The 110,155-nt window shown below is 45.6% G+C and overlaps 1 protein-coding gene across 4 annotated transcripts; it reads right to left on the bottom strand.

Moving 5' to 3' along the window:
* Positions 1 to 17,958: 17,958 nt before the first annotated feature.
* LOC118150651 (uncharacterized) lies at positions 17,959 to 75,003 on the bottom strand. Of its 4 annotated transcripts, none has more exons than XR_013531409.1 (5): positions 74,428 to 74,568; positions 68,320 to 73,493; positions 67,013 to 67,278; positions 66,398 to 66,430; positions 17,959 to 24,500 (listed from the first exon to the last, which is right to left on the bottom strand). XR_013531409.1 is itself a non-coding variant. In XM_054251573.2 (5 exons), the coding sequence occupies exons 1-3, from the start codon at positions 74,986 to 74,988 to the stop codon at positions 67,117 to 67,119; spliced, it is 840 nt and encodes a 279-aa protein (XP_054107548.2). In that variant the 5' UTR covers positions 74,989 to 75,003; the 3' UTR covers positions 17,959 to 24,500; positions 66,398 to 66,430; positions 67,013 to 67,116. The 4 variants fall into 4 exon arrangements, 2 of the variants coding, with proteins under 2 accessions (XP_054107548.2, XP_078218577.1); XR_013531410.1 differs by adding an exon at positions 63,824 to 63,979 and having other exon boundaries at positions 67,013 to 73,493; XM_054251573.2 differs by having other exon boundaries at positions 73,377 to 73,493; positions 74,428 to 75,003.
* Positions 75,004 to 110,155: the final 35,152 nt, after the last annotated feature.

A 110,155-nucleotide genomic window follows, 5' to 3' on the forward strand; every position in this document is an offset into this window, starting at 1 on the left:
GAGACCAGCCTGGCCAACATCAGGAAACCCCATCTCTGCTAAAAATACAAAAATTAGCCAGGCGTGGTGACACATGCCCATAATCCCAGCTACTTGGGAGGCTGAGACAGAATCACTTGAACTTGGGAGGTGGATGTTGTAGTGAGCCGAGATAGTGCCACTGTACTCCAGCCTCGGTGACAGAGCAAGACTCCATGTCTCAAACAAACAAAACACGAAAAACAAAACAAAACAAACCAACCAGGACGTCCTCTGTGGGCTTGTCCATTTGGGCGAGTTTTCCTGAATTTCTGTCTTAGGTCCTGTTGCCTTCCTATGGTGACGAACATCGATGACCATTTGTTGCCTCTGAAGAAGTCGGTGGCTCATGGTCTTCCTGTGTAGATAGTTACTGTGTCATTCATGTTGGCAGCTGAGTGCACTGATGCAATCCTAGCTCACTGCACCCTTGAACTCCTGGACTCCACAGCAGTCCTCCTAGTTCAGCCTCCTGAATAGATGGCACTGCAGACACATACCACCACACCCAGCTCTTTTTATTCTTTTGTGGAGAATGGGTCTTGCTATGTTGCCCAGGCTGATCTCAAACTCCTGTCCCCAAGCGATCCTCCTGTCTCAGCCTCCCAAAGTGCTGGAATTACAGGCATCAGCCACTGCACCAAGCTTAATTTCCATTTTCTAAACATGCCTTTCCATGCCAGAAAACTAGCACCTACAGACACTTGTGCCATCTGTTCCATTGCTTCGCCCTGTGTGATGAGGAGGCAACCGACCCACCAAACGGGTTTATGTTTGTCAACAATAGATAGAAACAATCAAGATGGTGCAGCAATTCAGCAAAACGTGTGTGAACCCAGAAAATCTAAGACAGGTCTCAGCTAATTTAGAGTTTATTTTGCCAATGTTGAGGACATGTCCATGACACAGCCTCAGGAGGTCCTAAAGAGAAGTGCCCAAAGTGGCCAGGGCCCACTTGGTTTTATACATTTGGAAAGACATTAGACATCAATCAGTATATGTAAGAAGTACATTGGTTTGGTCTGGAAAGGCAGGACAACTCGAAGCAAAGGCAGGAAGCCTCCAAGTGGGAGGGCACTTTCAGGTCACAGGTAGGTGACACACAAGGGTTGCATTTCTTGAGTTTCTGATTAGCCTCTCCAAAAAAGGCAATCAGACATGCATCTGTCTCAGTGAGCAGAGGGGTGATTTTGAATAGAATGGGAGGCAGGTTTGCCCTAAGCAATTTCCAGATTGAGTTTTCCTTAGTGGTTTGGGGGGCCCAAGATGTGTTCCTTTCACACATGCTAGCACTGAGTAACACAGCAAGTGGTCTCCTGGCATCTGGAAATTTCAGCAACAGCTAAGACATCACGTCTCATGAGCAGCCAAGTTCTAGAAAGCAAAGTAGGTGTTAAGAACCTAGGAGGAGCACTGCTTTGACCTGCACCCCCACCCCCCGCCTCGAGAATGTGCCAGAGCTTTGATGAAGTCTCTTATTTCCTTCTTAGCTCAGCCTCATGATTTAGGTATAAACGCTTGTGTGAGATTGCCCAGAGAGACTAGAACTTCAAAAATAAAGGTGCTTCCTGGGAGGCCCTGGGCAGCATCCGTCCTTGGCAATCCTTGAAATTTCTTGGCTTGTGGACACATCATTCCAATCTCTGCTTTGGTCATTAAGTGAATGTCTACCCTCTGTGTCCCTAAATCACTCTTTCCTTATAGAGAGAGATTGTAGTCATCCAGAATTGAGAAGCCACCTATTAACAAATCAATAAAGTCTCATGCACAGATACCAGGGTTTAGGACCTTAAGGTAACCTTTGAGGAGGTCATAATTTAACCCATTGCAGCCCTATACACCAAGTAGAGTATCTGGAACTCAGAAATGTTCTGTAACATGCTCAGGAGACACAGCTTAGGTGTTACTGGGCTGGGACTGGGGCCCTAGCCATACCAACACCAAATCTCCATGCACATCAACCCTATGGTGTTGAAGTAGGTGGAAATTGACTCCAGAGGTGGAGATTGGAAACCAGGCCCGATTGAGGACTAGCTAAAACAGGGCAGGGACAGGAGCTGCTTTCAGTCAGACATGCCCACCAGTATGCCATGTGAATTTACCGTTGCCATGGCAACACTCAGTAGTTACCACCCCTTCCAATGACCCAATAACTCAATGATAACTACCCCTTCCCTAGAAATTTCTGCATGATCTGCCCCTTAGCCTTCATGCAACTAAAAATGGGTATACACTTTGGGAGGCTGAGGCAGGCGGATCATTTGAGGTCAGGAGTTTGAGACCAGCCTGACCAACATAGTGAAACCCTGTCTCTATTAAAAATACAAAAATATTAGACAGGTATGGTGGCGGGCACCTGTAGTCTCAGCTAGTCCGTGGGCTAAGGCAGGATAATTGCTTGAACCCGGGAGGCGGAGGTTGCAGTGAGCTGAGATGGTGCCATTGCACTCCAGCCTGGGTGACAGTGAGACACTGCCTGAAACAAGAAAAAAAATAAAAATGAAAATAAAAATAAATGGGTATAAATATGACTCCAAAGCTGCCCTAACCTGCTACTCTCCACCTACTGAGTACCCTGTTCTGTGGGAGCAGTCACGGAGCTACAACACTGTTGTTTCAATAAACCCGTTTTCTTCACCTCTGCTTTGCCCTTGAATTCTTTCCTAGGTCAAGACAAGAACCCCTGTGGGCTAAGCCCCTCCTTGAGACTCATCTGCCCTCCATCAGCGTCTCTCAAAGGTGCAACCCCAGGAGTAACATAATCATGTGGGTTCGTCAATTTGCAATTGCAAAAATGTGGAAGCAGCCCAAATGCCCATCATTCAACGAGAGGGTAAAGAAACCGTGGTATATGTATGTAAAATGGAATACTGCTCAGCCACGAAAGGAATGAATTAATAGCATTCATAGCAACCTGAATGGGTTTAGAGACTAAGTAAAGTCACTCAGGAATGGAAAACCAAACGTCGTATGTTCTCACTCATAAGCGGGAGCTAAGCTGTGAGGATGCAAAGGCAGAAGAATGGCACAATGGACTCTGGGGACTCGGGGGGAAGAAAGGGTGGGAAGGGGCTGAGGGATAAAAGGCCACAAACTCAGTGCAGTCGACACTGCTCTGGTGACGGCTGCACCAGAGTCTCACAGATCACCGCTGAAGAACTTCCTCATGTGACCAAACACCACCTGTTCCTTCAAAGCCTATGGGACTAAAAAAAATAAAAATAAAAAATAAAAAATTATGTATGTTTGACTTATTTCAATGGACCTATACTGTCGCATTGTCTTTACTAAGGAGTAATATGAAAGTGCTAAGTGAAATACAAATAGCTGTCTTTAATGTTAGCTATGAAACAAGGGTATCTTTTTCCTGAGTGATCTGGGGCAACCAGATTAGACTTACTTGTCCGCAAAAGAATTCCTTACAAAGGCTGAGCAGTTCCTCCGCTAATCCTTGTTTTAAGATCTCTAAGACATTCTTATGTTCTCATGACTCTCAGGAGGAGGCTCATCTTGAATTTAGAATGCCCTAGAACAGAATCTTAGGATCTTCACCTGAGAAATAACTTCTGAAATCATCTTCTCAAATGCTCTTAGTTTTGCAGATGAAGAACACGGAGTGTGGAGACATGAAGAGGCTTTGGTGAGTCTACACCGTAAAGGGAGCAGGACCATGAGGTCCGGACCCCAGGTTGTCAACCCCAAATGCAAGGTCCTTCTCCCTCCCCAGCTCCTGTCCTTCCATTTTCTGTAAGCACATGCCAGGGAGAAGGTAGTAGGTAAAAGCAAGTGATTTACAACCAAGGAGATACGTTCTTTTCCACACAGTGGTGTTCACAGAGGTGGAAAGAATGTTGTCTAGGGTTTGACACAGTGGGCAAATGGGAATTGTTCTTCTTGCCAGCTATGTATCTTTGGACACATTCCCTAACCTATCTCTACTTCAGCTGTTCCATCTGTGAAATGCAACTAAAAAGTATATTATGAGACTTAACAAAGATTAACAAAGATAATATCTGAAAAAGACTTAGCACACAGCCCACAGGCCCAAACAAATATTATATTTCCTTTTCTAGTGGTTATTTTGAAAATACCGTAAAATTAAAATAGAAAAGATGCCATCTTTCAAAATGAGACAGTCCTTTCCCATTGGTCTAAGCACTCCAGACTCAATGCTTCATTAACCTATCATGACCCACTGCATTGAGAAAATTGCCTTCACCAACCTTGTCTATCTGAGATCGATGTTTTCCACATGTCCCCTAAGCCCTTAATTAACCATTTTCCCTAAATAGAAAGATAAATTATAAAATTAACCCTACAAATATAGTTACTGAAGTAATTTCTATTCTTTCCTTATTCTGAATTATTCTTTAAATAATTGATGTTCTTTCCTTTCCATGGAGCAACACGAGCCTGAGCAATGCGTGTTTTTAATCACTAGATGAATTTAAACACTAGGTGGCGTGCTGATACCGCTGTCTGCACCGCCAGCTCAAAATTCCTAATAGGATAAATGTGTACATTTATTTCATTTTTGTGAAGATAGCATACATTTAAACTTCATTCTTAGAAGATGAATTTGCAAAGGAAAAACACCCTTTTCAACCCATACTGTTTGATTGCTTCCAGAAATTCACCTCCACCTACTTTATCCATCTGAGGTGGTCAGTGCTTTACATAAGCTCCTGAAATCCTTCATAGCGTTGAAGGAATGGAATGCATTTCCTAAAGTTTCAGATAGGAATAGCAGAAAGCAAAAATTAGGGAAAGAAGGACAGACAGCAGGGTAGCGGGGGAGAGATACAGACAGATGTATCGAAGTGCATCATTTATCATCTGGATTTTTTTAAGTACATATATTTTAATTACAACGAGTATTGGTGATCCATGCTATTCATTCAACCCTCAGAGGGTGAACATAAATGGAGAACCTACAACAATCCAGGCACCGGTCTAAAGTTGTTGAAAAGATACGTGATTTCTTCTGTCTCAAGACCATGTTCGGAGGATGAGAAAAGCAATGTGAATTACAGTTGAGATGGGCCAACGCTAAATCATCTCAAAAGGCTTGGCTGAAGCCAGCACTCACACCTCAGATCTTAAATATAATGTAGGTTAGGAGGTAGTGTATTTAGGAGCCTTCTTGGAATGATTTGTGAAAATCTGAATCTTTTACGAAATTTGACTTGGGTAGTACGGGGATTAGAGAGCAAATCCCGAATTAGATGGACCCACAAGTGGTAAAGACTCCTAGGGTTAGGGTTAGACAGTTTTCCTTACTCAGGTCTGCACGTGGCCTCAGCAGCCCTGCCTCTGGCTAGAGCAGGTCTCCTTGCACTGTTGTAAAAAACAGCGGGAGATACAGGAAGTACACATTGCGTGGAAGCACAGTCTGTGTGGGTGGATACCTTGGGGTGACGTTATGAGGTGATGGTTAGTTGCCCGGCCACCTCTTGGTGATGGTAATTGAGCAATGCACATGTTCCAGCAGCAGATGGCAGGATGACAGTCGGATTCTGCAGAATCGAAAGCTTGGCTTCTGATTCAGAAAAACCCTGCCTCTTCCAGTATGGCTTATTGGATCTTTCATTCATTTAGATGACATTCAAGTGAAACTCCTGCTTGGAAATGCCAAATATCCACCCACATCTCCTCCCTGTATCCATTGTTTAAACAGTAAAGACTCCCCCCTTCCTTCTTCCGTTCCTTCCTCCCTCCCTTCCTTCCTTCTTTCTTTCTTTTCTGAGACAAGGTCTTGCTCTGTCACCCGGGCTGCAGTGCAGTGCTGCAATCATAGTTCACTGCAGCCTCGACCTCCCAAGCTCAAGTGTCCTCCTGCCTCAGCATCCCAAGTACTTGGGACCACAGGTACGAGCCACCACTCCCGCCTAACTTTTGTATACTTTGTAGAGATGAGGTCTCACTATGTTGCCCAGGCTGGTCTCAAATTCCTGGGCTCAAGCCATCCACCCACCTTGGCCTCCCAAAGTGCCGGAATTACAGCCATGAGGCACCATGCCTAGCCTATCTATTCTTATTTCTTCTAAGCAGAATTTTGACCAGCAATCCAGATTTCCTCATTTTAACCCCAAGAGCCAAATTTAGGTCCCTGCCAAAGAAATGCTATCAATAGTGTAGACTCAGGAAATATGCACATTTAAGAGCAAACGTTTGCAGAAACTCACTCTTGCTATCAATATGAGTAATAATGACTTAAGCAACCTCAGTTCTCGGCACCTTTCCTTTGTGGATAGAAGCAGGTATATGGTTTGCAAGGCCAAGTGCAAAATGAAAATGCTCAGCTCTTGGGGAAACAGGTAAAAATAAAAATAAAATGTTTAGTTCTGCTAAAGCAAACTAAATACGGCCTGAGAAGGACTCCATACTTCTATATTTGAGTCCTTGCGGACAACGGGTATCCTAGCTTAATAGGCAGACCAAATTGAAAACCTAACCTAATGGTATGCATCTGTAACGATAGCTGAGTGTTGGCCAATCCCAGCAGCCGTACTTCAACCACTGATAGACCGCTGAGTGCTCAAACCGTGTTCAAATCAGGCAAGTGCCAACGCCAAGCTGGAAGCAAACTCACTGTTTCTGTACCGCACTTCTGGTTCTTGTCCGTCACTTTACTTTTTTTGTTTATGGATTTGTTCTGACCACGAGGCACCCCTGGAGTCTCTCTGAATCTGCTGTGATTCTGGAGGCTGCCCAATTCAATCATTTCTCTTCCTTGCTCAATGAAACTCCATCAATTTTCATTTGTCTCAAGTTTTCTTTTAACAGCTCCCTGTTCCAAAATGTTTAAGAATTTCCACAGGGTGCCAGCAGAGCAGAAGGAAAAACAACAACAATAGCAACTGTTTCCTCTGCCTTCTCAATTCTCCAGCTACCGCCCTGGAAATTAAACTGACAAAAGAACAAAAGAAAAACAGTTTATTCAGACATGCCGTGCATATCCACATGGGGTGAAACTCAGTGACGAGTAACTCAAAAACGTGGTTAGAGCTTGGAGGGCATAGAACAAATCACCCAAGAATACCTTTGTCAAGAAGGAAAAAGGCCTTTTAAGCTCCTAGCAGCTGCAAATTTGGGGAAGATAAATACAGGAGGGAAATGAATGGAAAATAAAGGGAAATTGAGTAAGCTTTCTTATATGTAGATTTCTCTAGGCCTATGTCTCTGGTAATTAACAGTCTAAGCTTACTTTTAGGCAAATAGAAGAGTGCAGAGAATTTTGGGATTTTTTTTCCACTCCCTTAGCTGACTTGCTTATATTGTTTTGAGTAAAAAAAGCATGAGATCATGTCCTTTGCAAGAACACAGATAGAGCTGGAGGCCATTATCCTCAGCAAACTAGCGCAAGAACAGAAAACCAAATACTGCATGTTCTCACTTATATGTGGGAGCTGAATGATAAGAACGCATGGACTCGAAGAGGGGAACAACACACACGGGGGCCATTGGGAAGGTGGAGGGTGGGAGGAGGGAGAGCATCAGGGAAAACAGCTAATGGGTATGTGAATCCAGAACGTCTGAGACGGGTCTCAGTGAACTTAGAAAGTTTTGCAAAGGTTGAGGACGTGCCCGTGACACAGCCTCAGGAAGTCCTGACCACATGTTCCTAAGGTGGTCTCAGCACAGCTTCATCTTATGCATTTAGGGAGACATGAGATATCAATCAATATATGTAAGAAGTACATTGGTTTGGTCTAGAAAGGCTGGGAGACCCAAGCAAAAGCAGGAAGATTCGAAGCTGGGAGAGGGTTTCCCGGTCCCAGAGGAACAGTTGCATTCTAATGAGTTTCTGATGAGCCTTTCCAAAGGAGGCAATCACATATGCGTCTATCTCAGTGAGCAGAGGGGTGACTTTGAATAGAATGGGAGGCAGGTTGGCCCTAAGCAGTTCCCAGGGCCCCCAGTATATATTACCGTTTCACAGGTTCTAAGCATAACGCCTGGGTGATGATAATCTGTATAAGAAACCCCCACGAGATTTTATTTTGTTTTCTTTTAGCAGATCTTGTTTCTCAATTGTCTTCAGCTCAAAATAACCCTTGTGTCAAAGTGATATCTTTTGGGGTGACCTATTCTGCTCTCCTACAGCAGCTTTAAGCAAAGTTTAGAGCTGTCTTGCAGAAGACCACCAGGATGACCGAAGAGTGTAATAGAAAGGAGAGTTGAATTGGTGAGGTCAGGTTGCAAACTGCGAAGTTAGAGTCCCTGGCATAGACAGAAGGTGCTCTCTCTCGCTGAAGAGGGAAGTGGCTGGGGCCTCATGCCTCATAGGGATCATATTACACAATGGAGTCATGTATATTCAGCAGGTTTGGGGGGAACTATACATATTTATGAGGGGAGCTGACTGCATGCCTGATGGGTAAACATATACATAACATATGTCCCATGTCCACTTTAGGGCTATGTTTTTGCGTTAGAATGAAGTAGGGTATGGTGGCTCATGCCTGTGTAATCCTAGCACTTTGGGAGGCCAAGGCAGGTGGATCACTTGAGCTCAGGAGTTTGAGACCAGCCTGGGCAACAGGGTGAAACCTCATCTGTACAACAAATAAAAATAAAAGAATAAGCTGGGCATGGTGGCACGCGCCCGTGGTAACAACTATTTGGGAGGCTGAGGTAGGTGAATCGGTTGAGCCCGGGAGGTCGAGGCTGCGATAAGCTATGACTCCACCATTGCACTCCAGCCTGGGTGACAAAGTGGGACTGCGTATCCAAAAAGAAAAAAAAAATTGGCTCCGTGTGTGAAGACAGTTTGTGTGAAGCCTCTATGCGCTGCTGAACCTGAAGTAAGGGCTGCAGTTGCTTATCAGGAAAGAACGTGTGTAAGGCTGGTCCCCTGTGGGAATAGTGGTCTGGGTTGTCAAGCGTTAGAAGGTGCCGGGCACAGTAGATTATGCTTGTAATCCCAGCACTTTGGGAGTCTGAGGCGGGCAAATCGCTTGAATACAGGAGTTTGAGAACAGCCTGGGCAACATGGTGAAACTCCATCTCTACAAAAAATACACACGAAAAAATTAGTTGAGCATGTGACATGAACCTGTGGTCCCAGGTACTCAGGAGGCTGACCCGGGAGGATCACTTGAGCCCAGGAGGTCGAGGCTGCAGTGAGCCATGATCACACCACTGCACTCCAGCTTGGGCTATAGAGCGAGACCCTGTTTAAAACAAAAGAGTTAGAAGGGTCTGATAATTTGCCTGGTAGCTCCACTTCTTAGGGAGTTTAGAGAAAGTGAGATTTTTCTTACAGCCATAGGAATTGAGGAAGTTGGCACGCAAGTCTCTCTGTGAACTCTCAGCCGTAGATAACTTTTCTTTCCGTAACCTCGGGCCTGTTTTAGTTGCTAAAGGGGCATATATTTTGGTCTCTCTGATGACAGGGCCTTGTGCAACAGTGGAGCTCCTGCATCATGAAGGTCACCCTGAACATGGATAATATCACCCCAGACCACAGCTGCAGGCTTCACGGTAACTCGGGGCAAATGTCACTGGTTTTCCAAAACACGGCTGAAGTTTCAGGTCTGACTACACAGGCACAGCCCTGTTCTTCGACTGGTCATGTTTAAGGTACGAGCTCTATTTAAGCTGAGCGCCAAAAGATGTGTTGAATTAAGCTTAGCCTAAAGCTGCCTCCTGACATATTTTAAGGTTTGCCTAAAGGTTTCTAACCTAACTGGATGTGTAAGCAGGAACCTCCTCTTGTACCAATCACAAAGCTTTGTCCGAAGGAAGTCAGCTGTCCAAACCATGCTCAGACAAGGCCAGTGGTGCGCTGCGACGAACGTGGCTGTTTCTGTCACTTTCCTTTTCTTGTCCAGAAACCTCCTCTCACCGTAAGACAGTGCCGGCGTCTCTCTGAACCTGCTCTGGTTCAGTGGGTTATCCAATTTGTGAATCATTCTTTACTCAATTAAACTGTTAAATTTATTTTACTTATTTATCTTTATTATTTATTTCTTTTAGAGACAGGTTCCCACTCTATCACCCAAACTGGAGGGCAGTGGCACCATCATAGCTCACTGCAGCCTTAACCTCCTGGGCTCAAGCGATTCACCCACCTCAGCCTCCCAAATAGCTAAGACTATAGGTGTACCTCACCTGCCTCAGCCTGCAGAGTAGCTGGGGCCATAGGTCATAAGTATGAGCCTCTCTTTTTTTTTTTTTTTTTTTTTTTTGCTTTAGCTGCTAGAAGAATGCTGGTGCCACTGGCAGAAAGCTGATGGAGGAAGCTATGTGTTGTAAGCTGTGCGTTGGAGATGCCACTGAGCTATCTCAGGGGAAATGCCGGCGAGGCAGTGGAAGGTGAAGGCTGGATGACAGGAGACTGTCGGTCTGGAGGTGAGACAGCGGCACTAGGGGATCCTGGCTTCAGCTAGACTGGGTGGTTTTCTTTAGCATGTAAATTTACTAGTTCAAGGCACGTCTGGCCCCACACATTTCTTTTGTCGTCATTGCTTTTTGTTTTACTCCTCTGATGCTAAGAAAGCTCCAGTATATACTTCTTTGAAGAACAAAGTCAGGCACCCTGGCTCATGCCTGTGGGCCCAGCTACTCAGAAGGCCAAGGCAGGAAGATGGCTTGAGCCTGGGAGGTTGAGACTACAGTGAGCTATGGATACACCACCGTACTCTAGCCTGGGGGACAGAGTGGGACCCTATCTCAAAAGAAAGGAAAAAAAAATAAGCAAGATAGTGCATTTCAACGAAAGAGCGTTCCCTTAAAATGGAATAGGAAACACTTTCATTGATTGGGCATGTGGCGCATGGCTGTAATCTCAGCACTTTGGGAGTCCGAGGTGAGAGGATCGTTTGAGCCTGAGTTGGAGACCAGCCTGGGCAACGTGGAACCAAAAACACCTGGGCGTGACCGTAACCAGGTTGCAGAAACCTATTCAGAAGCTTGTGCTGAAATCCACTATTCCACACCTTGCTATAAATAGCCGACTTTAAAGCCCTTTAATTCAAACTGACCCCACCAGCACTTCCACATACTTCTTTCTGTTTTGTTTCTTGCTCTTTCATCCAGGCTGGATTACAGTGGCGCGATCATGGCGCACTGCAGTCTCGACCTCCCGGGCTGAATTGATCCTCCCACATCAGCCCCCTGAGTAGCTGGGACGGCAGGCATACATCCTCATATCGGCTAGCTTTTGCATTTTTTGTAGAATGTGGTTTTGCCATGTTGCCCAGGCTGGTCTTGAACTCCCGGCCTTGAGCAGTCCTCATGCCTCGGCCTCCCAAAGTGCTATCATTACAGACATGAGCCACTGTGCCCAGTCACATACTTCTTAACCCATAAACATTTAAGCTAACTCCCAGATCAGGGAGACAGATTTCAGCCCTGCCTCCTGTCCCCTTGCCAGTTGACCTCACAATAAAGTGTTAAAAAAAAAAAAAAACATACTGTACGGCATGGCATGGTGGCTCCCAGCTGTAATCCAAGTGCTTTGGAGGCTAAGGCAGGCAGATTGCTTGCACTCAGGAGTTGGAGACCAACATGCAAACAGCAAAACCCTGTCTTTACCAAAAAATCTAAAAATTAACCAGGCATGGTGTGTGTGCCTGTGGTCGCAGCTACTCCGGAGGCTAAGATGGGAGGATAACTTGAGTCTGTGGCAGAAGCTGTGGTGAGCCAAGATGACGCCACTGCACTCCAGCCCGGGCGACAGAGTGAGACCCTGTCTCGACAACAACAAAAACCAAAACCCCCAAAGCAGTGTCCTAGCATTGGCTTATATGCATGTCAAGGGGCAAGCTGATTACTCAGCAGCAGAATGGGCAAAGCAACCCTGAAGAGTGGTAAGAAACCCTGCGTGGCTGGGAGACACAGAATGAGGTAAATGGTGGCAGACGCTGAAGGTGGAGAGGTAGCGGACGGTTCAGACCTCATAGTCCAAGATCAGAAGCTTGTGCTTTATTTCAGGAACAGTGGAAAACCGTGACATGGGTCTACTCGGAGCACAGCAGGGTCAGGTCTACAATCTCATCATTTTCCCTATGGTCAGGTCTACAATCTCCTCTTCCCTACGGTCAGGTCTACAATCTCATCTTCCCTATGATCAGGTCTACAATTTCCTCTTCCCTAAGGTCAGGTCTACAATCTCCTCTTCCCTAAGGTCAGGTCTATAATCTCCTCTTCCCTAAGGTCAGGTCTACCATGTCCTCTTCCCTACGGTAAGGTTTACAATCTCCTCTTCCCTACGGCCGGGTCTACAATCTCCTCTTCCCTACTGTCATGTCTACAATCTCATCATTTTCCCTATGGTCAGGTCTACAATCTCCTCTTCCCTATGGTCAGGTCTACATTCTCATCTTCCCTATGGTCAGGTCTACAATCTCCTCTTCCCTACGGTCAGGTGTACATTCTCATCTTCTCATCTTCCCTACTGTCAGGTCTACATTCTCATCTTCCCTTTGGTCAGGTCTACAATCTCCTCTTCCATACAGTCAGGTCTACAATCTCCTCTTCCCTACGGTCAGGTCTACAATCTCCTCTTCCCTACGGTCAGGTCTACAATCTCCTCTTCCCTATGGTCAGGTCTACAATCTCCTCTTCCCTAAGGTCATGTCTACCATGTCCTCTTCCCTACAGTCAGGTCTACAATCTCCTCTTCCCTACCGTCAGGTCTACAATCTCCTCTTCCCTACCGTCAGGTCTACAATCTCATCTTCCCTATGGTCAGGTCTACAATCTCCTCTTCCCTACGGTCAGGTCTACATTCTCATCTTCTCATCTTCCCTACTGTCAGGTCTACATTCTCATCTTCCCTTTGGTCAGGTCTACAATCTCCTCTTCCATACAGTCAGGTCTACAATCTTCTCTTCCCTATGGTCAGGTCTACATTCTCATCTTCCCTAAGGTCAGGTCTACATTCTCCTCTTCCCTACGGTCAGGTCTATAGTCTCCTCTTCCCTACGGTCAGGTCTACATTCTCATCTTCCACAGTGTCAAGAGGATTTTGCACTAGAGGAGAATAAGGCTGGGAACCGAGGCAGTACCAGTTAGCAGGATGCTGCAATGAAGAAAGTAAGAGATGGTGAAAGCTTCCACTTGGCTCCTGGCATTATGCGAGCTGGAACGAGGCAGGCTGGTCCAGAAGCTATTTAGAATCTAGGCACAAGACAGGAAGATTAAATCATGTGTGATTAAATCATATCACAGCCTCCAATAAATCAACTTTACTATGATTCATCCTTGTTTCCTTGTTTCAGACCAACATCTCTGAGAAAGAAGTTGGATTACTGTGAAGGTCTTCTTTTGCTTTATTCTTTTGTTTTCTTTTTTTCAATACAGAGTCTCACCCTGTCACGCAGGCTGGAGTGCAGTGACGTGATGTTGGCTCACTGCAACCTTCACCTCCTGGGTTCAAGCAATTCTCCTGTTTCAGCCTCCCAAGTAGCTGGGATTACAGGTGTGCACCACCACGTCCAGGTGATTTTTCGATCTTTTGTGGGGATGGGGTTTTGCCATGTTGGCCAGTCTGGTCTCAAACTTCTGGCTTCAATTGATGCACCCACCTCAGCCTCCCAAAGTGTTGGTATTACAGGCGTGAGCCGCTGCCTGGCGGCTCTATCCTTGAAGGGCTATAATGGAACCAACCAAGGAAGGACCCGAGCAGCAAATGGTCACTCCTCACCCTGGTATCTCTGGGAATTTTATGAGGCTACTGTAGAAAAATGGTTTGATGAAATGAAGACTGTGGTCACCTAGTAAATTGTAGAGAAATGGCTTCCACATGTAGGTTTTCCTTTCCCAAACACATGACCTTAAAGTGAAATGGATAAAACTCCTGACTTGGAAAGGTAATTAGTATAATTAGGACCATATTTATTTTTCAAAGACAGAGTTGAGGACCACTGTCGTTTTCTGTAATGCACGTCTAAGTGGGCTCAGAGGGATTGGGAACCCTGGTCCTGAAGCTGATTTCATAACCTGGGGCACGTCTGTGGAAATACACGGTTGGAAGGGAGCTTGCACAGAGCTCTAGAGATCCCACTGCTGATTGGTTTTCATAGAAGAAATCGCTCAAGTGCCTCTGTAGCTGCCTCCATTCTAATAAGACAATGCAGCTTCCTCTTTCCCCAGGTTTCAACATCTGTGGAGACAGGGAATAAGGATTCTGATGCCATCTCTTAATGATGCTCTCATAAAACCCTTGACTAGATCGCAGGCCTTGCCTCCACTCTCCCCAAGCAACATTAAACATTCTTCCCATCTGCATTCGCCAACCCCTTTACCTTCTCTGTGTCCTCTCCAACCAAATATTTTCTGAAAATAGGCATCCACGCTTGACCAAAAGTTGAATACATGTCTACCAAAACCTGAGGATGCTAAAAGAGAGTTTGTCTTGATTTTCATACCTGTGACCTATCTGTCATTTTATCTTGTTAATAATTTTAACTTCCAGGTCGGGCACAGTGGCTTATGCCTGTAATCCCAGCACTTTGAGAAGTCAAGGAGGAGGATCACTTGAGTTAAGGAGTTCAAGACCAGCCTGGCCAACATGGAGAAACCCTGTCTCTACTAAAGGTTGAAAAATTAGACGGGTATAGTGATGCACACCTGTCATTCTAGCTACTCAGGAGGCTGAGGCACAAGAATGGCTTGACCTGGGAGGCAGAGGTTGCAGTGAGCTGAGATTGCACCATTGCACTCCAGCCTGGGTGATGGAGTGAGAAATTCCATTTCAAAAACAAAACAAAACAAACTACAATGTAGAGATTTTCAGTGAATGGGGTTATACTATTAGTCAGTGTTTGAATCAGCATCTGTAGTCCTTTTAGGAAGTAATAACAAGGTACAAGAAGAGAGGAAAGAGATGGCACATTGCAATCTATGTGCGGCTTTGGGTGTGAGTGAGGTTTCCAGGGTCTTCTCACAGAGAAACAGCAAGAGAGAGGGGGGAGCATGTTTATATTCTATGCAGCCGAGAGCGCCAAAGATCTGAGAGGGATATGGTGGCAGCAAGTGAAAGAGGAGAATTTTCCCAGTGGAGCTCTTTTTAAAAAACAGAGATGTGGTCTTGCTGTGCTGTCCAGTCTGGGCTTGAACTTCTGGCCTCAAGTAATCCTCCCACACTGGCCTTTCAAAGTGGTGGGATTACAGTTACTAGTCACCATGCTTGACCGCCATCGGGACACTTTGATGCTTGGCTGTAAAAGTTATACTCCCAAGAAGAAGCCCAAAGATGGAGAAAAAGAAAACAAGTGTGCTGTGTTCACCAAGAACAAGATGTCTGCTTTTCATGTGACCCCAAGAAGATACCTCTTAGCAGGACAGTGGTCATTGGAGTTAGGGCCCACCCAGATAATCCAAGATGATCCCATCTGTTTACATCTGCAAATACCCAGATAAGGGCCTATTCCCAGGTTCTGTGGTTAAGATGTGAAGTTATATTTTAAATGTTGCCATTCAACCTACTACAGCTTCCATGGGACATATTTGTCCAGCATCCAGTGATGTAAACAGAATTTCTGTGTGTTTTTAAGAGCTGAAAAGGGAGGAATAATTATCATTCCTGAAATACCCTGAGTATTTTAGCAAAATAAAAGTTCCCCTGATTTGCTCAATGAATCTTTAGAATAAGTAGTAGGGAATTAACTATCATGGGTGTGATTCGAGACTTGGATGAATTCAGGGAAAAAGTAAAAAGCTGTTAAAATCTTACTACCTCCTGCCAGCTCACCAGACACCTGTAATGCTTCAGGAGCAGCACATGAAATATAATTTTTGAAGGAGAATTCCATGTGCACATCTACGTCAACGGAAAAAACAGCTGGGTGGGAAAACCTAGGAAAATGAACAGAGAGTAATTTTCGAGATTTCCTTTCATTGAAAAACAGAACTTGCTGGTTCAGATAAAAGAAAATGAAGCACTTTTTTTTGTAAAGGAAAGAATTCTCAGATTTGGAGTGAAACACTGATATGAGAAGTAAACGAATAGGTGAAAATATAAGGTAACCTTAGTGGAAAGGGATTTAAAAATTTTTCTTTGAAACTCCCTGTTTCATATGCTATGTGAATCTGATTTATTTACATTCATTTCATGTTAGCAGACAGACTCATGCTTTTACTCATGCTGTGCAGGATTTGGTGTACAAAGAAATACATCTACCTGTACTTATTTTAGTTATTGGTAAAATTAAATAAAGTCTTGGTTATCATGGCTTCCTGGGTTTGAAAATACTTGGTGGACACCCAGCTTCAATTTTGGGGAATATGTTATGGGGAAACTCATGTATCACAGCTTATTTTTTCAAAGCATGTGGAGATTCCACTCACATGAAAAAATAAACTTCCACTTAAAATAGCATAATTACAATAGGTGATTTTGAAACAATGGAATCAACTCAGAATCAAAATTCTCTAGCTCTCTGATCATCAGTTATAGAGTTAAAATATTAAGGAAAATTGTGTAAATATTGAAAACCTTTTAACCGATGGCTATCACATAATCATACGGAATGAGTAACCATCCCCAAATGCATGATAGAGTCATTTTAAAAATTAATGATGCAACTATAGTTGGAATCCACACGCACAAACACACAATGACCCATGGCAAGTTTTATTTATACCATGCAAATGTTAAGTTAATCATTGCTTCTAGCTAATGCATATCCCAGAGTTTCTGACACTGTGGATGAAATCTAGAGCTACTTGCTGTTTTTGCAGAGTTACATGGAAATGTTGATTAAGTCCAAATGGAATCGCAGTTTAGCTGACTTAAACGTCAAATGGCTTCAATTACTTCCCAGAGTGAGACAAAGGAAAACTCATTGCAAATACATCCTACACAATACATCCTACACAGGGCCTTCTGTTGACAATGTAATGGTTACTATGTTTCACGTGGTCACTTCCACGCAGAAGCTTAGAAAAATGATGAAACTTTACAGACAGATACGGAGTGTGAGGGGGTTGAGAGAGAGAGAGAGACAGAGAGAGAAGATAGATGATAGATAGATAGATATGGATAGAGATAGATAGATAATAGATAGATAGATAGATAGATGATAGATAGATAGATAGATAGATAGATGAGATAGAGATGACAAATAGGTGAAATACCTAGTTAGATAGAGAGGTAGAGATAGATATAGATAGATAGAGGAATGAAAGACAGATGATAGATGAGATGGATAATGGATAATTAACAGATAGATGAGATAAGTACAATAGATGAGATAGATACATGGATAGATAAATAACATAGGTAGGTACGAGAAAGAAAGAAGAGAAAGATTACATGGATGGATAGATGGTAGCTAGGTACAGAGATGAACAGATGGAATACATGAATGAATGTTTAGATAGATGGAATACATAGATGAAATCGATGGATGGATGGGTGGATAGGTAGGTAGCTAAGTGGGTAGATAGCTAGCTGGATAGTGATATGGTTTGGCTCTGTGCTCAGCCAAATCTCATCTTGAATTGTAAGTTCCACAATTCCCATGTGTTGTGGGAGGAACTTAGGGGGAGGTGATTGAATTATGGGGGCAGGTCTTTCCTGCACTGTTCTCATGATAGTCAATAATTCTCATGAGATCTGATGGCTTTAAAAAGGGGAGTTTTCCTGCACAAGCTCTCTCTCTGCCTGCTGCCATTCATGTAAGACATGAGATGTGGACTTGCTACTCCTTCCCTTCTGCCATGATTGTGAGGCTTTCTCAGCCACCTGGAATTGTAAGTCCAATAAGCCCCTTTTCCCATATAAATTACCCAGTCTCGGGTATGTCTTTATCAGCAGCCTGAAAACAGACATACGGAGAGATGCATAGAGAGATGCATAGATAGATAGATACATACATACACATGTAGATGACAGATAGATACATACATACACACATAGATGATAGATACACACATACATACATAAAAACATAGAAATAGAAAGAATAAATGGTCTGGACAACAGGATAAATAACAGAATTTATTGACCCTAAATTATCCACATGCTTCTGAAACAGTGCTAGCCAAAGCCCTTCTCAGATACAGGAGAGGGTCTCTCGATTTTCATTTTCTTATTCCTCACACTGAGAGCTCCTCGTTCTCAGCAGTGAGGTGCTCTGTTTAGCACTAGGAGTCACAGCCCGAGCTCCCAATCCAAGAGAAATCTGCAGGTTAGCACTCGATCTTAAAGAAAGAACGTGAAAGCTGTCAACACTGTGGATTGGGACGAGGCTGGAGAGCAGGTGACAGCCACCGTTGCAAGTCTGCTGGCTGCATCGATGCTCTGTGTGACTTCAGTCCTACCCAAGGCAGCCCTTGCCTGTGGGTTCTGCACAGTTCTTTCTGGCTCACAAGAGCATGCAGGGATGGAGACAGAGGATTAAAACTCCTGCTTGTCCAACCTTGACCCAACCTTTAAAACTCCTGCTTGCTTCTCTCCAACCTTGACCCAACCTTGAGAAAAGAACAGTTTGGTGACATCTGAGGCATCACAAACAACAGGACTTGCAAGCCAGTCAGACCTGCACTTTAATCTCACCTTTAAAGCTCAGTGAACATGTGATCCTCCACGCAACCTCCCACCTCCCTGCACCTCTGAGATACCCTGTTACATGATGGGTACTGTTCTTCACAATGTTATCTGCATGTCAATCAGACTGCAGTGTACACATTCAAACACAGGAAGGCTTTGTTTCACAATATCATCTGCATGTCAATCAGACTGCAGTGTACACATTCACATACAAGAAGGCTTTGTTTCACAATATCATCTGCATGTCAATCAGACTGCAGTGTACACATTCAAACACAGGAAGGCTTTGTTTCACAATATCATCTGCATGTCAATCAGACTGCAGTGTACACATTCACAAACAGGAAGGTTTTGTTTCACAATGTCATCTGCATGTCAATCAGACTGCAGTGTACACATTCAAACACAGGAAGGCTTGGTTTCACAATATCATCTGCATGTCAATCAGACTGCAGTGTGCACATTCACATACAGGAAGGCTTTGTTTCACAATATCATCTGCATGTCAATCAGACTGCAGTGTACACATTCACATACAGGAAGGCTTTGTTTCACAATATCATCTGCATGTCAATCAGACTGCAGTGTGCACATTCAAATACAGGAAGGCTTTGTTTCACAATATCATCTGCATGTCAATTAGACTGCAGTGTACACATTCAAACACAGGAAGGCTTTGTTTCACAATGTCATCTGCATATCAATCAGACTGCAGTGTACACATTCAAACACAGGAAGGCTTTGTTTCACAATGTCATCTGCATATCAATCAGACTGCAGTGTACACATTCAAACACAGGAAGGCTTTGTTTCACAATATCATCTGCATGTCAATCAGACTGCAGTGTACACATTCAAACACAGGAAGGCTTTGTTTCACAATATCATCTGCATGTCAATCAGACTGCAGTGTACACATTCAAACACAGGAAGGCTTTGTTTCACAATGTCATCTGCATGCAATCAGAAGCAGTGTGCACATTCAAATACAGGAAGGCTTTGTTTCACAATATCATCTGCATGTCAATCAGACTGCAGTGTGCACATTCACATACAGGAAGGCTTTGTTTCACAATATCATCTGCATGTCAATCAGACTGCAGTGTACACATTCACAAACAGGAAGGCTTTGTTTCACAATGTCATCTGCATGTCAATCAGAAGCAGTGTGCACATTCAAACACAGGAAGGCTTTGTTTCACAATATCATCTGCATGTCAATCAGACTGCAGTGTACACATTCACAAACAGGAAGGCTTTGTTTCACAATGTCATCTGCATGTCAATCAGACTGCAGTGTACACATTCAAACACAGGAAGGCTTTGTTTCACAATGTCATCTGCATGTCAATCAGACTGCAGTGTACACATTCAAACATAGGAAGGCTTTGTTTCACAATGTCATCTGCATGCAATCAGAAGCAGTGTGCACATTCAAATACAGGAAGGCTTTGTTTCACAATGTCATCTGCATGTCAATTAGACTGCAGTGTACACATTCACATACAGGAAGGCTTTGCTTTACACACACATCACTTTGAGTGACCCAGGACTGAGCTGCCAGCACAGCTCAATTTGCATAAATAGCAATTTACTCAAAAATTTAAGTAATTTTTTTAAAACAGGTGTTGACTTACTTTATAGCTTTCTTTTTCATATGAAAATATTGAGAAGTTCTTTTTTAATCTTGTATTCATTACACTTAGAGTTGGTATATCATACAACAGACATCAAGAGTGTGTGGAGAGAATCAACAAAGAATTTGAAATTAATGATGTTAATCCCTGGTGTTGATTGCCATATGATTTAAGACACTGATATTTTTTATCTATCTTAAGACAGGGTCTGGCTCTGTCACCCAGGTTGGAGGGCAGTGGTGTGATCTTGGATCACTGCAAGTTCCACCTCCCAGGCTCAGCTGATCCTCCCACCTCAGCCTTCAAAGTACCTGGGACTCCAGGCACATGCAACCACCACAACCCACCAATATTTTTTGTAGGCTTTTTTTTTTTTTTTTTTTTGGTAGAGATGAGGTTTTGCCATGTAGCCCAGGCTGGTCTTGAACTTATGGGCTCAAGCAATCTGTCTGCCTAAGCCTCCTAAAGTGCCAGGATTACAGGCGTGAGCCACCATACCTGGTCAAGAATTTTTAATATACATCAAAGTTTCCATCAACCATGTAGTTGTTCATTATTATTATTAGTAGTAGTAGTAATTTATCTTTCATGATGAGATTTTGCTTTGTTTCCCAGGATGAAGTGTAGTGTTGTAATCATGACTCACTGAAATCTCGACCTCCTAAGCTTCAGGAATCCTTCCACCTCAGCTTCCTGAGTAGCTGAGAGTACAGGTGCACTTCACCATGCCCAGGTAATTTTTTTATTTTCTATAGAGATGGGGTCTCGTCATCTTGCCAAGGCTGGCCTTGAACTATGAGCATCAAGCAATGTTTCCGCCATATTTTTATTATTACCATTTTGAGATGTAGGGTGATTCTGCCACCCAGACTGGAGTACAGTGGCGTGACCTTCGCTCACTTCCACCTATGTCTCCTGGGTTCAAGTGATTCTCGTGTTTCAGCTGCTTAGGTAGCTGGGACTACAGGTGCACACCACCCGCCTGGGTAATTTTTTCGATTTTTAGTAGAGATGGGGTTTTGCCGTGTTGGCCAGGTTCATCTTGAACTCCTGACCTCAGGTGATCCGCTCACCTCAGCCCCTTAAAGTGCTGGGATTACGGGCGTGAGACACCGTGCCCAACCACCATATTATTATTTTTAATATACCTTTATTTTTAAAGCAGTTTTAGGTTCACAGCAAAATCGAGTGGAAAGTACAGAGTATCCACATACTCCGTGCCCTCAGACAGGCACAGCCTCCACCACAGTCAACATCTCCCACTAGACTGGTGCATTTGCTACAATCCATGGGCCTGACACATTATCATGACCCAAAGTCGACAGTTGAAGTTCACGGTTGGTGTTGTGCATTCTGAGAGTGTTGGCAAATCCATGACATGCATCCCACACTACACTATCACACAGTACAGTTTCACTTTCCCTAAAATCCTCTGTGCTCCACCTATTTATATCCCTCCTCCACCAACCCATATCAACAACTGATCTTATTGTCTCCAAAGTTTTGTCCTTTCCAGAACATCATATAATTGAAAGCATGCAGCAGATAGTTAACTTTAAAAAATAAAATTCTGAATTATTTCTTTTGGAAAGAAAACATTATTATTTTAGCCATGATGATGTTTAAATAATTACTGTGTGTCAGATATTGTCTATATCTGGCTTAATTAAGTTATTAACATTTTTGTGAATAAAGTGTGCACCTCCTTATGTTACAGTACAGCTCAGAGGATCCAAATTGGGCCAGGTTATGCATGTGAGCTTCCTTACTTTTGAGCTCCTTGCTGTTGACTCTATATTTGTTTTGAAAACTCTGAGTCTGCTACTGACCATCAGAATACTTCGATCTTGACTTCGACCTTAGGTTTCATTTATTTCTATCCAGGTGCCATTTGACAGGTTGAAGCCACCATCAAGTTGAGATTTCCTATACAAGAAATGTTCTTATGAGCAGGCTGGGCATGGCGGCTCACACCTGTAATCCCACCACTTTGAGAGGCTAAAATAGGCAGACCACTTGAGGTCAGGAGTTCAAGATAAGCCTGGCCAACATAGCAAAACATCGTCTCTACTAAAAATGCAAAAATTAGCCAGACGTGGTGATGTGCGCCTGTAATCTCAGCTACTTTAGAAGCTGAGGCAAGAGAATACAGAGTGAGCCCCTGTCTCGATAGATGATAGATAGATAAATAGATAGATAGATAGATAGATAGATAGATAGATAGATAGATAGACAAACAAATGTTCTTATGAGTGATTATCTCTCTGAGGAATAAGGGAAAGGCCATTCCTATAAACAATTCATGTTTTATTATCACTGATCTTCTGTTTTATTGCATGTTTGATGTGCAAGTGAAGAAGACAAAAAAATTTTGGAGAAATGCCTCATATAGACAGAGTTAGTAGTAAGGGAAATCAAACACGAGAGGACCTAATTTAGTAAGTGAAACAGTCTACCTGATTACCTGGATGCACAAGAGTATTGAGATACCACCGAGAAGCTCCGAGAAACTCCCTGGGTCTCTGTTCCCCTGGATTGTGTTGGATGCATGAATTTACACTGGAATTCCAGATACAGCGTCCTCTTGATTGAAATGCTTTTCAGGCAGCATCTGTAGGGGCCTTTCTCAGAGTCAATGACTGGTGACACCTCTTCCTAGCCTACACTTATATTCCAAATCTGTATAACTTCCTTGCTGCAAATACACAAAGATGGAAATGCAACATCTAACTGTAATTAAGGAGAGTGAAAGGTGCATACTTGCTGCTGTAATCAGTTGTGTTTCTATGAAAATGCTTAGGCATAATTTTACCAAATTAATATTACAGTAACCATGCACTTGAGTCAACTTCTACAAGTTCATTTGGGTTTAAAAGAAATACGGAGATGAGCTAGTTTTTACCCAGAAAAGCAGTGGGGAGCTACAGTAATATTTTCAGGTCTTATGGCTGGTCGTGAAGTAAAGAGATTCTGAATTCTATGCTCCACTTTGAAAAATAAAGAGATTCTAGTTTCTATGGAGTGAATATAACTTCTATGGCAAAATTTTAGTTTTTTGGGTAAGAGTGAGGTACCAGAGACAGGAAAGGAGAATAAGGTCAGAGAGAAGACATTTATGCAGGAAGTACAACACACACACACACACACACACACACATTCACACAAACACAACACGAGTGGGGTGGACACTTCAATAAAAGGAAGGGCTTGAATGAAAATATGCAGGCCTGGAATGGTAGCTCGTGCCTGTAATCCCAGAACTTTGGGAGGCTGATGCAAGAAGATCGCTTGAGCCCAGGAGTTTGAGACCAGCCTGGGCAACATGGTGAAACACCATCTCTACAAGAAAATGAAAAAAACTTAGCTGGGCATGGTGGCACACACCTGTGGTCTCAGATAATCAGGAGGCGGAAGTGGGAGGATAACCTGAGATTGTTAAGACAATGCGACAGTGAGCCTGGGTGACAGGAAGACTCCCAACAAAACAAAAAATAAATGGAAAAAATGTGGAAGAAAAATACTGGTATGGGATAGCAAAAAGGAGCATCCACTTAATCGAAATAGCCATAGTATGCCAAAAAATTATAGATGGTGAAGGCAGATTCAAAATAAAGCAAAGAACGTTGTTAGCTTGGAGGTGGTCCTTATATTATGCAGACAATCAAGGTAAATTGCTGTGTGATCATAATGCAAATGTGGATGCGAAGACCAACAGAAAACAGCTACATCACGTGCTTTTTAATTTCCTACTTCTGGCATCTAATGTTGTACAAGACGTTGGCCACCATTGCTCTCATAGGCAACAGGAGATTAAGGGTGGGTGGGAAAAATAAAAATGGGAATAAGAAACTACCCAAAGACATGAGGGTAACCTCTGGGCATCGCTGAGGGTGAGGGTAGAAAACAACAGTGCTAAAATGCGTACGTGATTACCATTTTGTATTCTCAACACAGACTGGGGTTTCAGTAGTAAAGACTGTTAACTAATGTGCTCTTAGATTCTGTCACTTTTGCTATCCAACATTTTACCCAGGAAATCCATGCAAGTCATTCTGTTAATCTCCAAAGACTAGAAATAAAAGTTGTTTAAAAACTTTTCTAATTAGATTGATTGAATTGTACTCTGGCCTCAAAGTCATTTCTTTTCCAGCTCATTAAGCTCATCCTAAAAAAATGACGTTGTTTATATTCATTGCGAGAGGATTAGTTATCCAGTATGAATTGTAGGTTCCAAATGCTTTGAATCATATCATCGTGGTGGGTGTGGTTTTTCTTTAATCACTTCCAAAAGAGAGACGTTTATTTTTGTTGGTTTCTTTAAGTCTCTTCTCATCTAAATGCTGTAAAGACAAAAAAATCTCAGCACAGTATGTTGATAAATCCCACGATAATTCTCTCCACTTTTATTAGTTAAGAATCCAACATTATTATGCAAACAAATCAGTATTGAGACACGCACATCAAATAGGCGACAAAATGTCTTAAAAGTTTTTTTCTGTAGAGCTTTCTTTTACCAAAGTGTGTATAAGTCAATCATTCTTGGACATTTTCTTAACTTTATTAATAACTTTGAACACCACCTTTATGGACTTTTAGAGTTGTTAACCAGGATTTCCTGACAAACAGGTTATGCTGATTTAAATCAAGCCATCAATTGAAAACAAAAATGTCTAAAGTTTTAATATTTAAGTGTGTTGAAATAAACTGCTGTCACCCTAAATAACAGAGAAGGACTCGGTAAAAGAAAAGATATTTATTTGGGAATGTAGCATTGCAATGGAAATTCACATGCCATAGGAAACTGAGACAATGATACCACCTGTGGAGCTCTGTTCTGCAGACCCTGACTCAGTGGTGGATGAGTAAATACACTCAAACACACAGCACAGTGATCAAATGGGCTAGGGAAGTCGTCAGCTGTTCTCAGAGGGCGATTGCAGCTACCCAACCCCTTGCTAGCTGTTTCTCCTCGCATTTGTTTAGTATAGATTTAGTAACAGAGGTTCTAAGTCAACATGCTTATGGATAATTAACATGGTTAAAATAGTGGTTTTACAAATGATAAAAGCTTTTGGTTCCAGGGCCCAAAGTAAAGGCCATTAATGGATAATCCCCCTTCCACCTCCCCAACAGGGAGATGAGTAAACAGTTAGACACAAAGGAATTTGGGGTAAACAGACTTAACTGGGGAAGTTTCTGTTATCCCTAATCTTCACCCTATGACCTAATGCTCTAAGATAAGGACCGGCTGCTTTCAGCCTGTCCCATTATTTAACAAAAATCTTTCTGCCTTCCAAAACATTTGAAACTATTATCCTATAACTTCCCTAATTATTCCCTTAATATTTTGCCAACCAATCTGAGTGGATCTTAACAGGAAACTATGTGCATATTTGGGGAGGTGGAGAAGAAAGACACAGATTTTTTTGAGGGAAATTTTACTTAATTGTTTTGAAATAATTAACTGTGGCTACAAATATTGATAAAAAGGAAGAGCCAGGCACATTGGCTCACACCTATAATGCCAGCACTTTGGGAGGCCAAGTCAGGAGGATCATTTGAGCCCAGCAGTTCAAGATCAGCCTGGGCAACATAGTGAGACCCCAACTCTATAAAAGAAGAAGAACAAGACGAAGAAGAAGAATGAGGAGCAGGAGAAAAGAAAAGAAATAAACAAAGAAAGGAAAGAAAGAAACAAAGAAAGGAAAGAGGAAAAAAGAAAGAAAGAAAGAATGGTAGGAAGGAAGGAGACAAAAAAAGCAGAAAAAAATGGAAAGAAAAGACAGAGAGAGAAAAAAACAAAGAAAAAGGAAGACAAGGGTGAAAAAGGAAGTATGTCTGTCTCAGAAGAGTAATAAAAAGTGTGTCCTGCACAGGACAGCAATGCAAAGTGTGTGCTGCACAGGGTAGGAACCAGGAGTGTGTCCTGCAAAGAAGAGACACAGGAAGTAAGTCCTGCACAGAGGAGGAACTGCAAGTGTGTCAACATTAGGAGATTAACAAGAAATGTGGCCTGCACAAGGGAAGAAAAATAAGTGTGTCCTGCTAGAAGGAAACACAGGAAGTATGTCTCACACAGGGTACAAAAAAAAAATTGTGTCCTGCATAGAGGATAAACGGGAGATGTGTCCTGTACAGGGGAGACAAGAAGTGTGTTCTGCACAGAAAAGAAACAGGAAGTGTGTCCTGCACAGAGGAAGTACAGGAAGTAGGTCTGTCTTAGAAAAGAAAGACAAAGTGTGCCCTGCACTGGAGTAACACAGAAAGTGTGTCCTGCAGAGAGGAAAGACAGGAAGTAGTTCTGTGTGAGGAGAGCAACAGGTAGTGTGACCTGCACAGGAGAAACAGAGTAAGTGTGTCCTGCACAGGAGAAATAGAGGAAGTGTGTCCTGCACAGAGGAGGAACAGAAAGTAGGTCTGTCTCAGGTGATCAACAGAAAGTGTGTCCTAAACCTGAGCAACAGAGGAAGTGTGTCCTGCACAGAGGAAGTACAGGAAGTAGGTCTCTCTTAGAAGAGCAAGAGGAAGTGTGTCCTGCTCAGGAGAAACTCAGGAAGTGTGTCCTTCACAGAGGAAGAACAGGAAGTATCTCTGTGGGAGGAGAGTAATAGGCAGTGTGTCCTGCTCAGGAGAAACACAGGAAATGAGGCCAGCACAGAGGAAGAACCGGAAGTACGTCTGTCTCAGCAGAGCAACAGGAAGTGTGTCCTGCACAAAAGAAACACTGGAAGTGTGTCCTGCACAGAAGAAGAACAGGAAGTACGTCTTTCTCATGAGATCAACAGGAAGCGTCTCCTGCACAGGGGAAACACAGAAAGTGTATCCTGCACAGAAGAAGAACAGAAAGTAGGTCTGTCTCAGGAGAGCAAAGGAAGTGTGTCCTGCACAGCAGAATCTCAGGAAAAGTGTCTTCCAGAGAGGAAAAACAGAAAGTAGGTCTGTGTGAGGAGAGCAACAGGAAGCGTGTCCTGCAAAGGAGAAACACAGGAAGTGTGTCCTGCACAGACGAGGAAGAGGAAGTAGGTCTGTCTCAGAAGAGCCACAGGAAGCATGTCCTGCACAGCAGAATCTCAGAAAAAGTGTCTTCCAGAGAGAAAAAACCGGAAGTAGGTCTGTGTGAGGAGAGCAACAGAAAGCGTGTCCTGCACAGGAGAAACAGAGGAAGTGTGTCCTGCAAAGAGGAAGAAAAGGAAGTATCTCTGTGTGAGGAGAGTGATAGGAAATGTGTCCTGCCCAGGAGAATCACAGGAAGTGTGTCCTGCAGAGAGAAAGGACAGGAAGTAGTTCTGTGTGAGGGGAGCAACAGGAAGTGTGTCTTGCACAGAAGAAACACAGGACGTGTGTCCTGCAAAGAGGAGGAACAGGAAGTAGGTCTGTCTCAGAAGAACAACAGGAAGTGTGTCCTGAGCATAAGAAACACAGAAAGTGTGTCCTGCACAGAGAAAGTACAGGAGGTAGGTCTGTCTCAGAAGATCAACAGGAAGTGTGTCCTCAACATGAGCAACAGAGGAAGTGTGTCCTACACAGAGGAAGTACAGGAAGTAGGTCTGTCTTAGGAGAGCAAGGGGAAGTGTGTCCTGCACTGGAGAAACACAGAAAGTGTGTCCTGCAGAGAGGAAAGAGAGGAAGTTGTTCTGTGTGAGAAGAGCAACAGGAAGTGTGCCTGCCCAGGAGAAACACAGGAAGTGTGTCCTGCACAGAGGAGGAACCGGAAGTAGGTCTGTCTCAGAAGATCAACAGGAAGTGTGTCCTCAACATGAGAAACAGAAGAAGTGTGTCCCACACAGAGGAAGTACAGGAAGTAGGTCTGTCTTTGAAGAGCAAGAAAAAGTGTGCCCTGCACTGGAGTAACACAGAAAGTGTGTCCTGCAGATCAAAAAGACAGGAAGTAGTTCTGTGTGAGATGAGCAACAGGAAGTGTGTCCTGCACAGGACAAACAAAGGAAGCATGTCCTGCACAGAGGAAGAACAGGAAGTAGGTCTGTCTCAGGTGATCAAAAGAAAATGTGTTCTCAATATGAGCAACAGACGAAGTGTGTCCTGCACAGAGGAAGTACAGGAAGTAGGTCCCTCTTAGAAGAACAAGAGGAAGTGTGTCCTTCCCAGGAAATACACAGGAAGTGTGTCCTTCACAGAGGAAGAACAGGAAGTATCTCCGTGGGAGGAGAGTAATAGGAGTGTGTCCTGCACAGGAGAAACAGAGGAAATGAGGCCAGCACAGAGGAAGAACTGGAAGTACGCCTGTTTCAGCAAAGCAACAGGAAGTGTGTCCTGCACAAAAGAAACACTGGAAGTATGTCCTGCACAGAAGACGAACAGGAAGTACGTCTTTCTCATGAGATCAACAGGAAGCGTGTCCTGCACAGGGGAAACACAGAGAGTGTATCCTGCACAGAAGAAGAACAGAAAGTAGGTCTGTCTCAGGAGAGCACAGGAAGTGTGTCCTGCACAGCAGAATCTCAGGAAAAGTGTCTTCCAGAGAGAAAAAACCGGAAGTAGGTCTGTGTGAGGAGAGCAACAGGAAGCGTGTCCTGCACAGGAGAAACAGAAGATGTGTGTCCTGCAAAGTGAAAGAACATGAAGTATCTCTGTGTGAGGAGAGTAATAGGAAATGTGTTCTGCCCAGGAGAATCACAGGAAGTGTGTCCTGCACAAAAGAAACACAGGAAGTGTGTCCTGCACAGAGAAAAAACAGGAAGGTCTGTCTCAGGTGATCAACAGAAACTGTGTCTTCAACATGAGCAACAGAGGAAGTGTGTCCTGCAAAGAGGAAGAACAGAAAGTATCTCTGTGTGAGGAGAGTAATAGGAAATGTGCTCTGCCCAGGAGGAAGGTACAGGAAGTAGGTCTCTCTTAGAAGAGCAAGAGGAAGTGTGTCCTTCACAGAGAAAGAACAGGAAGTATCTCTGTGGGAGGAGAGTAATAGGCAGTGTGTCCTGCACAGGAGAAACACAGGAAATGAGGCCAGCACAGAGGAAGAACCGGAAGTACGTCTGTCTCAGCAGAGCAACAGAAAGTGTGTCCTGCACAAAAGAAACACTGGAAGTGTGTCCTGCACAGAAGAAGAACAGGAAGTACATCGTTCTCATGAGATCAACAGGAAGCGTGTCCTGCACAGGGGAAACACAGAAAGTGTATCCTGCACAGAAGAACAGAAAGTAGGTCTGTCTCAGGAGAGCACAGGAAGTGTGTCCTGCACAGCAGAATCTCAGGAAAAGTGTCTTCCAGAGAGGAAAAACAGAAAGTAGGTCTGTGTGAGGAGAGCAACAGGAAGCGTGTCCTGCAAAGGAGAAAGAGAGGAAGTGTGTCCTGCACGGAGGAGAAACAGGAAGTAGGTCTGTCTCAGAAGAGCCACAGGAAGCATGTCCAGCACAGGGGAAACACATAAAGTGTATCCTGCACAGAAGAAGAACAGAAAGTAGGTCTGTCTCAGGAGAGCACAGAAAGTGTGTCCTGGACAGCAGAATGTCAGGAAAAGTGTCTTCCAGAGAGAAAAAAACAGAAGTAGGTCTGTGTGAGGAGAGCAACAGGAAGCGTGTCCTGCACAGGAGAAACAGAGGAAGTGTGTCCTGCAAAGAGGAAGAACAGGAAGTATCTCTGTGTGAGGAGAGTAATAGGAAATGTGTTCTGCCCAGGAGAATCACAGGAAGTGTGTCCTGCAGAGAGAAAGGACAGGAAGTAGTTCTGTGTGAGGAGAGCAACAGGAAGTGTGTCTTGCACAGAAGAAACACAGGAAGTGTGTCCTGCGCAGAAGAGAAACAGGAAGTAGGTCTGTCTCAGGAGAACAACAGGAAGTGTGTCTTGAGCATAAGAAACACAGAACGTGTGTCCTGCAAAGAGACAGTACAGGAAGTAGGTCTCTCTCAAAAGATCAACAGGAAGTGTGTCCTCAACATGAGCAACAGAGGAAGTGTGTCCTGCACAGAGGAGGTACAGGAAGTAGGTCTGTCTTAGGAGAGCAAGGGGAAGTGTGTCCTGCACTGGAGAAACACAGAAAGTGTGTCCTGCACAGAGGAGGAACAGGAAGTCGGTCTGTCTCAGAAGATCAACAGGAAGTGTGTCCTCAACATGAGAAACAGAGGAAGTGTGTCCTGCACAGAGGAAGTACAGGAAGTAGGTCTGTCTCACAATAGCAAGAAGAAGTGTGCCCTGCACTGGAGTAACACAGAAAGTGTGTCCTGCAGATAGAAAAGACAGGAAGTAGTTCTGTGTGAGATGAGCAACAGGAAGTGTGTCCTGCACAGGAGAAACACAGGAAGTGTGTCCAGCAAAGAGGAAGAACAGGAAGTATCTCTGTGTGAGGAGAGTAATAGGAAATGTGACCTGCCCAGGAGAATCTCAGGAAGTGCGTTTTGCAGAGAGAAAGGACAGAAAGTAGTTCTGTGTGAGGAGAGCAACAGGAAGTGTGTCCTGCACAGAGGAAGTACAGGAAGTAGGTCTGTCTTACAAGAGCAAGAAGAAGTGTGCCCTCACTGGAGTAACACAGAAAGTGTGTCCTGCAGATAGAAAAGATAGGAAGTAGTTCTGTATGAGATGAGCAACAGGAAGTATGTCCTACACAGGAGAAACACAGGAAGTGTGTCCTGCACAGAGGAAGAACAGGAAGTAGGTCTGTCTCAGAAGAGCAAGAGGAAGCATGTCCTGCACTGGAGAAACACAGAAAGTGTGTCCTGCACAGAGGAAGTACAGGAAATTGGTATCTGTTAGAAGAACAAGAAGAAGTGTGTCCTGCCCAGGAAATACACAGGAAGGGTGTCCTTCACAGAGGAAGAACAGGAAGTATCTCTGTGGGAGGAGAGAAATAAAAAGTGTGCCCTGCACAAGAGAAACACAGGAAATGAGGCCAGCACAGAGGAAGAACCGGAAGTCCGTCTGTCTCAGCAGAGCAACAGGAAGTGTGTCCTGCACAAAAGAAACACTGGAAGTGTGTCCTGCACAGAAGAAAAACGGGAAGTACGTCTTTCTCATGAGATCAACAGGAAGCGTGTCGTGCACAGGGGAAACACAGAAAGTGTATTCTGCACAGAAGAAGAACAGAAAGTAGGTCTGTCTCAGGAGAGCACAGGAAGTGTGTCCTGCACAGCAGAATCTCAGGAAAAGTGTCTTCCAGAGAAAAAAAACCGGAAGTAGGTCTGTGTGAGGAGAGCAACAGGAAGCGTGTCCTGCACAGGAGAAACAGAGAAAGTGTGTCCTGCAAAGAGAAAAAACAGGAAGTATCTCTGTGTGAGGAGAGTAATAGGAAATGTGTCCTGCCCAGGAGAATCACAGGAAGTGTGTCATGCAGAGAGAAACAACAGGAAGTAGTTCTGTGTGAGAACACCACGAAGTGTGTCCTTCACAGAAGAAACACAGAAAGTGTGTCCTGCACAGAGGAGGAACAGGAAGTAGGTGTGTCTCAGGAGAACAACAGGAAGTGTGTCCTGAGCATAAGAAACACAGAAAGTGTGTCCTGCACAGAGAAAGAACAGGGAGTAGGTCTGTCTCAGGTGATCAACAGAAAATGTGTCCTCAACATGAGCAACAGAGGAAGTGTGTCCTGCACAGAGGAAGTACAGGAAGTAGGTCTCTCTTAGAAGAGCAAGAGGAAGTGTGTCCTGCCCAGCAGAAATTCAGGAAGTGTGTCCTTCACAGAGGAAGAACAGGAAGTATCTCTGTGAAAGGAGAGTAATAGGAAGTGTGTCCTGCACAGGAGAAACACAGGAAATGAGGCCAGCACAGAGGAAGAACCGGAAGTACGTCTGTCTCAGCAGAACAACAGGAAGTGTGTCCTGCACAAAAGAAACACTGGAAGTGTGTCCTGCACAGAAGAAGAACAGGAAGTATGTCTTTCTCATGAGATCAACAGAAAGTGTGTCCTGCACAGGAAAAACACAGAAAGTGTATCCTGCACAGAAGAAGAACAGAAAGTAGGTCTGTCTCAGGAGAGCACAGGAAGTGTGTCCTGCACAGCAGAATCTCAGGATAAGTGTCTTCCAGAGAAAAAAACAGAAAGTAGGTCTGTGTGAGGAGAGCAACAGCAAGCGTGTCCTGCAAAGGAGAAAGAGAGGAAGTGTGTCCTGCAAAGAGGAAGAGCAGGAAGTATCTCTGTGTGAGGAGAGCAACAGGAAGTGTGTCCTGCAGAGAAGAAACACAGGAAGTGTGTCCTGCACAGAGAAGGAACAGGAAGTAGGTCTGTCTCAGGAGAACAACAGGAAGTGTGTCCTGAGCATAAGAAACACAGAAAGTGTGTCCTGCTCAGAGACAGTTCAGGAAGTAGGTCTGTCTCAGAAGATCAACAGGAAGTTTGTCTTCAACATGAGCAACAGAGGAAGTGTGTCCTGCACAGAGGAAGTACAGGAAGTAGGTCTGTCTTAGGAGAGCAAGGGGAAGTGTGTCCTGCACTGGAGAAACACAGGAAGTGTGTCCTACAGAGAGGAAAGACAGGAAGTAGTTCTGTGTGAGAAGAGCAACAGGAAGTGTGTCCTGCACAGGAGAAACACAGGAAGTGTGTCCTGCAAAGAGGAAGAACAGGAAGTAGGTCTGTCTCAGAAGATCAACAGGAAGTGTGTCCTCAATATGAGCAACAGAGCAAGTGTGTCCTGCACAGAGGAAGTACAGGAAGTAGGTCTGTCTTAGAAGAGCAAGAAAAAGTGTGCCCTGCACAAGAGTAACACAGAAAGTGTGTCCTGCAGATAGGAAAGACAGGAAGTAGTTCTGTGTGAGAAGAGCAACAGGAAGTGTGTCCTGCACAGGAGAAACACAGGAAGTGTGTCCTGCAAAGAGGAAGAACCGGAAGTACGTCTGTCTCAGGAGAGCACAGGAAGTGTGTCCTGCACAGCAGAATCTCAGGAAAAGTGTCTTCCAGAGAGAAAAAACCGGAAGTAGGTCTGTGTGAGGAGAGCAACAGGAAGCGTGTCCTGCACAGGAGAAAGAGGAAGTGTGTCCTGCAAAAAGGAAGAACAGGAAGTATCTCTGTGTGAGGAGAGTAATAGGAAATGTGTCCTGCCCAGGAGAGTCACAGGAAGTGTGTCCTGCAGAGAGAAAGGACAGGAAGTAGTTCTGTGTGAGGAGAGCAACAGGAAGTGTGTGCTGCACAGAAGAAACACAGAAAGTGTGTCCTGCACAGAGGAGGAACAGGAAGTAGGTCTGTTTTAGGAGAACAGGAATTGTGTCCTGAGCATAAGAAACACAGGAAGTGTGTCCTGCACAGAAAAAGTACACAAAGTAGGTCTGTCTCAGGAGATCAACAGGAAGTGTGTCCTCAACATGAGAAACACAGGAAGTGTGTCCTGCACGCAGAAAGTACAGGATGTAGGTCTGTCTCAGAAGAGCAAGAGGAAGTGTGTCCTGCACTGGAGAAACACAGGAAGTGTGTCCTGCAGAGAGGAAGGACAGGAAGTAGTTCTGTGTGAGGACAGCAACAGGAAGTGTGTCCAGCACAGGAGAAACAGAGGAAGTGTGTCCTGCACAGAGGAGAAAGAGAAAGTAGGTCTGTCTCAGGAGAACAACAGAAAGTGTGTCCTGAGCATAAGAAACACAGGAAGTGTGTCCTGCACAAAGAAGGTAAAGGAAGAAGGTCTGTCTCAGGTGATCAACAGGAAGTGTGTCCTCAACATGAGAAACACAGGAAGTGTGTCCTGCACGGAGGAAGTACAGGAATGAGGTCTGTCTCAGAAGAGCAAGAGGAAGTGTGTCCTGCACTGGAGATTCACAGAAAGTGTGTCCTGCAGAGAGAAAAAACAGGAAGTAGTTCTGTGTGAGCAGAGCAACAGGAAATGTGTCCTGCGCAGAGACAGTACAGGATGTAGGTCTGTCTCAGGAGATCAATAGGAAGTGTGTCCTCAACATGAGAAACAGAGGAAGTGTGTGCTGCATCGAGGAAGAACAGAAAGTAGGTCTGTCTCAGGAGAGCAATAGAAAGTGTGTCCTGCACAGGAGAAACAGAGAAAGTGTGCCCTGCACCGAGAAAGAACAGAAAGTAGGTCTGTCTCAGGAGAGAACCGGAAGTGTGTCCTCAACATGATAAACACAGGAAGTGTGTCCTGCACGGAGGAGGTACAGGAAGTAGGTCTCTCTTAGAAGAGCAAGAGGAAGTGTGTCCTGCACTGGAGAAACACAGGAAGTGTGTCCTGCAGAGAGGAAGGACAGGAAGTAGTTCTGTGTGAGGAGAGCAACAGGAAGTGTGTCCTGCACAGAGGAGGAACAGGAAGTAGGTCTGTCTCAGGAGAATAACAGGAAGTGTGTCCTGAGCATAAAAAACACAGGAAGTGTGTCCTGCACAGAAAAAGTACAAAACGTAGGTCTGTCTCAGGAAATCAACAGGAAGTGTGTCCTCAACATGAGAAACACAGAAAGTGTGTCCTGCACGGAGGAAGTACAGGAATTAGGTCTCTCTTAGAAGAGCAAGAGGAAGTGTGTCCTGCACTGGAGAAACACAGAAAGTGTGTCCTGCACGGAGGAAGTACAGGAATTAGGTCTCTCTTAGAAGAGCAAGAGGAAGTGTGTCCTGCACTGGAGAAACACAGAAAGTGTGTCCTGCACGGAGGAAGTACAGGAAGTAGGTCTGTCTCAGGAGATCAACAGGAAGTGTGTCCTGCACAGGAGAAACAGAGCAAGTGTGTCCTGCACGGAGGAAGTACAGGAAGTAGGTCTGTCTCAGGAGATCAACAGGAAGTGTGTCCTGAGCATAAAAAACACAGGAAGTGTGTCCTGCACAGAAAAAGTACAAAAAGTAGGTCTGTCTCAGGAAATCAACAGGAAGTGTGTCCTCAACATGAGAAACACAGAAAGTGTGTCCTGCACGGAGGAAGTACAGGAAGTAGGTCTCTCTCAGGAGATCAACAGGAAGTGTGTCCTGCACAGGAGAAACAGAGCAAGTGTGTCCTGCACGGAGAAAGTACAGGAAGTAGGTCTCTCTTAGAAGAGCAAGAGGAAGTGTGTCCTGCACTGGAGAAACACAGGAAGTGTGTCCTACAGAGAGGGAGGACAGGAAGTAGTTCTGTGTGAGGAGAGCAACAGGAAGCGTGTCCTGCCCAGGAGAAACACAGGAAGTGTGTCCTGCACAGAGGAGAAACAGGAAGTAGGTCTGTCTCAGGAGAGCAACAGAAAGCGTGTCCTGCACAGGAGAAACACTGGAAGTGTGTCCTGCACAGAGGAGGAACAGGAAGTAGGTCTGTCTCAGGAGAACAACAGGAAGTGTGTCCTGAGCATAAGAAACACAGGAAGTGTGTCCTGCACAGAGAAAGTACAGGAAGAAGGTCTGTCTCAGTTGATCAACAGGAAGTGTGTCCTCAACATGATAAACACAGGAAGTGTGTCCTGCACGGAGGAGGTACAGGAAGTAGGTCTCTCTTAGAAGAGCAAGAGGAAGTGTGTCCTTCACTGAAGAAACACAGAAAGTGTGTGGTGCATAGGGGAAGGACAGAAAGTAGTTCTGTGTGATGAGAGAAACAGGAAGTGTGTCCTGCACAGGAGAAACAGAGGAAGTGTGCCCTGCTCAGAAGAGGAACAGAAAGTAGGTCTGTCTTAGGAGAACAAAGGGAAGTGTGTCCTGAGCATAAGAAATGCAGGAAGTGTGTCCTGCTCGGAGGAAGTAAAGGAAGTAGGTCTGTCTCAGAACAGCAAGAGGAAGTGTGTCCTGCACTGGAGAAACGCAGAAAGTGTGTCCTGCAGAGAGGAAGGACAGGAAGTAGTTTTGTGTGAGGAGAGCAACAGGAAGTGTGTCCTGCACAGGTGAAACAGAGGAAGTGTGTCCTGCACAGAGGAAAAAGAGGAAGTAGGTCTGTCTCAGGAGAACAGCAGAAAGTGTGTCCTGAGCATAAGAAACACAGAAAGTGTGTCCTGCACGGAGGAAGTACAGGAAGAAGGTCTGTCTCAGAAGAGCAAGAGGAAGTGTGTCCTGCACTGGAGAAACACAGAAAGTGTGTTCTGCAGAGAGGAAGGACAGGAAGTAGTTCTGTGTGAGGAGAGCAACAGGAAGTGTGTCCTGCCAAGGAGAAACAGAGAAAGTGTGTCCTGCACAGAGGAGGAACAGGAAGTAGGTCTGTCTCAGGAGAACAACAGGAAGTGTGTCCTGATCATAAGAAACGCAGGGAGTGTGTCCTGCATGGAGAAAGTACAGGAAGTTGGTCTGTCTCAGGAGATCAACAGGAAGTGTGTCCTCAACATGAGAAACAAAAAAAGTGTGTCCTGCACGGAGGAAGTACAGAAAGTAGGTCTGTCTCAGAAGAGCAAGAGGAAGTGTGGCCTGCACTGGAGAAAAACAGGAAGTGTGTCCTGCAGAGAGGAAGGACAGGAAGTAGGTCTGTTTCAGGAAAAATACAGGAAGTGTGTCCTGCACATAAGAAACACAGGGAGTGTGTCCTGCACAGAGAAAGTACAGGAAGTAGGTCTGTCTCAGGAGATCAATAGGAAGTGTGTCCTCAACATGAGAAACAGAGGAAGTGTGTCCTGCACCGAGGAAGAACAGAAAGTAGGTCTCTCTCAGGAGAGCAACAGGAAGTGTGTCCTGCACAGGAGAAACAGAGGAAGTGTGTCCTACACCGAGAAAGAACAGAAAGTACGTCTGTCTCAGGAGAGCACAGGAAGTGTGTCCTGCACAGCAGAATCTCAGGAAGTGTGTCCTGCAGAGAGGAAGGACAGGAAGTAGTTCTGTGTGAGGAGAGCAACAGGAAGTGTGTCCTTCCCAGGAGAAACACAGGAAGTGTGTCCTGCACAGAGGAAGAACAGGAAGTAGGTCTGTCTCAGGAGAGCAACAGGAAGTGTGTCCTGCACAGAACACAGAAAGTGTGTCCTGCACAGAGGAAGAACAGGAAGTATCTCTGTGTGACGAGAGTAATAGGAAGTGTGTCCTGCACAGGAGAAACACAGAAAGTGTGTCCTGCAGAGAGGAAGGACAGGAAGTAGTTCTGTGTGAGGAGAGCAACAGAAAGTGTGCCCTGTACAGGAGAAATACAGGAAGTGTTTCCTGCACAGAGGAGGCACAGGAAGTAGGTCTGTTTCAGGAGAAATACAGGAAGTGTGTCCTGCACATAAGAAACACAGGGAGTGTGTCCTGCACAGAGAAAGTACAGGAAGGAGGTCTGTCTCAGGAGATCAACAGGAAGTGTGTCCTCAACATGAGACACAGAGAAAGTGTGTTCTGCACGGAGAAAGTACAGGATGTAGCTCCGTCTTAGAAGAGCAAGAGGAAGTGTGTCCTGCACTGGAGAAACACAGAAAGTGTGTCCTGCAGAGAGGAAGGACAGGAAGTAGTTCTGTGTGAGGAGAGTAATAGGAAGTGTGTCCCGCACAGGAGATACACAGGAAATGAGTCCAGCACAGAGGAAGAACCGGAAGTACGTCTATCTCAGCAGAGCAACAGGAAGTGTGTCCTGAGCATAAGAAACACAGGAAGTGTGTCCTACACAGAGACAGTACAGGAAGTAGGTCTGTCTCAGGAGATCAACAGGAAGTGTGTCTTCAACATAAGAAACAGAGAAAGTGTGTCCTGCACGGAGGAAGTACAGGAAGTAGGTCTGTCTTAGAAGAGCAAGAGGAAGTGTGTCCTGCAGAGAGGAAGGACAGGAAGTAGTTCTGTGTGAGGAGATCAACAGGAATTGTGTCCTGCACAGGAGAAACACAGGAAGTGTGTTCTGCACAGAGGAAGAATAGGAAGTAGGTCTGTCTCAGGAGAGCAACAGAAAGCTTGTCCTGCCCAGGGGAAACACAGGAAGTGTGTCCTGCACAGAGGAAGAACAGGAAGTAGTTCTGTGTGAGGAGAGTAATAGGAAGTGTGTCCTGCACAGGAGAAACACTGGAAATGAGTCCAGCACAGAGGTAGAACTGGATGTACGTCTGTCTCCGCAGAGCAACAGGAAGTGTGTCCTGCACAGAAGAAACACTGAAAGTGTGTCCTGCACAGAGGGAGAACAGAAAGTACGTCTTTCTCATGAGATCAACAGGAAGTGTGTCCTGCACAGGGGAAACACAGAAAGTGTATCCTGTACAGAAGAACAGAAAGTAGGTCTGTCTCAGGAGAGCACAGGAAGTGTGTCCTGCACAGCAGAATCTCAGGAAGTGTGTGTTGCAGAGAGGAAAAACAGGAAGTAGGTCTGTGTGAGGAGAGCAACAGAAAGTGTGTCCTGCACAGGAGATACAGAGGAAGTGTGTCCTGCAGAGAGGAAGGACAGGAAGTAGTTCTGTGTGAGGACAGCAACAGGAAGTGTGTCCAGCACAGGAGAAACAGAGGAAGTGTGTCCTGCACAGAGGAGGAACAGGAAGTAGGTGTGTCTCAGGAGAACAACAGGAAGTGTGTCCTGAGCATAAGAAACACAGAAAGTGTGTCCTGCACAGAGAAAGAACAGGGAGTAGGTCTGTCTCAGGTGATCAACAGAAAATGTGTCCTCAACATGAGCAACAGAGGAAGTGTGTCCTGCACAGAGGAAGTACAGGAAGTAGGTCTCTCTTAGAAGAGCAAGAGGAAGTGTGTCCTGCCCAGCAGAAATTCAGGAAGTGTGTCCTTCACAGAGGAAGAACAGGAAGTATCTCTGTGAAAGGAGAGTAATAGGAAGTGTGTCCTGCACAGGAGAAACACAGGAAATGAGGCCAGCACAGAGGAAGAACCGGAAGTACGTCTGTCTCAGCAGAACAACAGGAAGTGTGTCCTGCACAAAAGAAACACTGGAAGTGTGTCCTGCACAGAAGAAGAACAGGAAGTATGTCTTTCTCATGAGATCAACAGAAAGTGTGTCCTGCACAGGAAAAACACAGAAAGTGTATCCTGCACAGAAGAAGAACAGAAAGTAGGTCTGTCTCAGGAGAGCACAGGAAGTGTGTCCTGCACAGCAGAATCTCAGGATAAGTGTCTTCCAGAGAAAAAAACAGAAAGTAGGTCTGTGTGAGGAGAGCAACAGCAAGCGTGTCCTGCAAAGGAGAAAGAGAGGAAGTGTGTCCTGCAAAGAGGAAGAGCAGGAAGTATCTCTGTGTGAGGAGAGCAACAGGAAGTGTGTCCTGCAGAGAAGAAACACAGGAAGTGTGTCCTGCACAGAGAAGGAACAGGAAGTAGGTCTGTCTCAGGAGAACAACAGGAAGTGTGTCCTGAGCATAAGAAACACAGAAAGTGTGTCCTGCTCAGAGACAGTTCAGGAAGTAGGTCTGTCTCAGAAGATCAACAGGAAGTTTGTCTTCAACATGAGCAACAGAGGAAGTGTGTCCTGCACAGAGGAAGTACAGGAAGTAGGTCTGTCTTAGGAGAGCAAGGGGAAGTGTGTCCTGCACTGGAGAAACACAGGAAGTGTGTCCTACAGAGAGGAAAGACAGGAAGTAGTTCTGTGTGAGAAGAGCAACAGGAAGTGTGTCCTGCACAGGAGAAACACAGGAAGTGTGTCCTGCAAAGAGGAAGAACAGGAAGTAGGTCTGTCTCAGAAGATCAACAGGAAGTGTGTCCTCAATATGAGCAACAGAGCAAGTGTGTCCTGCACAGAGGAAGTACAGGAAGTAGGTCTGTCTTAGAAGAGCAAGAAAAAGTGTGCCCTGCACAAGAGTAACACAGAAAGTGTGTCCTGCAGATAGGAAAGACAGGAAGTAGTTCTGTGTGAGAAGAGCAACAGGAAGTGTGTCCTGCACAGGAGAAACACAGGAAGTGTGTCCTGCAAAGAGGAAGAACCGGAAGTACGTCTGTCTCAGGAGAGCACAGGAAGTGTGTCCTGCACAGCAGAATCTCAGGAAAAGTGTCTTCCAGAGAGAAAAAACCGGAAGTAGGTCTGTGTGAGGAGAGCAACAGGAAGCGTGTCCTGCACAGGAGAAAGAGGAAGTGTGTCCTGCAAAAAGGAAGAACAGGAAGTATCTCTGTGTGAGGAGAGTAATAGGAAATGTGTCCTGCCCAGGAGAGTCACAGGAAGTGTGTCCTGCAGAGAGAAAGGACAGGAAGTAGTTCTGTGTGAGGAGAGCAACAGGAAGTGTGTGCTGCACAGAAGAAACACAGAAAGTGTGTCCTGCACAGAGGAGGAACAGGAAGTAGGTCTGTTTTAGGAGAACAGGAATTGCGTCCTGAGCATAAGAAACACAGGAAGTGTGTCCTGCACAGAAAAAGTACACAAAGTAGGTCTGTCTCAGGAGATCAACAGGAAGTGTGTCCTCAACATGAGAAACACAGGAAGTGTGTCCTGCACGCAGAAAGTACAGGATGTAGGTCTGTCTCAGAAGAGCAAGAGGAAGTGTGTCCTGCACTGGAGAAACACAGGAAGTGTGTCCTGCAGAGAGGAAGGACAGGAAGTAGTTCTGTGTGAGGACAGCAACAGGAAGTGTGTCCAGCACAGGAGAAACAGAGGAAGTGTGTCCTGCACAGAGGAGGAACAGGAAGTAGGTCTGTCTCAGGAGAACAACAGGAAGTGTGTCCTGATCATAAGAAACGCAGGGAGTGTGTCCTGCATGGAGAAAGTACAGGAAGTTGGTCTGTCTCAGGAGATCAACAGGAAGTGTGTCCTCAACATGAGAAACAAAAAAAGTGTGTCCTGCACGGAGGAAGTACAGAAAGTAGGTCTGTCTCAGAAGAGCAAGAGGAAGTGTGGCCTGCACTGGAGAAAAACAGGAAGTGTGTCCTGCAGAGAGGAAGGACAGGAAGTAGGTCTGTTTCAGGAAAAATACAGGAAGTGTGTCCTGCACATAAGAAACACAGGGAGTGTGTCCTGCACAGAGAAAGTACAGGAAGTAGGTCTGTCTCAGGAGATCAATAGGAAGTGTGTCCTCAACATGAGAAACAGAGGAAGTGTGTCCTGCACCGAGGAAGAACAGAAAGTAGGTCTCTCTCAGGAGAGCAACAGGAAGTGTGTCCTGCACAGGAGAAACAGAGGAAGTGTGTCCTACACCGAGAAAGAACAGAAAGTACGTCTGTCTCAGGAGAGCACAGGAAGTGTGTCCTGCACAGCAGAATCTCAGGAAGTGTGTCCTGCAGAGAGGAAGGACAGGAAGTAGTTCTGTGTGAGGAGAGCAACAGGAAGTGTGTCCTTCCCAGGAGAAACACAGGAAGTGTGTCCTGCACAGAGGAAGAACAGGAAGTAGGTCTGTCTCAGGAGAGCAACAGGAAGTGTGTCCTGCACAGAACACAGAAAGTGTGTCCTGCACAGAGGAAGAACAGGAAGTATCTCTGTGTGACGAGAGTAATAGGAAGTGTGTCCTGCACAGGAGAAACACAGAAAGTGTGTCCTGCAGAGAGGAAGGACAGGAAGTAGTTCTGTGTGAGGAGAGCAACAGAAAGTGTGCCCTGTACAGGAGAAATACAGGAAGTGTTTCCTGCACAGAGGAGGCACAGGAAGTAGGTCTGTTTCAGGAGAAATACAGGAAGTGTGTCCTGCACATAAGAAACACAGGGAGTGTGTCCTGCACAGAGAAAGTACAGGAAGGAGGTCTGTCTCAGGAGATCAACAGGAAGTGTGTCCTCAACATGAGACACAGAGAAAGTGTGTTCTGCACGGAGAAAGTACAGGATGTAGCTCCGTCTTAGAAGAGCAAGAGGAAGTGTGTCCTGCACTGGAGAAACACAGAAAGTGTGTCCTGCAGAGAGGAAGGACAGGAAGTAGTTCTGTGTGAGGAGAGTAATAGGAAGTGTGTCCCGCACAGGAGATACACAGGAAATGAGTCCAGCACAGAGGAAGAACCGGAAGTACGTCTATCTCAGCAGAGCAACAGGAAGTGTGTCCTGAGCATAAGAAACACAGGAAGTGTGTCCTACACAGAGACAGTACAGGAAGTAGGTCTGTCTCAGGAGATCAACAGGAAGTGTGTCTTCAACATAAGAAACAGAGAAAGTGTGTCCTGCACGGAGGAAGTACAGGAAGTAGGTCTGTCTTAGAAGAGCAAGAGGAAGTGTGTCCTGCAGAGAGGAAGGACAGGAAGTAGTTCTGTGTGAGGAGATCAACAGGAATTGTGTCCTGCACAGGAGAAACACAGGAAGTGTGTTCTGCACAGAGGAAGAATAGGAAGTAGGTCTGTCTCAGGAGAGCAACAGAAAGCTTGTCCTGCCCAGGGGAAACACAGGAAGTGTGTCCTGCACAGAGGAAGAACAGGAAGTAGTTCTGTGTGAGGAGAGTAATAGGAAGTGTGTCCTGCACAGGAGAAACACTGGAAATGAGTCCAGCACAGAGGTAGAACTGGATGTACGTCTGTCTCCGCAGAGCAACAGGAAGTGTGTCCTGCACAGAAGAAACACTGGAAGTGTGTCCTGCACAGAGGGAGAACAGAAAGTACGTCTTTCTCATGAGATCAACAGGAAGTGTGTCCTGCACAGGGGAAACACAGAAAGTGTATCCTGTACAGAAGAACAGAAAGTAGGTCTGTCTCAGGAGAGCACAGGAAGTGTGTCCTGCACAGCAGAATCTCAGGAAGTGTGTGTTGCAGAGAGGAAAAACAGGAAGTAGGTCTGTGTGAGGAGAGCAACAGAAAGTGTGTCCTGCACAGGAGATACAGAGGAAGTGTGTCCTGCAGAGAGGAAGGACAGGAAGTAGTTCTGTGTGAGGACAGCAACAGGAAGTGTGTCCAGCACAGGAGAAACAGAGGAAGTGTGTCCTGCACAGAGGAGGAACAGGAAGTAGGTGTGTCTCAGGAGAACAACAGGAAGTGTGTCCTGAGCATAAGAAACACAGAAAGTGTGTCCTGCACAGAGAAAGAACAGGGAGTAGGTCTGTCTCAGGTGATCAACAGAAAATGTGTCCTCAACATGAGCAACAGAGGAAGTGTGTCCTGCACAGAGGAAGTACAGGAAGTAGGTCTCTCTTAGAAGAGCAAGAGGAAGTGTGTCCTGCCCAGCAGAAATTCAGGAAGTGTGTCCTTCACAGAGGAAGAACAGGAAGTATCTCTGTGAAAGGAGAGTAATAGGAAGTGTGTCCTGCACAGGAGAAACACAGGAAATGAGGCCAGCACAGAGGAAGAACCGGAAGTACGTCTGTCTCAGCAGAACAACAGGAAGTGTGTCCTGCACAAAAGAAACACTGGAAGTGTGTCCTGCACAGAAGAAGAACAGGAAGTATGTCTTTCTCATGAGATCAACAGAAAGTGTGTCCTGCACAGGAAAAACACAGAAAGTGTATCCTGCACAGAAGAAGAACAGAAAGTAGGTCTGTCTCAGGAGAGCACAGGAAGTGTGTCCTGCACAGCAGAATCTCAGGATAAGTGTCTTCCAGAGAAAAAAACAGAAAGTAGGTCTGTGTGAGGAGAGCAACAGCAAGCGTGTCCTGCAAAGGAGAAAGAGAGGAAGTGTGTCCTGCAAAGAGGAAGAGCAGGAAGTATCTCTGTGTGAGGAGAGCAACAGGAAGTGTGTCCTGCAGAGAAGAAACACAGGAAGTGTGTCCTGCACAGAGAAGGAACAGGAAGTAGGTCTGTCTCAGGAGAACAACAGGAAGTGTGTCCTGAGCATAAGAAACACAGAAAGTGTGTCCTGCTCAGAGACAGTTCAGGAAGTAGGTCTGTCTCAGAAGATCAACAGGAAGTTTGTCTTCAACATGAGCAACAGAGGAAGTGTGTCCTGCACAGAGGAAGTACAGGAAGTAGGTCTGTCTTAGGAGAGCAAGGGGAAGTGTGTCCTGCACTGGAGAAACACAGGAAGTGTGTCCTACAGAGAGGAAAGACAGGAAGTAGTTCTGTGTGAGAAGAGCAACAGGAAGTGTGTCCTGCACAGGAGAAACACAGGAAGTGTGTCCTGCAAAGAGGAAGAACAGGAAGTAGGTCTGTCTCAGAAGATCAACAGGAAGTGTGTCCTCAATATGAGCAACAGAGCAAGTGTGTCCTGCACAGAGGAAGTACAGGAAGTAGGTCTGTCTTAGAAGAGCAAGAAAAAGTGTGCCCTGCACAAGAGTAACACAGAAAGTGTGTCCTGCAGATAGGAAAGACAGGAAGTAGTTCTGTGTGAGAAGAGCAACAGGAAGTGTGTCCTGCACAGGAGAAACACAGGAAGTGTGTCCTGCAAAGAGGAAGAACCGGAAGTACGTCTGTCTCAGGAGAGCACAGGAAGTGTGTCCTGCACAGCAGAATCTCAGGAAAAGTGTCTTCCAGAGAGAAAAAACCGGAAGTAGGTCTGTGTGAGGAGAGCAACAGGAAGCGTGTCCTGCACAGGAGAAAGAGGAAGTGTGTCCTGCAAAAAGGAAGAACAGGAAGTATCTCTGTGTGAGGAGAGTAATAGGAAATGTGTCCTGCCCAGGAGAGTCACAGGAAGTGTGTCCTGCAGAGAGAAAGGACAGGAAGTAGTTCTGTGTGAGGAGAGCAACAGGAAGTGTGTGCTGCACAGAAGAAACACAGAAAGTGTGTCCTGCACAGAGGAGGAACAGGAAGTAGGTCTGTTTTAGGAGAACAGGAATTGCGTCCTGAGCATAAGAAACACAGGAAGTGTGTCCTGCACAGAAAAAGTACACAAAGTAGGTCTGTCTCAGGAGATCAACAGGAAGTGTGTCCTCAACATGAGAAACACAGGAAGTGTGTCCTGCACGCAGAAAGTACAGGATGTAGGTCTGTCTCAGAAGAGCAAGAGGAAGTGTGTCCTGCACTGGAGAAACACAGGAAGTGTGTCCTGCAGAGAGGAAGGACAGGAAGTAGTTCTGTGTGAGGACAGCAACAGGAAGTGTGTCCAGCACAGGAGAAACAGAGGAAGTGTGTCCTGCACAGAGGAGAAAGAGAAAGTAGGTCTGTCTCAGGAGAACAACAGAAAGTGTGTCCTGAGCATAAGAAACACAGGAAGTGTGTCCTGCACAAAGAAGGTAAAGGAAGAAGGTCTGTCTCAGGTGATCAACAGGAAGTGTGTCCTCAACATGAGAAACACAGGAAGTGTGTCCTGCACGGAGGAAGTACAGGAATGAGGTCTGTCTCAGAAGAGCAAGAGGAAGTGTGTCCTGCACTGGAGATTCACAGAAAGTGTGTCCTGCAGAGAGAAAAAACAGGAAGTAGTTCTGTGTGAGCAGAGCAACAGGAAATGTGTCCTGCGCAGAGACAGTACAGGATGTAGGTCTGTCTCAGGAGATCAATAGGAAGTGTGTCCTCAACATGAGAAACAGAGGAAGTGTGTGCTGCATCGAGGAAGAACAGAAAGTAGGTCTGTCTCAGGAGAGCAATAGAAAGTGTGTCCTGCACAGGAGAAACAGAGAAAGTGTGCCCTGCACCGAGAAAGAACAGAAAGTAGGTCTGTCTCAGGAGAGAACCGGAAGTGTGTCCTCAACATGATAAACACAGGAAGTGTGTCCTGCACGGAGGAGGTACAGGAAGTAGGTCTCTCTTAGAAGAGCAAGAGGAAGTGTGTCCTGCACTGGAGAAACACAGGAAGTGTGTCCTGCAGAGAGGAAGGACAGGAAGTAGTTCTGTGTGAGGAGAGCAACAGGAAGTGTGTCCTGCACAGAGGAGGAACAGGAAGTAGGTCTGTCTCAGGAGAATAACAGGAAGTGTGTCCTGAGCATAAAAAACACAGGAAGTGTGTCCTGCACAGAAAAAGTACAAAAAGTAGGTCTGTCTCAGGAAATCAACAGGAAGTGTGTCCTCAACATGAGAAACACAGAAAGTGTGTCCTGCACGGAGGAAGTACAGGAATTAGGTCTCTCTTAGAAGAGCAAGAGGAAGTGTGTCCTGCACTGGAGAAACACAGAAAGTGTGTCCTGCACGGAGGAAGTACAGGAAGTAGGTCTGTCTCAGGAGATCAACAGGAAGTGTGTCCTGCACAGGAGAAACAGAGCAAGTGTGTCCTGCACGGAGGAAGTACAGGAAGTAGGTCTGTCTCAGGAGATCAACAGGAAGTGTGTCCTGAGCATAAAAAACACAGGAAGTGTGTCCTGCACAGAAAAAGTACAAAAAGTAGGTCTGTCTCAGGAAATCAACAGGAAGTGTGTCCTCAACATGAGAAACACAGAAAGTGTGTCCTGCACGGAGGAAGTACAGGAAGTAGGTCTCTCTCAGGAGATCAACAGGAAGTGTGTCCTGCACAGGAGAAACAGAGCAAGTGTGTCCTGCACGGAGAAAGTACAGGAAGTAGGTCTCTCTTAGAAGAGCAAGAGGAAGTGTGTCCTGCACTGGAGAAACACAGGAAGTGTGTCCTACAGAGAGGGAGGACAGGAAGTAGTTCTGTGTGAGGAGAGCAACAGGAAGCGTGTCCTGCCCAGGAGAAACACAGGAAGTGTGTCCTGCACAGAGGAGAAACAGGAAGTAGGTCTGTCTCAGGAGAGCAACAGAAAGCGTGTCCTGCACAGGAGAAACACTGGAAGTGTGTCCTGCACAGAGGAGGAACAGGAAGTAGGTCTGTCTCAGGAGAACAACAGGAAGTGTGTCCTGAGCATAAGAAACACAGGAAGTGTGTCCTGCACAGAGAAAGTACAGGAAGAAGGTCTGTCTCAGTTGATCAACAGGAAGTGTGTCCTCAACATGATAAACACAGGAAGTGTGTCCTGCACGGAGGAGGTACAGGAAGTAGGTCTCTCTTAGAAGAGCAAGAGGAAGTGTGTCCTTCACTGAAGAAACACAGAAAGTGTGTGGTGCATAGGGGAAGGACAGAAAGTAGTTCTGTGTGATGAGAGAAACAGGAAGTGTGTCCTGCACAGGAGAAACAGAGGAAGTGTGCCCTGCTCAGAAGAGGAACAGAAAGTAGGTCTGTCTTAGGAGAACAAAGGGAAGTGTGTCCTGAGCATAAGAAATGCAGGAAGTGTGTCCTGCTCGGAGGAAGTAAAGGAAGTAGGTCTGTCTCAGAACAGCAAGAGGAAGTGTGTCCTGCACTGGAGAAACGCAGAAAGTGTGTCCTGCAGAGAGGAAGGACAGGAAGTAGTTTTGTGTGAGGAGAGCAACAGGAAGTGTGTCCTGCACAGGTGAAACAGAGGAAGTGTGTCCTGCACAGAGGAAAAAGAGGAAGTAGGTCTGTCTCAGGAGAACAGCAGAAAGTGTGTCCTGAGCATAAGAAACACAGAAAGTGTGTCCTGCACGGAGGAAGTACAGGAAGAAGGTCTGTCTCAGAAGAGCAAGAGGAAGTGTGTCCTGCACTGGAGAAACACAGAAAGTGTGTTCTGCAGAGAGGAAGGACAGGAAGTAGTTCTGTGTGAGGAGAGCAACAGGAAGTGTGTCCTGCCAAGGAGAAACAGAGAAAGTGTGTCCTGCACAGAGGAGGAACAGGAAGTAGGTCTGTCTCAGGAGAACAACAGGAAGTGTGTCCTGATCATAAGAAACGCAGGGAGTGTGTCCTGCATGGAGAAAGTACAGGAAGTTGGTCTGTCTCAGGAGATCAACAGGAAGTGTGTCCTCAACATGAGAAACAAAAAAAGTGTGTCCTGCACGGAGGAAGTACAGAAAGTAGGTCTGTCTCAGAAGAGCAAGAGGAAGTGTGGCCTGCACTGGAGAAAAACAGGAAGTGTGTCCTGCAGAGAGGAAGGACAGGAAGTAGGTCTGTTTCAGGAAAAATACAGGAAGTGTGTCCTGCACATAAGAAACACAGGGAGTGTGTCCTGCACAGAGAAAGTACAGGAAGTAGGTCTGTCTCAGGAGATCAATAGGAAGTGTGTCCTCAACATGAGAAACAGAGGAAGTGTGTCCTGCACCGAGGAAGAACAGAAAGTAGGTCTCTCTCAGGAGAGCAACAGGAAGTGTGTCCTGCACAGGAGAAACAGAGGAAGTGTGTCCTACACCGAGAAAGAACAGAAAGTACGTCTGTCTCAGGAGAGCACAGGAAGTGTGTCCTGCACAGCAGAATCTCAGGAAGTGTGTCCTGCAGAGAGGAAGGACAGGAAGTAGTTCTGTGTGAGGAGAGCAACAGGAAGTGTGTCCTTCCCAGGAGAAACACAGGAAGTGTGTCCTGCACAGAGGAAGAACAGGAAGTAGGTCTGTCTCAGGAGAGCAACAGGAAGTGTGTCCTGCACAGAACACAGAAAGTGTGTCCTGCACAGAGGAAGAACAGGAAGTATCTCTGTGTGACGAGAGTAATAGGAAGTGTGTCCTGCACAGGAGAAACACAGAAAGTGTGTCCTGCAGAGAGGAAGGACAGGAAGTAGTTCTGTGTGAGGAGAGCAACAGAAAGTGTGCCCTGTACAGGAGAAATACAGGAAGTGTTTCCTGCACAGAGGAGGCACAGGAAGTAGGTCTGTTTCAGGAGAAATACAGGAAGTGTGTCCTGCACATAAGAAACACAGGGAGTGTGTCCTGCACAGAGAAAGTACAGGAAGGAGGTCTGTCTCAGGAGATCAACAGGAAGTGTGTCCTCAACATGAGACACAGAGAAAGTGTGTTCTGCACGGAGAAAGTACAGGATGTAGCTCCGTCTTAGAAGAGCAAGAGGAAGTGTGTCCTGCACTGGAGAAACACAGAAAGTGTGTCCTGCAGAGAGGAAGGACAGGAAGTAGTTCTGTGTGAGGAGAGTAATAGGAAGTGTGTCCCGCACAGGAGATACACAGGAAATGAGTCCAGCACAGAGGAAGAACCGGAAGTACGTCTATCTCAGCAGAGCAACAGGAAGTGTGTCCTGAGCATAAGAAACACAGGAAGTGTGTCCTACACAGAGACAGTACAGGAAGTAGGTCTGTCTCAGGAGATCAACAGGAAGTGTGTCTTCAACATAAGAAACAGAGAAAGTGTGTCCTGCACGGAGGAAGTACAGGAAGTAGGTCTGTCTTAGAAGAGCAAGAGGAAGTGTGTCCTGCAGAGAGGAAGGACAGGAAGTAGTTCTGTGTGAGGAGATCAACAGGAATTGTGTCCTGCACAGGAGAAACACAGGAAGTGTGTTCTGCACAGAGGAAGAATAGGAAGTAGGTCTGTCTCAGGAGAGCAACAGAAAGCTTGTCCTGCCCAGGGGAAACACAGGAAGTGTGTCCTGCACAGAGGAAGAACAGGAAGTAGTTCTGTGTGAGGAGAGTAATAGGAAGTGTGTCCTGCACAGGAGAAACACTGGAAATGAGTCCAGCACAGAGGTAGAACTGGATGTACGTCTGTCTCCGCAGAGCAACAGGAAGTGTGTCCTGCACAGAAGAAACACTGGAAGTGTGTCCTGCACAGAGGGAGAACAGAAAGTACGTCTTTCTCATGAGATCAACAGGAAGTGTGTCCTGCACAGGGGAAACACAGAAAGTGTATCCTGTACAGAAGAACAGAAAGTAGGTCTGTCTCAGGAGAGCACAGGAAGTGTGTCCTGCACAGCAGAATCTCAGGAAGTGTGTGTTGCAGAGAGGAAAAACAGGAAGTAGGTCTGTGTGAGGAGAGCAACAGAAAGTGTGTCCTGCACAGGAGATACAGAGGAAGTGTGTCCTGCAGAGAGGAAGGACAGGAAGTAGTTCTGTGTGAGGACAGCAACAGGAAGTGTGTCCAGCACAGGAGAAACAGAGGAAGTGTGTCCTGCACAGAGGAGGAACAGGAAGTAGGTGTGTCTCAGGAGAACAACAGGAAGTGTGTCCTGAGCATAAGAAACACAGAAAGTGTGTCCTGCACAGAGAAAGAACAGGGAGTAGGTCTGTCTCAGGTGATCAACAGAAAATGTGTCCTCAACATGAGCAACAGAGGAAGTGTGTCCTGCACAGAGGAAGTACAGGAAGTAGGTCTCTCTTAGAAGAGCAAGAGGAAGTGTGTCCTGCCCAGCAGAAATTCAGGAAGTGTGTCCTTCACAGAGGAAGAACAGGAAGTATCTCTGTGAAAGGAGAGTAATAGGAAGTGTGTCCTGCACAGGAGAAACACAGGAAATGAGGCCAGCACAGAGGAAGAACCGGAAGTACGTCTGTCTCAGCAGAACAACAGGAAGTGTGTCCTGCACAAAAGAAACACTGGAAGTGTGTCCTGCACAGAAGAAGAACAGGAAGTATGTCTTTCTCATGAGATCAACAGAAAGTGTGTCCTGCACAGGAAAAACACAGAAAGTGTATCCTGCACAGAAGAAGAACAGAAAGTAGGTCTGTCTCAGGAGAGCACAGGAAGTGTGTCCTGCACAGCAGAATCTCAGGATAAGTGTCTTCCAGAGAAAAAAACAGAAAGTAGGTCTGTGTGAGGAGAGCAACAGCAAGCGTGTCCTGCAAAGGAGAAAGAGAGGAAGTGTGTCCTGCAAAGAGGAAGAGCAGGAAGTATCTCTGTGTGAGGAGAGCAACAGGAAGTGTGTCCTGCAGAGAAGAAACACAGGAAGTGTGTCCTGCACAGAGAAGGAACAGGAAGTAGGTCTGTCTCAGGAGAACAACAGGAAGTGTGTCCTGAGCATAAGAAACACAGAAAGTGTGTCCTGCTCAGAGACAGTTCAGGAAGTAGGTCTGTCTCAGAAGATCAACAGGAAGTTTGTCTTCAACATGAGCAACAGAGGAAGTGTGTCCTGCACAGAGGAAGTACAGGAAGTAGGTCTGTCTTAGGAGAGCAAGGGGAAGTGTGTCCTGCACTGGAGAAACACAGGAAGTGTGTCCTACAGAGAGGAAAGACAGGAAGTAGTTCTGTGTGAGAAGAGCAACAGGAAGTGTGTCCTGCACAGGAGAAACACAGGAAGTGTGTCCTGCAAAGAGGAAGAACAGGAAGTAGGTCTGTCTCAGAAGATCAACAGGAAGTGTGTCCTCAATATGAGCAACAGAGCAAGTGTGTCCTGCACAGAGGAAGTACAGGAAGTAGGTCTGTCTTAGAAGAGCAAGAAAAAGTGTGCCCTGCACAAGAGTAACACAGAAAGTGTGTCCTGCAGATAGGAAAGACAGGAAGTAGTTCTGTGTGAGAAGAGCAACAGGAAGTGTGTCCTGCACAGGAGAAACACAGGAAGTGTGTCCTGCAAAGAGGAAGAACCGGAAGTACGTCTGTCTCAGGAGAGCACAGGAAGTGTGTCCTGCACAGCAGAATCTCAGGAAAAGTGTCTTCCAGAGAGAAAAAACCGGAAGTAGGTCTGTGTGAGGAGAGCAACAGGAAGCGTGTCCTGCACAGGAGAAAGAGGAAGTGTGTCCTGCAAAAAGGAAGAACAGGAAGTATCTCTGTGTGAGGAGAGTAATAGGAAATGTGTCCTGCCCAGGAGAGTCACAGGAAGTGTGTCCTGCAGAGAGAAAGGACAGGAAGTAGTTCTGTGTGAGGAGAGCAACAGGAAGTGTGTGCTGCACAGAAGAAACACAGAAAGTGTGTCCTGCACAGAGGAGGAACAGGAAGTAGGTCTGTTTTAGGAGAACAGGAATTGCGTCCTGAGCATAAGAAACACAGGAAGTGTGTCCTGCACAGAAAAAGTACACAAAGTAGGTCTGTCTCAGGAGATCAACAGGAAGTGTGTCCTCAACATGAGAAACACAGGAAGTGTGTCCTGCACGCAGAAAGTACAGGATGTAGGTCTGTCTCAGAAGAGCAAGAGGAAGTGTGTCCTGCACTGGAGAAACACAGGAAGTGTGTCCTGCAGAGAGGAAGGACAGGAAGTAGTTCTGTGTGAGGACAGCAACAGGAAGTGTGTCCAGCACAGGAGAAACAGAGGAAGTGTGTCCTGCACAGAGGAGAAAGAGAAAGTAGGTCTGTCTCAGGAGAACAACAGAAAGTGTGTCCTGAGCATAAGAAACACAGGAAGTGTGTCCTGCACAAAGAAGGTAAAGGAAGAAGGTCTGTCTCAGGTGATCAACAGGAAGTGTGTCCTCAACATGAGAAACACAGGAAGTGTGTCCTGCACGGAGGAAGTACAGGAATGAGGTCTGTCTCAGAAGAGCAAGAGGAAGTGTGTCCTGCACTGGAGATTCACAGAAAGTGTGTCCTGCAGAGAGAAAAAACAGGAAGTAGTTCTGTGTGAGCAGAGCAACAGGAAATGTGTCCTGCGCAGAGACAGTACAGGATGTAGGTCTGTCTCAGGAGATCAATAGGAAGTGTGTCCTCAACATGAGAAACAGAGGAAGTGTGTGCTGCATCGAGGAAGAACAGAAAGTAGGTCTGTCTCAGGAGAGCAATAGAAAGTGTGTCCTGCACAGGAGAAACAGAGAAAGTGTGCCCTGCACCGAGAAAGAACAGAAAGTAGGTCTGTCTCAGGAGAGAACCGGAAGTGTGTCCTCAACATGATAAACACAGGAAGTGTGTCCTGCACGGAGGAGGTACAGGAAGTAGGTCTCTCTTAGAAGAGCAAGAGGAAGTGTGTCCTGCACTGGAGAAACACAGGAAGTGTGTCCTGCAGAGAGGAAGGACAGGAAGTAGTTCTGTGTGAGGAGAGCAACAGGAAGTGTGTCCTGCACAGAGGAGGAACAGGAAGTAGGTCTGTCTCAGGAGAATAACAGGAAGTGTGTCCTGAGCATAAAAAACACAGGAAGTGTGTCCTGCACAGAAAAAGTACAAAAAGTAGGTCTGTCTCAGGAAATCAACAGGAAGTGTGTCCTCAACATGAGAAACACAGAAAGTGTGTCCTGCACGGAGGAAGTACAGGAATTAGGTCTCTCTTAGAAGAGCAAGAGGAAGTGTGTCCTGCACTGGAGAAACACAGAAAGTGTGTCCTGCACGGAGGAAGTACAGGAAGTAGGTCTGTCTCAGGAGATCAACAGGAAGTGTGTCCTGCACAGGAGAAACAGAGCAAGTGTGTCCTGCACGGAGGAAGTACAGGAAGTAGGTCTGTCTCAGGAGATCAACAGGAAGTGTGTCCTGAGCATAAAAAACACAGGAAGTGTGTCCTGCACAGAAAAAGTACAAAAAGTAGGTCTGTCTCAGGAAATCAACAGGAAGTGTGTCCTCAACATGAGAAACACAGAAAGTGTGTCCTGCACGGAGGAAGTACAGGAAGTAGGTCTCTCTCAGGAGATCAATAGGAAGTGTGTCCTGCACAGGAGAAACAGAGCAAGTGTGTCCTGCACGGAGAAAGTACAGGAAGTAGGTCTCTCTTAGAAGAGCAAGAGGAAGTGTGTCCTGCACTGGAGAAACACAGGAAGTGTGTCCTACAGAGAGGGAGGACAGGAAGTAGTTCTGTGTGAGGAGAGCAACAGGAAGCGTGTCCTGCCCAGGAGAAACACAGGAAGTGTGTCCTGCACAGAGGAGAAACAGGAAGTAGGTCTGTCTCAGGAGAGCAACAGAAAGCGTGTCCTGCACAGGAGAAACACTGGAAGTGTGTCCTGCACAGAGGAGGAACAGGAAGTAGGTCTGTCTCAGGAGAACAACAGGAAGTGTGTCCTGAGCATAAGAAACACAGGAAGTGTGTCCTGCACAGAGAAAGTACAGGAAGAAGGTCTGTCTCAGTTGATCAACAGGAAGTGTGTCCTCAACATGATAAACACAGGAAGTGTGTCCTGCACGGAGGAGGTACAGGAAGTAGGTCTCTCTTAGAAGAGCAAGAGGAAGTGTGTCCTTCACTGAAGAAACACAGAAAGTGTGTGGTGCATAGGGGAAGGACAGAAAGTAGTTCTGTGTGATGAGAGAAACAGGAAGTGTGTCCTGCACAGGAGAAACAGAGGAAGTGTGCCCTGCTCAGAAGAGGAACAGAAAGTAGGTCTGTCTTAGGAGAACAAAGGGAAGTGTGTCCTGAGCATAAGAAATGCAGGAAGTGTGTCCTGCTCGGAGGAAGTAAAGGAAGTAGGTCTGTCTCAGAACAGCAAGAGGAAGTGTGTCCTGCACTGGAGAAACGCAGAAAGTGTGTCCTGCAGAGAGGAAGGACAGGAAGTAGTTTTGTGTGAGGAGAGCAACAGGAAGTGTGTCCTGCACAGGTGAAACAGAGGAAGTGTGTCCTGCACAGAGGAAAAAGAGGAAGTAGGTCTGTCTCAGGAGAACAGCAGAAAGTGTGTCCTGAGCATAAGAAACACAGAAAGTGTGTCCTGCACGGAGGAAGTACAGGAAGAAGGTCTGTCTCAGAAGAGCAAGAGGAAGTGTGTCCTGCACTGGAGAAACACAGAAAGTGTGTTCTGCAGAGAGGAAGGACAGGAAGTAGTTCTGTGTGAGGAGAGCAACAGGAAGTGTGTCCTGCCAAGGAGAAACAGAGAAAGTGTGTCCTGCACAGAGGAGGAACAGGAAGTAGGTCTGTCTCAGGAGAACAACAGGAAGTGTGTCCTGATCATAAGAAACGCAGGGAGTGTGTCCTGCATGGAGAAAGTACAGGAAGTTGGTCTGTCTCAGGAGATCAACAGGAAGTGTGTCCTCAACATGAGAAACAAAAAAAGTGTGTCCTGCACGGAGGAAGTACAGAAAGTAGGTCTGTCTCAGAAGAGCAAGAGGAAGTGTGGCCTGCACTGGAGAAAAACAGGAAGTGTGTCCTGCAGAGAGGAAGGACAGGAAGTAGGTCTGTTTCAGGAAAAATACAGGAAGTGTGTCCTGCACATAAGAAACACAGGGAGTGTGTCCTGCACAGAGAAAGTACAGGAAGTAGGTCTGTCTCAGGAGATCAATAGGAAGTGTGTCCTCAACATGAGAAACAGAGGAAGTGTGTCCTGCACCGAGGAAGAACAGAAAGTAGGTCTCTCTCAGGAGAGCAACAGGAAGTGTGTCCTGCACAGGAGAAACAGAGGAAGTGTGTCCTACACCGAGAAAGAACAGAAAGTACGTCTGTCTCAGGAGAGCACAGGAAGTGTGTCCTGCACAGCAGAATCTCAGGAAGTGTGTCCTGCAGAGAGGAAGGACAGGAAGTAGTTCTGTGTGAGGAGAGCAACAGGAAGTGTGTCCTTCCCAGGAGAAACACAGGAAGTGTGTCCTGCACAGAGGAAGAACAGGAAGTAGGTCTGTCTCAGGAGAGCAACAGGAAGTGTGTCCTGCACAGAACACAGAAAGTGTGTCCTGCACAGAGGAAGAACAGGAAGTATCTCTGTGTGACGAGAGTAATAGGAAGTGTGTCCTGCACAGGAGAAACACAGAAAGTGTGTCCTGCAGAGAGGAAGGACAGGAAGTAGTTCTGTGTGAGGAGAGCAACAGAAAGTGTGCCCTGTACAGGAGAAATACAGGAAGTGTTTCCTGCACAGAGGAGGCACAGGAAGTAGGTCTGTTTCAGGAGAAATACAGGAAGTGTGTCCTGCACATAAGAAACACAGGGAGTGTGTCCTGCACAGAGAAAGTACAGGAAGGAGGTCTGTCTCAGGAGATCAACAGGAAGTGTGTCCTCAACATGAGACACAGAGAAAGTGTGTTCTGCACGGAGAAAGTACAGGATGTAGCTCCGTCTTAGAAGAGCAAGAGGAAGTGTGTCCTGCACTGGAGAAACACAGAAAGTGTGTCCTGCAGAGAGGAAGGACAGGAAGTAGTTCTGTGTGAGGAGAGTAATAGGAAGTGTGTCCCGCACAGGAGATACACAGGAAATGAGTCCAGCACAGAGGAAGAACCGGAAGTACGTCTATCTCAGCAGAGCAACAGGAAGTGTGTCCTGAGCATAAGAAACACAGGAAGTGTGTCCTACACAGAGACAGTACAGGAAGTAGGTCTGTCTCAGGAGATCAACAGGAAGTGTGTCTTCAACATAAGAAACAGAGAAAGTGTGTCCTGCACGGAGGAAGTACAGGAAGTAGGTCTGTCTTAGAAGAGCAAGAGGAAGTGTGTCCTGCAGAGAGGAAGGACAGGAAGTAGTTCTGTGTGAGGAGATCAACAGGAATTGTGTCCTGCACAGGAGAAACACAGGAAGTGTGTTCTGCACAGAGGAAGAATAGGAAGTAGGTCTGTCTCAGGAGAGCAACAGAAAGCTTGTCCTGCCCAGGGGAAACACAGGAAGTGTGTCCTGCACAGAGGAAGAACAGGAAGTAGTTCTGTGTGAGGAGAGTAATAGGAAGTGTGTCCTGCACAGGAGAAACACTGGAAATGAGTCCAGCACAGAGGTAGAACTGGATGTACGTCTGTCTCCGCAGAGCAACAGGAAGTGTGTCCTGCACAGAAGAAACACTGGAAGTGTGTCCTGCACAGAGGGAGAACAGAAAGTACGTCTTTCTCATGAGATCAACAGGAAGTGTGTCCTGCACAGGGGAAACACAGAAAGTGTATCCTGTACAGAAGAACAGAAAGTAGGTCTGTCTCAGGAGAGCACAGGAAGTGTGTCCTGCACAGCAGAATCTCAGGAAGTGTGTGTTGCAGAGAGGAAAAACAGGAAGTAGGTCTGTGTGAGGAGAGCAACAGAAAGTGTGTCCTGCACAGGAGATACAGAGGAAGTGTGTCCTGCAGAGAGGAAGGACAGGAAGTAGTTCTGTGTGAGGACAGCAACAGGAAGTGTGTCCAGCACAGGAGAAACAGAGGAAGTGTGTCCTGTACAGAGAAAAAAGAGGAAGTACGGCTTTCTCATGAGAGCCAAAGGAATTGTGTCATGTACGGGAGAAACAAAGGAATTGTGACCTGCACAGAGGAAGCACAGGAAGTAGGTATGTCTCAGAGAAACAGAAAGTTTGTACTGCATAGTAGAAACACAGGAAATGTGTCCTGCACAGAGGTAGAACAGAAAGTAGGCATGTGTCAGGAGAGCCATAGGATGTGTGTCCTGCACAGGAGAAACACAGAAGGTGTATCCTTCATAGAAGAAGAACAGAAAGTAGGTCTGTCTCAGGAGAGCCCAGGAAGTAAAGAGAGTAACAGGAAGTGTGTCCTGCACAGGAGAAATGCAGGAAGCGTGTCCTGCATAGAGGAATAGCAGGAAGTATGTCTGACTCAGGAGAGCCACGGAAAGTTTATCCTGCACAGGAGAAACACAGAAAGTTTGTCCTGCACAGTGGAAGAACAAGAAGTACGTCTGTCTCAGGAGAGCAACAGGAAGTGTGTCCTACACTAAAGAAACACAGAAAGTGTGTCCTGCACAGAGGTAGAACAGGAAGTACGTCTGTCTCAGGAGAGCAATGGAAAGTGTTCAGAGGAAGAATAGAAAGTAGGTCTGTGTGAGAAGAGCAACACGAAGTGTGCCCTGCACAGGAGAAACACAGGAAGTGTGTCCTGCACAGAGGAAGAACAGGAAGTATTTCTGTCTCAGGAGAGCAACAGGAAGTGTGTCCTACACTAAAGAAACACAGGAAGTGTGTCCTGCACAGGGGAAACACAGGAAGTCTGTCCCTCACAGAGGAAGTAAAAGAAATAGGGCTGTCTCAGGAGAGGAACAGGAAGTGTGTCCTATACTGGACAAACACAGAAAGCGTGTCTTTCACAGAGGAAAAACAGGAAGTAGGTCTGTGTGAAGAGAGTAACAGGAAGTGTGTGCTGAACAGGAGAAATGCAGGAAGTGTGTCCTGCACAGAGGAAGAACAGGAATTATGTCTGTCTCAGGAGAGCAACAGGAAGTGTGTCCTGCCCTAAAGAAACACAGGAAGTGTGTCCTGCACAGGAGAAACACAGGAAGTGTGTCCTGCACAGAGGAAGAACGGGAAGTAGGTCTGTCTCAGGAGAGAAACAGGAAGTGTGTCCTGTACGGGAGAAACACAGGAAGTGTGTCCTGCACAGCAGAAGAACAGGAAGTAGGTCTGTCTCAGGAGATCAACAGTGTGTCCTGCACTGGAGAAACATAGAAAGTGTGTCCTGCACAGAGGAAGAACAGGAAGTAGGTCTGTCTCAGGAGAGCAACAGGAAGTGTATCCTGCACAGAAGAAACACAGAAAGTGTGTCCTGTACAGAGGAAGAACAAGAAGTGTGTATGGGCCTGGCGTGGAGCCTCACGCCTGTAATCTGAACACTTTGGGAGTCTAAAGCAGGCAGATCATGAGTTTTGGAGTTTGAGACTAGCCTAACCAAATGGTGAAACACCATCTCTACTAAAATACAAAAATTAGTTAGGCATGGTGGTACAGGCCTGTAATCCCAACTAATCAGGAGGCTGATGTAGGAGAATCTCTGGAATCCAGATAGTGGAGGTTCCAGTGAGCCAAGATTGCACCACTGTACTCCAGCCTGAGTGACAGACAGAGAAACCTAAAAACAACAACAACAACAGCAAAAAAAAAAAAAAAAAAAAAAAAAAAGAAGTGTGTCTGTCTCAGAATAGTTACAAGAAGTCTGTCCTGCACAGGACAGGAAAAGAAAGTGTGTGCTTCACAGAGTATGAACAGAAAGTGTGTCTTTCACAGGGGAGAAACAGGAAGTGTACCCTGCACAGTCAAGAAACAGGAAGTGTGTCAGGCACAGGGGAAACACAAAAAGTGTCTCATTCACAGGGGAAGAACAGGAAGTTTGTCTTTCTCAGGAGAGTAGCAAGAAGTGGTCTTGCACAGGACAGGAAAAAGAAGTGTGTAATGCACAGGAGAGACACAAGAAGTGTGTCATGCACAAGGGAAGAACACAGAGTGTGTCTTTCTCAGAAGAGTAACAAGGAGTGTGTCTTGCACAAGACAGGAATGGAAAGTGTGTCCTGCAATGCAGAGACACAGGAAGTGTGTACTGCAAAGCGGAGACACAGAAAGTGTGTTCTGCACAGGGGAGATGAGAAAGTGTGTCCTTCACAGGGAAGAAACAGAAAGTTTGTCTTGCATAGGACAGAAACAGAAAGCGTGTGCTGTGTGGAATAAAAACAGGAAGTGTGTCCTGCAGGGTAGGCACAGGAAGTGTGCTCTTCACATGTGAGAAACAGGAAGTGTGTCTTTCACAGAGGAAAATCAGAAAATGCTTCAAAAGAGAAACAGGAAGAGTGTCCTGCACAGAGAAGTACAAGAAAAGTCTGTCTGAGGAGAGTAACAGAAAGTTTGTCATGCACAGGAAAGATATAAAACGTGTGTCCTGCACGGGAGAAACTAAAAGTGTGTCTGTCTCAGGAGAGTAATAGGAAGTGTGTCATGCACAGTGGAAGACCAGGAACTGTGACTGTCTCTCTAAAGTAACAGGAAGTGTGTCATGCACAGGAGAAACACAAGAAATGTGACTGGCACACAGGAAGGGCAAGTAATGTGGTTGTCTCGGGATAGTAACAGGAAGTGTCTCATGGCTAGGATGGAAACAAAAAGTGTGTGCTGACCAGGGCAGAAACAGAAAACCTGTTTTGCAAAGGAGAGACATAGGACGTGTGTACTGCACAGGGGAGGAACAGAAAATGTGTCTGTCTCAGGAGTATAATAGGAAGTGTGTCATGCACAGGGTAAACACAGAAAGTGTGTCCTGGATAGGGGAAGAACAGGAAGTTTGTCTGTCTCAGGAGACTAACAAGAAGTGTGATTTGCACAGGACAGAAACAGAAAGTGTGTGCTGGGCAGGATAAGAACAGGAAGTGTGTTCTGCAAGAGGGAGATACCTAAAGTGTCCTGCACAGGGGAGACAAGGAAATGTGTCTTTTACAAAGGAAGAGCAGGAGGTGTGTTTTTCACAGAAGACAAACAGGAAGTGTGTCCTGCACAGAAAAATTATAGGAAAAGTGTCTATCTGAGGAGAGTAACAGAAAGTTTGTCATGCACAGGGGAGATACAGAAAGTGTGTTCTGTACAGGAAAGTAACAGAAAGAGTGTCATGCACGGGGAAACACTGGAAGTGTCTCTTGCACGGGGGAAGAGCAGGAAGTGTGGCTATCTAAGGAATGTAAAAGGAAGTATGTCATGCACAGGATAGAAACAGAAAGTGTATATTGGACAGGGCAGAAAATGTGTCCTGCAAAGGAGACATACAGGACATGTGTATTGCACAGAGAAGAAACAGCAAGTGTGAGCTGCATAGGGGAGAAACAGGAAGTGTGTACTGGACAGGAAGGAACAGAAAGTGTGTGTTTCATCAGGGAGAAACAGGAACTGGGTTATGCACAGGGGAGACACAGGGCATGGGTTCTGCACAGAGGAGGAACAGAAAGTGTTTCTTGCACAGAGGATAAACAGATGTGTCTTTCATAGGGGAGAAACATAAAGTGTGTCCTGCACAGGAAAGACAAAGGAAGTGTGTCTAAGGAGATTATCAGGAAGTGTGTCCTGCACAAGGTAGGAACAAGAATTGTGTCTCTCTCAGGAGAGTAACAGGAAATATGTCCTTCACAGGTAAGACACAGGAAATGTGTCCTGCAGGGGTGAAACAGGAAGTGTGTCTGTCTCAGGAGAGTAACAAGAAGTCTGAACTGCACAGGGAAAGAACAAAAAGTGTATGCTCCACAGAGGAGGAACAGATAGTGTGTTCCACAAGGGGAGACACAGGAAGTGTGTCTTCCACAGGGAAGGAACAGAAAGTATGTCTCTCAGGAGAATAACAGGAAGTGTGCTATGCACAGGGGAGACACCAGTAGTGTGTCCTGCAATAGGTAGACATAGGATGTGTGTCCTGAACAGGGGAGGATCAGGAAGTGTGTCCTGCACAAAGGATAAACAGAAAGTGTGTCCTTCACAGGGGAGAAATAGAAAGTGTGTCCTGCACAGGAGAGACACAAGAAGTGTTTATAAGGAGAGTAAGAGGAAGTGTGTCCTGCACAGAGAAGAAACAGAAAGTGTGTCCTTCACAGAAGAGAAATAAAAATGAGTTCTACACAGAGGAGGAACAGAAAGTGTATCCTTCACAGGGGAGACAGAGAAGTGTGTTCTGTACAGGGCGGGAACAAGGACCATGTCTCTCCCAGGAGAGTAACAGGAAGTATATTCTTCACAGGAAAGACACAAAAAGTGTGTCTTGTACAGGGGAATAACAGGAAGTGTGCCTATCTCAGGAGAGTTACAAGAAGTCTGTCCTGCACAGGGTAATATCAGAAAGTGTATGTCCCACGGGGGAGGAATAGGAAGTGTGTCCTGCAAGGGGAGACACAGGACGTGTATCTTGCACAGGACAAAAAAACAAAGTGTGTCTTGCACAGAGGATAAACCAGGAAATTTCTCCTGCACAAGGGAGTCACAAGAAGTGTGTCCTGCACAGACAAGAAACAGGAAATGTGTGCTGCATAGGGAAAATAGAAGAAATGTGGTTTTTTTTTTTTTTACAGAAGAAAAACAGAAAGTGTGTTCTGCACAGGGGAGGAACAGGAAGTGTATCTCTCTTAGGAGAATGACAGGAAGTGTGTCCTTCACAGGGGAGACATAGGAAGTGCGTTCTGCACTGGGGAGAAACGGAAAGTTTGTCTTTTACATGGAAGAAACAGGAAGTGTCCCATGTTGGTCTCGAACTTGTGGACTCAAGGGATCCTCCTACCCAAGCCTCCCAAAGTGCAGGAATTACAGGTGTAAGCCACTGTGCCTGGCCCTCAGATCATTTCTTTATGGCCAGTTTTTACAAGGAAAGGCGGGTGGAGGGAATTTCAGTCATATTTTTAGGTTTTATGCCTGGCTTTGGGGAAAAGGTGGTCCTCTTGGGGAGGAGGGATTCTAGTTTCTATGGTGCCTTGGGGGAGAATGGGACTGAGATACTCAAGATGGTAAGTAGAGTGATGTCTGATCATCCTCCCTGCTACACTCCCACCAGCGCCATGACACTTTGCAAATGCCTTGGCAACATCAGGTAATTACCCTATATGGTCTAAAAAGAGGAGATTGGAATAATCAACCCCTTGTTTAGCAAATCAACCCCTTGTTTAGCAAATCAACAAGAAATAACATAAAAATGGTCAACCAGCAGCCCTCAGCGCTGCTCTGTCTATGGAGTAGCTGTTCTTTTGTTCCTTTACTATCCTAATAAACTTGCTTTCACTTTACTCTGTGGACTTGCCCTGAATTATTTCTTGCGACAGATCTAAGAATCCTTATTTGGGGTCTGTTTCCTGGACCCCTTTCCTGTAATATTTTTTCAAAATAAATCTCTTCAAATATTTTACAGAGTTTGACTCTTTTCATTGACATTACTATGAGTCAGGGGTGAAAAAAATCATAACGTTTTAGGAAAGAGAAAAATATGTGTACCTAATAGAGTACAGGGATTTGTTTTCTGCCTCTAGTCCTGGGCCTGTTGGCCTTTTAAGTATAGCTACCCCAGGTGCTTGTGTGAGCTCTCTCTCTCGCTCTCTCTCTCCTTTTATTTCTCTTTGTTGCTCTTTCCTTCTCTCTCTCTCTCTCTCTCTCATACACTTTGACACCCTCTTCCTTTACCCCGCTTCCTTTGACTCTCTTTTCTCTACCTGTCTTTCTTTCTTGTCTTTCCTTACTTTCTTCTCTCTCTCTTCTTTTTTCCCCTTGGTCTCTCTCTCTCTTCTCGCTCTGTTTCACACTGCGTTTCTCATATTCTCTTCTCTCTCTCCACTCTCTCCTTTCTATATTTCTTACTCTTTCTTTCTCCTATCTCTCTCCTCCTTTTCTTCCCCATCTCCTCCTCTTCCTCCTTTCTTCTCCTTTTTTCTTCTCCTTCTCTTTCTCTCTTCTCTTCCTCTCTCTCCCTCCTGTTTTCCCTCTTTTCTACCTCTCATTTTTCTTATTCGCTCTCTCTTTTTCTGTCTGTCTGTATCTCTCTCTCCTGCCCACCTCTCCTTTTACATTAAAGTCTGCAGACAGTTCCCATCTCTTCTAGACATTGAGATTTGTAGACATCACCAGGGTAGCTCACATGTACCCTAGGATATGATTGCCTATTTGGATTGTTGAAGGAGTGAAGGACGTGCCTTTTCAAAATATGCCGGATTGGTATCCTGCATATTTTGAGTCAAAAACACTGCAGAAATTGTCGTTTCGGAAAGGGCTAGCCAACCTGTCTCTTCCTGCAGGCAGCAAACCATAAAGATTCTTCTGGGAAGGGACTCCTCTCCACACCAGCGTGAGAAAATAGCTTTTATCACCAGAGACATCTGTGTGCTACATCTCTGCACACCCTCCTGATCCCCTCAGGCATTCTTTTTGGGAAGGGACTATAATCATTCATGCTTTAAAGCTAGGCTGTAAACTGAATTCATGGTTAGCTTGACCTATTTGTAGCAATGAGCAAAGGCGGTTAGCTTGTGAGCGGAGAAGCAAGATGGAGTGAGCCATGTTACATTTCTCTCATTGTTACATTCATGCATAGGTTCTTGGCCACAGAAACATATGAGCAACACATTCTCTCCCTTTTTTTTTTTTTTTTTTGCAGAAGTTTTGCTCTTGTTCCCCGGGCTCATGCCTATAACCCCAGCACTTTGGGAGGCCAAGGAGGGCATCACAGGGGCAGGAGTTCGAGAGCAGCCTGGCCAATATGGTGAAACCCTGTCTTGACTAAAAATACAAAAATTAGCCAGGCGTGGTGGCGGGCACCTGTAATCAAGCTACTTGGGAGGCTGAGGTAGGAGAATCACTTGAACTTGAAAGATGGAGGTTTCAGTGAACTGAGATACTCCAGCCCGGGTGGCTGGAGTATCTAGGTGACTGGAGTTGACTCCATCTAAAAAAAAAAGATGTGGGGGACATCGAAAGGCTGCTGGGTTTTTGCAGGCCTCTTAAAAGTGTTAAGTGTGTTGAGAATGTAATTGACAGGTAATGTTATCGTTTTTGAGATGGGCTGGAGTCTCAATATTGATCTCCTTAATCATATTTTGACTTAGGAAATATGACTTACAAGACCAATATTGCAATTTTTTTGTCACCCAGGCTGTGAGTACAGTGGCATGATCTCGGCTCACTGCAACCTCCGCCTCCCAGGTTCAAGTGATTCTCCTACCTCAGTCTCCCAAGTAGCTGGGATTACAGGCATAAGCCATTACACCCAGCTAACTTTTTGTATTTTTAGTAGAGATGGGATTCACTGTGTTGGCCAGAATGGTCTCGATCTCCTGACTTGTGATCCGTCTGCCTCGGACCAGCAAAGTGCTGGGATTACAGGGGTGGGCTAATGTGCCCAGCCTGTCCCCCACATCTCAGCACACATATATATTTACATCCCTCCTATGAAGAAACAAATGTGCATGCATACATTATTCTGGAGACATAGTGAACATCCCTGGCAGTTAGATGTTCAGCCTGGTTTGCTAAACTGAAAGCGGTTGTTATTACCATTAATTTCTGCAAGGAATAAGCAAGCATGTCCCATGACACACCTCTACTAAGAAAAGCAGAATGTTTCAGAACTATGGGAGTCCTGTGGAACATGGTCCTTCCTGGGTCTTTTTCAGGCTTATTTGTAACTAGAGGGAATAGAATATGGTCTCCATCCATGTCCTTGATTTATGATGGAATCCACAGGAATCTGCCACCTTGGGAAAACGGGCAATACTTTAAAAAATGTTGCATATCATAATGAGATATACCACCCAAAATATGACTTAGGAGACCAAGGAATGACACCAAAATATGACTTAGGAGGGTAAAATTGTAATCTTTTAAAAAAGCTCATCAGCCATCATTAGTCTTAATGTATTCCTTTTTTTTGAGATGTAGTTTTGCTCTTGTTGCCCAGGCTGGAGTGCAATGGCACGACCTCGGCTCACTGCAACCTCTGCCTCCTGGGTTAAAGCCTTCTGCCTCAGCCTCCCAAGTAGCTGGAATTACAGGCATGTGCTACCAAACCCAACTACTTTTTGTATTTTTAGTAGAGCGGAGTTTCACCGTGTTAGCCAGGATGGTCTTGATCTCTTGACCTTGTCATCTGCTCACCTCAGCCTCCCCAATTTTTTTTTTTGAGAGAGCCAGTGACATGATTTTGGCTCACTGCACACTACAATCCCCATCTCCTAGACTAAAGCAATTCTCAAGCCCCAGCCTCCCGAGTAGCTGGGAGTACAGGTGTGCACCAGTGCACCTGGCCAATTTTTTGCATTTTCCTTTTAGTAGAGATGGGGTTCCACCATGTTGGCCCGGCTGGTTCTGAACTCCAGGCCTCAAGTGATTCACCTGCCTTGGCCAAAAAACGTTCTGGATTATGGGCATGAACCACTGCCCCTGGCCAGTGTATGTTGGTAAGTTTCACCCTCATTGTAGCATGTGTCAGTACTTTAAACATTGTTCTGTCTGTATGGATATACCATATTTGGTTAAATCCATTCATCGGCTCAGGGTTGCAAATGTCTTTATAAACCAGGAAATTCTACAATTATCCATGTGAACCAGAAAGTGTGACAATGGCCCTGCGAACAATAAAGTTCTGCAATTATCTGAACGAACCAGGAAGTGTTGCAATGTCCCTGTGAACAAGGAAGTGCTATAATTATCCATATGAACCAGGCAGTGCTACAACTATCCGTATGAACCAGGAAATATTACAATGTCCCTAGGAAACAGAAAGTGCTATAATTACCCCTAGGAACCAGAGGGTTGCAAATGTCTTTATGAACCAGGAAGTTCTACAGTTATCCATATGAACCAGAAAGTGTGATAATGGCCCTGCAAACCAGGAAGTTCTACAATTCTCTGAATGAACTAGGAATCGCTGCAATGTCCCTGTGAACCAGGAAGTACTACCATTATCTGTATGAACCAGAAAGTAGTACAATGTTTATATGAACCAGGAGGTGCTACAACTATCCGTATGAACCAGGAAGTATTACAATGTCCCTAGGAAACAGAAAGTGCTACAATTACCCCTAGGAACCAGAAGGTTGCAAATGTCTTTATGAACCAGAAAGTTATACAATTATCTATATGAACCAGAAAGTGTGACAATATCCCTGCAAACCAGGAAGTCTACAATTATCTGAATGAACTAGGAATTGTTGCAATGCCCCTGTGAACCAGGAAGTACTACCATTACCTGTATGAACCAGGAAGTACTACGATCTCCCTATGAACAAGGAAGTATTACAGTATTCGTAAGAAACCGGAAGTGATACAATATTCCCTGTGAACCAAAAAGTATTGCCATGCCCCTGCAAAGCAGGAAATGCTACAATTATCCATATGAACCAGAAGTGTTGCAATGTCCCTGGAAACCAGAAAGTGCTACTATTATCCGTATGAACCAGAAGTATTACAATGTCCCTATGAACCCGGAAGTGCAACAATTATCCGTATGAACCAGAAAGTACTACAATGTCCCTATGAAACAGGAAGTGCTACAATTACCCCTATGAATCAGAGAGTTGCAAATATCTTTATGAACCAGGAAGTTCTATAATTATCCATATGAACCAGAAAATATGACAATGTCCCTGCAATCCAAAAAATCCTATAATTATCCGAATGAAGCAGGAAGTGTTGCAATGTCCCTGTGAACCAGGAAGTGCTACTATTATATGTATGACCAGGAAGTACTACAATGTCCCCCATGGGAGCTTGAGGCAGGCAGATCATAAAGTCAGGAGTTCAAGACCAGCCTGACCAACATCGAGAAACCCCGTCTCTTTTAAAAATACAAAAATTAGCTGGGCGTGCGGGTGCATGCCTGTAATCCCAGCAACTCGGGAGGCTGAGGCAGGAGAATCACTTGAACCCAGGAGGTGGAGATTGCAGTGAGCCGAGATGGCACCACTGCACTCCAGCCTGGGCAACAAGGGTGAAACTCCATCTCAAAAAAAAATCAAAATCAAACAATAACAAAAGTAAAGAATACTTATACATCCTATGTTCCCACTGTCCAAACTCAATCCGCTTACCATGCCAAAGAGATGTCTCAGAAATGATAATTCAAAAACAATAACCAGGTCAAAAAAAAAAGGAGACTTTGAAAAGTTACTCACTGTTTTCTCCACCAGGAAAGTCAAAGTTGGCCCCTAAGGGAGGGAAATGAGCTGTTAATAGCAAAGCTCTGAGAAATCAGGAAGCAATGACCCAAAACAGGTGGAGAAAACCCCACGGCCCCACATTCCTAAATACCCCAGAAAAAGCAAATTCCTAGTTTCACATCACTCTTCCCTCAGGTGAAAACAGTAAAACATGAGTATGAGAGGGAATAAGAGAATAAGAGAGAGAGAGAGGGTAAGAGAGATAGAGAAAGAGAGAGGGAGAGAGGGAGAAGAGAGAGAGAAGGAAAGAGGTGAGAGAGAGGTGAAAGAGGGGAGACAGAGATAAAGGACAGAGAGAGAAGGGGGTACAGAGAACAGAGAGCGAGGAGAGAGACAGAAAAAAAAATAATTTACAAATCAATGGTGCACCAGTCTCAGGCTGGAATGCCAGCTCTACCTGCTGGCAAGTGTCTCCTGCCGACCCCTCACCCACCATCCTCTCCTCCTGTGTCCCCAGCAGCTATTATGAGGGAGACCCTAAGAGGTGCAGACAGATGACTGTGAGCAGATGTGGGCTAGAGGGTGTCTAAGACGTGGCTTTCCCAGCCCACATGTGCCCCACACACTGACCTGACGATTCACCACGATGTCAGAGGTGCCTTCTGGTTTCGAGCTTTTCAAATTCCAGCTACATTTGACGCACTTTTCAATTGGGTAGGCCGAACAAGGAGGCTTCAGTGAAAGAAATCTGAGGGGCTCCATAGAAACCAGCACTCCTGCAAACCGTCTCTCCTGATGCAAGCATGGCGGTGCGTTTCACGCTGTCTGCCTGTTTCGATGCCTCTCTTCTCCAGGAACCGGAATGCTTCGGCCACCAGGACCTTGCACATACTTACCTGACCCCAAGCACACAGTAGGTGCAAAGGAGGGAAGGAATGCGTGAAGGATGAAGAAATGCATTAGAAGAGAGATGAGGAAAAACCCTTTCATCAAGTGCCTTGGGAGCAAATGCAGCTGATCAAACCCTACAGAGACATGCCGTCCGCAGTGGCGGCCTGCCGGCAAGAAGGAAAAACACTTAGGAAGAAAAGAGAAAACACCCAGTAGTGGGATTGCTGGGTCAAATGGGAGTTCTACTATCAGTTCTTTTTTTTTAACAGAGTCTTGCTCTGTTGCCAGGCTGCAGTGCAGTGGTGCGATCTAGGCTCACTGCAACCTCCACCTCTCAGAGTCAAACGATTCTCCTGCCTCCACCTTCTGAGTAGCTGGGATTACAGGCATGCACCACCACGCCCGTCTAATTTTTGTACTTTTAGTGGAGACAAGGTTTCACCATGTTGGCCAGGCTGGTCTCGATATCCTGACCTCAAGTGATCCACCTGCTTTGGCCTCCTAATGTGCTGGGATTACAGATACAAATCACAGCATCTGGCCTGATCACAACCATATTTAACAAAGAGGAGACCCCTCCCTCCCTGAGGGCATCAGATCAGGCCTTTGTGAGAAGGGGACAGTGTAGGTTAGCACCAGGAGCAGAAAGGGTGTGTTTTAGTCTGTTTTGCGTGGCTATCACAGAATAGCACACACTAAGTCACTTATTAAAAATAGAGGTTGATGGCTGGATGTGGTGGCTTACGCTTGTAATCCCAGCATGTTGGGAGACCGAGGTGGGTGGATCACAAGGTCACGAGTTCAAGACCAGCCTGGCCAAGATGGTGAAACCTGAACTCTACTAAAAACACACAAAAAAATTAGCTTGGAGTGGTGGCAAGCACTTGTAATTTCAGCTACTCAGGAGGCTGAGGCAGAGATTTGCTTGAACGCAGGAGGAGGAGGTTGCAGTGAGCCAAGATCACACCACTGAACTCCAGCACGGGCAAGAGGGCCAGACTCTGTCTCTAAATAAATAAATAAAAATCAAAAGAGGGTACTTTTACCTTGCAGTTGTGGTGGCTGGGAAGCCCAAGATGCCCAGCTGATCTGGTGAGGGCCTCACTGTAGTTCATATCATGGAGAGAAAGTGCAAGACAAGAGAAGGTACATGCCCAAGAGAAATAAGGAGGCCACACTCCCACAGTAGCTAACCCCTTCCTGCAGGAGGCATGAATTCCACTTAATAACTTCATGACTTCTTGAATGTGCCACCTGCACAGGCCATTGCACAATGAATAGAAAAGCTTTTCAGACCTTCTCTCCTTTTCCAAGGCCAGGTAAAGTGGCTCACGCCTGTAATGTATTTGGGAGGTCAAGGCAGGAGAATTGCTTTGGAGCCAGGAGTTCAAAACCTGTCTGGGCAACTAGCCAAGGCCTCATCTTTACTAAAAAAAAAAAAAAAAAAGAAAGAAATTATTTTTTTTTAGATGGAGTCTAGCTTCGCCACCCAGGCTGGAGTGCAATGGCACGATCTTGGCTCACTGCAACCTCCAGCTCCAGCATTCAAGCAATTCTCCTGCCTCAGCCTTCCGAGTAGCTGGATTACAGGCGTGCAGCACCAAGGCTGGCTAATTTTTGTATTTTTAGTAGAGACAGGGTTTCACCAGTTAACCAGGCTAGTCTCAAACTCCTGACCTCAGGTGATCCGCCTGCCTCAGCCTCCCAAAGTGCTTGGATTATAGACATGAGCTACTGTGCCTGGTCCCCCCAAAATGTTTTTTTAATTAGCCAGTCATGCCGATTGCTTGAACCTGGGAGGTGGGGACTGCAGAGATGTAATTGCACCAGTGCACTCCAGCCTGGGCGACTCAGACCTCAAAACAAAACAAAACCTCAAAACAAAACAAAATAAAAGCATAAACAAGAATGCAGACTCAGAGCACTGCCAAAGACAGGTTTTAGCTGCAAGACAGGTCATGGGAGGGAGAAAGGAAAAGGCTGGCCTGGCAAACCTGGGCTTGCTACATAGATGTAACATCACAGGTAGCAGGCCTCAGAGAGAAGAGATGGTGAATATTTCCTTTTAGAAGTTTAAAGGTGTCGAACATTCACTTCGTCTCTCTAGAGCTGGGCAAGAGAAGGGCTGGCTGCGTTGCCACAGGCTCTCTACAGAGCTGCTGATGCAAGATTCCCCCACAAAGATGGAGTTTATTTTTCTTCTTTGTTTTTCTTTACCTTTTGTTTTAAGTTCAAGAGCACACATGCAGGATGTGCAGGTTTGCTCCATAGGTAAACATGTGCCATGGTGTTTGCTGCACAGATCAACCCGTGGCCTACACATTAAGCCAGCATCCATTAGCTATTTTCTTCCTGAGGCTCTCCATCCCCCTTCCCTCAACCTTCTGACAGACCCCAGTGAATATTGTTCCCCTCCCTGTGTCCATGTGTTATTCTCCTTCAGTTACCACTTATAAGTGAGAACATGGGGTGGTTGATTTTTGTTCCTGCATTAGTTTCCTGAGGATAACAGGTTCCGATTCCATCCATCTTCCTGAAAAGGACATGAACTCATCCTTTTTATGGCTGCATAGTATTCCATGGTGTCTATGTACCCCATTGTCTTTATCCAGTCTCTTGTTGATGGGCATTTGGGTTGATTCTATGTCTTTGCTCTTGTGAATAGTGCAGCAACGAGCATACACGTACATGTATCTTTATAACAAAATGATTTTTCCTTCAGGTATATGCCCTGTAATGGGATTGCTGGGTCAAACAGTAATTCTGCCTTGAGGTCGCTGAGGAATCATCATGCTGTCTTCCAGGATGGATGAACCAATTTACACTCCCGCCGACAAGGAAAATTGTTCCTTTTTCTCTACAACCTCAGCAGCATCTGTTGTTTTTTTTCTGACTTTTTAATAATCTCCAATCACGGTGGCTTTGGTTTGCATTTCTCTAATGATCAGCAGTGTTGAGCTTTTATTCATACGTTTCTTGGCCACATGAATGTCTTCTTTCGAGAAATGTAAAGATAGCATTTCAGGGCTACTCACTGATATATGAAAGAAATATATTTGGGGACAAAGTATTTTGATTTGCTTTTGTATATTTCTTTTCTTTTCTTTTCCTTTGAGATAGAGTCTTGCTCTGTTGCCCAGGCTGAAGTGTAGTAGTGCAATTTCGGCTCACTGCAACATCTACCTCCCAGGTTCAAGTGATCCTCCCGCCTCAGCCTCCCAGGTAGCTGCCACCACACCCAGCTAATTTTTTAAAATATATTTTAATAGATATGTGATTTTGCCATGTTGGTCAGGCTGGTCTTGAACTTCTCACCTCAGCTTAAGTTACTCCAAACTGTTTTATTCTGCTTACTGCATGTGTGTCAAGGCACAGAGTTTTCCATTGCGGGCATGTCTGGGCAAGTCACCTGTGTGGCCTTTCTTATCTGTGCAGCTGTGGGCATGTCTTGGGCAACCACCCTGTGCAAGTTCCCTTACCTGTGCCTGCAGGTTGTTCTTTCATTTGAAGGGATTCAACTGAGGATCCACACTAACTGCCTGCCTGACTGGTTTCTTCCTTCCTACTCTCTCACTTTGGCTAGAGGGAGTCCCATAAAGAGGCAGGATGGATGGGGAGCAGGCTGTCATGCCATTCTGGCAATGCTATGGAATAAAATTAAACTTCAGTGGTCATTGATGTTGCAATTGGCAAATCTTGGCCAGACGGAGAAGAATGCCATCTGAATAGCTTAATAAAAATAATAAAATTCAACCCTCTGAATGGACCCTCTCCTCAGCCAAAGGCATTCCGAAGTAAACCTGAAAAGCTAGTTCACACGATAATTGGAAGCAGGGGTTGGACATGCATCATTAGGTTCTCCTTCCTTTGGAATTCAGGCATTCACATTACCTTCCTTTGGAATTCAGGCATGGCTGACCAGCATTCACATTAAAACAGAGACCTTCAGACTGACCAAACAGACTCTTCGTAGCCATAACCAACATGATAGATAGCAGGTCCTGAGAGAAATCCAAGTATTTTACCCCAAAATATATTTATATGACATATTTTTGGAATGGTCCTGCAAAGCTGTCTTTGGCAGGGAGAAAAAATCTGCATTCTACAGAGAATCTCCTTCACTTTCCAGGCCTTTTCTAAGATTCAGAAGATAACTAACCAAGAGTCTGGCACCTTTGAAAATCTTATTTACAAGCTATTCTCTCTGAAGCTTTCTACCTGGGGGGTTCAGCATAATGGGAACTTTGGTGACCGGAACAGTGATTGACAGGCGCTTAGCTTCCACATCGCCGTGCCTCAAAGAAACGACTGGAGATCAATTCCTGGTGCGGTGCTGGAGAACAGCCACAGTTATCCAATGCTGCGTTGAAGGAGGCACTTTCAGCAGCAGCACGGAGTAGAAACACAGCAAGAAAATCTGTCACTGCACTCCACAAAAAGGAGATATTGTCACAAAATTAAGTCCAGCCTGGAGATCGCAGGGGCTGAGAATTTATGAATTTGTGACAACGGTTTCTTTCTATCCCTTGCCTGCCCTCTGCACTCAAGGCATCTTCTAATCACCCATCAAAATCACCTTAGCAGCTTCCTTCTCAGCCCTTCTCTACTCAAAGGTGGCTTTTGTTTTCTGCAGAGCTGAATTTTCTTTTCCGGCACGAGGCTGAGCAAGATGTATCCGAATGTCCGTCTTGAATGCTGCTATTATACAGACCCTAGCAGCCTTGGGGAACCGTGTGGCTTTCACTTTAGAGAGCTCCAAACGCACCCCTACAACAGAGAATCTTTTCTGTCATGCCTTGGAACAGAGTTTGCCAGTACACCTCATGAAAACAGCCCTCAAGATCCCTCCACTGACGATTTTCCTCTCTAAGTCCAGAGTGGGAGAAAACAGGATGGAAGCAGCTCTGGGATTTACTAAATCTCTCCTCTGAATAAGGAGTAATCTGTTTGTGTGCCAGGCGTGGTGACTTGTGCCTGTAATCCCAGCACTTTGAGAGGCCAAAGGAGGAGGACTGCTTGAGCCTACAAGCTGGGCAGCATAGTAAGACCCTGTTTCTACAAAGTTAAAAAAAAATTGTTTTGAAAAGAAATACATAAAATGCACTCAGGAATGATCCAGTCTGGTCTGGTACAAGGAGGTGTCTTAATGATTTAACGATAAAAAATAGAACCAGCATCTTTATTATGGGATGATGTTACAATCTACCTTCTCATATCTAGGCCTCTGAAGTCAACTGGTCTATCTGATGTCCACAGAACCAAGTGCAGAGAGATGGGGCTTGCCCGTCCTCAAGGGGCAGGACTTTCTGGCCTTTCCTGCCTGCTGCCTGCAGGAGGATTTACCTGGGTTCGTATTTTGTTTCTTAGTGTTTTTGGAGTCAGGATCTCACTCTGTCACCCAGGCTGGAGTGCAGTGGTGCCTCCTTGACCTCCTGGGCTCAGGACCTTCCCACCTCAGCTTCCCTAGTAGCTGGGACCACAGACACATGCCACAACTCCCAGCTAATTTTTATTTTTATTTTTCCTAGAGATGTGGTCTGCCTATGTTGCCCAGGATGGTCTCAAACTCCTGGCCTCAAGCGATCCTGCTGCCTCAGCTTCCCACAGTGCTGGGGTTACAGGCCCGAGACACCAAGCCAGGCCATCCCTGCATCTGTGCTGGGCACGGAAATTAAACCGATGGCCTGGACTCCAAGTACCGGAAGACCGCCTCTTCCCAGAGTTTTAGGGCCATTTTAGGAGAACAGACTTCTTCCCATCGGCCTTCCACGCAGTGAGAATCTCAGACAGTTCAATGCTATTCCCAAGAAACGAGCCCAGTGAAACTTCCAGGACTACATCTTACAAATGGAACTGGTGAAATCCCAACGCCACCCTCACTTGCTACCAATCACCCCCTCCCAGCAGCTGAAGCCCACCGGTATTTCCAGCAGCGTCGGATGGACCAGTCCCTCCAGACCCACAGAGACCTGGGTGAGGCAATGAGGGGAGACTCGGATTTGGGGCAGTCCTGGGTCAAACTGGGTTTCTCCGCAGCGCAGACCAATCTCACCCAAGCCGGCAGGAACAGGCAGGCCGAACTGAAGGAGCTTGAGCTACTCACCCGACATGGTCCTCCGGGCCGCGTGCAGTGGGCGCCGGGGAGCAGTGGGTAGACTTCCCCACCACGAACCCGCAGAGCAGAGGCGCCGTCTCCAGGAACCCGCGTGGATTTCCAGGCCTGCGGGCGACAGTGTGGCGGTCCCGACACCCTGAGCCTCAGGCGCCGCCAGCGTCACCCCCGGCCAGCTATGCACCCCGTGTCACTGGGCCCCACGGGACCCCGGCCTCCTCCGACGCCCCCACGACCCCCACTCCCCGCACTTCCTCCCTGGCGCTCCAGGTCAGCCTCCTGCCCTCTGGCCAGGGTCCCCTTGATCCCCTGTCCTCTCCCCTGTCACCTGCGACCCCGCTACGCCTAAACACTCATGTGCCCAGCAACGACATCGCCCCCGGAACCCCGAGCGACCTCTGCGGTATGAGCAGCCGCCCCGCCGCCCCGCGCACCTGCTTGGAGTTCTGGGCATCTTCTTTCCCCACCACAGCTGGCGCCCCCCGGTTATCCCGCCCCGTCCACTCCCTGGCCCACCCCTGCGCTCCCGGAACCCGGGATCTGCACCTCCTCCGAGCTTGGTTGCGCTGCCTCTGCCCGCGCCCACCGGCCAGACGCCCCTTCCCCCGTCACTCCAGGCCCCCCAGGCCCACCCCTGCGCCCCTCGTCCTCCTCCCGGAGCGCCCCCGAATCCGTTCCACGCCCTGCACGTCTCCCTTCCCCTGCGCTACCACAGCCTCTGCCTTGGGACCGCGCTCCCAACCCCCAGCCTCCCAGCCTGCGCCCCAACCACGTCTGTCCTCCATCCTGGGGCAGCCTCGGAGTGCCCGCGACCCGCTGCGCCTGGACCTGTACTCCCCAGCACTCGGCGCCCCCGCTCGGCGCACCCACCCCCAAGCGCCAGAAAACCCTCCCCTCCTTCACGCTTGGGCGACCTCTGACCTCCAGCGCCCTGCGCCCCTCGCCCCTACTCTACACTCCAAGCCGTCGCCCCTCCCCCAGCACCCAGCCTCCGCCCCCGGGTTGCGCCCCCACCCCGCTGTACGCCACCGCCCCGCCAGACCTCTAGGTGTTGGAGCAGCCTCTGCGCACCCTGGCGGTCCCCTGCACCCAGGCTTCTTCCGCGACATACGGCCCCCTGCACCCCCCGGCAGCCTCCGGCACCTCTTCCAAGCTCCGGCATCCTCTGCCCTGGGCAGGCGCTGGAGGCGCCGATGCCTCCGAGGGCATCGATTGGCTTCTGTCCGGAAGCCCGGCACCGCCTCCGCCCACCCCCGCGGGCGTGGGTCGTCTCCGCCCAGCTGCAGCCCCCGCCCGCAAACAAGCCCGCGCGCCGCCTGGTGCCCAGCCGGGGCTGCCGGGGAGAGACACCCGGTAACGGCCGGGGGCTGCGCCCCGTGCCGCGCCCCGCCCCCACTGCAGCCCGCGGTTTCCCGGTTTGGACATTTAACCTTCCATCAGCCGGCCCCGAAGTAAATGTTTGCGATGGCTTAAGGCCCTGGGCCCAAGGCCAGCGCGCAGCCCGGGTGGAGGCCGCTCCTCTGGTAGTATCCCGGAGGGAGAAGGCAGGGCTCGTACCCGATCTCACTGAATGCATGAAAAATGCACGTGTGCATACTTGCATGCCTGAATGAATGAATGAATGAGTGCATGAAAAGAGAATAACTGAGTGTTCAGGCCTCGGCTGTTGCATGCGTAGTGAGTGAGTGACTGGCTGTCTGCACGCGGTGTCTATGCATGGATGAGTGGAGGCCGCGTGTGTGTGAATGCATGTGAGGCGTGAATGGACAACTACACGTGAATGAGCGAGCGAGGAAATGGATGAACCATTAGTGTCTGCGCCAGGGAGGGAATGAATGCATTCACAGGTGAATGCGTGAGTTGACGGCATGAATGAGCCAATGCACGTAAGAATGAATTCAGACATATATGCATGAATGGAGGAGTGACTGTGCCGAAAACCAGGTGCATGCATACATGCATGAATGAAGGCACGAATCTATGAATGAGTGAATGAAAGAGTTGAATGCACGAGTGATTGAACAAGTGATTTCATGCGTAACTGACAGTGCATGAATGACTGAAAGTGAATTTATGACGCATGAGTGACTGCATGAGTGAGTGAACAAGGGAATTCATCCTGTATGAGTGCTGGAATGAGTGAAAGGTGAGTTCATGCACACAAGAGCGAGTGCATGAGTGAATGGATGAGTGAATGAACAAATGAATTCACACCTACATGAGTCAAGTGTATGAGTGAGTGAATTAATGCGTGACTAAGTGCATGGATGACTTCAGTAAATTCACACATGTACAAGTGCATGTATGAGGGAGTGAACAAGGGAATTCATGCGTGCCTGCGTGAGTGAATGAGTGAATTCATGTATGCAGGATTGAATGAGCACGTGAAAGCATGCATTTATAAAACAATGAATGTGTGTGAGTGCATGAACAGGATACATGACAAGTGAATATGTGGATGAGTGAGTGAATGAATATGTACGAGTACCTGAGTGAGCTCAACCAACTAGCATGTGTGTTAATGCATACACACATGACTGAATGAGTGAAGATTGCATACATGTCATGAATTAATGTATTATTCATCAGTGAATAAATAAATTAAATGCATGGGCAAGTTAATGGATGTATGAATGAATGAATAAGTGAAAGTGTGAATGCATGCATGCGTGCATTAGTGAATTAAGTGAATAAATACGCGAATGTGTGAATGCATGCCTGTATTAGTTGAATGGGTGAATGAATGTGTGAATGCATGCCTGTATGAGTTGAATGAGTGAATGAATGTGGGAATGCATGCCTGTATGAGTTGAATGAGTGAATGAATGTGTGAATGCATGCCTGTATGAGTTGAACGAGTGAATGAATGTGTGAATGCATGCCTATATGAGTTGAACGAGTGAATGAATGTGTGAATGCATGCCCGTATGAGTGCATGAGTTGAATGAGTGAAATAATGTGTGAATGCATGCCTGTATGAACTGAATGAGTGAATGAATGTCTGAATGCATGCCCGTATGAGTGCATGAGTTGAACGAGTGAATGAATGTGTGAATGCATGCCTGTATGAACTGAATGAGTGAATGAATGTCTGAATGCATGCCCGTATGAGTGCATGAGTTGAACGAGTGAATGAATGTGTGAATGCATGCCCGTATGAACTGAATGAGTGAATGAATGTCTGAATGCATGCCCGTATGAGTGCATGAGTTGAATGAGTGAATGAATGTGTGAATGTATGCCTGTATGAACTGAATGAGTGAATGAATGTGTGAATGCATGCCCATATGAGTGCATGAGTTGAACGAGTGAATGAATGTGTGAATGCATGCATGTATGAGTGCATGAGTTGAATGAGTGAATGAATGTGTGAATGCATGCCTGTATGAACTGAATGAGTGAATGAATGTGTGAATGCATGCCTGTATGTGTGCATGAGTTGAATGAGTGAATGAATGTTTGAATGCATGCCTGTATGAACTGAATGAGTGAATGAATGTGTGAATGCATGCCTGTATGTGTGCATGAGTTGAATGAGTGAATGAATGTGTGAATGCATGCCTGTATGAACTGAATGAGTGAATGAATGTGTGAATGCATGCCTGTATGAACTGAATGAGTGAATGAATGTGTGAATGCACGCCTGTATGAACTGAATGAGTGAATGAATGTGTGAATGCATGCCTGTATGAGTGCATGAGTTGAATGAGTGAATGAATGTGTGAATGCATGCCTGTATGAACTGAATGAGTGAATGAATGTGTGAATGCATGCCTGTATGAGTGCATGAGTTGAATGAGTGAACTTACTTGGAGAAGAAGAGCCTTCGTGTGACCATCAGAAAGAGACAGCAAAGGAAACCAGATTCTTCCCAAAACTGTCAATGGCGATCAATGCAAGCTACAGCCAGGCCTTCCCGATTTAGATTAATACCTAGGATGATCAATGGTCTGTGGGTACCAGGCACTGTGCTGAGGGCTGCCCCTGCATCAGCTCAGCCTTGGGGACAGGTATTGGTGGTGTTTTTACCTCCACTTCATAGATGGGCCGAGAGCTGTTAATAAACAGTGGAGGCTATCTCTGACCTCCCACAGGCTACATGCAAGAATTTAACTCATGACTACTGGGGCTGTGTAAGATATCTGCAGGACATAGTAAGCCTCAAGAAGGCACATTCATTGATTTTTTTACATGTTATGCAAAGGAAAAAAACAACATGATTTTTTCTGCATTTGTATTAAACAGGCTTATATGTCAAATTTTATTGATTGATATACTTTATTTGTGTAAATTTATGGGGTACAAGTGCAATTTTGTTACATAGATATACTGAGTTGTGGTGAAGTCTGGGCTTTCAGCATCACCGTCACCTGAATAGGGTACCTGGTACCTATTAAGTAACTGCTCATTCCCCACCATCCTCCCACTCTCTCACCCTTCTGAATCTCCAAGGTCTATTAGTCCACTCTCTGTGTCCTTGTAGACATAGTATTCCGCTCCCACTTATGAGTGAAAACATGTGGACTTCTGTGCTCTTGCGCTGGGCAAGGGAACCATCCTATGGGAAAGGGTCTTACCAGTGTTCTAACAAGCGATGCGCTGACAAAGGACTCAGACAGCTCCTGCCTGCTGAACTGTTGAGAATGATGTGCTTGTCAACCTGATCCCTTCTCCACGGTTAGATGGAAGTTACTACTGGAGTTTTTCACCAAGGCATTTGTGGCATCGGGGCTGGACTCTCTAGGGTGTTGAGCAGCCTCCCTGGGCTCCATCTGCCAGATGCATCAGCACACTTTCCCAGTAGTGACAGTTAAAACTGACCTCAAACACGGCAAAGTGTTCCCTGGTGGGGGCAAGGGCAGAATTATTCTTAGGCTGTGAGCCACTGTTTAGATCGATGATAAGCAAATGGATAGATGATGGATAGAGGAATAGGTCAGTAGATGCATGATAGATGATACACAGATAGATGATAGACAGATGAGATAGATAGGCTGGACAGACAGATGATAGATAGAATGAAAAGAGAGATAGGTGATAAATAGGTGATTGATAGATATATAGATAATTGATAGATACATAGATGTGGATAGAGATAGATGATAGATAGGATGGAGAGATAGATAGGTGATAAATAGGTGATTGATAGATACATAGATAATTGATAGATACGTAGATGTGGATAGAGATAGATGATAGATAGGATGGAGAGATAGATAGGTGATAAATAGGTGATTGATAGATACATAGATAATTGATAGATACGTAGATGGGGATAGAGATAGATGATAGATAGGATGGAGAGATAGGTGATAGATAAATAGACGACAGATATATAGATAATAGATAGTAGTACAAGATGGAGATAGATAAAATAAGTAGATCGCTGATAGGAAGATAGATAACACATAAACATGATATAGATACATACATGAGAGATAGATGGAGAAGATAGACAGATGATAGATTGATGGAGGTGATAGATAAATAGACTATAGCTCGGTCTCTGTGGTGGACCCATCCTGTGCACTGTAGGGTGTGGAGCAGCGTCCCTGGGCTCCACCCACCAGATGCCAGGAGCTCCCACCCCCTCCCAGTTGTCACAACTAGGAAGACCTCCAGACCTTGACCAATGACCCCTAAGGGTGAAATCATCCCCTTTGAGAAACCCTGCTGAGTAACAAGAGAGCAGCTTCTGGGTGGGAGCAACTTGGGACTGCAGCAAGCAGAGCCCCTTCTATGCCCTGAGGAAAGACACGAGAATGCTTCCCCTTCCTCAACCTTCCCACGGCATCTTCACCTTGTGTTTCCAAGTATTCCCAGAGAAGAGTGGCAGGTGAAACTCAGTGAACACCACCCCAGGCCTGCCTCCTCAAGATAGATTCTCTCTGCTGTCAAGCAGCTCATTGGCAGGGTAGACAGGCAGGGGGGCTGCCTCCGCCTCCCTCTAAGCAACTGTCATCTCCAATGCCTGTGAACACACTTTTCTCCCCATGAGGAGCAGAAGCCTCTGAGCTCCTTAACACACATCACCCACCCCGGACATCTTATCCAGAGCAAAAGTTGGGCAACATCCGGTTTCACCTTGGAGTCCCCGTCCTGATGGGCTTGAGGTCTTTGCTGTGGCGTCATCCTGTGCACCGCAGGCTGCTGAGCAGCATCTCTGGGCCTCACCCACCTGATACCTGGAGCACCTCCACACAGTGGCGATGTCCAAAAGCGGCAGCAGACATCACCGAGTGTCTCCCCACAGAGCAAAAACTTGGGCTTCTATTTCCTTGTGACGTTTCTAATGCACACCCTAAATTAACAAAGCAAACTAAACAGAGCTTTCCTGTGCTTTAGCAAGGGTATGGAAAACTTCAAAGCACACTAGTGGTTTCTTTAGCCTGTGGCTGGCTTTCTCACTCTTCACTGTGGATATTTGGGGCTAGAGGTCCTGTGCACTGTACGTCGTTTAGCAGACCCCTGGGCTCCACCCGCTGCATGCAGTAGCACAGCTCAGCTAACAAGTGTTCTCTGATGTCAAAATCACCCAGGTGACAACCACTGCCAAGATTCGATGTTGAGAGATGGATGATAGATAATAGAAAATAGATTATAGATAATCAATAGCTATAGATACATCGATTATAAGTAGATGGTAGAAAAACAATGATAAACATAGATGGATGATAGGTAGACAGATGATAGATACAGAGTTAAACAGATTAAAGATAGATAGATTATAAATAAATGATGATTGATACGTTACAATAGACAGATACAGATAGAAAATAATAGATAAATGATGATTATAGACAGAGAATAGACAAATGATGAAGATGACAGGCAATAGGTAAATGATGATGATGGTGGGTAGATAGGCAGACAGACACATAATAGATAGCTGTAGATAGATAAATGACAGGTAATAAATGATCATGAATGGATGAATAGATAGATGACTTGATTGATGATAGATAAATAGATGAGTAATAGGTAGACAATGGATAGATAAATGATGATGATAGATCGGTTCGAGAGACAGAAAGACAGGCAGGAAGACAGACAATAGACAATAGGTAGATTGATGATGATGGTGAGGATAGGAAGACAGATAAATGATAGATAATAGATAAATAATGATGATGGATGGATAGATGCATAGATAGGTAACAGATAAATGATGATGACAAATGAATGGATGAAGGACTTTCGGTGGGGGGCCATCCTGAGCACTGCAGGCTGTTGAGCAGCGTCCTGGGCCCCACCCACCAGCTGTCAGGAGCATTGGTCTTCTCTCAAGAACACGGGGTCTCCAAAACAGAATCCCAGGCTGCCTTTTGCTGAACACCTGGCCCCATCTTTTGATTTGGAACTCGGGGTGAGATGCACAGGCTCAGTCCTGGTCCAGCAGCACTAGCATCACCTGGGAAACTGTGTCATGCACATTCTCAGGCGTCTGCGGGCTTCCCCCGACGGCCCTATGTGAGCCGGGCCTTTCAGAGTTCCTAAAGTGCAGCCAGGCTTGAGAGGCACTGCTTACGTTTCTGAGATTTGAGGGTCGTGGGGAGGGGTAGCTGGCACCAGGAGGACTGGAAAGGGTGGGGCGCGGATTTGGCAGAGATAGAAAGGGGTTGAGGCAGCCAGAGAGCAAGAGACGTTGGCGAAATCGCAGGGATGTTTAAACAGCATGTTTAGCGCATGCAGGAGGCCTCGGTCTCCCAGCACAAACAAGCATAGGTGTTGCACCATTCTCTGCCCCATAAATCACCCCACTCCTCCTCACCCGACCTTTCTCCCATTCCACTGAGAATCTGTGCTCTGAAAGCAGAGCACAAGGCACTAGAGCACAAGGCAACACTCATGATCCCCGGGTAAAATGATAGCTCCGTTTTTAAACCCGGAGGAGGCATCTTCGCCCGGGGGTCGTGGGGCTCCTGTTCCTGTGTGCGTTGGTCTCCAGGAAGCCACGGAGAGCTTGGCAGCGGGTGAGCTCTGTCATGGGTGCATTCGGAGTAAATCTTCCTCTCCTCCGATGCCAGGGAATAGGTGCGTGCCAATTTTCCTCAGTAGGCATTTGCAGAAAACATCAAGACGTTTTTACGCCTGGGACAATGTTATTGGAGAGGTATTATAGGACCTTGTTAGAGTTCCGTGTGTGTTCAGAAAGGGAGGATTGAAACCCAGAAGGCAGCCAGGCATGGTGGCTGCCACCTGTCATCCCAGCACTTTGGGGGTCAAGGCAGGAGGATCGCCTGAGCTCAGGAGTTCAAGACCAGCCTGGCCAATATAGTGACATCCCTCTGTCTTTGGAAAACATTAAAAAATATATAGCCAACAGTGTTGGTACACGCCCGTTGTCCTAGCTACTCAGGAGGCTGAAGTGGGAGGATCGTCTGAGCTCAGGAGTTCAAGACCAGCCTGGCCAATATAGTGAGATCTACCCCCCATCTTTACCAAAAAAAAAAAAAAAACAAACCCTTAACTGGGTGTGGTGGCACATACCTGTAGTCCCCGCTACTCAGGAGGGCAAAGTGGGTGGACTGCTTGAGCCAGGGAGGTCAAGGCTGCAGTGAGCCATGATCACCCTATGGCACTCCAGCCTGGGAGACAGAGCAAGCCTTTGTCTCAAAAAAAAAAAAAAAACCCACTAAAACTCAGAAGCACAGAACAGATGTTTGCGCCAAGCTCTTTGATTGCCCAACATGATTGTGACAAAGGTTCTAAGAATTGAAGACAAGTTCAGAATGAGAGACACATTTGTGCTACACAGAACATGTGTCTGCATGTATGTGTGTGTCATAATTGCAATTATATTTTAATATTTTATCTTTTGGTAAAGATTAACATAATAATATATAAAGAGCTACATTGGCAAACAACTTCACACAAAAATAAGCAAATGATTTGCAGCATGTACTACTGGCTACCCAGTCAACCACCATTTTTACTTTTTTTATTGCTGGCAAAGCCTGTCCTTTTCCCCAAGCTTCCTTCATGCTTTCTCACCTGAACACTTTTTTTTTTTTTTTTTTGAGATGGAGTCTCACTCTGTCCCCCAATCTGGAATGCAATGGCATGATCTCAGCTCACTGCAACCTCCACCTCTCGGGTTCAAGCAATTGTCCTGCCTCAGCCTCCTGAGTAGCTGGGATTATAGGCCTGTCCCACCACATCCTGCTAATTTTTGGATTTTTAGTAGAGATGGGGTTTCACCATGTTGGCTGGGCTGGTCTCGAACTCCTGACCTCAGGTGAGCTGGAGGTACAGCAGTCATCTTCTGCCATGAGTGAAAGGGGCCAATGACTTATGAGACACAGGACTGCAAGACAGAGAGATCCCGGCTACTGGAAGACATTGTTAAGCCCTCAAATTGCCCCAGCCCAGAGGTCCCGAATCTAAGTACATCTTGTTATGGATGCTGTCTTTATTGCTTCAACCATTTTGAGTTGGCAGAGATAGAGAAGGGTTGAGGCGGTCACATGGGGAGGGAGATTGATGAAACTGCAGAGATGTCAGGGGAAAAATGTCATCATTTATAAAATCGAGTAGAGATTGTGAAACATGTTGGTCACGGCACTCCTCTGCCCTCTTTTTTTGCTTTGCATTGTTTTGAGGCCGAGTCTCACTCTGTCTTGTCCAGGCTGGATTGTAGTGGCATGATCTTGGCTCACTGAAGCCTCCACCTCCTGGGTTCAAGCAGTTCTCCTGTCCCCAGTAGGTGGGACTACAGGAGTGTGTCACCATGCCCAGATAACTTTCGTATTTTAATAGGGACGGGGTTTCACCATGTTGGTCAGGCTGGTCTCGAACTCCTGACCTCGGGTTATCTGACCACCTCGGCCTCCCAAAGTGCTGGGATTACAGGCATGAGCCACCACACCTGGCCTCCTTTGCCCTGTTAACAATCACTAAGGGCCTAGAAGAACTTCTGTTTCTGTGCATTATATGTGTCCGTATGTTGTGTAATTAAATCACATTGCGTTAAATTTAATGCTGCAATAAATTTAAATTCTGAAATTAAAACAAAAACTTTTTCACTAATAAATTTAAAGATAATGATAAACACTACATTTTACATAAGTAACATAATTTTATGGAAAATTGGAATATATCTTTTCAAACAGAAAAATTTTCATAGGGGAAGGGTGTAGTGTTTTACGTGCTTACAAATCTTGTTACTATCTGACGTATGAGGAAACAACCAGCTTCTCAGATCAACTCTTATGTGGTTCAGGTTAAAGTAGATGAGGAAAATCTAGCCTCACGAAGATACATAGTTAGAGAAAGTATTTTGATAATCTTTTAATAACTGTGAATGTATGACAAAACTTGATCATCAATAGCTTCTTAAAGATAAGGCGGTGTGGAAACCAAAATCCTATCTTTTTTTTTTTTTTTGAGATGGAGTCATATTCTGTTGCCCAGGCTGGAGTGCAGTGGCATGATCTCTGCTCACTGCAACCTCTGTCTCCCGGGTTCAAGCAATTCCCTGCCTCAGCCTCCTGAGTAGCCGGGATTACAGGTGCCTGCCCCCACAGCCGGCTAATTTTTGTATTTTTAGTAGAGACTGGGTTTCAGCATCTTGGCCAGGCTGGTCTTGATCTCCTGACCTCGTGATCCATCCGCCTCGGCCTCCCAAACTGCTGAGATTACAGTTGTGAGCCACTGCGCCTGGCATATGTATATATATTTTTAAAAAACACATTTGTTGAAATCCCTATCTATCTCATCCCAAAAGTCTTTAGCTAGAATACCAACAGAAAATATCTCCTCTTCAATATTATTCAAGTTTTGGCCCAAATGAGGGCTTTATTCATTCATTTTCCCATGTGTTTAATAAGTTTTCAGGGACAGGCGTGGTGGCTCAAGCCTGTAATCCCAGCAATTTGGGAGGCCAAGATGGGAGAATCACTAGAGCCCAGGAGTTCAAGACCAGCCTGGGAAGCACAGTGAGACCCCATCTCTACAAAAACAATACATAAATTAGCCAGGTATGGTAGGCCATGCCTGTCTTCACAACTACTCAGGAAGCTGAGGTGACAAGATTATCGGAGCGCAGGAGTTTGAGGCTGCAGTGAACCATGATCACACCGCTGCACTCCAGCCTGGGCAACAAAGCAAGACACTGTCTCAAATAAATAAATGAGTCTTTAATGAGCACCTACTACATGCCAGTCATGTTTCTGGAAACTGGGGACAAATCCATGCCTTTGTAGCAGTTGCATTCTAGTGGGGGATGGAGCCAAGAGAGAAACAATAAAAGGTGCTATTTTATCATATGTTGTAAGTCGATATGAGATAGAGAGAAAAGATTAGAGCAGAGGATGTGGGCGGGGAAGTGCCTGTAGTGGGTGGGGACCGGTGATTGACATGGTCTGCAGCCCACGGTGGACTGTGTTACTTTTCACCCCCAGCCTTCCCACCAGCTCTGCCGTGGGATCAAACGTTCTACACTTGTCAGGTCCAAGCACTGATTTCACCTTTGGTTGGGGAAACCTTCTCTTTCCATGTGTCAGGTCTACATCGCAGCTATTCATAAACAAGCAGTCATGTTTCATGAATATCTGTTTAGCAAGGGGCAGATGCACAGGACTGGGGGCAGCAGGGAGACAGCTGTGAAGCAAAAATGTGTCAGTGGCTGGCAGGAACCCAGGGAATGCATTGCATTTATATTTGGAACTGTGGGGGAAGTTGCAGCTTAGATGGAGGCCATTCCAAGTCACCCAAGTGCTTCAATGTTCGGAACCCAGAACAGTAGGTGGCGTGAAACTGTCTGGTGGGCTGAGACTCGACAAGCTAGTTCCGTTCTCTGGCAAGTCCGGTCTTCCGGACTCAGCCCCTGGAAAGCTGCGACTCTCCCTCAGTTTACTCCTGCTCCTCTCCCCTTACCATGGGATCTTGGGAGCGTTTCTTCAACAGACAGCTCCTCTCTGCAGTTTTGTATAAAGTGCATAAGTAGGCTTAGATCAAAGTGGTGGTGGAAGCCTTTCTGATTCCGAAGGAAGCAGCAAAGTCACTGAACGACAGATCCAAGACTGACTTTTATGTTAAATGAAAACAATGTTGCAGCCAATAGTAACTTTTTTGAATGTTCAGTTCAGAAATGTCGCTGGCTGTCGCATGGCCCTGCTGAGAAGCTGCATGCTACAAGATAGTGATGGTTACACACTTTTTACCGCGATAAGCTAATTTTATAGCTATGCACAAACTGACCGTGAGTGAACCAGAACTGAGCACTATTTGAGAGATTCTCTGTGTACAGCTCTCAAATTCTGCAATGACTGTTTTGACTTCTAAGTACCAGTTCCTGACGGGCACATGGCAGGGGTGATAACACACCATACCTCCCCAGTCATCCCTGGAGCTCTAATTCTATCTTTGTAAACAACTCATTATCACTGACATCTTTTTTTTGACAGGGTCTTGCTTCGTTACCTGAGCTCACTGCTGCTTCAACCTCCCAGGCTCAAGCAATTCTCCTGTTTCAGCCTCCCAGGTAGCTAGAATTATAGGCATGTACTACCATGCCCAGCTAATTGTTAATTTTTTGTAGTGATAAAGTCTTGATATGTTGCTCAGCTTGGTCTCAAACTCCAAGGCTCAAGTGATCCATCCACCCCAGCCTCCGAAAGTGCTGAGATTATAGGCATGAGCCACCACACCCAACCAACATCCATTTATATGTGTACATGTGTAAAGTATTTAAATTATTTTTATAAACTAGGCGCAGTGGCTCATACCTGTAATCCCAGCACCTTGGGAGGCCAAGGCGCACAGATCACCTGAGGTCAGGAGTTCAAGACCAGCCTAGCCAATATGGTGGGCAAAACTCTCTCTTTCCTAAAAATAGAAAAATTAGCCAGGCATGATGGTGCATGCCTGTCATTGCACCAGCTACTTAAAAGGCTGAGGCAGGAGAATTGCTTGAACCCAGGAGGCAGAGGTTGCAGTGACCTGAAATTGTGCCACTGCACTCCAGCCTGGGCGACAGAGTAGGACTCCATCTCAAAAATAAATAAATTAATTAATTAATTAAATAAAATAAAAATAAATTACTTTAAAAGTGTATTTTCCTCTTATTTTCCTAGTAAAGTAAAAGGAATAAGCAAATGGTATCGTTATTCTCTACTGTTCTTACTGGCAGTAGGCCTTCCTAATAAGAACATCATTTATTTCATTAGCTTTCTAAATCGCTCTATTTTGATAGATTGATTTCTCATTTTTTGGGTGAAATAATAAATTATTCTTCATTTTGCACATGTAAAAGGATAACTTCTAAAATCAGATTAAATGGAGAAGGATTTAATTAAAGTAATCAATTTTAAAAAGATTGTAGGCATTTGTAATGCTCAAAATATCGATTTTTTTTCGTTTTCAGAGACAAGGTCTCACTCTGTTGCTCACGGTGGAGTGCAGTGTCACAGTCACAGCTCATTGCAGCCTTGAACTTTCTGGGCGCAAGTGATTTTCCTGCCTCAACCTCCCAAGTAGCTAGGACTACAGGCACACACCACTGCCTCCAGCTAATTTAAAAAAAAAAATTGTAGAGATGGGGTCTTGCCCTGTTGCCCAGACTGGTCTCCAACCTCTGGCTTCAAGTGATCCACATATTTTGGCCTCTCAAAGTGCTGGGATTACAGACATGAGCCCCTGCACCCAGCCTGAAAAATCTAGTTTTTAAGAGATCTTTGGGGATATATGAATTCTAGTGTGGTCATCCTTTGTAAAATTTTTAGTATTTTAATTATTAAATTTAGTGGCAATTAATATCCAATACTCCCTCTTTTGTATTTTGATTATTTTTTGAAATTGTTATACAGCTTATTTTAAAAGAACTTTCATACTACAGACCTAAGAATAATATATTGAAAAAAATAAAATTTCTGAAGCTATAAGGCCCAGAGCTATAAGGCCTCCTTAATACAATGTATTGTTTTTATTTTTACAGGAGACACACGCACAACACACACACATTTGTAATACATATATATTTCCCTTTGTATGAAAACTTTTCTGATTAAAGCTTGAATGTCGTTAGAATCACAAGATAACAGAAGTGTTCTCCTCAGCTAAACTAATGAGCCTAATTCCATCTGGATTTGCGCATCCCAACCATTTTTTCCTCTGCAGGTCTCATTTGCATAGAAAGGCTATTAAATGAGATAAAATCCATGGTCCTCACCACAAAACATGACTTCTGCACAGAAAACATACAGTCGGAAAAGTCCGAACTCTTTAGCAAGTCCTCAAAGGCAACATGTGACATCTGTGGAATCAAGAAGCAAGTGTCACCCTGACTCAAAGGCCTGATGTGATTGCAGAATCCCTCACTTTATCCATTTGAAGGGAAACTGTCAACCCTGTGGTTTGGGTCAGTGAAGCCAAGCAGACGGGACAGCTGACACTTCTGCATGGGACTCTTAGAAGATGCGTTTTAGATCTGTCCGATGGCATTAAAAAGTCTCCTCTAGGTCTGAATCTGATGTCAGAATGGTAAATTTCAGGAAAAAAGAAAAGCTGCCCACTTCTGACAGTTTTGAACTTCATAGCAGAAAATGATATCAGAATCTTGCCATCTGCTATTTCTACCAAAGCAAGGCAGCTTTCCAAAGCTGGTGTCTGATCACAAGGTTATGGGCAAAAAGAATTTAATTTCTTTTCCTTCCTTCCTTCCTTCCTTCCTTTCCTTCCTTCCTTCCAACAGTCTCACTCTGTTGCCCTTCCTCCTCCTTCCTTCCTTCCTTCCTTCCTTCCTTTCCTTCCTTCCTTCCAACAGTCTCACTCTATTGCCCAAGCGGGAGTGCAGTGATGCAATCATAGCTCACTACGATCTTAAATTCCTGAGTTCAAGTGATCCTTCCACATAGCTGGGACTACAGGTGTGCACCACGAAACCAAGATAACTATTTAATCTTTACTAGAGATAGGGTCTCAGTATGTTGCCCAGGATGGTCTTGAACTCCTAGGCTTAAGCAATCCCAAAGTGGTGAGATTACAGGTGTGAGCCACTACACCCAGCCTAATTTTTTGGAAAACTATACGCAAGCCACTAATTTTTGAAGGTGAGTTATTACCTTCAAATGACTTGATTAACTGACATTTCTGACCATCTAAATGAACTCAATTGAAAACAAAATGGCTGCATGAAAATAGCATGTACTGAAAAACACTGATGAATTCACAGCAAGAATTTGCTTTTGTTGAAAGAATTACATGGTTTGCTACAGATGGTTTTAGAATTTGAATTCTAAAGAACTGTTATAATGAACAGGACCATATCTGTGCATGCAGGAAAACAAATGTTATTGTTTCAAAATACTCGAAAGGAAAAAGTTTGATGGTATTTGAAATCCACTGGCCCCATCACAATACACTTAAACATGACATACGTCAATGAGTAAAATGGAAATACCTATGAGATTTTCTTTTCTTTCTTTCTTTTTTTTTTTTTTTTTTGGAGATGGAGTTTCACTCTCGTTACCCAGGCTGGAGTGCAATGGCGCGATCTCGGCTCACCGCAACCTCCGCCTCCTGGGTTCAGGCAATTCTCCTGCCTCAGCCTCCTGAGTAGCTGGGATTACAGGCAAGCACCACCACGCCCAGCTAACTTTTTGTATTTTTAGTAGAGACCGGGATGGTCTGGATCTCTTGACCTCATAATCCACCCGCCTTGGCCTCCCAAAGTGCTGGGATTACAGGCTTGAGCCACCGCACCTGGCACCTATGAGATTTAAGTCTCACTTAAGATGGCAATAAAAGATGGTGTGAATGAAAATTTCCATTTTCATAGCTGTATAAACCTTATTTCCCGGGAAGCCAATGGATGCAAAAAAAGACTGAGTGAATTTAATGAACACACACAAACAATGTTAGAAAACACTTGCTGAAGACAGAGATAAGGCTGCCATTCTTGGAGATGATGAGGTGGATCGTGAGCTCTTGCCAGTAAAGCTAAACGCATTAGAAGGTGGAGACTTGCTAGAAATCAGAAGGAATGTTGGTGAAACTAATTTATGTGTTAAGATAAATGAGTCTTTAAAGTCTCTGGAAGAAAAAGCAACCAAATCTACATATAATTATCTGAAAGTGGATAAAATAGCAGTTGCACATACAGATTATATGAAAAGTCTCCAAAATGAACAAGTTGGAAAACACACACCTGGAAAGTCAAATTGGAAAATGTCTACAGAAACATAAACTCTTAGTAAGTTGTACTCCTCCCATCAATATGATGAAAGATCAGCAAATATTTAAGGTGAATTTATCCTGGAACGAAGGAGGGGAATCTATCCCAAGCAACTCAAAAGATCATCTATGCATTCAGGGAACTGAATGCCTATGGAATTCAAGCAAAAATTCTTCCAGCGAAAAACACTGGAAAGAACTATTATTCTTAGCAATTATCCTAAGAGGACAAAGCTCATGTTGTTTGAAGACTTAATGAGAAAACTTGGGGACTTGGTTAACTTAAGAAAATGTATGTAACAGAAAAAAATATTGAGGGGGAAATTAAATTTTCGAAAGGTATCTTCATGTTCTTGGTGTTCAAGTAAAGCATGGATGGGGGATGTGTAAAAGTTCTCACAGGGGTCCCAGGAATTCTCTGGATAACTGAAATCCTAAGAAAAATGTAAATTTAAATTATTCCTCAGATTTTTTTTTTTTTGCATTCAAGAAACACAGGGAAAAGATTACTCCATTAGATCTACTGAGTCATGACAGCAATTTCTCCCCAAATGCAAGACTGACTCACCATGGTGTTCCTCATGCTAGAAGACAACTGTTTGTGAAATAATGAAAGTATCTTTCAGCTTCAGAAATAGAGGTGACCCACCGTTTGCCAGAGTGCAGTCACGTGACTTCACTTAGCCACAAGCGATGCTGGGAAATGTAGTTCAGCTGGGGAACCATGACCACAGCTCCATACACAAGAAATACAGCACTACTGAAACTATCAAGACAGATAGAAGGGATTTGGGTGGACAACATGTGCATTCTCTAAGACTCTGTGTTTTTGGTTAGGTTGAGCAGTCTTGACTTCTGAACTAATTCTTTTATTTTTAAGTTCCAGGGTACATGCGCAGGATGTGCAGGTTACATAGGTAAACATGTGCCATGGTGGTTTGCTGCATCTATCAACCCCCCACCTAGGTATTAAGCCCAGCATGCATTAGCTATTTTTCCTGATGCTCTCTCTCCCCATCCAATACCTCCACAGATTCCAGTGGGTGTTGTTCCCCTCCCTGTGTCCATGTGTTCTCATTGTTCAGCTCTCACTTATAAGAGAGAACATGAAATGTTTGGTCTTTTTGTTTGTTTGTTCATTTTTTCTTTGAGATAGAGTCTCACTCTGTCGCCCAGGCTGGAGTACAGTGGTGTGATCTCCACTTATTGCAACCTTGACCTCTTGTTTTCAAGTGATTCTTGTGCCTTAGCCTCCCGAGTAGCTGGAATTACACGAGTGCACCACCATGCCTGAGTAATTTTTTGTATTTTTGGTAGAGATGGGGTTTCACCATGTTGGCCAGGCTGGTCTCAAACTCTTGACCTCAGGTGATCCACCCATCTTGGCCTCCCAAAGTGCTGGGATTACACCACACCCAACCTTCACACATTGTCTTATATCCTCAACACAGCTTGGAGAGGAAGATCCTCTTAGGATACCTCCCTTGTTTTTCTCCCAAATGGGATAACCATAGCCCAGAGAGGTTGTATAACTTGTGTAAGTAAGCACAGCTAGAAATTGAGAAACCAGGTTGTGAATCTATAAATTGAGTCTCGGAGTCCAAAATTTAACCCTGACTAATCTTGCCTACTACCTCTATAGGCAACCTAAATGAATACCCCCATCATTTTCCTTAATTAGGGGAAAAATAAAAACATGTAGAAATCATGTGTTAATGTATGTATTCATTCCCTGGGGTTGCTATAGCAAAGTATTGCAAACTGAGTGGCCTAAACAATTTGTTTATTCTTGCACAGTTCTGGGGCCAGAAGTCCAAAGCCAGGGTGTCTGCAGGGCTATGTTTCCTCTGAAGGCTCTAGGAAAGGATCTGTTCCAGGGTCCTCTGCTTCCTTTGGGTAGTTCTTTGGTTTGTGGTAATATCACTCCAATCTTCCCACAGCATTCTTCTTATGTGACTGCCTGTATCCAAATCCCACGTTCTTATAAAGACACCAGGCATATGGGGTTAGGGACCCACCTTACTCCAGTATGACCTCATTTCAATAAAGTAATTACCTCTGCAACAGCCTTATTTTCAATAAAGACACAGTCTGAGGTGCCAGGTGTTAGGACTTCAACATATGAATCTGAGGAAACATAATTCAACTCATATCAGTGTGTTAATACTGTGTGTGTGTGTGTGTGTGTGTGTGTGTGTGTGTGTAACTGGATATTCCAATTCCAGTAGTCAAAGGTGAATCAGCAGAATCAAACTTTCCTCTTTCCTACAACTAGAACAATTTCATATAGTGGTTTATACTTGGGCAAAAAAAAGTTGTTATTTTTAAGTCTGTGTAGAAAACATTAAAAACATTTTCTTTCCTCTAGCTTATTTTATTGCAATAAGATGACAGTTCTTGGAGAGTCAAAAGTTATACATGGCCAGCTGCAGTGGCTCACGCCTGTAATCCCAGCACTTTGGGAGGCCGAGGTGGGTGGATCACGAGGTCAAGAGATCGAGACCATCTTGGTCAACATGGTGAAACCCCGTCTGTACTAAAAATACAAAAAAATTAGCTGGGCATGGTGGCGCTTGCCTGTAATCCCAGCTACTCAGGAGGCTGAGGAGGCTGAGGCAGGAGAATTGCCTGAACCCAGAACGGAGAGGTTGCGGTGACCCGAGATCGCGCCATTGCACTCCAGCCTGGGTAACAAGAGCGAAACTCTGTCTCAAAATAAATAAATAAATAAAATAGAAAATAAAAAAAAGTTATACATGGGATTTCAACAGTTTCAAAAGCCACACCTGCTTCCTCTTTGTGGGGACTCAACTGCATCTTATGTCAAATGGATAAATATCTTCGTGTTGGAATGAAGAGAAGCCATGACTAATTAGGATATAAAATGTTATGAAGAAAACCATAAAAACGGTACGATGAATGAATGTATTATTTATGAAGTGGAAGTGGATCACCACAAAGGTCTTCCTCCTTATCATCTTCACATTGAGGAGACTGAGGGTTGGTCCTGCTGCCTCAGCAATGGCAGAGCCACAAGAAAATTCACATACAGGTGGACTGTGCAGTTCGGCCCTGTGTTGTTCAGGGATCAACTGTGCAATCAAGGACATGGCATTTTATCAAGGCTTTTCTCATCTCTTCAATTATCACCTTCTCAGCATGAAAAGAATACCCTAAAGGTGGTCCTCAGGACCCCAAGCAATCAGTATTCAAACGTTTTCATTTTAAGTGGGTTGACCATTATCTTTGTCACCCAGGTGAGTTTTATCTCATTATTAGGTAATGCTGTGTATTCCATAGGTTCATCATCTATCTGGAGCTTTAAGAGATTTGTTGCGGCTGGGCGCAGTGGCTCACGCCTATAATCCCAGCACTTTGGGAGGCTGAGGCGGGTGGATCATGAGGTCAAGAGATCAAGACCATCCTGGTCAACAAGGTGAAACCCCATCTCTACTAAAAATACAAAAATTAGCTGAGGAGGCTGAGGCGGGAGAATTGTTTGAACCATAAGGCGGAAGTTGAAGTGAGCTAAGATCCTGCCATTGCACTCCAGTGTGGGTAACAACAGCGAAACTCCATCTCAAAAAAAAAAAAAAAAAGAGAGATATTTGTTGCATATTATCCACAGCTATGAAGGTTCATAATTTGGGGGCCACTTCTACAGCTGTTCCATAAAATTATTTACAAAATACAGAAAAAACTATGCAACAATCAAATCCAGTATTTTTTCTCTTACCTTTATTTAAAATGATTAAAAATGGTTTATGACAGTTTAGAAAATGGAATGGATTAAAGGCTAAAAATGTTTACATTCCATTTAAGTAGGTGTGTGTGTGTGTGTAACTAAAAACACGAAGACTTTTTCACAAGAATTTAATTAAGCTCATGTTGAAATTCTTATAGAGAAAATAGTAATGAAGCATCAGACCTCACCATTTCTACAAGAGAACTTCTACGACAATTAAAAAGTGTTGCAGGACCGAATACTGAGATAGGAAATACGGGCTGTCTTCAAATTGCACACGTTATGCATGAATCCACAATTTGACACACAACTCTGAGTTACCTAATGTGAATTCTTAGTTGAAGGTATTTTACAAATTGGGGAGCTCTTTCAAGTGGCTTCCACTTTCACCCTTCCCTCTTTGAAGACCCCAATTCATAATGGGGAGCACAAAGCATGAATACTGGAAATTTTGATGGGTCCTGTATGTACATTCCAGAGTGTACATGAACATCTAAATCTTTGGTTCTGATATTTAGGGCAAGATCTAAATGTTTTATGAACATTAACTGTAGTTTAATCAATCTGTGCAAATAGGCCCAAACCACCCTTTTCCCTCTGCCCACAAGTGTTTCTAAAAGAGAAGCAAATAGCTGGCATCTTCCTGGACGTCTGGGGATTTAAGACTTCCTACTCTGGTGAACTGAAAAAGTTTAAAGCAAGGAAAACAATGTTGTTGTCCTAGGAACCAGTACTTACAGAATTTCAAAGACTGAAAATACTTCTGATAATCGCCATTTCTGTCTCCTATGTGCCGAAACACAGCAAAACTATATGATTTCCTGGGAAAAAGTATCCCAGGATTTCCCCCAGATGGTTTTAACATAAGTCGTTCTGCACCGAACATTTCAAAATGCAGCCTTATTTTCTCAAGTAATAATAACTTTACGTTCAGATACAACAGAGCTGAAAGGAGGTTCAAACCTTGCTTGTGGGTGTCAGAAATAATTCATACCCACTTCATTAGCAGTGACGAATGCCCCATGATTTTGGACATCACTGAAGAATTTAGCGTAGGTCCAGCATCCTTGGAACCTCAACAGTATTCTTCACTTCTGAGAAGCTGATAACATCCCCTACCCACCAAGATCCTGTGCCTCCCTCCTGCTTCCTGCTGTGTCACATCACCGTGGTGAAGCATGTGTGCGTTACTGCACCATGAAGTACCTGAAGTTTTTGGAATAGAGAGCCACAGTCTCTCTGTGTGAATGAATGACAAACTGACAGAGAAAGCAATTTCTTTTTACAATGCAGGGTCTAGCTGCCTAACTCATCTTTATAACCACATCACATCCAATGAGTGAGGCAGCTCATGTACTTCACACAGAAGAAAACACACTTTAGCTCATCAAATTGTGTCAAGAATAAAAGGAAATTTCTACAACAGTGATAAACAGGGTTCTTGTTTTGCTTGAGTTTTTCTCAAAGTAATCAGGGGATCTTAACATCTTCAGACATTTTCTGGTTCTGAAAAAAAATTGGAAACAAATGTCATCATGGGGACAAAAAAAGTCTCTTAAAAAAAGAAAAAGAAAACCAAGATCCATCTATATGCTGTTGCAGAAGACTTGCTCGAGATTTAGAAGAAGGAAGTAGATTAGAACAGAAAGAAATGAAGCAGAAATGGGCCAGGCACCATAGCTCACGCCTGTAATCCCAGCACTTTGGGAGGCCGTGGTGGGTAGATCATGAGGTCAGGAGTTTGAGACAAGCCTGGCCAAGATGGTGAAACCCCGTCTCTACTAAAAACACAAAAATTAGCTGAGTGTGGTGGCACATGCCTGTAATCCCAGCTACTCAGGAGGCTGAGGCAAGAGAATTGCTTGAACTTGGGAGGTGGAGGTTGCAGTGAGTCAGGATTTTGACATTGTGACACTGCACTACAGCCTGGGCCACAGAGCAAGATTCTGTCTCAAAAAAAGAAAAAAAAGCAGATATGAAGTTGTACATCTTAAATACATACACGGTTTGTCTATTACACCTTAAGAAAGCGAGAGGAATGAAACACCTATTTTAAAAAAAGAAAACCAGCAGTCAACGATGTGCTGTCTACATGAGACCTGCTTTAGATTCAGCAGAAGAAAACAGATTAGAACAGAAATAAATGATGCAGAAATGAAGTTGCACATCTTAAACATACACAATGTTTCTCTGTCAATTACACATTAACAAACCTGGAAAATTAAAAATAAAAAGTATTTTAAAACTGTTAAAATTATATCTGCAAACAAATATTAGCTTTCAAAACATTGCTTTTTATGTTTTGCCACTTGTTAAGGATTTTGATGATCTTAAATGAACTGCATAACTTTCTCTTTGGTTAAAACTAATCTTTGTAGAAACTTCTTGTTTTGAATGTGGCCTCACTGCTCTTTATGTTATTTGCTCTGCTTTATAAAATAAAAGCAAAGTATGATTCTTAAAGGTCCACATCAAGTGACAGACATCTGCTGCTATCTATGTAGCTCCGTTACTACAACTATTTCTCTAGAAACTGTGCAAACTTTGGTGTATGGCCTCAGCATGCATACAGTTCCACAGGTTGTGCACTGCACTGCCTCTCCACTGATAGGGTTAGTATACCATACACATCATCCTTTAGGAGAGATAAAATTAATGACCCAACTAAGGAAAGATGGGCAGCCAGGTACCATTGGCAGCAGCCTGGAAACTTAGAGTGAAATCTGCAGATCCCTAAGCCCCGTTTGGTACCAAACTCATACATAGTGCTGTCATACACGTATTTCCTACATAGTATAAAGGTTTTATAGCTAGCAAGGTGATATAGGCCCAGGATCCACATGAAAGTCACTGCTCACCTTGAAGAGATTCCCCAAACATCGTCTCACTCTGTCTGCATCCTCCTCCTTTTTGATCCCTTTAAGGAACTTTAAGCGAGGGGAAGTTAAACTTGGTGCCTGGAAATACTTGGTAAAGGTAACACTGACGTGCAACGGTAGCCAAAAGACATGAAAGAGCTTCAAGGCATCACATCTCTTTAGCAAAAACGTGCTTCCAGCTCAGATCAATGGGGCAGGCATGGTCCACATTTTCAAAACTACACCTATTTCAGAAACTCAACTGGCCCCATTGCAATAAAGCTTCATTGACATGAACAGACAGCTGGCCTGCAGGCTGTTGTTTGAAGATTTGATTTTCCTTTTGAAACACTGCACTGAAATATGTTTGTCTTGATTATTGAGTTTGTGGATGAACCCTGGCCCCTGTGGGGACATTTTGTGCTTGTGGAGGTGGGTACCTCGCTCTGCTCACTCAGTTTCAGCCCTTGATTAACAAAGGCTTAGGAATCACTGCCACAGATGCTACTGAAATTAACATGTGGTGTCTCGTTAATGATGGCTGACATGTCGGGTGAAAGAGTGCTGCCACTGAACCCAAGAACCTGCTCTCAGGTTGCCAGGGAAATAAGGCTGTTTTTCAGAAATTCAGTTTACTCTCAAAATTTCAGGACAGTGTATAATGTAGACGGAGGCTTACCCCAAACGGAGGTTCATTAGCCAATGGTTGATACTGCCCGTTCACCAGCAGGGGGCGCGCATGGGAACGTTTTGCCTATTTACCAGCAGAGGGCGCGCATGGGAAGGTCCTGCCCATTCACCAGCAGAGGGCGCGCATGGGAAGGTTCTGCCCATTCACCAGCAGAGGAAGCTCATGGGAAGGTTCTGCCCATTCACCAGCAGAGGGCGCGCATGGGAAAGTTTTAGGATTTTTTGAGGCCAAACGCACATTCTGAAGAAAACATCTTAGGAATGGGGTTCCCTCTCCAGTTTCCTTCAGGGACGCAAAGAAGGTAAGAGTTACAGGGCCCTGGGCAAACTTCCAGGCAAATTCTGATGTGGGTGGCGTAAGGTTTAAACCAAACCTGCAGAGACCCTCAGTTAAGATTTGAGTCACTCTTTTGGCTATAAAGCCTCCCTCTACCTCCTCTGACTATGGTATTCTGTGCTCTCAAGTCCGAAGTTTTTCTTCAGACCCAGGAGTGTGGAGCCAACATTGAACCAGGAAGCCACAGCAGATCTTTGTTTCCCTGATGGTCTGAGCACAGCTTCGGAATTCCACAGACAGGCTTATAATTTAGTGTTCTGTATTTTTCTTTGTGGGTGGGGTCTGTGCAAAACATTCACATTCAACCCAGATATTTTTCCTGATGTTTCCTGACTCACCTGTGATGAAAGTTTCACTGAATACAAAACAAAGCGGAACTGTATTTGTCTAGTTAAATCAACCGTCATGCTTAAAAACTTTTTTTTTTTGGTTCTTTTTCTTTTTTCTTTTCTTCTCTTTTTTTTTTTTTTTTTTTTTTTTTTTTTTGAGATGGAGTTTCGCTCTTGTTACCCAGGCTGGAGTGCAATGGCGTGATCTCAGCTCACCTCAACCTCCACCTCCTGGGTTCAGGCAATTCTCCTGCCTCAGCCTCCCGAGGAGCTGGGATTACAGGCACGCACCACTGTGCCCGGCTAATTTTTTGTATTTTTAGTAGAGACAGGGTTTCACTATGTTGTCCAGGATGGTCTCGATCTCTTGACCTCGAGATCCACCCACCTCAGCCTCCCAAAGTGCTGGGATTACAGGCATGAGCCACTGCTCCCAGCCTTTTTTTGGTTCTTTTTCTTTCCTTTTTTTCTCCCCCTATTTTACATGAGACAGATAATGTGCCACTGTCATTGTAACAAGGTTTAGAGGAAGGTACAGCTCACATATGACCATGAAAACCCAATTGTCGGCCGAGCACGGTGGCTCATGCTCATGATCCCAGCACTTTGGGAGGCCGGGGAGGGCAGATCACTTGAGGTCAGGAGTTCAAGAAGAGCCTGGCCAACATGGTGAAACCACCTCTCTACTAAAACTACAAAAATTAGCCAGGCGTGATGACGCACGCCTACAGTTCCAGCTCTTTGGGAGGCTGAGGCAGGAGAATCTCTTGAACCTGGAAAGTGGAGGTTGCAGTGACCTGAGATTGTGCCACTGCACTCCAGCCTGGGCAACAAAGTGAAACTCCATCTCAAGAAAACTGAAAATAAATGTTTAAAAACCACATTAGTCAAGTTATATATTTGAACTTAACCAGAAATTACCTTACTAGTGACAGACATAAGAAAGTAATTTTCTTTAAAAATCAGGCTTAATAACAAGGAAAACAAGGTTTAGAGCAAGACTTACCACTGGTCCTGAAACAATTCCTCCTACTGTTGAGTCTGAAATAACTGGCTGCTGCTCCCAGCAGTGTCACCACCACCACGGATACAATGGGAGACCCGATTTTTGCCACCATATTGCCTTCAGGAGTGGAGAAAATGCAAGCTCATCTGAGAGAAAACACGGCAGGCAGGAATACTGCTTAAATATTAGGTTGGTGCAAAAGTTATTGTGGTTTTTGCCATTGAAAATAATAGCAAAAATTGCAATCACTTTTGCATCGATCTAACAACTTCTCCATCATATCTCTTCCCACTCCTGTGTTCACAGAAAACAAGAGAAACTTAATTTTAAAAAATAAACAAAAGAGAGAAAAAAATCTTAGAAAGTAATTCTGTTTTCACAAAGAGCCAAGCTTGTCAACCACATTTTACCACTGAAGACATCCAAGGCCAGGATTTGCACAGAGGAGGCACTCGGCATTTTTGTTTGTTGAATTCGTGTGTACATTTTTATTAATTTGATGTATTTATTTGTTATTCTTATTTTGAGACAGAGTCCCAGTCTGTCACTTATTCTGGAATATAGTGGCATAATCTTGGCTCCCTGCAACCTCTGCCTTCTGAGCTCAAGCAATCCTCTTGCCTTAGCCTCCTGAGTAGCTGGGATTGCAGATGTGTGCCACCGTGCCTGGCTAATTTTTGTATTTTTAGTAGAGACAGGATTTCACCATGTTGGCCAGGCTGGTCTTGAACTCCTGATCTCAAGTGATTCACCGCCTCAGCTTCCCAAAGTGCTGGGATTACAGGCCTGATTTCTTTATTTTTTTAGAGATGGGCTCTCACCATGCTGCCTAAGCTGGTCTTGAACTCCTGGGCTCAAGTGATCCTCATGCCTCCACCTCCTGAGTAGCTGGGGTGATAGGCATGGGTCAAAACTATTTTGTGTCCTTTTAGATGTAGAATGTTTACTCATGCAAAAATATTGTTCAATTAAAAACCGCCAGATAGGCCCACTTTCAAAGGCATGCGGGAACTCTAGACCCAACCACACACCAGACTATGCATCTTCAATGCCTCGACGGCAAATCATCCCAGAGCTTCGGTACTCCTGCACAAAGAACAAGAACGACCTTGATGTGACAAAAATCGACACTTCCATAGGGTAAAAAAGGAAGAAATCACTGTTTCCATTTGAAATAGCCACCCTTTCCATGCATGCCTTTCTTCAGACCGGGTTGAACAACTGGGCTGCTACGTGGCATGACACAGCTGAGGGACACGAGGCTGCTCCATGAATGAGGCTGCCATGCTGGGGGAAAGAGTATTGTCACTGATCGCAAGAAGCTGCTCTACAGCTGGTGCTGCCACCTGCCGCATCCTGCCTCCTGAGAGAGATAGCCCTGTATTCTTCCCCTCCCTGCGTGCACACACTGCACAATAGGACTTCACAGTGTTCCCCATCCAGAGGAGGACCGCATCTTTATTCTGAGAATCCAGGCTTTAGCCAACAGAATGCCACAGGAGTGAAGATGTGATGGCTCTAAGCCCAGGCACGCTTCTCTTCGTGATGTTGGTATCCTGCCTGGTCCCCATGTGATGAAACCTGGCCTGGCTTCCTGGAGGGATGTCAGAACCCACATGAAGCTGAGATGAGCCATTCCACCTAGGACCCCAGATACATTAACAAGACCCAGGAAACATCATCAAAGCGCTGGCCATGCCTACAGTTGACTGCAGACAAGAGGGAGCTCAGAAGAGACAGAAGGAGCACTAGACGGGTTTTAGCCCAAATTGCTGGCTCACGTAATCATAAACATAACAAATGGCTGTTATTTCTAGCCACTACATTTTGGGGTCTTTTGTAACACAGCATAACTGACTGATTCATGGCTTTTCCTCTTTGCCATCTCTTACAAATCAATCAAGGACAATCACTTGTCATTACCAAGTGGTCATCCAAGCTGACCGCTTCTCTTCTCCTCCCTCACCTGGGCTTGATTTCAGCCTGTTGTCATTTCCAGGGAGTGCTGAAGTGCTCTGAAAGGGGGTCTCCCTGGGTCTTAGGGCGCCCCCTCAGATCCATTCTTCACCCACACGGCAACAGGGGCAGACTCCTTCCTGTGAAGGTTCTATGAAGTGCAGAGTCCGCCTCCGCTAACCTGGCCATCTTCCCCAGTCACCACTGCATCCTTCCCCGGTTCCTGTTGCATTCCACACCTGGCGACACAATTTCTGGTGTCCCCACGTGCGAATCCAGCTCTACCCAGCACACTCTCTTCCCTGCCACCTTGCTCTGCTCCTGGGCACCTCCCACCCATATTTTGGGCTTCGGCTTGGATATTGTTCTGTCCAGGAAGCCCTACCTCCGTCACCTGACCCAGTCTACAGGATCCCGTATGTTCCAGAACATTATTCGTCAGAGTTGGCTGCAATCGCTTGTTCATTTGCCTTGCCCTTTCCATCTCTGGACATCGCTTTACACCACAGAGGGAAAAAGGAAAATCAATGAATTTCTCTAAGGATGCCAGCATACCCCAAAAACATTGGTACTGGCACTCTGCATTGAAATGTAGAGGTCACCTTCAATCACTTTCTCCTCCCCCATAACTGAAAACTCACAAGAGCCTTGGATTGAGCTCATTTACCATCAACTCAGCTTAAACTCAAGCAGGTGTCAGTCCAGCTCTCTAAGTCAGACTCAGGAAATGAGGAGCCTGTTCTCCCAGCCACACCAGATACAACCAGCCTCTGCACTTACAGTTCTCCCTCCTGTGACCTGACATAGGGTTGATGGTGCACTCTGAGGACTTCTTTGGGCAGAGTGTTCATAACTTCCTTTCTCCTGTTGTGCTTGGGTTTCAAGTTAGCGCTGGTTAAAGAAAGGAGAGTAACGGCAGTACTGGGAGAAATCCAGCAGTCTCAGCACTCACAGTCTTGCTCTGAGAGCGAGGAGGCATCTTCTGCAGTGAATACCAATGCTTGCCCCTCCTTTGAACTCTGATCGGTTGTGTGTGTGTGTCAAGTAGCCTCTGAACAAAGATGCTCAGACGTTTTTGTTCAGAGGCTACTGTACATACATAGGAAGTGTGAGTGATTCACAGAAGCCGTGGGGTTGGGAGGCATTGATTTAAAAGTGTGTGTGCTTCTTAAAGGTTGGGACCATGTCAATTATTCCAGCATATTCACAAATGACACCTATGGATTAAAGGCTTGTGTTCCCAGCCCTTATGTAATTATAACAGGGGAGGTCAATGTAACTCAATATGCAGGGGAATTTTATGTGTCTTGTATAAATTGTAATCTTACTTCCTGTGTATCTACTTATAGTAAGGGACAAAGTCTGCTGGTGTTAACGCAGCCTGTATATGTGATGATTCCTGTCAATTTGACAGAAGAGTGGTGTGAGGACAGGGGTTTGGCAATGTTGCAACACGTGGAAAAAATGTCGTCTCAACATAGAAGTGTATTGGGATTATTGATTTTTCAGTGTTGTGGCATTGATAGGAATTATTGCCAGTTCTACAGTTGCTGCCATTTCACTTTCTCAAACTATTCAAACAGCCCATTATGTCAATCAATTAACATCAAATGTTTCTCAGCTTATGGCCACTCAGGAGGAAATTGATCGGAGGTTAGAGGCCAGACTGGCCACTCCTGAGGCAGCCACTATGTCTACAGGAGATGAGCTGGAGATGATAAGATTAAGACAAGGCTCAGATGTCACAGTAATTATGTCACTATCTGTGTGGCCCCTGTAATTTGGAATTATACAAAGTGGAATTGGGAAACAGTCAAAAAGCAACTTCTTGGAGCTCAAGGCTGTTATAATTTAACCAGTGACTTAATTAAGTTACATCAGGAACTTGATGAACTACAACAAGCACACCTTGATGTAGAGGATCCTACAAAAATAGCAGAAAAAATATTGGGTCAATTAGAGGGATTTAATCCTTTTGGAATTCTGAGGCATGCCTTCTGGAAGTGCATGATGCTTGTTATCTGTGTAATTATTCTGTTTTTGTTATATGCAGCAGTCCATATTCAAGGAAATCTAGACAGTAAAAACATAGAAGCTAAACTGCATCATTTAAAATTACAGACAGTAAAATAGGCATTAGTTAACATTTGAGGTGTTTGTACAAAAAAGAGGCACACAGAATGTCAGTCCTAGCAGAGGTGGCGGGCTCAAGCTGAAGAAATGTGGGTGCATGTGCTCCTCAGTGACATATAATCTAATATCACTTGCAGGGCCATTAGCCTCTAAAGATAATATTGACTATGATGCTGGACCTGAAGGGATGGCTGGTTAGTCAATGACGGGTAAGATCCTCAGGGGAGGACAACCTAAGACAGGCACAGCCGCAGTAAGGCCAGCAAACACCGGGGAGGTGCCTAGCCGGCAATCCCTCCTGAGGCTTTGAGCGTTACCCCACAATGCTGTAAATCTAGCTTGTCTTCCTAGTGAAGGTGACAGCTGCCACTGACTGCTGCTTGGACATGAAATTCCTGTGTCGTCTGTTTCAATGTACTACACCCTCATATTAATAATAGTAATGCTTAATGTTGTGCCAATTTTTGTTATGCTTATATTTAAAGTTAGGGGGGAGGTGTAGAGAGCCAGAGTAGCCCACCCATCTGGGGGCGTCAGCAGCAAGGCTGCTGTGAACGTTGGGTGAACTCCAGAGAAGCAAAACCATAACAGGAGAATGTGTATGTCTTGGAGAAGAGCAGAGCAGCCTAGAGAGAGATAAGCAGCTCTCACTGACCTCACTGCAAGATAGTTGTTAGCTGAAGTGTGTTAACTGAAGTATGAAAATCACGGCCACAGGCTGTTCTGAGTAACTGCACCCTCCCTCAGCTATGTGCTTTGTGAACATATAAAATAAAGTACTCTGAGACAGGTCGGGGAGACTGACATCCTCACTTTCTCGGAGCACCTGGCCCAGTTTTCTCTAAAAAAAAAAAAAAAAAAAGGTTGGGACCAGGTGAGTCGATCAGTTACCTTCTGAGGAGTCATGCCCCAAGTGGTGATCTCCACCTGTAAACGGAAAAGGACACTCGTGTTTATTCAGCAGAGCTTATGCAGTGCCTTCTATTGCCGGGCACTGTTGAGAATGCGACTCCGGCACAGCACACACATCCCTGTTTTCAGGGAATTCACAGTCTTGTCGGGGGAGGGGGACAGCCAAACAGCATGAGGTGGAGGAAGGTGAACGTGTGTGTTGTGTCTAACAGTCATTAGCGGAATGGGGATGATACCAGGGAGAGGGAGACCAGCTTTCATTTCAGGGTTGGGGAGTCTATGTACATGCCTATGTGAAACACACACGGGCGGACAAGCTCACTGACACACATGCACATGCACACATGCCATTCAAACATACATGCACAGGCAACACACACTGACATGCACAAATGTGTGTGCAGGTGCATACACCATGTAGCATGTAACAAGCTTGCACAACAAAAGGCAGGCAAGCACACATGTACACGTGCATACACACACGCATTTACCCACGTGCAACACATAAAAGCAAATGCAACATAGCACACATGTGTTCAATGCACACATTCACACACATGCACATACCCACACATATGCACAAACACACATATGCACACACACACACAGGCAACACAAGCACATATTAAGCACGATTTACCTAAACATACACCTGTACACGTGTGCATATGCACATCCCAATATGTGCACCTGTATGCAGAAACACACAAACACATGCATGCACACACACATAAACACATCCGTGTGTATGTGCATACCTGTACATATGCATGTATACGTACATTCCACATGCACAGATGCATATGATATATTCATGCAGTACCCACGTGTTCATGTGGTAGCACACCCCTCAATGCATGCACGTGGACACACATGGGATACATGCAATACATAGGTGACCCAAGCACAAATATGCACACATGCAAATTCCACTTACACAAGCATGCAGGCACTCAATCTGTGTGTGTGTGCACAGACACTTCCACACATGCACTTGTTATCCACATGCATTTGCACACGATTACAAAATCCACATGCACACATGGACGTTCATGCATACACAATACACACACATACCTGTGCGCAAACACACATGCATACATACACACACGTGCACATACATGCACCCAATAACACCTGTAAGTGGGCCATGGTTCCTTTCAAGAAGCTAAGTCTTCATGGCATGCACAGCATCTCCCCCAGCACGGATGCCAAAGGAAAATGCACATTGGACCCGGATGGCCGGTTGGCTGTTGTGCACTGGATGAAAGCGCCAGCTTCCCATCAGCACCCAGACAGTGTATTCGTTATTCACAAATGGACAGTTTTGCCACATTCTGTAAGACATCATTCCTTCACCATCAGTATTTCCATAAAGATTGTTGAGTCTACAGCTCACTCTTTCTTCAGCATAGAAAAGAGACCATGAAATGCAAGACATGGCCGAGAAGTCTACATGACCTCACAGAAGCAAGCGGGTCAGCAAACCTGAGCAAGATGCTTTGAAAGGCTGCAGACACTCCTATTGGCTCTCCAGGGCCAGGGGAGGAGCGCAGGTGTCGTCTCGCCCCTGTTTACTGTTCAAGAGCCTGGTGGTGGAAGCTGCATTAGATGTGCACCCCTAAGGGTCTGGGGGCCTCACGTAGATGGGCAAATCTGTTTTCTTGGACATTCAAAAGACAGAAAGCTAGCAAATTTGTTAAAAAACGACAATAGGGTGAAAACGCAGGCCACAAATGGTAATCAAAGCCCATTAAAAAAAGAGTTGCTCACTGGGTGCGGTGGCTCACACCTATAATCCCAGCATTTTGGGAGGCCGAGGCAGTTGGATCACCTGAGGTCAGGAGTTCGAGACCAGCCTGGCCAGTGTGGTGGAACCCCATCTCTACTAAAAATACCAAAAATTAGCCAAGCATGGTAGTGGGCGCCTGTAATCCCAGCTACTCAGGAGGCTGAGACAGGAGAATCGCTTGAACCTGAGAGGCAGAGGTTGCAGTGAGCCAAGATCGTGCCACGGCAGTCCAGCCTGGGCAACAAGAGTGAAACTCCACAAAAAAAAAAAAAAGTTTCTCCGGGTTGGGTGTGGTGACTCACACCTGTAATCCTACCACTTTGGGAGGCCACGGCTGTAAGACCACTTGAGCTCAGTTGGAGTCCGGCCTGAGAAACAGAGAGAGACCCCGTTTCTACTAAACAGAAATAAAAAAAATTAGCTGGATGTGGTGATGTGCACCTGTAGTCTCAGCTACTCGGGAGGCTGAGGCAGAAGGATTGCTTGAGCCCAGGAAGTGGAGGCTGCAGTGATTTATGATCACGTCCCTGCACTCCGGGCTGGGCTAGAGTGAGAGTTTGTCTCAGAAAAAAACAACAACAAAAAAGTTCTTCTTTATTTTTCTAATGTGTTAAAAGCGATTTTTAAAATACAGATATGAGATTTCTTTTTTTTTTTTTGAGACAGAGTTTCACTCTTGTTACACAGGCTGGAGTGCAATGGCGCGATCTTGGCTCACTGCAACCTCCGCCTCCTGGGTTCATGCAATTCTCCTCCCTCAGCCACCAGAGTAGCTGGGATTACAGGCACGCGCCACCATGCCCAGCTAATTTTTTGTATTTTTAGTAGAGACGGGGTTTCACCATGTTGACCAGGATTGTCTCGATCTCTTGACCTCGTGATCCACCTGCCTTGGCCTCCCAAAGTGCTGGGATTACAGGCGTGAGCCACCGTGCCCAGCCCCAGATTTGAGATTTAAAAAAAAAATGCTTTGTGCTGATTTTGAAGTGGAATGACTTATATGGATGGTGGGTTCTATGGGCTGAACTGTGTCCCCCTCCAAATTCAGAGTGAGTGCTATCCCCCAGGGTATCAGGACTGTGACTGTGTTTGAAGACAAGGTATTTAAAGAGGTGATTAAAGTAGAAGGAGGTCACTAGGGTGGGCCCTGCTCCAAAGGACCATAGTCCTTATGAGAAGACGAGGTGAGGACACCGACACACGATGGCCCGGTGAGGACACGGGGAGAAGACCGTGTCTCCAAGCCCAGGAGAGAGGCCTCAGGAGGGACCAGCCCTGCCCACACCTGGATCTCAGACCTCCAGCCTCCAGGACTGTGGGAGAATCAACGTCTGCTGTTTCTAAGCCACGCAGTCTATGGTGTTTTGTGACAGCAGCCTGAAATGGACTAAGAGATATCAACAGAAGAGGAGGTGAGGACACAGACACAGAGGGACGACCCAGTGAGGACACGGGGAGAAGACGGTGTCTCCAAGCCCAGGAGCGAGGCCTCAGGAGGAGCCAGCCCTGCCCACACCTGGATCTCAGACCTCCAGCCTCCAGGACGGTGGGAGATGAAGCCCCTTTGGTTTCAGCACTCCAGACCGTAAGTACTACTTTACTAGGGCGGCCTTAGCGGACTAAAACAGCGGGTATGAGAGAAACCTGGCCATTAGCATTTAAAAACAGCGAGTGAAACGTTCTCCCCACTCTCTGGAGGGAGGCCAGCCAAGGTCAGCTCTCACCCCTCAGTGCTCTGGAGGAGGCAGGAACAGGCCTCGCATACTTTGCTGTGTCTCGGGAGCAACTGGGTGACTCATCCCTGGCGGCGGCCTGCATCCCAGCAGGTACCTCCTGCTAATGCTAATCCCAGCGCTGACTCACAGCCTCACTCTGTGGGGGCCGGAGAGCAGGCATCTGGGTCGAAAGAGAAGCACAGGCATCATGCCCCCAACCTGGCTGTGCTTCCATGGGGCGCTGGCCCTGCCAAGGAGCACAGGGACATTTCCCTTCAGTTTTGCCCCAGGGATAGAGCAGCACCCTGACCGGTATGCTTTGATCCATTCGGGACCCAGATAATGGTCTCCCCAAAAATGGCACAGCGCAGACATCCTGAGACTAAGTTCACAGGAAAACAGGAAATGGTCAGGACTCTCAGGAGAACCGCTTGATGAGTGATTTCTTTCTAATTCATGAGTATCCCAGAGAACAAAAGAACACGTCCTGAACAGCTCCTCACAGACAGAGGATTTCCACAGAAGGCTCATTCCTAGGCTGTAGGGATGTGGGGACAGCTCACTTCATATGACACACTCCAAGGTGGGCCGGATGTAGTGGTGCAGGCCTGTAATTTCGGCACTTAGGGAGGCCAACTGGGAGGATCGCTGAAGCCCGGTTCAAGACCGGCCTGGGCAACATGGCGAAACCACCTTTGCAAATATCATAACCGAGGCAGTGATGACAGTGAGAGAGGTTAGACCTGACCGACTCCATGTTGCTTGTAACCCTTAAGCTGTCCTTGTTCATTGCTGGGCATAGGCCGCACTAACTTTAGGAGGAAATTCAGTTCATGGTTTGACTCTGAAACAAAACTGACAATAGCCTTTTCCTGAAAACACCTGCCCCTTGCCTGGGGACCTAGCTGCCTTTATAGGACTAACAAATTAGCTACACCATGGGAAACCACGGTTTAGTGCTGGGCCCGGTGACTCACGCCTGTAATCTAGCACTTTGCGAGGCCGAGGCGTGTGGCTTGCCTGAGGTCAGGAACGTGAGACCAGCCTGACCAGTATGGTGGAACCCCGTCTCTAATAAAAATACAAAAATTAGCTGGGCATGATGGCATACACCTGTAGTCCCAGTTACTTGGGAGGCTGAGGCAGGAGAATTGTTTGAACCCAGGAGGTGGAGGATGTAGTGAGCTGAGATTACGTCACTGCACTCCAGTGTGGGCAACAGAGCGACACTCTGTCTCAAAAAAAAAAAAAAGAAAGAAAGAAAGAAAGAAAGAAAGAAAGAAAGAAAGAAAGAAAGAAAGAAAGAGAGAGAGAGAGAGAGAGAGAGAGAGAGAGAGAGAGAGAGAGAGAGAGAAAGAAAGAAAGAAAGAAAGAAAGAAAGAAAGAAAGAAAGAAAGAAAGAAAGAAAGAAAGAAAGAAATGAATTATGGTTTAGGGGTCATGCAGCCTCTGGCTCCAAGAGTCTGAACCCTCCAAATTGCTCCTGGGGATAGCATCACTGTTGTAAAACCTAAGTCCAGTGCTTGAGATACTTTGCAGCCCCTGCACTGGATGGATATGCTGACCCCACCAGTCAGCACTGCCCACTTCCCAAGCCCCTACCTACCAAATTATCTCTAAAAACTCTGCTCCCTGAATGCCTGGGAGACTGATTTGAGTAATAATGAAACTCCTGTGTCCGGCACAGCTGGCTGTGCATGAACTACTCTTTCTCCATTGCAATTCCTCTGTCTTGATAAATCAGCTCTGGCAGGGGGCAAGGTAAACCCATTGGGCAGTTACAACAGTAAGACCCCATCTCTACAAAAAACAATGTTTAATTTAGCTGGGCATGATGGTGTATGCCTGTAGCCCCAGCTACTCAGGAGGCTAAGGTGAGAGGATTGCTTGAGCCCAGGAGTCTGAGGCTGCAGTGAGCTGTGATTGCACCGCTGCACTCCAACCTGGGCAACAGAGTGAAAACATGTCTCTAAATAAATAAATAATAAAAGAATAATAATTAAAAAAACAACTCCCGGGGGCTTTCTGTAAAAATAGTAAATTTGATTTTTGCCTCACATTTTAAGTTAAATTGAAACCGCCTTTGCAGAAATTGTAACAGTGAGAAAATGACGACAGAGAGGTCTGACCTAATTGACTGAATCTTGCCTTTAGCCTTCGAACCGCCCTTGTTCATTCCTGAACACAGACTGAGATACCTCAGTAGGAATTTCCAGTCACATGGAAACAAAGATGACAGCCCTTGTCTGAAACAAACCCCCTTCCTCCCTGGGGATCAGACTGCCTTTGAAAGAGTAACAGATTAGACCCAAGATTAGAGATTACACTAACGGGTTAGGGGTCATGCAACCAGAGGCCACGAGATTCCAAACCTCTTCGGGGGATAGCACCACTATCGTAAAACCCACGGTTGAAGTTGAGGTATGTGGTAAACCCTGCATTCAGATGCAGCAGCCAGCACTGCCCAGACTGGTAATGTGGCTTAGCCAGTTCTGCCATCCCACATGGGAACAGAAGACAGCAAGAAGAACCCCCTTCCCTCCTCTGATTCCATCTCTAACCAGCCAATCAGCATTCCCTACTCCAGGGTCTCCTACTGGCCAAATTACACTTTAAAAGCCCAGTGTCCACATTTTGGGGGAGACTGACCTGAGTAATAAAACTCCAGCCTTGATGAGGTGCAGTGGCTCACGCCTGGAATCCCAGCTCTTTGGGAGGCTGAGGTGGGAGGAGCACTTGAGGCCAGGAGTTGAAAATATCAGCCTGGGCAACATAGCGAGACCCCATCTCTACAAAAATTCTTTTTTTTTTTTTTGAGACAAAGTTTCGCTCTTGTTACCCAGGCTGGAGTGCAATGTCGCAATCTCAGCTCACCGCAACCTCCGCCTCCTGTGTACAAGCGATTGTCCTGCCTCAGCCTCCCGAGTAGCTGGGATTACAGGCATACACCACCACGGCTAAGTTTTTGCATTTTTATTTTATTATTTATTTATTTATTTATTTATTTATTTATTTTTGTTCTTGTGAAACTCCACCTCTTGGTGTCTCGCGCTTGCTTACCTGATCTTATAATCGTTCTGATGGGCAGGAAGGCTGACCACATGGGAATTCTTAAATCAAGGCA

Source organism: Callithrix jacchus, chromosome X (assembly GCF_049354715.1).
Source record: "Callithrix jacchus isolate 240 chromosome X, calJac240_pri, whole genome shotgun sequence".
In the NCBI taxonomy this organism is placed as follows: domain Eukaryota; kingdom Metazoa; phylum Chordata; class Mammalia; order Primates; family Cebidae; genus Callithrix; species Callithrix jacchus.

Bases quoted from the DNA above. Each gene is read 5' to 3' on its own strand.
- LOC118150651 (XM_054251573.2), bottom strand. From the start codon at position 74,988: ATGCAAGTATGCACACGTGCATTTTTCATGCATTCAGTGAGATCGGGT. The intron at 73,494-74,427 runs GTCTGGCGGGGC...TGTCGCCCGCAG, and splicing joins GGCTGCTCCAACACCTAGAG to GCCTGGAAATCCACGCGGGT. The intron at 67,279-73,376 runs GTGAGTAGCTCA...GCTTGGGGTCAG, and splicing joins GGCCCGGAGGACCATGTCGG to GTAAGTATGTGCAAGGTCCT.